Source organism: Leptodactylus fuscus, chromosome 10, assembly GCF_031893055.1.
Source record: "Leptodactylus fuscus isolate aLepFus1 chromosome 10, aLepFus1.hap2, whole genome shotgun sequence".
NCBI lineage: Eukaryota > Metazoa > Chordata > Amphibia > Anura > Leptodactylidae > Leptodactylus > Leptodactylus fuscus.
The window spans coordinates 37,879,921-38,015,944 of record NC_134274.1 but is presented as its reverse complement, the minus strand read 5'-3'; the positions used below and the strand labels follow the sequence as shown (position 1 = coordinate 38,015,944).

The 136,024-nt window shown below is 42.3% G+C and overlaps 4 protein-coding genes across 9 annotated transcripts; 2 read left to right on the top strand and 2 right to left on the bottom strand.

Annotated features, from left to right (window-relative positions):
- Positions 1-15,070: 15,070 nt before the first annotated feature.
- TMEM254 (transmembrane protein 254) lies at positions 15,071-20,244 on the top strand. The gene is made up of 4 exons (XM_075257995.1): positions 15,071-15,218; positions 16,779-16,882; positions 17,677-17,736; positions 19,314-20,244. Exons 1-4 carry the CDS (start codon positions 15,126-15,128, stop codon positions 19,429-19,431), a joined length of 375 nt encoding a protein of 124 aa, XP_075114096.1. The 5' UTR covers positions 15,071-15,125; the 3' UTR covers positions 19,432-20,244.
- Positions 20,245-24,324: 4,080 nt separating this feature from the next.
- On the bottom strand, positions 24,325-62,668 carry LOC142183051 (L-threonine ammonia-lyase-like). Of its 5 annotated transcripts, none has more exons than XM_075257949.1 (12): positions 62,270-62,421; positions 58,114-58,140; positions 50,548-50,896; positions 49,047-49,163; positions 46,838-47,079; positions 44,131-44,296; positions 43,237-43,333; positions 38,604-38,679; positions 37,132-37,257; positions 36,627-36,794; positions 33,820-33,877; positions 24,325-25,074 (listed from the first exon to the last, which is right to left on the bottom strand). In XM_075257949.1, the coding sequence occupies exons 1-12, from the start codon at positions 62,386-62,388 to the stop codon at positions 24,976-24,978; spliced, it is 1,644 nt and encodes a 547-aa protein (XP_075114050.1). In that variant the 5' UTR covers positions 62,389-62,421; the 3' UTR covers positions 24,325-24,975. The 5 variants fall into 5 exon arrangements, 4 of the variants coding, with proteins under 4 accessions (XP_075114050.1, XP_075114051.1, XP_075114052.1 ...); XM_075257950.1 differs by lacking the exon at positions 62,270-62,421 and adding an exon at positions 62,428-62,668 and having other exon boundaries at positions 24,327-25,074; XR_012711765.1 differs by having other exon boundaries at positions 25,052-25,074; positions 36,602-36,794.
- An 8,347-nt stretch (positions 62,669-71,015) lies between these two features.
- On the top strand, positions 71,016-84,188 carry PLAC9 (placenta associated 9). Its single transcript, XM_075287992.1, has 4 exons — positions 71,016-71,247; positions 80,016-80,107; positions 81,411-81,534; positions 83,567-84,188. Exons 1-4 carry the CDS (start codon positions 71,163-71,165, stop codon positions 83,575-83,577), a joined length of 312 nt encoding a protein of 103 aa, XP_075144093.1. The 5' UTR covers positions 71,016-71,162; the 3' UTR covers positions 83,578-84,188.
- Positions 84,189-85,121: 933 nt separating this feature from the next.
- On the bottom strand, positions 85,122-113,683 carry ANXA11 (annexin A11). Of its 2 annotated transcripts, none has more exons than XM_075257959.1 (15): positions 113,575-113,683; positions 99,972-100,045; positions 99,315-99,409; positions 98,677-99,111; positions 97,073-97,160; positions 96,113-96,207; positions 93,959-94,072; positions 93,781-93,871; positions 93,128-93,207; positions 92,250-92,306; positions 91,856-91,949; positions 91,248-91,343; positions 88,633-88,691; positions 87,291-87,413; positions 85,122-86,886 (listed from the first exon to the last, which is right to left on the bottom strand). In XM_075257959.1, the coding sequence occupies exons 2-15, from the start codon at positions 100,021-100,023 to the stop codon at positions 86,827-86,829; spliced, it is 1,539 nt and encodes a 512-aa protein (XP_075114060.1). In that variant the 5' UTR covers positions 100,024-100,045; positions 113,575-113,683; the 3' UTR covers positions 85,122-86,826. The 2 variants fall into 2 exon arrangements, with proteins under 2 accessions (XP_075114060.1, XP_075114061.1); XM_075257960.1 differs by having other exon boundaries at positions 113,579-113,675.
- Between the last annotated feature and the right edge of the window lie 22,341 nt (positions 113,684-136,024).

The window sequence follows — 136,024 nt, the reverse complement described above, 5'->3', positions numbered from 1 at the left end:
CCACTGGCCAGGGGTAAGTGTCACGACCTGAATTCTTCTGATTAAGTTGTGTGTTTTTTCTGGTGGGGATTTGATCCGGTGTTCTGTGGTCTTTTGGTGGTTTCCTTGCCATTGGACTATCTTTTAGTACATTTGGTATCTGCCTTTGGAGTATACCTGAGGTTCTTTAGATTGAGCCTCAGGTGTTGGTCATTACCATTGTCCTACCGGACGCTTCTGGGGCCTGTATAAGGAGGAGGGCTGGCTTCACTTCTTGCTGTTTTTTGTTGTATCCAACATAGAATTTGTGGCTCAGGGAGGAGGATTATTTTTGGAACTATAGCTGACTTGGAAGTGGTGTGAGTGTTGCCGTGTGTGTGTGTGAGTCTGGTTTTCCCCTCCACAATTCCAATCTGCCCTGTCCTTCAGTTCTGGTTGCCTGCCACTGTCTTGGTGTTTGGGTTCCAGTTTGTTTTGCCCCAGTCCTGTGTTAACCCTTTCCTCACCTCTCCACTGTCCCTCTCCTCATTCTCTTGTTGCGTATTGTGTTGTGCTGCGTGTCTGTTGTCCAGCACATCCCATCCTGTTTGTTTTGTCTGCAGCTGCACCTTGGTTTCTGTAGGGGTGACCACCTTAGCATCCCCAGTCCCTAGCTGTCTTTTAGCTCTCCCCCTATCTGTCGGCTAGGCCTTCATGTTAGAGAGCCAGGAGTTGTCGGGGCCAAGGCTAGCTTGGGAACAGCTGACCACCACCCGCAGGCAGGGCCTAGCTAGCCGCCGTAGCGTCAGGGAAAGTTTCCCTCCCCTGTTCCCTTAGCAGTGCAGTCTGCAGTCTGGATTTTGGGTCTGGGCATAGACACGAACGTGACAGTAAGATCCAATACAAGACCCCCTTAATCACCTTGCAAGTGGGTTTTACACATTCGGAGGTCATAAGCCTTTTTGTTATGGAACCTCTGTCTTCTGATGTTGTTCTGGGGCTCCCCTGGTTGAACCTACACAAAGTGAAAAAACTCCAGCTTGCTGATATAAATAAAATATAACTTTTACTAGAAAATGATTAAAATCTTTTACATAAGTATGGTTCCATATATGAAAAGAAGGATCAGCTGATCACGTGTAAAATGTAGTTAGCCATTGAGTTCAATGGCTTTTTCGTATAACGCACGTCTTTTTGCGCATGTGTCTACAATACACGTGTAAAATGAACAAAATGAGTGTAGTGTAGACAGAATACATACACGGAGCGTAAACTCTGTGTGAAGAGGCCCTTATTCTCGGAAGATCCATCAGCATTCTATGCCACATAGGAAGACTCCAGTATTGTAGGTGGTATCCAACAGTTGGGGGCTTTGTTCAATCCTTTGGTGCTGGCAGTATCTAGAATCACATGTTTTCTCTGTGGAAATAGCCTGCTCATTTAGGCAAGCTTATGTTCTGGCATCAGCTCTCTAACATCTATGACCACCTCTAGTCCACGGCGCGAGCTGCAAAATATGGAACAGATCCTATTCCTGTTTGAGGTTGCGGCCCTGCTTTCGCAGCTCCTATTCATTGAATGAATGGGCCCAAAGCACGTAGCTGCCACCTATCAAGACTTCGCTGTAGGGAGGGGGTCAGGAGGCCCCAGGCAAAAGTTTGCATCAGGGCCCACAAAACTTTAGTTACGCCACCAAATAGGACCCAAAGGTTCTTCTGCCACATAAACCACACCACTATTCCAAGTGATGCAACATAGGTAAAGGCCCCATTACATAGCACACAACTTCTGAAGAAGAGAAACAGAGATAAAATGCGCGGCGCGCGCTTTTATCCACCCACTTTTTTGTTGACTCCGCCCATTCTCATTCATTTTTCATGTGCCCCCACACAGTATAATCCTCCTACAGTCACCTGTAAATTATGTTCCCCCTCCATCTCTCCCCCAGTTTCATATACATCCTTCATCTGTCCCCAGATTCATGCCCCCCTCCATCTCTGCTCCCAGTTTCATGGGCCCCCTTCATTATGTTCCCCCCCAAATGTTTAGCACAAAAAAAAACACCTTATACTCTCCTTCCAATGCTCCCCCGCAGCTCTCTCCGCATTCTCACTAACACAGTTGTATGTGTGATGTGATGTCATCACATTGCGCTTACACATCCACTAGCCGGAGCGCCGCAGCAAAGCAAGGCGCTGAGCTGTGACAGCTCCTTGCTTTAGTCGTGTATGTATTCAAGGAACCAGGACATGCTGGACAGGACACTGAAATCATGAATGTCTGGCGGAAATCGGGACGGTTGGGAGGTATGCCATTAGGGCCAGAGAATCAAGTTACAACTCTGGACACAAATGTTCCTCCTTCTAAATCTGCCATAAAGGTTTGTTGTTGGAGGAATAACTGGGAAATGTGTGAAAGACTGAGCCCTTATCCAATGAGCTGGGATGCTAAAAATTGCTTCTCAGCCACATGTTGGGGCCCTGTGCTGCACGAATAACACGTATGTGCATGATCAAATGCACACCATGGGGCAGTCAGTGCAGCCAATACATGGAGTAATAGCGCCACCATGTGGTCACTAAGGAGTATGTCGCACATCTCATCTAGATCCACCCTAAACTGAAATAAACCTTAACAGACAAGAACCGCACCCTGGATCCGACTGCTGAACAAGAGGGCCAAAAGATCTGAGCGATTTCTGGCCTTGAGTTCTAACTGCGATCCATATGCGTATGCGAAGCAACACCACGGACATGGCTAATGCCATAACTATGGTGTAACGGCCTGGTCTTCCTGGGAACTTATCAGTCCAGAGAGCAATAACCTCTGTTGCTTTAAAAGGACAAAGACAGCACATGCTATGAAGGGGGTCCATAGAACGGTACATTTGATGACCAGCACTAACTTGCATATTTTCTATGAATTCATTAGAAAGAAATTCACATTATATTTCTAGCATCACAAAGCAAGGCTTGGAGATGTAACATGGATGCCCTGGGCCCTAAATATATACCATGCCCCCTTAACCCAGTCATATGTCACTTGTCATGTAATAATGTGGAACAAAGACCATTTGACCTCCTCAGATACTAGAGCCTGGGGGCCACTACATCCTCCCCAATGGTTATACATTTACAATAGTAATACATTTACTGTGTGTGCACAGTAGTGATGGCATACAGGAACTTTCTAGTTATTTCACATGTGCATTACTGGAAATGACCTGATATAAGGGGTTTTATACAGCAATTCATGCACTGTATTGCGACCAGCAGTCAACATTGAATACAGCTCACAGGTTGAGGACCAATGCTCTACATCATGTTGCACTTTTTTTGCACTTGGGTTTCCGTTCATAGGGACCCCACAAGCAGAAACCTAATCCGCTTAAAAAAGTGGTTACCCCACTTTACCCCAAACTATAATGGGGTCCACAGAGTTTCTGCCCGAAAAAGGCAGAAAATTATGCTGAGAAGTCTTGTAAGCAGGGGACGGAAACCCCAAATGGAGTTCGGGTGCAAGTGTGAACTTGGCCTAAGCTCTGTACAGTAAAGGAAGCTTGTTGTTGCATTGTCTTTGGCCTCAGACAGGAAATACATAGATCCTCCGCACCATCTTCAGGTGTCAAATGTTTAGAACTTCACACTGTGCTAATCCACATCGCATGATTATTGCCCTGTATAACAATAGAAAGCCTTCTACAGCAGCTGCTGTTTTAGTAAATGAGCAACATTATTCCAGATAATTGTCTTATCTTCTGTAGTTAATTCTCCTTTAGTGCATCATTTAGTAGTCAGTCAAGATTTATTTAAAAAAATATTTATTTAGAAGTTATTGACTTCTGTATATTCAGGCATACATTTCAGGAGATGGTTACTAAGTGTCTTACATGACCTAAATAACCTAAGTGCTTTGTAATGTAATACATGAGTACAGAGGTCCACAAATGTGCGATCACCACGCCATTCACTTTTATGGGACTGGCAAAGATCGCTGTTTCGGAACTCCCATGCAAGGGAATGGAGTAGCAGTCACCCATTAGTGGAATAACCCCCCTTTAAGGCAGCCTCACAGTTGGGGGGTATATTGAGGTATATACAGAATATTAGCAGGCCATCTAAAAGCCAGTTCTCTCCACTGTGGCTGAAATCCTTCAAGAAGGTCCTGCAGTGAAATTGTCTCTACTGTATGGTCCACGGACTGGCGGTATTCAGCAGGATTGCTCATCTGAGACCCATTGCAAGTATGCAGGTTTCTGGAGGCAACGTCCGGCTGGCCTAGCTGCTCCGGGTTTATATCTCCCCGTACAGAGTCTTGAGGAGCCGCTGGATTCAGCTGCAGCGAGGTCTGTTTTTGATGCGGAGCCTCTTCTTTAGCAATCTTTTTCTTCTTCCTGGCCCTATGATTTTGAAACCAGACCTAAAAATATAAAAGAAAATACATTAAATATCTCATAATAAAGTCAGATATCTACGTACATAGAACTTGCAGTATGTGCACATTTATGATCGTTAGATCAACAGACAATAGAGCAAATGTCAGATACATTGTACAAATGATGTGCCAGTCTCTCCCCAGTGCCCTGTTCAGTAACCTACTGTTCATTTATCATGTGGTCTGTTTGCAGCTCAGTCCAATTCAGATGAATGGGACAGCATTGTAATCCCAAACATAGAAACTATAAAAACTAGACTCCTGCTGCTTACCTGAAGTCTAGCTTCATCGATTCCTGTGCTCTGGGACAGACTCTCCCTCACTGAGATGCCGGGATAAGGGTTGGTTTCAAATAGTTTAAGCAATAGAGCCAGATTACTTTTGCTGTATACAGTTCGTCTTCTCCTAGCCCTCTTTTTTATGGGGACTTGCACATTTTGTCCATCTGCAGAAAAGAAAATGATAATAAATGCAATGCAGTGTTGCAAATTAGTGAAAAAATTATGCTCCGGAAATGGACTAAAAACAAGTCTCAAGACAGGTTACGTTGTGGATTTTGGTGCAGATTTAGTTACACATCCCTACATTGCATATTCCTTGCACAGAAATTCAGCAATAAAGTGAAATACGATGTTAATAAATTTGGTTTTTGCAAAAGTGACATCAGGTTCTGAACATCCAGAGCACGCTCTTTATGTGGATTTCATTCAATACAATTCAGGGAGCAACAAAGCCAATCAGGACATTTGCACATCAGAAATGTGGATTTCATGAACCAATTGTGATGCCGATTGTTTTAGTTATGATTCATAGTATAATTTTTATACTTTAGGGTCATTATTTTATGACATGCATATGGGGTTAAACTGTGTTCACATTTGTGTTCGAGGCACTTTGTAATGGTGAAAACTTGGAAGACTGTTACAATCAATGGGGTCTCTAGAGAACCATTGGAGTTCCACATGTAAAAGATCTGGTAGCTTTGCTCTAATAACAAGGCAGGACAATGGACATGAACTACACTGAAGTATATGGAGCGATGGCCAGAAACCTAGAAATACATTCACCCTACAATCAGGAGGAAGGCAATTCTATGTAGTTCTTGATAATGTCTCATCTTAAAAGTCCACCCAACTGTTAGATCTTGGAAAGTCAAGTGACAATTATTATAACCAGAGTTAGTGCTCAGGCAGAGGTCGTCACCCAGATTTATCATTGTCCTGAATGGCAAACTTGCATACTTATCTGCCTACTATTACATTATTATTGCATATTTCTAGGTGATCTCTCTGGTTATTGTGGGGTCCTATTATTAAGTAGCAGTCACATGCTGGGTATAGATAACACAGAAAACACCATTAACAATCAGTTTTCCCCTATACATGAGACAGCTTCTCCTCCAGCGTCACTACTTACCTCTCACATTGCACTCCGCCAGGATCTTCTCTGCCATGATCCTGCTCACCTGAGTGTGTTTGCGTCTTTAGCTGACAAGGTTGGACATTTCAGCTTTTTATACACTACTCCTTCCAATAGACATGCTAATTTGTAGGTGTTTGGAGGGTGGACGGATGTCTGCGGCCCTGCCAGTGTACCTGACACCTCACGCCTTGGTCTATGCTAATATGGCAAATACACACTTTCAGTAAACTTCCCCAAAGACTCTGAACTTGTAATATACATCCCAGTTATCTGTGTTTATATAGGCAGGGAGACATCTCACTTTTATAGTTCTCTGTATCCATCAGACTAACACTATTTGGTCTATATGTATCCATCTTTATGTCCATCTGATACCTATATACAAATCTCACTCGTCTAATATCTATATGCTTATCTGCTGGACACTAGGGTAATATTAGTGTGGGCCTATATGTTGTTCTGGTCCGTTCTCGGGCCTTATTCACACTCCATTGGAAAAAAAAAAAGCCCGTGTGATGGCAGTTTTTCCAATGTAATGAGGGCGTATGAGGCTATTCACATCATATTGAACAGACCATGAAAATAGCTCTGGCTATTTTTATACATCCCTCAGATGCATGCATGGAGGCAAAAAAGCAATAAGAAAAAAATTCATCTGCATGAATTGCAGTTGAGCTCTATTGACATATATGGGGTGAGACTACGGTACAGAGCCATTCACATAAGGCAGAGTCAGTTACTTTCCACTGTGGTGCATATTACATTACCTGCAAAGTGGATGGGATTCTGCCTAAATGCAAAAAAAAAAGCCTGCAATAAACATGCTGCGATTTCCAAAATGTGCACATTTTTGTAAATCACAGCATGTCCATTACACCTACAGTAATGCTGGCATGTTCCATACAGGTATAATGGGGACAAAGACTGCAGAGTAAAACTGTGTATTTTCTGTGAAAAACACTGTGGGGAAAAAAACATGATGTGTTTCCACCGCGGTCTTCTCTGCAGCGTTTTTTTTTTTGCAGTGATTTGCTGCGAGAGGTTTTAGTCTAAGGGCTCATTCACACGGAGTAAACGGCAGCTTATTCTGAACCTAAAACACGTTCAGAATCGGCGGCGTTTAAAGCAGTTCCATTCATTTCTATGGGAGCCGGCATACGAGCGCTCCCCATAGAAATGAATGGGCTGCTTTTTTTCACTACGAGCACTCCCATTGAAGTGAATGGGAAGCACTGCGTGTACGGCTCAGCCCCCATTTCTATGGGCAACGCTCGTATGCAGGCTCCCATAGAAATGAAGGGAACTGCTTTATACGCCGCTGACTCTGACCGTGTTTTACGTTCAGAATAAGCTGGCGTTTACTCCGTGTGAATGAGCCCTTAGGCTGAGACCCCACATTGTGGAAAAGGAGCTTTTTTGTGACTACAAAAGGATTGAGAAATATATAGAAAGTACTTTTACTACTTCGTTCTGTTCAATCCACTTCTTCCTTAGGCTGAAGCCCTATGTTGCAGAAACACAGGGTGTGGCAGACTTTGCTGCGTTTTTGTGAGACAAAAAATTGCTACTAAAGGATTGGGAAATATATAGGAAGCTCTGTCTCCATTTTGCTCAAACCACTCCTGACGTTGGCTTAAAAAAAATTTCAACAAAAAAAGCTGCATTTCTGCAACGTGGGGCCTCAAACTTAGGCTGAGTGCACACAGGGTTTTTTGGTCCGGAAACTGAGGCAAAGGCCGCCTCAGGTTCCGGACCAAAAAATGGGTAACCGTGACAGGATGTTGGTGCAGGCCCAATGAATGGGCCTAGTCGGGAGGAGGGAGTGCCTTCAGGCGGATTCTCGAGGCGAAACTGCCTGAATGAACATCTGTTCTTTTTTCCGGGAGCCAGAACACATGGCTCCTGTAAAAACTACCTGACCGGCTCCCATTGATTTCAATGGGAGCTGTCTTTTTGGTCAGGATTTTGAGGCGAATACGGCCTCAAAATCCTGACCAAAATACCCTGTGTGAACCCTGACTTAGTGTCAAAAAAATGCATTAAATTCTACAAGAAAAAGCTGCTTTTCCACCACATGAAGTTTGTTTATATTTCAATGGAAGATGAAGTCTGAACTTTTTCGTCTTCTCTCTTAAACAATAATAAACAAGAAGGAAGAATGCTTCAATTTTGCTTTTTGCATAAAAGTAAATTGTAATAGATGTAAATGGAAGGTGTTCTGTCTGCATTTTTTATTCTGTTGGCTTTGTAGTCCATTGTTCTGATCCTATGATGGATCAACAGAGTAAAAGAAGCCAGTGTGAAGGTAGCCTTGGGAAAATTCATCTTATTAGGGCCCCTTCACATGGAGTTTACGGTCCATGTATTCTGTCTATGCTCTGCTCATTTTGTTCATTTTACGCATTTAAAAATACACGCGTAAAATTTAGTTAGCCATTGAACTCAATGGGGACGGAAACCCCAAATGGAGATCGGGTGCAAGTGTGAACCTAGCCTAAGCTCTGTACAGTAAAGGAAGCTTGTTGTTGCATTGTCTTTGGCCTCAGACAGGAAATACATAGATCCTCCGCACCATCTTCAGGTGTCAAATGTTTAGAGCTTCACACTGTGCTAATCCACATCGCGTGATTATTGCCCTGTATAACAATAGAAAGCCTTCTACAGCAGCTGCTGTTTTAGTAAATGAGCATCATTATTCCAGATAATTGTCTTATAAATGCATCATTTAGTAGTCACAGTCAAGACATTAGAGAAGATTTATTTAGAAGTTATTGACTTCTGTATATTCAGGCATACATTTCAGGAGATGGTTACTAAGTGTCTTACATGACCTAATAACCTAAGTGCTTTGTAATGTAATACATGAGTACAGAGGTCCACAAATGTGTGACCACCACTCCATTCACTTTTATGGGACTGGCAAAGATCGCTGTTTCAGAACTCCCATGCAAGGGAATGGAGTAGTGGTCACCAATTGGTGGAATAACCCCTTTAAGGCAGCCTCACAGTTGGGGGGGGGGGGGAGGTATATACAGAATATTAGCAGGCCATCTAAAAGCCAGTTCTCTCCACTGTGGCTGAAATCCTTCAAGAAGGTCCTGCAGTGAAACTGTCTCTACTGAATGGTCCAAGGACTGGCGGTATTCTGCAGGATTGCACATCTGAGAGCCATTGCAAGTATGCAGGTTTCTGGAGGCAACGTCCGGCTGGCCTAGCTGCTCCGGGTTTATATCTCCCCGTACAGAGTCTTGAGGAGCCGCTGGATTCAGCTGCAGCGAGGTCTGGTTTTGATACGGAGCCTCTTCTTTAGCAAACTTTTTCTTCTTCCTGGCCCTATGATTTTGAAACCAGACCTAAAAATATAAAAGAAAATGCATTAAATATCTCATAATAAAGTCATATCTACATACATGGAACTTGCTGTATGTGCACATTATTTATGATTGTTAGATCAACAGACAATAGAGCAAATGTCAGATACATTGTACAAATGATGTGCCAGTCTCTCCCCAGTGCCCTGTTCAGTAACCTACTGTTCATTTATCATGTGGTCTGTTTGCAGCTCAGTCCAATTCAGATGAATGGGACAGCGTTGTAATCCCAAACATAGAAACTATAAAACTAGACTCCTGCTGCTTACCTGAAGTCTAGCTTCATCGATTCCTGTGCTCTGGGACAGACTCTCCCTCACTGAGATGCCGGGATAAGGGTTGGTTTCAAATATTTTAAGCAATAGAGCCAGATTACTTTTGCTGTATACAGTTCGTCTTCTCCTAACTCTCTTTTTTATGGGAACTTGCACATTTTGTCCATCTGCAGAAAAGAAAATATGATATTAACAAATGCAATGCAGTGTCGCAAATTAGTGAAAAAACTATGCTTCGGAAATGGACTAAAAACAAGTCTTGAAGACAGGTTACGTTGTGGATTTTGGTGCAGATTTAGTTATCAAATCCCTACATTGCATATTCCTTGCACTGAAATTCAGCAATAAAGTGAAATACGATGTTAATAAATTTGGTTTTTGCAAAAGTGACAACAGGTTCTGAACATCCAGAGCACGCTCTTTATGTGGATTTCATTCAATACAATTCAGGGAGCAACAAAGCCAACCAGGACATTTGCATGTTAGAAATGTGGATTTCATGAACCAATTGTGATGCCGATTGTTTTAGTTATGATTCATAGTATAATTTTTATACTTTAGGGTCATTATTTTATGACATGCATATGGGGTTAAACTGTGTTCACATTTGTGTTCGAGGCACTTTGCAATGGTGAAAACTTGGAAGACTGTTACAATCAATGGGGTCTCTAGAGAACCATTGGAGTTCCACATGTAGAAGATCTGGTAGTTTTGCTCTAATAACAAGGCAGGACAATGGACATGAACTACACTGAAGTATATGGAGCGATGGCCAGAAACCTAGAAATACATTCACCCTACAATCAGGGGGAAGACTATTCTATGTAGTTCTTGATAATGTCTCATCTTAAAAGTCCACCCAACTGTTAGATCTTGGAAAGTCAAGTGACAACTATTATAACCAGAGTTAGTGCTCAGGCAGAGGTCGTCACCCAGATTTATCATTGTCCTGAATGGCAAACTTGCATACTTATCTGCCTACTATTTCATTATTATTGCATATTCCTAGGTGATCTCTATGGTTATTATGGGGTCCTATTAAGTAGCAGCCACATGCTGGATATAGATAACACAGAAAACACCATTAACAATCAGTTTTCCCCTATACATGAGACAGCTTCTCCTCCAGCGTCACTACTTACCTCTCACATTGCACTCCGCCAGGATCTTCTCTGCCATTATCCTGCTCACCTGAGTGTGTTTGTGTCTTTAGCTGACAAGGTTGGACATTTCAGCTTTTTATACACTACTCCTTCCAATAGACATGCTAATTTGTAGGTGTTTGGAGGGTGGACGGATGTCTGCGGCCCTGCCAGTGTTCCTGACACCTCAAGCCTTGGTCTATGCTAATATGGCAAATACACACTTTCAGTAAATTTCCCCAAAGACTCTGAACTTGTAATATACATCCCAGTTATCTGTGTTTATATAGGCTAATACTATTTGGTCTATATGTATCCATCTTTATGTCCATCTGATACCTATATACAAAGCTCACTCATCTAATATCTATATGCTTATCTGCTTGACAATAGGGTAATATTAGTGTGGGCCTATATGCTGTTCTGGTCCGTTCTCGGGCCTTATTCATACTCTATTGAAAAAACGCCCGTGTGATGGCAGTTTTTCCAATGTAATGTGTATAAGGCATCATTTTGAACAGACCATGAAAATAGCTCTGGCTATTTTTATAGATCACTCATTGCTTTTTTGCCTCCATTCATGCATCTAAGAAAAAAATTCATCAGTTTTCTAGGTTCGTTTTTGCTATCAGCCGTGTGAATACAGTCTTATTTATTTAAGTGGATTTTGTATCCTTTAGGAATGTGAACACCTTTGAGAAACCGCTGTGTTTTTGCTCGGTAATGCTGTCATTATGGTTTTTCCTGACAGTAATAATGACATTTAGTCATTCTTAGAGATGCTAATACTGAAAACACTTGCTCACAGACATGCCCCACAAACCGTCTCTTGTCCTTCCTGTGGGTGTGTAACTTGGAAATTGACTTCTGACCACCTGAATCATGCATAGAGAAATGTACTGCAAGCAATACTTCTCTCTACTTGAGAACCGGGTAGCCATTACTGAAAGCCGATGCACTGCACCAGCACCCAGCTGCGCACTCCGCTCCGGATTAGGCCCAATGAATATGGCCTAGTCCGGAGGAGGGAGGGTCTTCAGGCCGAATCGCGAGTGAAACTGCCTGAAGAATGAGAATGAGAATCTCGCTTCTTTTTCCGGCTCCTGAAACAAACTCCTGAGCAGCTCCCGTTGATTTCAATTGGAGCCGTCTTTTTGGTCAGGGTTTTGAGGCGAATACAGCCTCAAAATCCTGCCCAAAATGCTCTGTGAACAAACTGGTTGAAGATACAATGCAATGCATTGTGTGCAAGATCACCAATAAAGCTATTCAAGCTATTGTTGCAAATAATTATAATTATTGTGAACAAAAAAGGGTCATCGACAAATATGTCATTATAGAACTACATACAAATCTAAGGGCTAGTTCACACGTAGGCAAAGGGGTGGATTTTGACAGCGGATTTCGCTTCAAAATCCGCCCCTTTACAATGGTGGTCTATGCAGACCACCGGGCTTTTTTTTTCCACTAGCAGACATGCCCTTTCTTCCGCCCCCGGCAGCTCCCTCCTATGTCGGCTCATTATATAGTGTGTATGAAGGATCAATACAAATCAAGCCTAATATACTATATATATATATATATATATATATATATATATATATATATATATATATATATATATATATATATATTATAAATAAATTAGTGCAAATGTGCCCGAGTGCGCAGTCAGTGGCATAACTACCACTGAGGCAGCTGCCACAGGGCCCGGGAAATTAGGGGGTCTGGTGACAGCCGCTACCGCTGCGTTTTTTTTCTTAATAGGCCGTTACTGACTGGAGTCCAGCCGGTAACAGGCCCTATTTACTTACCGATCCTGGCTGGGCCGGGATCAGTAAGTGACACCGCGGGCCCCACAAAGACTATTATTATACTCGGGGGTCTTTGCAGACCCCCAAGTATAATGATCGGAGGCTCGGTAGAGGTAAGAAACATAAAAAATTGTGTTACTTACCTCTCCAGGCAGGCTTCGGCCTAGTTGTCTGACGTCCCATAACCCCGTGTCTCCAATTATTATACTCTAGGGTCTGAAAAGACCCCAGAGTATAATAATTGTTATGGGTGTCCACAGTGGAGCATAATACTGTGTGCAGGGCCCACTAAGGGACATAATACTGTGTGCAGGGCCCACTAAGGGACATAATACTGTGTGCAGGGCCCACTAAGGGACATAATACTGTGTGCAGGGCCCACTAAGGGACATAATAGTGTGTGCTGGGCCCACTAAGGGACATAATAGTGTGTGCAGGGGCCACTCCTTATTTTCGGCTGTGTTTTAGTGTTCACTGTTTTTAGAATAGTGTAATTTTAATTTTTCTAACAATTTGACTGTAGGCCCCTCTTGATCTTGAGGCCCTAGGCTGAAGCCTAGTTAGCCTAATGGTAAATCCGGCCCTGGCTGCAGGCAGATCGCACATTGTACAATCACAAATTCCCTTTAATGGGTTTATCTGAAAGAAAAACCCAAATAAGAAGCCACAGATCCAGCTTCTTTAGTTTCTCCAGCAGCAGTCACTGAAATGGAAGTGTAGCATGTAGATCCAGCCTCAAAATCCCCCTTCAAAAAAACTCCATATGAACATACCCTTATTGTGACTGGTGGGTTCTAAGTCTTATCTACATTTATATGAGCTGCTCTGAGTGTACAGATAAAGTAGCTGCTGAATAGGAACTCTCCTATAAGAATAAAAGTAGTATCTGCATGTTATTTAGCTTAGTAGCCAGTGTCAAAGTGAAGTGTGTGTTTTTTTTTTTTGTTTTTTTTTTTTTTTTTTTTTTTTAAATACAAGGGGGGGGGGAGATTCACACTACTATTAGTATTTTCTGTTGCTATCTTCAATTATATAATTCTGTTAAAAATCCCATATCTGTTGTCCATCTATATCAAATCCGTTCTTTTTTGTTGCAGTAATACAGGATGCAGGACTTTGTATCATTCAAATAATGGACTGAGGACTAGAGATGAGCGAACATTATTCGAAAAAGCTGTTTCGAATAGCACGGTCCCATAGAAATGAATGGACGTAGCCAACACGCAGGGGGGGTTAAGCGGCCGGTCAAGTCTGCGTGCCGGCCGCTTCCATTCGTTTCTATGGGAGCGTGCTATTTGAAACGGCTGTTTTGAATAGTGTTTGCTCATCTCTACTGAGGACCCATTCACATGGAGGAAAATGGTGAGGAATTTGGTGTGGAATTTCAGCACTGGAAAAAAAAGCCTCCCATTGACTTCAACTGCTTGCAGAAAAAGGAACCCATTGAAGTCAATGGGAGGCTTTTTTTTTTTTTTTCCAGTGCTGAAATTCCACACAATTTCCCTCCGTGTGAATGGACCCTTATGACAGACACCAAGCGTCATTTTTTTTTTTTTAAATTAATGTCTATGGCTAACTGTATAAAAAACAGACGCTAATTCATGATAATGGTTTTTTTTTTGTTTTTTTTTTTATAGACTGTTCTATTAAAGGGGATCTATCAGCAGAATTATGCTGTATGAGCCCCACGTATGCGTGAATAGCCTTTAAAAAGGCTATTCAGGCACCGGTAATCCAATTTTAACCCCCGCCCGTTTTAAAATAACTATAAAAACCTATATGTAAACGATAACTGAACGTGCACGCTGGGCAGTTGTGCACGATCCGACGTTATCTTCGGTCTCTTCTTCCAGCGACATCCTCCTGTCCTGGCTCTTCTCCGCCTTCATCTTCTTTTCTTCCGGATATGAAGACGTTCAAGAGCGTTCTGTGCATGCTCGCATAGTTCTAAGGACACTTAGAACTACAACAAAAATGGTGGCAAAGTGTGCACAGTAGCACTCCGGATGGAGCGTTACTGCGCACGCGCGGGATTTGAACACAACCCGCCGGAAAACAGAAGATGAAGGCGGAGAAGATCCAAACTTTTTTTTTTTTTTCATTCTATTTTTTTTTTTCATTGCAAGCAAATTAAATGAAGATATTTAATACCAAAGAGTTTGTGCTTGCAATCATTTTCTGGAAGAACATGAGTATTATCTGACAGAATTGCAGGGGTGCCAATACTTTTAGCCAACACTGTATGTCAGGGAATCTTCTTCAGAAACTATGGGTTGAGTCCAGTGCTGTATACTGCAGCCCCTTGTGCAGAGAGAATTTCCACTTTCGTAGACACTTTGAAAAAATTGCTGCTGCTTTACTAGCTGAATCGCACCCATGCCCAGCCCTGAGCTCTCCCCCATTGCCTGTTGTGCCCACATCGCACCCATGCCCAGCCCTGAGCGCTCCCACTATACAAGCCGCTACCTGTATGACAGTCATTCCCCGAGCCACCCGCTACACACCCAGTCACTGCGCAGCCGCACTGCGCTCTTACGCCGCTAGGCGAGGTGCTAGAATCTGATTGGATAATTGCTCTTGGCCTTCACTCCTATTGGCTACTGGGATAGACTAAGGAAAAAGGTATCCAATGATTTTCTCCGTGTCACGTGACTTCGGAGTGCTCCAGGTCAGTGTGTAGCAGGTTGTCATTCTGACAGTGGCAGCGCCATGGCGGGAGCAGCAGCGGGCGGCGCCGCTTATTTCCGGAGAGTTGGCATCCTATGGATGACTTTCGTCACCGTGGCCATGAGCTTCTTCACAGTAAGAGGGGAAGGGGTTATGGGAGAGCAGCGTGTGCAGCATTCTCCATCATGGAGGTGTTGTATAGAATTCCCCTGCCTGTACAGTATGCTATCCTATGACTAGTGATTATATAGTTCTGCCTGTGTTCTGTCCTATGACTAGTGATTATATAGTCCTGCCTGTGTTCTGTCCTATGGTGGGCATAGTGATTCTATAGTTCTGCCTGTATACTGTCCTATGGGGGGCATAGTGATTATATAGCCCCTCTTATTACTCCATCCCTGACATTGAGGCGTAACATCACCTTTATTTATTCACACCAGTGAACTGCTTTGCTAACTCCCGAAAACCGCATGTTTGTTTTCTTATGTGATTGTAACCGCACCCAGCAATGTAAATAATCCTTGCCTAGTCCGTATCTATATAGGCTACATTCACACTGGCACCGGGTGTCAATGGTGAGCCTGTTCGCTAAATGAGCGGTTACCCATAGACCATATAATGGGGTCCGCACCTTTTTAATACTCAAACCAGCGGAAAGAAAAGTCGTCAGCGGAAGACTTTTCAAATCTGCGGTGGAATCTCCTGCAGAGACTCCGACACCAATGTGAACCTGGCCTGAAATATTCGCTGAGCAATTCCTGTGCAATTTATTGTCGTGCGGCACATGTCACTGTTTACCATTAGTCCTAATTCTCCTAGAATACCGTAATCTGTCATTGTGACAGTTGCAGAAAATCCAAATCTATTAGATTTTGGTCACAAAGAGCATGCACTTTCTATACCATAGACGATAATAGAAGTTGCATGCGAGTTGCAGTTGCATATGATTTGTCTATGTCTTGACTGTTTGTGTACAACATTATGTTGCAGAGAAGTCGCAACTGTTTGTCAGTTGCATAGCCCTAATGTAAGTTATAAGTCACAGGCTGAGTATATAAGGACTTGTAGAAGTTGTACAGAACAGCAACATCCTCTATATCCACAGATCAAGCATGTAAAATGCAACATCCCGGATGTTTTCCCCAACATCATCTGTCATGGATATTCTTACACACATCGTATGGATACAGTCAGCAGGATTGGCCAATATTAAAGTAACAGAATATACTCTCCTTGCATAACTAGGCATCCCAGGTCCCCTGCTGGATTCTGTATCCTGGCCTTCGGTGATGACATCCTTCCATGGACTTGAGACCACCGCTGCCATTCACTGGCCACAATGGTGATCCGTCAACATCACTTGGGTCACCACCGTAGTCGGCGACTGGCTGCAGATATCTTTACATCCATGTAATAACTGGAAGCAGCATACACAAGAGGGAACTCCGGGGAAACCTCAAGGAGGAGAGCATTACTACTTTACCACGTCTTTAATCCATTGTGTATGGACACCACCTCTCTGTAACTTGCATGTCTCATTGTTACATGTGCTGTGTTGTTTTAGCGGTATTATTGGTTGTATGTCATACAGCTGTAGGCTATTATACTACATGTAATAATATTAATAAATACTACATTTACAGAAATGTAAATATACGTGACTCATGTTTGATACAATGTTGCTTCCTTTTTCAGTGGACAGTTTTCTGGCCTACAACCGTTCCATATGAGCAGCTCGGACCTCTGGGATCATTTACTCAGTACATGGTTAAGAATCACTACAGTGGCTTATATTACGGGTACGTATAGCTGAGAGGTTTCTAACATTAGACTGTAGTTGATTCCAATCTATGACTCTTATCTTGTTCTGACAGGCCATCACTGGCACAGCATAGTGGGAGTTGTATTTTTGGAGCAGCTGGTTGGATACAGTCTCGAGAATTCAGATTTTTAATAAAGGGCTCATAAAAGAAGTGTTAGCTACCGTACCGATTTCATGCTCAGAGAATCACTGGCTGAGGTGGGTCACTGTTGACCTACAGATTTGCGTATGTGGAGCTTGCAGTGAGTCAGTGTGGAAAACACATGGACCCCATTATAAGTCTATGGGGTCCATGTGCTTTCTTTGCTAACCGCTTTTAATGCGTTCGGTATTCTGTTCAGGGACGCCGAACGGAATACGGAACGCAGATGTGAACTGGGCCTCCGCTGTATGCTGGCTGAGCATTTGTAAATAGATTTGCTCTTTGACCTTTAGTAACAAACTGATAGGGACAGAAACCATAGATCGCTGAATGGCAAACCTAAGGTTCACAGTCCACATTCCACTTGGCGTTAACCCTTTCTTACATACAGATGTACCGTTATGTCACCTAACAAAAATAGGACATAACCGTACCTCCCTGTGGTGCTGCTGAGGGGCAGGTTTGACTAACTTCTCCGGTCCCTTTAAAACAGCTGCAACATAATGCATGCATATAGGAGAGCTATGTAATTTCTTACTATAGGCTAGGTAATAGCTGTTTTCTTGTATCTTATGGATATTTGTGCTATGTATTGACTTTCTATCGTACCAACAATCTTATTGTTCCAGGTTTTGGGTAGCATGGACCCTGCACGTTCTTGAGGCTTTGTATGGTGTACGCCTCCTAAGGTGAGTAGATACCCGTATAGATACATGTGTGATCATTACTGTAATGTTAAATGCAACAAATTGAGATCTCCATATACAGTGAGTCCTGACTGAATGAATTGAAGAAAACGCTTATCCTGGCCAATTAACCCCTCAGTTGCTGGAGTTATAAACAGATGTTGCATGTGCGGTGTGACTGTACTCTAAGAAGTTCTGTATTGTAACTTTCCTTAGTTTATTTTACGTAGAAACTATCACTATATTTTCTTAGAAAATACACATAAGACATTCATGTAGTATAGAGTGATGTGATGTACTTAAAATACATTTTGTTTGCATGGTTATATATAGTAAACTGTACTTATATTTAAAGGGATCCCATCATTCAATCACAATTTTTATATTTTTTTTTTCTCTAACATGTCGGAATAGCCTTAAAGACTATTCTTCTCCTACCTTTCGTTGTCTTCTCCGCGTCGCCGTTCACTTGAAAATCAGTTTTTTTGTATGTATGTAAATGAGTTCTCTTGCAGCACTGGGGGCGTCCCCAATGCTGCCAGAGAACTCTCCAGTGCCGCCTCCATCTTCTTCTGGAACGAGGTCTTCACAGCATCTTCTTCCGGCGGTGGCTTCTAACTTCTAGGCCTAGGGCAAAGCCGACTGCGCATACCCGTGACCACAAGCAAAATGGCCGCTTACACAGTATTGTAAGCGGCCATTTTCTCGTGGCTGGCGGGCATGTACAGTCGGCTTGTCCGAGGCCTAGAAGTTACAAGCCGCCGCTGGAAGAAGACGCGGTGAAGACCTCGTTCCAGAAGAAGATGGAGGCGGCACTGGAGAGTTCTCTGGCAGCATTGGGGACGCCCCCAGTGCTGCGAGAGAACTCATTTACATACATACAAAAAACTGATTTTCAAGTGAACGGCGACGCGGAGAAGACAACGAAAGGTAGGAGAAGAATAGCCTTTCTTAAGGCTATTCTGACGTGTTGGAGAAATAAATTGTGATTGAATAATAGGATCCCTTTAAAGGGGTTGTCCAGGAAAAAAAATAAAAAAAATTCTCTGGAGGGTGAGAAAAAACCCCCAACAAACTTACCTGTCCCCTATGCTCTGTTGTCCAGTACTGCACCCCCACTGGGGCTTGTTCCAGAGGAAGTCCCTACCATATGTCACCACTGATTGGCCAATCAGCGGTCACGAGCGGTGGGGACTTTTGCCGGAACAAGCTCTGATGTGCTGTGGAACCAGACAGTGGCCTGAGGCCCTGGGGGAAGGTGAATGTGTTGCTTTTCTTTTTAATAACCTTCCTTGGTTATTTGTAGTTGAGGAATGTTTGTCTACCTTTTGTTATATCATCAATACATTACCATTGTACTCCAACCGGTCCGATTTTATTGGGAGTTCCTTTAACATAGTGCAGTAACACAAAGTGTACACTAGATGACAGTATTTTCCTGTAAGAGATTTCACCCAGTAAAAGAAAAGTGTGTGTGTGTGTGTGTGTGTGTGTGTGACAATCATACATTTTCTTTTATTATTTGGTTAGTATTCGTGTTGGAGCGTCACTTTCAAGTTATTTAATCTTTTTTTTCCCAGAACTAAAGGGATCACCGACCCCGGAATTAAAATGCTGTGGACGATACAAACCTTTCTTTTCGGAATAGGCTCTCTCTCTCTCCTTCTTGCCTACAAACCTGCAAAGAAACGTAGATAATCCAAGAAGAAAGTCTGAACTGTGACCCAAGACCAATGTGCTTCCTGGGTTATTGCCTAGTTAACCCATTATCAGCTCTAGCAACCTTGTGCTCCGTTCCCACGGAGTAACGCGCCACTCATTCTAACACGTGAAATCAATGGGAGGCTTTGTAACCCATTGTTTTCAATGTGTCGCGCGTAAGCTGGCACCCATTGAAGTCAATGAGATCTGTTTTGAAGCGCCTCACTCTGACACGTGTTTACGTGTCAGAATGAGCGGCGCGTTACTCCGTGGGAACGGAGCCTAATATGTAAAATCCTACTAGAGTTTTATTTTTTTATCTCGATTTCCAAGTCCTTCAATTACATAATGCAATGTGAATCCAGATCGCTTCAGGCCAATGCGTCGGCCACATGTACTCTGAGCTTATCGCATTATAGTGATTTATGACGCGACAAGCTTCAGAAATGCCACAGCTCCTCTGTTCCACAAACGTACCATTGTGTATGTTCAGGACTCAGAGCCTTGGTAGTTTGCATTATGATGTTGTAAGTTAAGCTCAGAAGGCCTCGGCTGGGCCAGGATATGCCGCAGACACAGAACGCGTTTCTCAGTGCAAATGGACCAAATGAGTTAAAAGTTAAATAATTGTATGAGAATGCCGAGTCTGTGATATTCCCATGGAAACTTACGCAGTTTACCTTGGTGGAATGAAGTCAGTGGTCACTTTCCTTACAAGAAAAGTGGAGGAAATCAGTTAATAACATGTCATGTGTATAAGCCGATTCTGGAGTCCAGACAATAAACAGAAGAGTTTTGTGGTTTCACAAACGTAAATGTTCTTGTCTGTTTTGTTTTAGTATTGTGGTTAGTGAGAGAAGTAGATGTTCAATCAATGTACATGTTCTTCTGTATCAGCGCAGTGCAATGCAAAGCTTGGGTCACACTTTGCAGGGTTTTGTGTTACATTTTTAACCCATTAGCCATACACTTGGAATTTTGGTGCACAGCTGTATCGCCCTCTACCCGCATGCACATGTGAGCTTGAGCCAGTCCATATGCCCTAACTGGTGGTGGGCGTTGAGGAACTGTCCCCCCATCTTGTGCTGTTTGAGAAGGTGTGAGGGATTCCTACTTGCCTTATAGTTGGCCAGTCCAACCAAAATTGGTGGGTTTAGCTGAACATCTAATCTAGAATACCAGCTTTACAGTCTATTTACTGGCCTCCATTTAATTCCATTGATGCATAGGCCATGCTGCTCATAAAGACAACTGAAGTTAGTCCCTGTTTTATGGACAAGGACTAAGTGGCAACATAAGATATCTGCAAGGTGCTGTGAAGGTAACCTGACAATAGAGTGAAATCCAATCCTGCTGGATTTCGGCTTGACTTCATTCACGATCAGTTTCCACTGGCATTGCACCAACTGCAGACAATGTCGCAAAGCCAAAAGTCACCATATAGCTCCAGCACAGGAGGAGTTTAGCTTCACTCTGCCAACTCAAGGGTGCTATAGATATGAATATATTTAGCTAACTTAAAGATACGCTTTAGCATGGAGTGGAGTCACACACTCACACACATGTACATGTAGTAATAATCTACTTCTGCAACCCAGAGAGATCTGGAGTATCCCACCAGGCTGCAAAAAACTGAATAAATCTCTAGATTGGCTGGGTGTAAATCTATGGGGGTATGGAGGGTTTCTTCTCTGGAGTATCACCTTTAGGCCAAGGTTCCATGTTGCGCAACACCATGCTTTTCATTGCATTTTTTGGGTAAGTTCACATGGGTTTTTTTGGTCCTGAACCTGAGGCAAAAAAAAAACGGGCAGCCACGATTGAATGCCGGTACACTGCATCGGCATCCAGTCGCGCACTCCACGCCAAATTAGGCCCAATGAATGGGCCTAGTTGGGAGGAGGGAGTGTCTTCAGGCTGAATCACGAGGCCACTCAGCCTGAAGAAGGAGCACCTTGGCTCCCGGAAAAAAGACCTGACCGGTTCCCATTGATTTCAATGGGAACAGTCTTTTTGGTCAGGATTTTGAGGCGCATACCCCGTGTGAACTTATCCTTTCTGTGTTTTTCTCAGCGGATTTTCTTCCCTTATTAAATTTAGCCAGATTAATTAAGGGTCTATGATATTTCAATGGCGGGTTCAATTTCCACCAAGCTGGAGATGACATGCTCCATAATTATCAGAACGAAGCAGCCGCACCGCTCTTTGACACCACGCTTGGTTGTGTGTGTGAAACTTGCACAAATAGCAATAGACTGGAACTGTGCGCTTCCTATTGCTACTAAACACAGCTCTACAATATGCTGCTGCAGTTGCTAATCTGATACTTGGAGAATACATAGGTTTATAATCCAGTGTACAGTTAAATAAAGATAATTTCACCAAGTTCTACCATGGAAGTTTATTATGGATTTTCCATACAGGCGAGCAGATATTCAGTACAAAGCTAAACAAACCACAACACTTACTGACAATCTGTCACATGAGTGCTATCAATGGGAGGCGGACACTTCACATCAGCACAAGGGGCTTCATGTAGGATAGCTCAGGCGATACCCATCAGATTCGGATTGCTGGGAGACCATTTTTATATAAAAGCCATTATATTTATCTGGTTTTCATGCTACATGAGAGGTGAGGTGTAAGATATTTTGCATGTATGACTTACAGCAGCCGGATTCCATCTATTATGTCCAGATTGTAGATTGCAAACAAACCTCCATTATAGGAAACTTCACCTTCATTGTTGTAGCTTTTGTACACATTCATCCAGTTTAGATTAAAAAAACATGTCTGCATATATAATATAAAAAATAACAGTGCCACTCCTATCCATAGGTTGTGTTAGTTATTGCAACTTGTTGTCATTCATTTCAGTGGCATTGAGCAGCAATACGAGCTATGGCCTGTAAACAGGTGTGGCGCTGTTTCTCAAAAAAAAAAAAAAAAGAGGAGCCTTGTTTCTCTAATCCTGTACAACCCCTAGACCATAAAACAGGGCACCCACTTCTTCTGACAGTTGATGCACGAACCCTTAGTTATGTATTGCTTATCCCATATGGTAACTATTCTGTTCTTGTTCAGCCCCAGGTGATAAATTAACCCCAATAAAAACCATGAAGTATAGTTCTCTACTCCGACTCACATTTGGCATCATTTAAAATTCTGAAATGTGAAGATCATAATAATATTATTTTATTATGGGTTCGCATACACTCACACTTAAAGGGGGTTTCTGATGTTATGTAAATGATTTCAATTGTATAAATAAAAAGTTCAAGGCAATGCTAAACAGCTCGGAGACAAGACTGATACACTGTAGCAAAGTACTGGAGATATTAACTGATATAACATTTTGCAGCGCTACTGATTGGGGCAGATTTATGAAACCTGTCTAAGGTCAGAGTAAAATAAAATGATTACCTATATCGTATATACATACTAGAGATGAGCGAGTACTGTTCAGATCAGCCGAACAGCAAGCTTGCATAGAAATGAATGGACGTAGCCGGCACGCGGGGGGGCTAAGCGGCCGCCGTCAAAGCGGAAGTACCAGGTGCATCCATTCATTTCTATGGAGCGTGCTGTTCGGATCGGCTGATCCAAACAGTACTCGCTCATCTCTAATACATACAGAATCCAGCTACAGGGGCTGTTATAGTTATTAAATCCAACACGTCCATGGATAAGTAATGCATGCATAGAACTATACACTCACCGGCCACTTTATTAGGTACACCATGCTAGTAACGGGTTGGACCCCCTTTCGCCTTCAGAACTGCCTCAATTCTTCGTGGCATAGATTCAACAAGGTGCTGGAAGCATTCCTCAGAGATTTTGGTCCATATTGACATGATGGCATCACACAGTTGCCGCAGATTTGTCGGCTGCACATCCATGATGCGAATCTCCCGTTCCACCACATCCCAAAGATGCTCTATTGGATTGAGATCTGGTGACTGTGGAGGCCATTGGAGTACAGTGAACTCATTGTCATGTTCAAGAAACCAGTCTGAGATGATTCCAGCTTTATGACATGGTGCATTATCCTGCTGAAAGTAGCCATCAGATGTTGGGTACATTGTGGTCATAAAGGGATGGACATGGTCAGCAACAATACTCAGGTAGGCTTTGGCATTGCAACGATGCTCAATTGGTATCAAGGGGCCCAAAGAGTGCCAAGAAAATATTCCCCACACCATGACACCACCACCACCAGCCTGAACCGTTGATGCAAGGCAGGATGGATCCATGCTTTCATGTTGTTGACGCCAAATTCTGACCCTACCATCCGAATGTCGCAGCAGAAATCGAGACTCATCAGACCAGGCAACGTTTTTCCAATCTTCAATTGTCCAATTTCGATGAGCTTGTGCAAATTGTAGCCTCAGTTTCCTGTTCTTAGCTGAAAGGAGTGGCACCCGGTGTGGTCTTCTGCTGCTGTAGCCCATCTGCCTCAAAGTTGGACGTACTGTGCGTTCAGAGATGCTCTTCTGGCTACCTTGGTTGTAACGGGTGGCTATTTGAGTCACTGTTGCCTTTTTATCAGCTCGAACCAGTCTGGCCATTCTCCTCTGGCATCAACAACGCATTTCCGCCCACAGAACTGCCGCTCACTGGATGTTTTATCTTTTTCGGACTATTCTCTGTAAACCCTAGAGATGGTTGTGCGTGAAAATCCCAGTAGATCAGCAGTTTCTGAAATACTCAGACCAGCCCTTCTGGCATCAACAACCATGCCACGTTCAAAGGCACTCAAATCACCTTTCTTCCCCATACTGATGCTCGGTTTGAACTGCAGGAGATTGTCTTGACCATGTCTACATGCCTAAATGCACTGAGTTGCCGCCATGTGATTGGCTGATTAGAAATTAAGTGTTAACGAGCAGTTGGACAGGTGTACCTAATAAAGTGGCCGGTGAGTGTATATTTGTCCATTTAAACAAACAAAGACGTTCCTGTAGCCATGGCCGTCCGCCAAACATGCACAATAGCCCAAAGAATGTAGCAAAGCATGGGTAGTGCAATGGATTATACTTATGAGCTCAGTGGCCTTAAACAGATAATCCCATCTCAGTTTGCCATGGCTACAATGGAATTATACTGCTGGATATCCCAACCAGTAGGCCAGGAGTTATGGGATGTGCTTTGGTTTTCTGTAACTTCCATAGTGAGGGTGAGCATCATAGCACAGAGAGCCGAGCCTATGGTGAGAAGTCTTACAATACTGGTGGTATCGGCTCAAGACTGAATGATACTTTGTCATATTGCTTCCAAGCTACAGAGAAAATGTCACACTGTTTTAATATATTATCTATATTACTGCTGATCCTATGAAACATTTCCCAAAGCTACCAAAAGGGAACATCACAGAAATGGTTGATGCCCTACTTACATCATCCTTACCAGATAATAAGACGTAGGCTGTGACTGACACAGCATGGCTCACAGTCTAAGTCTTACCACTTGTATCCAGATTTTGACACTTTATACAAAAATGTCTATTTGTCAGAAATGATCATTTTTCGGAGTTGATTTTCCTCATTGCTCTATCCATTTCAAGGTGGAATACCTCTCCGCAAGGGCTGTCCTTAGCTGTAGAGAGTGGGTCTTATCTCTGGTCTCCACCAAACATGTTACCTGGATGAATGAGAAACAAAACAATATCTGGGTTACACAAGCTACATCTTTAAAGGGGGTCTATCATGTCCAAAATTCCTCCCAAACCAATAATAGGGCTATGTAGGGAACGTTAACAGGAGGACCATACCAAATAGTGGCCACAAAGTTCCTTGTCTATTGCCACACTCCTACTTTCTTCTATTTGGCGTGTTTCTTGCTATTACAGCAGTTTTTTCAATATTTGGTCTCAGCAGTGCCACCTTTTCTTTTTTGATGTACCACTAAATATTGTGTTAGCCATAAACCGTCAGTGATACACGTAAAGATGATGATATAAGAGGCCACGTCAATGTACTGCACCCCCATCAGTCAACTTTTTTTCTGCCACCGATAGAACTACACACTGGGTAGAATCAGAAGAAGATAACAGCGTCCACTTGGGTAGTGGCTGTGCTAGGTTATGGCCCTCATTCACAGTATAGTGCTGGCAGTTGCTAAGGACTGTACATCTTTTGCAGCGTTGACACTTGCGCCTTGATCTGTCCGCTGTGATTCCGCCTAAATCTAAAAAAAAAAACTGCTTGGGGACGGCTTGCCGGTGGTCAGTTTCAAAACCTATTCATTTCAATGGGTTTTTAAAGAAACAGTGTGAAACAGCCTCTCCGCTGTGAAACTTTTGTTTTTTTGCATGGACACAAAGTCAGACATGCAGGACTTTGTGTCCGTTCTAAAAAATGGTTTCATTGCGGAGAGGCTGCATACGGACACCGGCGGTTTCTTTAAAAACCCATTGAAATGAATGGGTTTTTAAACTGACCACCGGCAAGCCGTCCCCAAACTGTTTTTCGGGGAATGTAGATGGAATCATGGCGGACAGGTCAAGGTGCAAGTGTGAACGCTGCATTAGAAAGTTCCGGATATTGAACCTCACTGATCTGACAATGAATGCCTATTAGGGGAAACACGGTGGCTCAGTGGTTAGCCTTGCAGCGCTGGAGTCCTGGGTTTGAATCCCACCAGGAACAACATCTGCAAGGAGTTTGTATGTTCTCCCCGTGTTTGCGTGGTTTTCCTCCCATTCTACAAAGACATACTGATAGGACAAATAAATGTATATTGTGATCCCTGCATGGGGCTCACAATCTACATAAAAAAATATAAAAACCTATAAAACCCCTTTACAATACTTCACTCCAGAAACATATTCAGACGGGCGAATCTTATTTATTCAATTTCCTAAAAAAATGCCAAGTGACAGTAATAATGTAAAAGACATCACTTCCATAACACTGTAATATAACGGGTGTATTTTTGCACCCGTTATTTATTGTGTCAATGGTGCTTAAGAAATAGATCAATCACATGGTTAATAACCTTGATAGAAAAATATAAAAAGAAGTTTTGCTAAAGTTTTTTTTGCACACCTGGTCCATACAGACTGCCTTTGTCTCCTCGGTGGCAGACGGCCTATACTACAGCAGTTACCATTGCTAGTCTATACCACTCCCTTTAGGGTACATATTCAATGAAACATAATTATACTTTAATGTTTATGTCCTGTTAGTCGATATGTCACGTCAAATATATTTCTCAGAGCGAAAATATTTCTTCCTTCTATAGATATAAACATAAAAAGCAGATTCCAATAGTATAAAAATCCAGCTCCACCAGGCGACACGATGAAAATTTCTTAAAAAATAACTTTTATTGTAGCATTCCAATAAAAAGTGTTACAAAGTAACATCCAGTGGACGGTCAGAGATATCACATGAAAAAAGGCTACGCGTTTCCGGACATGACGTGTCCCTTCTTCCTGGCCTACTGGTACAACCTAAAACCCACATTTATATAAAAAACACCTGACCCAAACTACTCCACCTATTATCCAAATTAACCCTAAAATAGAAAAAAGTAAATACAATATATACACATAACACTACACATAAATACACATAAGACTGTATATACATACAATAAATAACATAAATACACATAAGACTGTATATACATACAATAAATTATCACTGGTTAAAGTCCTGCCAGTTTCCGAGTCTCCCAGGAGCACATCATCTTTAAAATTTGTTTCACATCTTATGGGTGAGCTGAATCTTTTACGAGTTTTGTGTACATAAAAAGCAGATGTCGCTTCCCATGAGCATGACGAACAAAAATTCCTACTACATTAAATGTAAAAAGTGTAATAATAAAAGTCTGGGCATACACCGGAGCGAGTAAGTGGCAAGAGTATGCTACATGCACATATATCCAAATACATAGTCACATATTGGCCCTATACACATAGGATAAACAGTTGGCCGAACCCTTCTATTTGTGTATGATGGCTTTCTGCCTCGCTCCCAATGGGGCAAAAAAAGGATGTCCTTGCCAGAGGTAGCCTGACTGCCATTATGTACTGAGATGAGATCCTCAGACCCCTTGTGAGACCATATGCTGGTGCGGTTGGCCCTGGGTTCCTCCTAATGCAGGACAATGCCAGACCTCATGTGGCTGGAGTGTCAGCAGTTCCTGCAAGATGAAGGCATTGAAGCTATGGACATGGCCACCCGTTCCCCAGACCTGAATCCGATTGAGCACATCTGGGACATCATGTCTCGCTCCATCTACCAACATCACGTTGCACCACAGACTGTCCAGGAGTTGGCAGATGCTTTAGTCCAGGTCTGGGAGGAGATCCCTCAGGAGACCATCCACAACCTCATCAGGAGCATGACCAGGCGTTGTAGGGAGGTCATACAGGCACGTGGAGGCCACACACACTACTCAGCCTCATTGTGACATGTTTTAAGGACAAAGTTGGAACAGCCTGTGATCTACAAGTTCTACCCCATCTTGTAAATAAGAGTTGACTTGCCCAGACAGCACAACCCCTTTACTATTAGCACCATAGTCAGCAGGGAGCTGGGTTTTACTTCTAAGCAAATATGTTTTATTTTATTTTTCGAGAAATTTATGTTTCCATTAACTTAACATTATATCGGCCTTGTGTAAGGTTATACAGTCCTATGAAAAAGTTTGGGCACCCCTATTGATCTTAATCATTTTTAGTTCTAAATATTTTGGTGTTTGCAGCAGCCATTTCAGTTTGATATATCTAATAACTGATGGACACAGTAATATTTCAGGATTGAAATGAGGTTTATTGTACTAACAGAAAATGTGCAATATGCATTAAACCAAAATTTGACCAGTGCAAAAGTATGGGCACCTCAACAGAAAAGTGACATTAATATTTAGTAGATCCTCCTTTTGCAAAGATAACAGCCTCTAGTCGCTTCCTGTAGCTTTTAATCAGTTCCTGGATCCTGGATGAAGGGATTTTGGACCATTCCTCTTTACAAAACAATTCAAGTTCAGTTAAGTTAGATGGTCGCTGAGCATGGACAGCCCGCTTCAAATCATCCCACAGATGTTCAATGATATTCAGGTCTGGGGACTGGGATGGCCATTCCAGAACATTGTAATTGTTCCTCTGCATGAATGCCTGAGGATTTGGAGCGGTGTTTTGGATCATTGTCTTGCTGAAATATCCATCCCCGGCGTAACTTCAACTTCGTCACTGATTCTTGAACATTATTCTCAAGAATCTGCTGATACTGAGTGGAATCCATGCGACCCTCAACTTTAACAAGATTCCCGATGCCGGCATTGGCCACACAGCCCCAAAGCATGATGGAACCTCCACCAAATTTTACAGTGGGTAGCAAGTGTTTTTCTTGGAATGCTGTTTTTTTTGGACGCCATGCATAATGCCTTTTTGTATGACCAAACAACTCAATCTTTGTTTCATCAGTCCACGGGCTTGTCCAAATGCGCTTTTACATACCTAAGGGGGCTCTGTTTGTGGCGTGGTTGCAGAAACGGCTTCTTTATCATCACTCTCCCATACTGCTTCTCTTTGTGCAAAGTGCGCTGTATAGTTGACCGATGCACAGTGACACCATCTGCAGCAAGATGATGCTGCAGCTCTTTGGAGGTGGTCTGTGGATTGTCCTTGACTGTTCTCACCATTCTTCTTCTCTGCCTTTCTGATATTTTTCTTGGCCTGCCACTTCTGGGCTTAACAAGAACTGTCCCTGTGGTCTTCCATTTCCTTACTATGTTCCTCACAGTGGAAACTGACAGGTTAAATCTCTGAGACAACTTTTTGTATCCTTCCCATGAACAACTATGTTGAACAATCTTTGTTTTCAGATCATTTGAGAGCGGGCTGTCCATGCTCGGCGACCATCAAACTTAACTGAACTTGAATTGTTTTGTAAAGAGGAATGGTCCAAAATCCCTTCATCCAGGATCCAGGAACTGATTAAAAGCTACAGGAAGCGACTAGAGTCTGTTATCTTTGCAAAAGGAGGATCTACTAAATATTAATGCCACTTTTCTGTTGAGGTTCCCATACTTTTGCACCGGTCAAATTTTGGTTTAATGCATATTGCACATTTTCTGTTAGTACAATAAACCTCATTTCAATCCTGAAATATTACTGTGTCCATCAGTTATTAGATATATCAAACTGAAATGGCTGTTGCAAACACCAAAATATTTAGAACTAAAAATGATTAAAATTAATAGGGGTGCCCAAACTTTTTCATAGGACTGTAAATTTTGCATGTTCTACTATATACATCCTATATCTTCCTCTTAGGGACACTTCTACGCTGGTGAATTTTTCTCTGACTTCGCCACAAGGATCATAAACAATGTAAGGGTGAATTCACACTGAGTAAACGCTAGCTTATTCTGAACGTAAAACACGTTCAGAATAAGCGGCGTCTAAAGCAGCTCCATTCATTTCTATGGGAGCGGGGATACGAGCGCTCCCCATAGAAATGAATGGGCTGCTTCTTTCACTCCGTGCAGTCCCATTGAAGTGAATGGGGAGTGCCGGCGTATACGGCAAGCTCTGCTCATGCCGGAGCGTACACGCCGGCACTCCCCATTCACTTCAATGGGACTGCACGGAGTAAAAGAAGCAGCCCATTCATTTCTATGGGGAGCGCTCGTATCCCCGCTCCCATAGAAATGAATGGAGCTGCTTTAGACGCCGCTTATTCTGAACGTGTTTTACTTTCAGAATAAGCTAGCGTTTACTCAGTGTGAATGCACCCTAATATGTCACAAGATGATGATAGGGGAAGAAGGTTGCCGGCATAGTCCGTAACTTTTCATTTATTACGTATCCATCCATCATGTGGTTGCAAATATAGAACATGTTGAATGGCAAATAGTCTCTCTCGAGAGGAGCGTGTCATGTCTTATGCAATAATAGGACTGTAAAATGAGTAAAGAAAGTGGAAGACACGTACAAGAAAATAACCATTGAAATGAATAGTTATTAAGTAAATGATATGATTTGTATTATTATAGCAATAGGACTTTATACTGCTGGTCTCCAATGCAAAATTTGCAAAACCATTGTGTGTTCTTATCAGGCAGGGGGGCCTTTGGGATTGCTTCAGACACCAGGACCCAAGGGTGACTGGTTCAGGCTACTTGGTGATCAGGTACTTATGGAAATGTTAATCTATATGCTGGGAACTTTTCCCGTCATGTACTGTAGGCTTAGAGCACAAACACAGCACGTACTTAGCTTTATGGGGTCAGAACGGAGGGAGTTAAGGTCTTATGTTTATTTTGGTTACATTAATGTGAACCATTTGTGAATTACAACAGTAAATTCCATGTCTGTAGGGAAAACAAGACAGAAAGTATAAGGGCCCGAGGCCAGGAACGTCCAGAGCCTTGTGATTCATTATTTGGCAATGGACGATAATGCGCTAGAAGCACATCTGGCCATTTGCAATGAACACAGGTTTCTCCAATAAACAAAGAGGAACTATTCTCTTATTTGGGACATTTTATCCAAAATCGTGCAAAGCAAAAGTGGAGTAGTTGGGAATGGCAACCGATTATGGAGCTCCTCTGAGAGGGTAAATGGTTGGAGCTAGTTGCTTGTCATGGGCAACAACTCCACTTCCCCTTCCCATCACTCCTAGTACATCTGCCTACACAGTTAGGAGGGCAAAGGAAGAAGGGCACACCTAAAACGTAAACTATGGGACAGATGTACGTTGTCAATGCAAGTCTTCATACCTTCTCCACTGCTGGAGGATGCATCTGGATTTTGACTCTACAAAAATCAGGCACACCCTCCACCGATGCAATGCACCTGCACTGAAATCATCTCCAGCTCATAGATAGTGTAGATTTCAGGTATCATTATCACATAATAATTAGAGATGAGCGAGTACTGTTGGGATCAGTCGATCCGAACAGCACGCTCCATAGAAATGAATGGATGCACCTGGTACTTCCGCTTTGACGGCGGCCGGACGCTTAACCCCCCGCGTGCCGGCTACGTCCATTCATTTCTATGCAAGCTTGCTGTTTGGATCGGCTGATCCGAACAGTACTCGCTCATCTCTAATAATAATAAATCTGATGGGGCCACTGCCCCCAAGCATAACATGCCCCCTTTCAGGAAATTGACAAAGGTGGCATAAAAGAACAAAAAATTGATTTATACACAAAAATTGTGACTTGTTTTCATGACAGCAACACATTTAAGTCCTGCTATTGGGGCTATGGTTAGATGGTAAAGCCCACTTTTGGTTGGGGTTTGTATAAATTTTACCCGTTCGTCGATGACAAACCAAATTTGATACAATTATTTCAGGAAATATGAGATGGTAAGTATACACGTCACAAATTTGCCACAATAACAAGGGTTGAGCGATCGAGATCGGGTAAGGATCAGATCCCGATCGGCGATTGAGCAAATTTTACTATTGGGATCGGCTGGAAATTGATCGGAAATCGGATTTTAAAAACGATCCTGAAATCTCAAGATCTGCTCGACCCTAATTATTATAATTATTATAATATACAGTGGGGCAAAAAAGTATTTAGTCAGTCACCAATAGTGCAAGTTCCACCACTTAAAAAGATGAGAGGCATCTGTAATTTTCATCATAGGTAGACCTCAACTATGAGAGACAAAATGAGAAAACAAATCCAGAAAATCACATTTTCTGATTTTGTAAGAATTTATTTGCAAATTATGGTGGAAAATAAGTATTTGGTCAGTAACAAAATTTCATCTCAATACTTTGTTATATATCCTTTGTTGGCAATGACAGAGGTCAAACGTTTTCTGTAAGTCTTCACAAGGTTGGCACACACTGCTGTTGGTATGTTGGCCCATTCCTCCATGCAGATCTCCTCTAGAGCAGTGATGTTTTGGGGCTGTCGCTTGGCAACACGGACTTTCAACTCCCTCCAAAGGTTTTCTATAGGGTTGAGATCTGGAGACTGCTAGGCCACTCCAGGACCTTGAAATGCTTCTTACAAAGCCACTCCTTTGTTGCCCTGGCGGTGTGCTTTGGATCATTGTCATGTTGAAAGACCCAGCCACGTTTCATCTTCAATGCCCTTGCTGATGGAAGGAGGTTTGCACTCAAAATCTCACGATACATGGCCCCATTCATTCTTTCATGTACCCGGATCAGTCGTCCTGGCCCCTTTGCAGAGAAACAGCCCCAAAGCATGATGTTTCCACCCCCATGCTTTACAGTTGGTATGGTGTTTGATGGATGCAACTCAGTATTCTTTTTCCTCCAAACACGAAAAGTTGTGTTTCTACCAAACAGTTCCAGTTTGGTTTCATCAGACCATAGAACATTCTCCCAATACTCTTCTGGATCATCCAAATGCTCTCTAGCAAACTTCAGACGGGCCGGACATGTACTGGCTTAAGCAGTGGGACACGTCTGGCACTGCAGGATCTGAGTCCCTGGCGGCGTAGTGTGTTACTGATGGTAGGCTTTGTTACATTGGTCCCAGCTCTCTGCAGTTCATTCACTAGGTCCCCCCGCGTGGTTCTGAGATTTTTGCTCACCGTTCTTGTGATCATTTTGACCCCACGGGGTGAGATTTTGCGTGGAGCCCCAGATCGAGGGAGATTATCAGTAGTCTTGTATGTCTTTCATTTTCTAATTATTGCTCCCACAGTTGATTTCTTCAATCCAAGCTGGTTGCCTATTGCAGACTCAGTCTTCCCAGCCTGGTGCAGGGCTATAATTTTGTTTCTGGTGTCCTTTGACAGCTCTTTGGTCTTCACCATAGTGGAGTTTGGAGTCTGACTGTTTGAGGGTGTGCACAGGTGTCTTTTTATACTGATAACAAGTTTAAACAGGTGCTATTACTACAGGTAATGAGTGGAGGAAAGAGGAGACTCTTAAAGAAGAAGTTACATGTCTGTGAGAGCCAGAAATCTTGATTGTTTGTAGGTGACCAAATACTTATTTTCCACCATAATTTGCAAATAAATTCTTACAAAATCAGACAATGTGATTTTCTGGATTTATTTTCTCATTTTGTCTCTCATAGTTGAGGTCTACCTATGATATAAATTACAGGCGCCTCTCATCTTTTTAAGTGGTGGAACTTGCACTATTGGTGACTGACTAAATACTTTTTTGCCCCACTGTAATAATTAAGGTTGAGCAATCAGGATTGGGAATGATCGGATCCCGATCGGTGATTGAGCAAATTTCACGATCGGGATCGGCTGGAAATTGATCAGAAATCGGATTTTAAAAACGATCCTGAAATCTCGAGATTGGCTCAGCCCTAACAATAACTTGATAAGTAGCCATTCTGTTGTACATCTGACCTTCATCACTTTGTCTAAGGCTAACTAAATGTTATTCCCAAAGACTAAAAACACGTTGCAGCAGAGCTTACCTCCAAGGTGAACAGGTCATTGTTCAAGAAGATGCTTTCTTTCTGCATATCTAGAACCCTGAAATCAATAGACCTTATTAATAACAATCTTATTCATTAGAACTTATTACTAACAGTCTTGTCGCAGATTTCACTTGCTTTGGACACACATAAAATAGAGTATTACAGGCGAGGCAATAACACACATTCTATTGAGTCCACGTAATAATTCTTTGGATCTTTTTATAGAAAAACAAGGAAGAAATTTGCCCACAAAACCATTTTATAGAGTCCGCGTGATGAGTCTGGCCATGGTTCAGCGCTGGCAGCCATACCCACCACAAGGCGCACAGCACAGCATGAGCATGGGACAAAGTCTTTTTTGTTACTTAAAGGTAAATTCCTAAAAGATTTTCCAAATTTAACATTTCACTATTTAATATAAAGAAACATTGAATCATCACGTCACCAATAGTGCAAAAATAGCATACAACAAAATTAAAATACAAAAGGGCTACATGTGACATTGACATAACAAAAGGTTTCTCACTTCTCCCTGAACCCCTTCCTGGTGTCTGCTGACATACAGGAAACGTCTGGAGACGTAGACCTTGTGGAAGAATCTCCAAGCATTTCCTGTGTATGGAAAGAAAGCATGGTCTAGAACCCCCCATATTATTTTATTATAATTGGGAGAGGACTGGTCTAGGGCCTTTGCCCTATGCCATACGTTTTCTAACTCCTGTAAGGCCCAAGAAACTAAGGCTCCGTTCCCATGGAGTAACGCGCCGCTCATTCTGACACGTAAACACATGTCAGAGTGCGGCGCTTCAAAACAGATCCCATTGACTTCAATGGGTCCTGGCTTACGTGCGCTACACAATGAAATCAATGGGTTACAAAGCCTCGCATTGATTTCAATGTGTAGCGCGCGTAAGCCGGCACCCATTGAAGTCAATGGGATCTGTTTTGAAGCGCCGCTCTCTGACACGTGTATACGTGTCAGAATGAGCGGCGCGTTACTTCGTGGGAACGGAGCCTAACTTTAAAATCTTATCTAGGTGGTTCAGGGTCCCTGCTGCTCTGTACCTGATACACCATTGGTGTCAGACATCTGCAGAGGCAGAGATCGTGGCAGAATCTGGAAAAAAGAAGAGTCTTGCTCGATCTTGCCACGGATTCCGTGGCTCGAAACTCACTCCTGATTAGGCCCGGATGAGCGGGATATGGCGATGGAATGCTAATGCACTGCACTGACATCCCGTCGCGGCTAGACTGCGACGAAAATGCCGGCGGCGGAAAATAAAGAGAATTCCTCTTCATTTTCCCCCATGTAAACGGACCCTTAGGGCCAGTTCACACGGGCACAGAGGGGCGGATTATGGCGCGTAAGCCACATCATAATCCGCACCCTCACAATGGTGGTCTATAGAGACTGCTGGCATTCTTTTTTCCGCTAGCAGCATGTTGCCGCTAGCAGAAAAAAGAAGCGAGCTGCCCTTTCATCAGGTGGATTCCGCGGCTCGTTTGAGCCACGGTGTCCGCCTGGCAACAGTAACCTCCGAAGTCGGCCCATTCATTTGAGCCGACTCCAGAGGGGGAAGCCACGATCACGACTGTTGTGGCAGGCGGGTTTTGACCTGAGAGTGACACGGCTCCCCGTGCCAAAATCCGCCCCACCGCCCCCCGTGTGAACTAGCCCTTAGTGTTTTGGTCAGTGTTTTGCTAAATTGTAAGCCAAAACCAGGACTGGATATTACATAAAAATAAGACATCATGGAAAGTTGTGTACCTGTTCTGTGTTTTCAACCCGTACCTAGTTGAGTTGAGAGAGACTAGGAGGTCGAGAGACCAACAGCAACCTGGGGATCAGTGAGGTCAGGGGTTTTTTGTTTGTCATTGGCTCTTTTTTTCCATTAAACTGTGTAACAACCACTAGCAATTATTAAATATACACTCAATAGATTCTACCCTATAAAACTCTCACTATTTCATACAGCAACCACAATTGCATTACATCGACAATAAAGCATTGTGCACACAGTACTGTTTTAGTCATTGTTTTGCATCCATATATTTCCGCCAATAACTGTGTGCAATGTGTAGGTCGGTGAAAACAGTTCAGGTGACGCTCATATTGGTATCCATGTGCCGTCCATGGTTTTTACTGACCCATACACTTGAGTGAATGGACAAAAAAATAGTATAGCAGGTAACAGGTATAGCACCTATGGAGTCCAGACACACAAAAACTATGTACATGAGGCTTTAGTGAGCAGAATTACAACTGTACATGCACCATATTAACTCTTGTACTTTGTAAGTCTCTGTAAGAAGATGCTTCCAATGTAATGGACTCTCATCTCTCACTAGTTTTACCCAATAAATAGCTTTGCCTGACTTCCATTATCCCCTTCACCCTTCCAAATAGAGATGAGCGAGTAGTATTCGATCGAATACCTCGCCGCCATAGGAATGCGTGTAAGCGGACGAACACCAAGGGGTTAAGCGCATCGAATATTTGATGTATTTAACTGTTCGGTTTTCGGCCGCTTACACGCATTCCTATGGCGGCGAGGTATACGATCGAATACTACTCACTCATCTCTAGTCCCAAACTTTATGAAAGATTATCGTCAAATTTCTAGACAATCTGTATAATGGGGGACACTTTTCCGTCTCTAATGGGGACATCAGAGCAATTGGAACCCCCAGTGTTTGCCCCGTAATGATCATCCCAGAATGTTCCTGTGTTATCAAAATAGAGTTTTAACCCCACAATGGGGACTAAACTGTTTCTAACCTTATTGGTGAACTTGTATAATCACCTGACTTCTTCTCGACCAATGGCTTCCAAGAGTTTAGTGATCTCCCCAGGAAAGTCTGGCAGCACAACTGTAAATTTGCAGACACGATGATCCAGAACCAGAGCTCTGTCCAGACAGTGGCGAAGTAAAGGCAATGGAAGGTTCCCACTACATACAACCACAGCCACCCTAAGGAACAAAAAGCATCCCTTAGAATATTATGTGAAAGAGATTAAACGCCATGCTTCCATGGACACACAATGATATGGCTGCATTTAAAAACAGTTTATTTCAACGGGGCTATTCACGCAACCATTTTTTTGATAGACCATTTTAAGGGACCTTCAGAAAAGAAAACATGTTATTTTTGCATATTTTCAGGAATCCTCAACAAACTTATTACCTATCCACAGGACAGGGAATTTGTGTCCAAGTCCCCCTAAAGCATACTTGTGAATGGAGCGCATAGTACTGTAAGACATACACATAGTACTGTAAGAACAGTCTAGGTCATACGTTGTATTACCTTTTCCCTCTCAGGTCTGGGAGTGCTCCAGATATTATAGCTGCGAGTCCCATTGCTCCTTCTGCGTCGGCTGTGACCCTCTCATATTCTAGCAGTCTGAGCATTGATAACAAGACGTCTTCCTCCCTGGATGAATATAGAATTACTTAGTAACTATATACCATAACATTCTGGATACAGTGGGTTCACACGGGAGAGAGTGAAGAGAAATTTTAGGCGGATTCAGATTCTGCAGAACTTTCCGGTCCCATGCTTCCTGCGGCGGAAACTTAGACGTCACTTAAACTTTACTCATCACGCAAAACAATGGCGGACCAGTAGCGTCTCCCCCTGTGGATTCTGCGGCTGATCAGTTATTGAGATTGAGCAGGACGCTTATTCTTTTAGCATCTTGCCTCAATCTCTGCCTCCAAATCATGTAATCCACTTCAAATTAGCTCAGTTTTAGGATATTTTTACACGTAGCAAATTTTGTTGCAGAAATTTCCAATGATCTGAATAGGGTGGTTTTAATGACAAAGCCTTATTCGCATGAATAGAAACTGATTTGCAGTCATAGAAACTTCTGCAAAATAATCTGCAACATGTAAAGGCAACCTAATAGAAGGGAGTGCAAGACATCACAGTCAAAACAAATCCTCCTGGCACAATGTTATGGGAAAGAGGAGACTTCAGCAATAAACTGTCTATAGTCACAGTCATCGCTAAAGTTATTCTGGCAAGATTACTAGTAATACATCACCAGGCACTCAAGAAGAGTTGCCTTCCAAGGAGGGTGTCTAGAAATAAATGCAAGGAACATTTATAGGATTCTGTACACAACATTGTGACATAGTAACCTTCATGAGTTTTCTCAAGAACAATGCTTATCCCATCTCCTTAGGACTACACAGAGGAGAAATGGTGGGCTTGGACAATTTTTGCCAGCTTTTGCCATGGAAAAGTTGAAAGCCAGGACAACCATCTGTGAATCATGGCTAAAAGCCACAACGAAGACCAACCCATTTCCTAGAAAACCTGCTGTGGACCCATCCTGTGTGGCCTTAGTCTTAAAGAGGTTTTTGTGATGGTGAATTCATCTTCCTGCCTTGCTGCCGTGAGAGTTATTCTATGGTCCTCTCCTGGTCACTGCTTACTCAAGTGTAGTAATGGTGTTCCATTCTTGATACATGGCCATGGCAACCCATCATTGGCAGCCCATGCTCACCTAACCCCTGGGGTTACTAGTGATTATCTCCCATGATCTCGTATTGAGTTTTACACATCATCTCTGCTACTGAGTAATTTGTCAAGGATCATGTAGTGGTGGTGGTGGATTGGCGAATGTGTCTGCCATGTGTATATAAGAAGGTCAGAATATGAGTGAAGCCCACCAGACCAAGGAACCTATACTGACATAGACTGATGATAAAAATGTCTTTGCATGATAAATTATCAATGTTCTAAGTGCAATAGCATGTAAATGTACTCACCTCACTGATATAACCTGATCTATAAGCTTCTTCGTCAGCTTTAATGTGTTTGTTCCAAATGAAGGTCCCCCCAGTTCTAAAGGGTACAAATGGAAAATTTCAATTTCTATTTTGCATGCAGAAAGATAGCAACACATCTGTACTGACTTTACTTTCATGACTTTGATAGTATCTTTGAAAGGGTAGCGATTGACATTTGGCCCCCAAGTTTTTTGATCATAACATACATATATAGCTAGAAGCCTGGGGAAACTCAGATCCATGTCACCTCTTTGTTTCCTTATTACTTTTAAGACAAGTATGCCATAGCGTGCCAGGCTACTGCTGCATTCTCACTCATTGGAGACATGTATGAAAAAAAAACTAAAAGCAAAGATACATTTACTAATGCATTTAGGATGCGATGGAACTGGATGGGCAGAATGTAATGGAAGAACAGCGTAATTGCTGTGTTTGCTTTTACTTGGCCTGGCTGGAATATTCCAACAAATATTTCTATTTAATAAGAAACAGGAGAGTGTCTTAAAGCAGAGCTTGTTATAGCTGAAACAACTTCATACTTTACATTGTACATTTTATAAACTCAGTATGCTTATATATCTCCTCCATGTCATCTATGAATGTAATGACGCCCACATTTACCTTCTTCGCTTTTTTGGCTCGCTATTTATTTTTAGCATTCTTGAAATTGCTTGAGTACATTACATATGGTTTCCAGACATTAAGTCAAGGATTAAGTCAACACAACTGAGATTAAAGTAAAGTCTTAGTTTTAGGCATTTGTTTAGGGCAGTTCTCTAAGGGTAAGTTCACACGGAGTAACGTGCCGCGTGATGTGGTACGTATACGGCGTGTGAGATTTTGCGGGCCGTATACGCTCCCATTGATTTCAATGGGAGCCTGGATCATATACGCCGCATTATTTTGCGGCCGTGGAAACTCTGGTAGTGGCTTATCTTCCTTGAGAACTAAAGTATCCAACTAATATTACAAATGTGAAAGTTTGTTTGTTTGTTTCTGTGTTTGTTACCCGAACACACAAAAATGGCTGAACGGATTTGGATCTAATTCGGCACATACAGTCCTATGAAAAAGTTTGGGCACCCCTATTAATCTTAATCATTTTTAGTTCTAAATATTTTGGTATTTGCAACAGCCATTTCAGTTTGATATATCTAATAACTGATGGACACAGTAATATTTCAGGATTGAAATGAGGTTTATTGTACTAACAGAAAATGCGCAATATGCATTAAACCAAAATTTGACCGGTGCAAAAGTATGGGCACCTCAACAGAAAAGTGACATTAATATTTAGTACATCCTCCTTTTGCAAAGATAACAGCCTCTAGTCGCTTCCTGTAGCTTTTAATCAGTTCCTGGATCCTGGATAAAGGTATTTTGGACAAACAATTCAAGTTCAGTTAAGTTAGATGGTCGCCGAGCATGGACAGCCCGCTTCAAATCATCCCACAGATGTTCAATGATATTCAGGTCTGGGGACTGGGATGGCCATTCCAGAACATTGTAATTGTTCCTCTGCATGAATGCCTGAGGATTTGGAGCGGTGTTTTGGATCATTGTCTTGCTGAAATATCCATCCCCGGCGTAACTTCAACTTCGTCACTGATTCTTGAACATTATTCTCAAGAATCTGCTGATACTGAGTGGAATCCATGCGACCCTCAACTTTAACAAGATTCCCGATGCCGGCATTGGCCACACAGCCCCAAAGCATGATGGAACCTCCACCAAATTTTACAGTGGGTAGCATGTGTTTTTCTTGGAATGCTGTTTCTTTTTGGACGCCATGCATAACGCCTTTTTTTTATAACCAAACAACTCAATTTTTGTTTCCAAAATGAAGCTGCCTTGTCCAAATGTGCTTTTTCATACCTCAGGCAACTCTATTTGTGGTGTACGTGCAGAAACGGCTTCTTTCTCATCACTCTCCCATACAGCTTCTATTTGTGCAAAGTGCGCTGTATAGTTGACCGATGCACAGTGACACCATCTGCAGCAAGATGATGCTGCAGCTCTTTGGAGGTGGTCTGTGGATTGTCCTTGACTGTTCTCACCATTCTTCTTCTCTGCCTTTCTGATATTTTTCTTGGCCTGCCACTTCTGGGCTTAACAAGAACTGTCCCTGTGGTCTTCCATTTCCTTACTATGTTCCTCACAGTGGAAACTGACAGGTTAAATCTCTGAGACAGCTTTCTGTATCCTTCCGCTGAACAACTATGTTGAACAATCTTTGTTTTCAGATCATTTGAGAGTTGTTTTGAGTAGCCCATGATGCCACTCTTCAGAGGAGATTCAAATAGTAGAACAACTTGCAATTTGCCACCTTAAATACCTTTTCTCATGATTGGATACACCTGGCTATGAAGTTCAAAGCTCACTGAGGTTACAAAACCAATTTTGTGCTTCAGTAAGTCAGTAAAAAGTAGTTAGGAGTATTCAAATCAATAAAATGATAAGGGTGCCCATACTTTTGCACCGGTCAAATTTTGGTTTAATGCATATTGCGCATTTTCTGTTAGTACAATAAACCTCATTTCAATCCTGAAATATTACTGTGTCCATCAGTTATTAGATATATCAAACTGAAATGGCTGTTGCAAACACCAAAATATTTAGAACTAAAAATGATTAAGATTAATAGGGGTGCCCAAACTTTTTCATAGGACTGTAGATAGTTTGTAAACTCGATTAACACATAGGCTACTTTTTATCCCATTAAATGACATGACCTCATGACTGTTATGAATTTATGTTCACATACTTTATTAAACTGCTCTTGCCAAGAGAAGAATCAGCTAATTGGAGTTTGCTGATAAAGCCAGGTCTGTGTAAACACACAGATATAATTGAATCCATTGTGTACAAGTATTTGAATATGATCTGATCTGCTCCAGTGCTGAGACACTGACATGGGAAAACCCATTTAATCCAGTTGGCAGTTTGCCAATTTTAATCATGCTGGGAAAAAGAAAATCTAATTTGTCGCAAAATTCTAAAACAACGACAGCTATGAAGGTAGCCAGAAGTCACAGAGTTCTCCTCAAGCAAAGCAGAGCAGGATTGAGCAAGCTAGGTGTGAAGAGGCTCTTAGAGCAGACGAAACACCGGAGCAGGAGGATTATCGATGGCAACAACACACTCATTATATGGGGTCCCAGTGAGCTGCTGAGATACCAGAACAATTACGGGCATGGCGCAAGGAACAAGTTCAGCGGTAGCCCAGCTTGACAGCTGCCAAAACACCAGAGCAGGCGGATCATCAACACAAATAACTTGGTCATTATATGGGGTCCCAGCCAGCTGCCGAGATGCTGAAACAATCACAGGCAGAGTGCTAGGAGCAAGTTCAGCAGCAGGACAGCTTGAGAGATGCCGAAACGCTGGAGCAGGCAAAGTCATGGGCAGAGGCTAGTCAGGAATATTGAAATCGTACAACCCAATCCTTCTCATGCCACTCCCCTCATCTGTTGTCAAGGGAAAGCCTTTACACATTAGATAGTTGGTCTATAATAATGTAATGTGGGTTACCACACTAAGCTGCTATTAGACACCTCTGACAACAGGATTGGGCAAGTTGAAATTCAGCATGCCCTACCATTTTGGTGCCCCTATGGCAGATACAGCAGACACCCATCTGTAGACAGCTCTGTTTAGGAGTTGTTGCCCCCTGTTAGTACAAAGTCAGGCTTCCATTTGCAGTGAGAGATATTTCTCATAAGGAACAATTACATCTTTTGATTTGCTCATCCAGTTTAGGTCGTCTTAAGGGTGTGATGACATTTTTCACTCTTTTTCTAGAAGTAAATCTTACCCATATATAACATATATACAATGTCAGACGTGTACATTTTAGGCCGCAAAAGTCTTTTGAAGTGCAATGACCATGTTTACATAGTGAAAGAAAAAGCAAAGTAAAGTTACATAGTAATGAAGCGCAATAAGTTATATATACATTGTATACACTGCTCGGGTGTATCAGGCTGAAAGTACAAGCTAAAGGCAAACATATGTAGTAGATATTCTGTTCGACCATACAAGGGTCTCTTCTACATAAACTATAGCTTTTATTCCACTAGGAAAATATCATGTAATCGTGAAAAAATGTTTAACCTTTTGAGATTGTTATACAGGCTTATAAATATGGAAGACGTCAGGAAACCTATAATTTACATGGTTTATCATGTTGGTTTATGGATTATTTTATGTCGAAATTGGGGCCAAAACTTTCTCATACAAAATATTTATTGTGCAAGCAGAGAAATCGTATGAAGAGATAGACCTGAGCCTGGCCCTAAAAAAAAAACTTGTCTATATGCCCTCTAAGGGTCCGTTCACACGGAGGAAAGTGGCGCCGTTTATGGCGCCGAATTTTCCACGTAGAAAAAAAAAGCTAGCGGTACCCATTGAAGTCAATGGGAGGCTTTTTTTATCAGCGCGGAAAATTTGGCGCCATAAACGGCACCACTTCCATCCGTGTGAACGGACCCTAAGACCATAAAAGCATATAAACCTACTTATAAGACATAGCTACATACATGATAACAAGCAAGAATATACATGGGATCAATTAAACCATCATGTATACGTGACAATTAACCCACAACCTTACCTCCATACAAGGGATGGGTGAGATAGTCGTGTTCTGTCAAGCAGTGTCCGGTTTTCAATGCTTGTTGTACAATGGGGAACTTTTCACTCTCCACACCCTAAACAACAAAAGAAACAATAAGAATGAAAGATATCAGAATAGGTTTACAATTTGTAAGATTCACCAATGTTGTGTCCAACCCCCGGTGTCTGAATGATGTTTCTGGAACCCACCAGATAAAATCCAAGACATCAATAGAAAAAGAACCTCAAGTGTATGTCCTTTTGTGTTCCCACTCCCCCCATCTTACGCTTTTTTCGCCGCATTTTTCAAGCGGAAAGGGGAATGGAATAAATCAATGTAATAAATCAATTCACACATGACTGTTTTTAGAGAATGCAGGATCTGCCATGTTTAGACTAACTGAATTGTACAAACAGTTGATATGGGTAAGTGTCCTAGATTTTATTTGTTATGTTAATTATGCTATGTCACCTCATTGAACATGCACATTGTATATTCTGTAATTTTTATCATAGTAAAAAGAACTTGTCCCATTGCATCTGCCGTTTAGTCTGTATGCAGCATGTTATGGTGCAGGAGCAAATTTGGAAAAAAAAAAATCAGTAGAAAATTAATTAGAATTCTGCTTTTATTTATTTTTTATCTCTCATCTCGGCTTAGGGGTCCAGTGGGCGGTCCTACTCAGTGACCGCTATCTCTGAACACACACTCATACAAGGAAAATTGTCAGTCACTGAGTAGGACCACCCACTGGACTCCTAAGCCCAGAATGAGTGGAGATATAAACAAATAAAATGCAAGTTCACCATGACATCATGCTATGTCAGATTCCCTTCACTGACCCTGCCATAGTCTTATCTTTCTATCAGGTTGAACCATGTATATACTTACAATGACTGTGATCTTTGGATTCAGATGTTTTAGGGCAGCTGCTGATCCAGCTAACAAGCCACAATGTCCCCCTGCAGGGAATATTACAATATCTAAATTGGGCACTTGTTCATATATCTCCAGCCCTACTGTCCCCAGTCCAGCAAGATAACCAGCACTGTCTTCCCTGAAAAGAAAATAAAAATCTTAAGTGCATTAAGCTAAAATATTCAGAAAAATCAATAATGGAAAAGAAATTAGAAAACAAAATACCAAAAGCATTTTTTTAAATGTTTTTTCACAACTTTTTTTTTATGTTTTTTTGTAGTTTTGTTACTGCTCACAGTTTTATTGCAATACAGTTGCAGAATTGCACAGTTTTATTGCAATACAGTTGCAAAATTGCACAGTTTTATTGCAATACAGCTGCACAATTGCATACAGTTTTATTGCAATACAGTTGCACAATTGCACACAGTTTTATTGCAATACAGTAGCACAATTGCACAGTTTTATTGCAATACAGTAGCACAATTGCACAGTTTTATTGCAATACAGTTGCACAATTGCATACAGTTTTATTGCAATACAGTTGCACAATTGCACACAGTTTTATTGCAATACAGTTGCACAATTGCACACAGTTTTATTGCAATACAGTTGCACAATTGCACAGTTTTATTGCAATACAGCTGCACAATTGCATACAGTTTTATTGCAATACAGTTGCACAATTGCACACAGTTTTATTGCAATACAGTAGCACAATTGCACAGTTTTATTGCAATACAGTAGCACAATTGCACAGTTTTATTGCAATACAGTTGCACAATTGCATACAGTTTTATTGCAATACAGTTGCACAATTGCACACAGTTTTATTGCAATACAGTTGCACAATTGCACACAGTTTTATTGCAATACAGTTGCACAATTGCACAGTTTTATTGCAATACAGTTGCACAATTACACACAGTTTTATTGCAATACAGTTGCACAATTGCACAGTTTTATTGCAATACAGTTGCACAATTGCATACAGTTTTATTGCAAAACAGTTGCACAATTGCATACAGTTTTATTGCAAAACAGTTGCACAATTGCACACAGTTTTATTGCAATACAGTTGCACAATTGCACACAGTTTTATTGCAATACAGTTGCACAATTGCACACAGTTTTATTGCAATACAGTTGCAAAATTGCACAGTTTTATTGCAATACAGCTGCACAATTACACACAGTTTTATTGCAATACAGTTGCACAATTGCACAGTTTTATTGCAATACAGTTGCACAATTGCATACAGTTTTATTGCAAAACAGTTGCACAATTGCATACAGTTTTATTGCAATACAGTTGCACAATTGCATACAGTTTTATTGCAATACAGTTGCACAATTGCACACAGTTTTATTGCAATACAGTTGCACAATTGCACACAGTTTTATTGTAATACAGTTGCACAATTGCACAGTTTTATTGCAATACAGCTGCACAATTGCATACAGTTTTATTGCAATACAGTTGCACAATTGCACACAGTTTTATTGCAATACAGTAGCACAATTGCACAGTTTTATTGCAATACAGTAGCACAATTGCACAGTTTTATTGCAATACAGTTGCACAATTGCATACAGTTTTATTGCAATACAGTTGCACAATTGCACACAGTTTTATTGCAATACAGTTGCACAATTGCACACAGTTTTATTGCAATACAGTTGCACAATTGCACAGTTTTATTGCAATACAGTTGCACAATTACACACAGTTTTATTGCAATACAGTTGCACAATTGCACAGTTTTATTGCAATACAGTTGCACAATTGCATACAGTTTTATTGCAAAACAGTTGCACAATTGCATACAGTTTTATTGCAAAACAGTTGCACAATTGCACACAGTTTTATTGCAATACAGCTGCACAATTGCACACAGTTTTATTGCCATACAGTTGCACAATTGCACACAGATTTATTGCAATAGGCAATAACCTCTTACATTTGGTACATATTCATATTTCTGTGGTCCATATGCACTTCCATATGCAATTAAATACTGAACTGTGTTCCTTGTCATGGTTTATTAGGTCTCTACTTCTTTAATTTATTTTAGGGCACAATAGGCTCAGGGTCACAAGTGAACGTACATGAATCTGAAGGGACTTGTGTATATAGGGTCCATGAACACAATTCATATGCCACTTCTGGGTCCAAAATGCTTCCCAAAACAATAAATGTGCCATATATAGACCTTCTATAGGAGCAGAAGCATACCTTTGTGGTTGCAAACAATGAAGCAATGCAGAGAGAATCATCTTTTTATGAGTATGCAAATCAGCCTTCAAGTATTTTGGGGGTGGAGCCTGATTTGCTTACAGGCAGTTGCAGGTGCTCAGGATCTCCTCAGGAATTGGTGTCAGACTTGTCCCAATAAACCGTAATTGGCAAATCTGGTAAATCAGACCCGACTCCTGGGTACATTCACATCCAGAGATAGATTTATCTCTGCATTGATTCTTGAGTTTGTGGCCATAAAGGTATGGTATGTTTCTGCTCCCATGGTGATAATATTGGTTTTGGAGGCATTTCGGGTCTGAGATACTCACTTTTGCAATAGTAGTAGCTATATGTTCATTTGGCCTATAATGACTATAAGCACTATAACAGCGGTGGTGTAAGGAGAGTGGTTTGTTTGGATAGGAGGTCAATGATACCTACTCCTCAATATAGAGGTAACCATTTTCTTGAGCCAGTTTGCGGGCATGGCTCTGAGCATCTCTGGCTGTCGGTCCAAATAAAATTACCATAGCCCCATAGTCACGACACATTTTGACCCGGTTTGGTGAGGTTCCAGCTGCCATTATTACAAAGACGGGGATTTGTAACTCTGATGCATGGAATGCTACAGCCATGGCAAAATTACTGTCAGTCGCCACTATCACTCCTTTCCTCTGCTGATCCTGTGGAACACAAAAAAGTTAGAACTTACTTTCTAGAGCCATAACAGGTAAATAAATGGCACACCCTATTTACATATCTTTAAAGGAATATGCACTTTGAGTATACATTTCATGATTCAAAGAAGTTTTATGGGTAAAAATTGATCATATGTGGCGGTATTCTGTATTTCCAAAGATTGTCTTGGGTCAAGGGTATGCATAGAATAAAGGCAGACAATGCAGCTGTTGTGTGACCCCACCGGAGAGCAAAGATCAGATCAGTTTGACCCTATCCCTGGGCTATACAGACAAGCACAGGGCTCCTAATTATAGTTCATATAACCTTTCTGTTTTACAAGGGTTGGGTAAGGGTGAAGGGTTAACAAGCTCTGACCAGGTTGCAAGTTTTAGCTGGACGCACAGTTTTAGCTGGACAACTTTTTCTGTGTACACCATAATTATGATCCCTTATATATCTCAGTTCATGTCTACTGTATTAGCTTGTCTTGACTTGAAGGCTATGTTAAAAAGCAGACAACCCCATTAAAGGATCACATTTTATTTCATTTTTTAACTAGGCCAGAGGAGGTGAAAAAACTTAGAAAAAACATACTCACCTCTCCCTGGAGCTCAGAGGTCTCCCAGTGCAGTCCAGTCCTGTAGCTCCATTGTTTTCTTCCTGCCACACGTGACCACTAAAGCCAATCACCGGCATCAGCAAAGGACATGGGACATCACAGCTGACGAGGACTTCTGCCCACAGAAGACAGCCGAGCAGAAGGACTGGACCACGCTGGGAGGACACCAGGGTACTGATGACAGGTGAGTATGTTTTCTTTCTTTTCTTTTTTTTTTTCTATATTCCCTGGCTTGACAACCTCTCTAAGCCACATATTTTATTCCAAAAGCCTGTCATTACAATAGCCCTGTCTCTTCAAGGGGTTGTCCATTTTATAAAATTAATATCTTTATACCCTACTATGACAATCCTGCTCAGGACCCAATCTTTTGGCCAGAATGAAGAGCGGTTATAAAGATCATTTCTTGCTCTGGAGGACTTGTCATGTCACAGACAACCCATTGATGTGAATGGCCACTGTACAAATACTTCATGTGTCCTGGGGAGGTGCTGCAGCAACATGTAACACTTACTACTAGGTTTCCCCAAAGATTATAGCTGATAGGTTGGAGACTTTGCAGTAAAACCTAGTGGTACCTTTTCTATTAGTGTAATAGTTAGAGATGGAATAAAAGAGAGGACGTGAAATAGAAAGAGTCAGAAGCCATTCATTGTTGTTAAGGATCTAGGCTACCTAGACATGTCTCAGTTTCACGTCATAAGGTGCTATGTAATGGAGAATGATATAACAATAGGAAACACCACACAGACATGGTGCTTAGTTTTAAACCTATATAGTTAAATTATGAACCATTTTTCCATCTCTGTCACCGCCGTAAAGTGGTTGTCCCACTTAGAAAAGTCAGCAAGACCTTTCTCAAACTCCACATTCAACCTGACCACAGCCAGGCTGAAGGTGGTTGGGATTGGAGATGGATGCCACTCCAATTTATTCCAATGAGTGTATCGGATATAGCCAAAATACAGCACACGGTTATTTTCGGCAGTCCCATTGAAGTGAATAGGAGTTGCCACCATCACCAATCCCAAACACATTCAGCCTGGTTGTGCTCAGGTTGAAAGTGGATGGCGAGAAAGTTCCTGCTTTCCCACAAACATAACCGTATTTAAAATTGTAGACAATATTTAAAATTTTTTGCAAATATAAATAATTTGAAAATTTGCAGAGTTTTAAAAGATTTTCTCTAACCCTCATAATGATGACAGTCTGTTGTCTTTATTGATTGCCAGTGGAGACCATATTGGTCCCAGGGACCATTAGTCTCTGCAGCTGCATCACTGGCGTTTCCAAACTTCAACTCCAAAAATAACATTATGCATTAATTCAGACTCAGCAATCAGATTGTACCTCATGTAGGGATGTGAGAAGATACAGAACACCCCTCTCTTTCACAGATCCCGTGTACTGTAGATATTCCTTCTTCAGATAAATGTCTACTCCATATTGCTTTGAAATCCTTGAATACTGAAATCAGAAATTGTAAAAGAAGAAGAAGTGTTGAAAGGTGGCCAGACCCTGTACATAAAGGAAGATTAATACTTATACAATGGATGACTCTTCAATGACACATGTAAAGTCATATGCAAAAAAACAGGACAGGGGAGCTGGTGTCTGAAAAGGCCCCAAAATAGTACACCCGGACCATAAATGAAGTGGAATGGTATTGTGAACTTCAAGTCACCCCCTCGGATGAGGCAGCCAGACACAAATAAGTTTCTAGTCCTAAAGGGATCCTATCATTAAAACTCAATTTTTTTGTCCCTAACACGTAGGAATAGCCTTAAGAAAGGTTATTCTTCTCCTACCTTTAGATGTCTTCTCTGTGCCACCATTCGGTATAAATTGGGGCATCCCCAATGCTGCGAGAGAACTCTCCAGCACCGCCTCCATCTTTTTAAGGAACGAGCTCTCTTCGCGTCTTTTTCCGGCGCTGGCTTCAAACTTCTAGGCCTCGGGCAGATGACTGCGCATGCCTGCCGGCCACAAGAAAATGGCCGCTTACAATATTGTGTGCAGTCGGCTTTGCCCTAGGCCCGAGGCCTAGAAGTTTGAAGCCAGCAGCAGAAGAAGACGTGAAGAGAGGTCATTCCTTAAGAAAATGGAGACGGTGCTGGAGAGTTGTCTCGCAGCATTGGGGCCCGCCCCTAGTGCTGCAAGAGAACTCATTTGCATACCGACGAAAACCAGATTATACACCGAACGGCGACGCAGAGAAGACATCTAAAGGTAGGAGAAGAATAGCCTTTCTTAAGGCTATTCCGATGTGGTAGGGACAAAAAAAATGAGTTTTATTGATAGGATCCCTTTAAAAATTAGTTGAGGACAAGCCTCCTCTTCATCCTCACATTAGGTAGTTCGTTCCTTTATCATTGCTGTACTAGAATCTCAGCAGGGATTAGATATAGTAGGGGAGTTAGTAGCTGCCGTACAGGCACTCATCCCCAACACCAACAGTTGTTTTATGGGAAACCAATTTACCTATCAGAATATTTTTGGCATGTGAGAGTACCTGGAAGAAACCCAGGCAAATACAGGGGAAACATACAAACTTCATGCACATATTGTCCTTGGTCAGATTTGAACCCTGGACCAAAGCGCCGCAAGGAAACAGTGCAAACCACTGAGTCACTGTGCTAGGAAATCTTAGTCATTTGCATCTTAAAAAGCCCTTATAGAGGGAAAAGTCAAATGAACCTGCAGACTTTGTAAGTACTTTGTCTAACTTCAGGGGTAGGGAGGTGTTTGACAATGACTTATTCCCCTTAGTTGTATCTCCTGTCTATAAGCCCCCACATGTAGATGAATTACAGTATACAGACAACAATACTACAAATTATAAGTCTCCTACCATACAGGGCGTCTTCTGAACACCACTTTGAATTTTAAAGGCTGCTGCACTAATATCTTCAAATCTCAGGAACTCGTTCTTTGGTCGTACACTTGGCTTTCTGGCTTTTACGGCAGCAGCAGGTTCCACGGCGTCTTTCAACTGTTGCTCTGGGTTTCCTGAAATCTTCATTTCCCATGTGGTCAAGTTTCCATTCAGGTATTCTTCTTCCACAAAGTCTTTCAGCCTCTCTGGGTGGATTGGAGGAACACACGGACCATTTTGGTCACTTTGCACTGGGCCATTTTCTTGGGACCTTCTCCTGTTTTTCTCTGCAGCACGTTGTCTTTTGTCTGGATTTCCATCATTTCTACAAAGAAGAATACACATAACGCAATGAGATGACAACATTTTTGTAGAATTTTTTAGTAATACATTTCCTTAGTTTACCTAGAATATAAATTTTATGAATAATATAGTAGGAGATGGAGGAAAATAGACATTAAGCCACTCTCTAAAGGTTGTGCAAATCACAATAATTAGAATGTAAAGGAAAAAGAACGCTCTAGTAAATGTAAGCATGCGAATGGATAGAACATATACAATGCCGCATTCAATTAGAAGAAAACAAGATAACTTGTTCCAAATGTCTCAATTCATTTCATAGTTAGTCTTTGTGTCTACATAGCACATCAAAGCTTTGAGGGTTGGGAAACAGCATAATGGTTTAATAAGGAGGCATGCATAAAGGTCTGACAATATGCTGCATATGTACAGATACAGTGAAACTCTGAGAATCGGGCACATTAAAAGGTCACCAGAATTTGCCGTTTTTTTGGGTTTTTTTAACCTACTCTTCTTATCCTAGTTCTGTTCTGTTTTTCCACTGTTGGAATTATATTTAAATAATGGAGTCTATCATTGCTCCAACCCACTTCTCTCCCTCTATCATATAAGGGAGCCTTCACACGGAGTATACGCTCCACTCATTCTGAACGTAAAAGTCGTTCAGAATGAGTGTGTAAAAACCAGATCCCATTGACTTGAATGGGTGCCGGCATACGCACGTATCACATTGAAAGCAATAGGTAAAAAAGCCTCCCATTGATTTCAATGGGGAGCGCTCGTATGCCGGCACCCATTCAAGTCAATGGGATCTGGTTTTTACGTGCTCATTCTGAACAAGTTTTACGTTCAGAATGAGCGGAGCATATACTCCGTATGAAGGCTCCCTAACCCTATATGACACACAGCTCAGCTTCTCACCATCATATAACCCTATATAACACACAGCTCAGCTTCTCTCACTCTATCATATAAACCTCTAATGGCAGGGCTTCCAACTTGCATTTTTCAGTAGGATAATGCTTGCAATGGTTTCTTAGGAATGTCTTCACCCATATTACAACACTGCTTTGGCCGCCTGCCCTAAATCAGTCGAGCATCTATCAGAGAGCTCAGCTTCTCTCATTCTATTATATAAACCTATACATCCATGTTCAGTCCATTCCATTTTTTCACTAACCCATAAATGCACCCATGTAGCCCCTTTGTGATATAAAAGAAACCAGAGATGACCAACTCCTCTCTAGAATATGTGCTTGCAGTTGGAGTAGAGAAAATTCGGTGTTGTCGTATACAGCGATCTTAGAAGCAGGAGAAACAGGGTACACAGATACACTGCCGCAACTGCTAGCATGAAGATATAGGGAACTATCCCATACGACAGTTGGTCACCCCTAGTAGTGATACAAGGGACTCTAACAGCTCATAGATACATGCAGGATATTATGTGCCCAGATGTGTTGCCTCTAATAGCAGGGCTTCCAAACTGAATTTTTCCGTAGGACAATGCTTGCAATGGTTTCTTAGGAATGTCTTCACCCATATTACAACACTTCTTTGGCCGCCTGCCCTAAATAAGTCGAGTATCTATGGGATATTAGCTATGGAAAACCTATTAAGTGTGCAGGATCTACAGGCCCAATTACAAAGTTTGGGGGCAAATGTGCTGCAGCATACCATATGGAAGTTGTATGGCTTCATGCCTTATCACATGTCATCTTGTATCCAGCTCAACATGGTATTGGAGCCACCTTTCAATTGTACAGTTTTTTGCATTAAACTTCTCCTTTCGCTCTATTATTGCAACCACTTACATATATATAAAACACTCACCGGCGCTCACAGCTGGACTCGGCATGACAGGTTTCCGTCTTCTGCAGAAGACGGAAGCCTGAAAACAGAGTTCAGGCGCTGGTGTGAACCCAGCGTAAGATTTTTTTTTTCCTTTTTAGGGTAGACAGTTTATGCACAATCTTCATGTGAATCAATAGGGAGAAATAAATGTTACCATTTTCCTATATCTGAATCCTCTCCAATCCCTTGGTTGAACTTGATGGACATATGTAACTATTCATATGACAGGGGAAAACGTTCAGATCAGTGGGGTTCGACCACTCAGAACAGACCCTAATACTGTTTGATATCAAACAACATAATGTCTGACTTCCGAATTATTGCAATTAAGAACACCACTGCTCCTAATAGAAGAATGACTAGCATCATTACAGAAACAGTGGCTGGGTGCTACACAGTATGGCAACACGGATCACATAGTACGATACAATAATGGATGGCACCATAGAGCAATGAATGCAAAATGTCGAAAAGAAAACACAATCACACTATCCAGCTGTAGACCCGCTGACCAGAACCCCTCACATACCTTGAGGTCTAGTGTAGCCCTGCACAAAGGAACCACTGGACGTTCGCTATATTTTATTATTGACTTGTAGGTCAACAAGTCGAGTGGTCAACACACACAAAATAAAGCACACTTTTGCAAGTAATTTCATTCACTGAAAAATCTTACACACATGAGCCACAGGCATCCCATAGGCAGCACTGGCAATCACACTCACAGACTAGACCCCTGGTTCATCATCATGTAGTAGCAAACCAACCAACTAAATGAACTTGCATGACATCATCCACCCATGGTGACAACTGCTCCCAAAAAGTAAGAAGGGTTCTCTTACACAGCACTTACACACCTTCACATAACCAAATGTTATATTGAAGCTAGTGCAGGGTCTTACTAAGTGTCCACAAACTCCTCCAGTGGTACAACACCAAGGCAAACGCAATATTCTGCTGTATGCTGCTAAAGCCAAGTCTTCTATCTCTTTATGTAAACACACAAATAGCACTGAGTCAATTCTGTACAAGCATCTGCATATTATCTGACCTGTATAAGTTTTGTGAGACTTCTCCAGCCCGTTTAGCAAGAGGGAGGGGAGGGAGGAGAAATACGAGAAGTGAGAAGCAGATACAGCAGCCAGACTTTTGAAACATTGAGATGGGAAAACCCCTTTAAGGTTGCCAAGAAGGTTAACTTTCACTTGTAACCAATAACCGCTCAACAAATGACTCATTACGTGACCTCAACTAGTATTACATCATAGGATATCAGATAAGATCTGAAACGATAAGCTCGCACCAGATTACATTCTAAGGGTGCATGCACACTGCGTAACGCCGGGCGTGTATGAGAGCCGTACACGCCGGCATTACGGCAGACTGCCGAACACTTCCCATTCACTTCAATGGGAGCGCTCGTAACAGCGGCGTTTACGAGCGCTCCCATTGAAGTGAATGGGAAGTGTTCGGCAGCCCTGCTGTAACGCCGGCGTGTACGGCTCTCATACACGCCCGGCGTTCCGTAGTGTGCATGCACCCTAATAGGTACCACCAGATAATATCCAGTGACATCAAAGGTAATAACACAGTATATTACATCAATGCGATGACTGTCTTCAGAGACATTTGATAAGTGACAGATCCTGTTTTGTGGGGACGGCATGCGAGGAGGGTAGGGGGGGGGGGGCCGGGGCACACCTGGGTATACTGCGCATGTACAGAGATGTACCACAGCCGACAGGCGGATCATCGCCAACAACAATTGCATGCATATACGCAGGTCGTTGCCAACAACAACACGCGGGCAAATGCTAGTATATTATAAACACATATATGGATAATACAACAATATATAATGATATAAGTATTACATGTCTTCACAAGTGTGGACATCTCTCTGGTGTTACAAGGCTCTGCACATAGAGACATATTAAAGAGGACCTTTCACCACTTTTGGGCACATGCAGTGTTATATACTGCTGGAAAGCTGACAGTGCGCTGAATTCAGCGCACTGTCGGCTTTCCCGATCTGTGCCCGCTGTAAAGAGCTTACGGTGCCGGTACCGTAGTGCTCTATGGTCAGAAGGGCGTTTCTGACCATTAGCCAGGAACGTCCTTCTGCCTCGCGGCGCCTATCGCACTGTGCTGTGGAGCGGGGAGGAACTCCCCCCTCCCGCTCCTGATAACACTCGTCTATGGACGAGCTGTGTGAGCAGAGGGAGGGGGGCGTTCCTCCCCGCTCCACAGCACAGCGCGATAGGCGCCGTGAGGCAGAAGGACGTTCCTGGCTAATGGTCAGAAACACCCTTCTGACCATAGAGCACTACGGTACCGGCACCGTAAGCTCTTTACACCGGGCACAGATCGGGAAAGCCGACAGTGCGCTGAATTCAGTGCACTGTCAGCTTTCCAGCAGTATATAACACTGCATGTGCCCAAAAGTGGTGAAAGGTCCTCTTTAAGGATGGCAGATCAATGCAGGCTAATTTCATATCATTTTACTTTAGGGTACAAGTGAGACAGCGACAATGTACCATCTGTAGAGTTGTTTCAGCTATAGTGACATTACACATAGTTTTACATTAGTATACATTATTAACCAGATCACGCAAGCTTATTCTTCAGGATCATCCCACATGCAAGTCGTAAGCTTGTTATGTAAGCAGTGATCCTTGGTGGCCTGTACGTCAGCAAGATTTGTGACTGGAGGTGCAAAGTTGTGGAGTTTATTACTTTAGCTTACTCTTCTGGAATTCCATTTTCTCAGGCAACCATTTTAAAACCTGACCGTAAAGTATAGCATTCCTGTCTATAAATAACAGGTATTTGCATCTCTTTCATTATCTTCAAGAAGGGCTGGATTATTATTAGCTGTAAGTGTGTGTAACGTTGTTTCATTCTTGTCCATCCTGATTATTGCAAGACGTGACTGGGCTTGGATAGCAACCAGGCGGGATAACTGAATGGGGGATGGAAAAATCCCAGAGACCCTTAAGCTATACAGTATCCTCTATGCATCAAGAAACTGGTTTGATGGACATGACAATTATTTCTACAAAACCCAACTTGTTACCAAGCATACACACATATACATTAGATGAATGTTGGCCAAATGATCTGATTTCAGTGGGATCAACAAGTAGGTTGCAAGGAGCTTTTTATTCTTAATGGAGATAAACCCGTGCCAGTGGTGTTGGACCACATGCAAGTTGTCGATCTACCAGATTGAACGGGAAGATTCCCCACTAAAGTTTATGTAGAGTTACAGGTAAGGGACATCCTTAATCTGTATTAATCTGATGTGATTCACAGTGACGGCCTTGCTACAAAACTCCAGTTTACTGAGCAATGGATTCATTTTACAGTGTTGGCCAAAAGTATTGGCACCCCTGCAATTCTGTCAGATAATACTCGTTTTCTTCCAGAAAATGATTGCAAGCACAAACTCTTTGGTATTAATATCTTCATTTATTTGGCAATGAAAAAACACAAAAGAGAATGAAAAAAAAAGTCAAATCATTGATCATTTTACACAAAACTCCAAAAATGGGCCAGACAAAAGTATTGGCCCCCTCAGCCTAATACTTGGTAGCACAACCTTTAGACACAATAACTGCGAACAACCGCTTCCGGTAACCATCAATGAGTTTCTTACAAGGCTCTGCTGGAATTTTAGACCATTCTTCTTTGGCAGACTTCTCCAGGTCCCCCCTGAGATGTGAAGGGGGCCTTCTCCAAACTGCCATCAAGAGATCTCTCCACAGGTGTTCTATGGGATTCAGGTCTGGACTCATTGCTGGCCACTTTACAAGTCTCCAGTGCTTTCTCTCAAACCATTTTCTATTCCTTTTTGAAGTGTGTTTTGAGCCATTGTCCTGCTGGAAGACCCATGACCTCTGAGGGAGACCCAGCTTTCTCACACTGGGCCCTACATTATGCTGCACAATGTGTTGGTCGTCTTCAGACTTCATAATGCCATGCACACGGTCAAGCAGTCCAGTGCCAGAGGCAGCAAAGCAGCCCCAAAACATCAGGGAACCTCCGCCATGTTTGACTGTAGGGACCGTGTTCTTTTCTTTGAAGATCTCTTTTTTTTCCTGTAAACTCTATGTTGATGCCTTTTCCCAAAAAGCTCTACTTTTGTCTCATGTGACCAGAGAACATTCTTCCAAAACGTTATTTGGCTTTCTCAGGTAAGTTTTGGCAAACTCCAGCCTGGCTTTTTTATGTCTCTGGGTAAGAAGTGGGGTCTTCCTGGGTCTCCTACCATACAGTCCCTTTTTGTTCAGACGCTGACGGATAGTACAGGGTGACACTGTTGTACCCTCGGACTGCAGGGCAGCTTGAACTTGTTTGGATGTTAGTCGAGGTTCTTTATCCACCATCCACACAATCTTGTGTTAAAATTTCTCCTCAATTGTTCTTTTCCGTCCACATCTAGGGAGGTTAGCCACAGTGCCATGGGCTTTAAACTTCTTGATGACACTGTACACGGTAGACACAGGAACATTCAGGTCTTTGGAGATGGACTTGTAGCCTTGAGATTGCTCATGCTTCCTCACAATTTTGCTTCTCAAGAACTCAGACAGTTCTTTGTTCTTCTTTCTTTTCTCCATGCTCAATGTGGTACACACAAGGACACAGGACAGAGGTTGAGTCAACTTTAATCCATTTCAACTGGCTGCAAGTGTGATTTAGTTATTGCCACCACCTGTTAGGTGCCTCAGGTAAGTAACAGGTGCTGTTATTACACAAATTAGAGAATCATCACATGATTTTTCAAACAGTGCCAATACTTGTGTTCACCCCCTTTTTTATGTTTGGTGTAGAATTATATCCAATTTGGCTTTTTGACAATTCTTTTTGTGGTTTTCCATTGAAGACAAATTAAATGAAGATAATAATACCAAAGAATTTGTGATTGCAATCATTTTCTGGAAGAAAATGAGTATTATCTGACAGAATTGCAGGGGTGCCAATACTTTTGGCCAACACTGTATATGACCACAAGCAATGTTTTGTGTTCTTCTGCTTCTTCCCTACGAATATTCTAGGTTCCTATTATTACATCATCTCCTGTGGCTTTATAGGACAAAAGGGGGGAGCAATGATATAACTAACAAACTATTTTAATGTCTCTGTACATCAGAGTCTATGAGAAATGTCATTTGTCTCAATGATGTAAAGTCGGCTTTCCGGCCTAGCGATCTGTGTATAATGTATGGCTGGCAACCTTCCCACATTAGGAACATACACACAGAGTAAATCAGTTCAGTATGGACATTGTGTTATGGGGCCACCAATGGAGGAACTTGACAGACCCACAGCAAGTGCTCAGAAACACAACAGGCAGGCAGGGGTTAAGTGTCTGTTTCATGGACCTACTTGTTGAGGACGAACCTCTGGACACAGCTGGAATGGGAAGAAAAGAAAAAAGACATTCTAGCATATCACACAAAGAGGCAGAACTGATAATACAGTGACTCAGAGAAGAAGAATGCAGCCCTGAACATACATGCCATAGCCTGCCAAAGGAAACAGTGGCTGGATCAACTTATATGACATGTCAGAGGGACCTTCTCTTCTACCAGTATACACAGCACAGCTTTTGCTTATAAAGCCCAATCCTTATAAAGCCCAATCCAATTTTAGGGAGCATGCACACGATGTAACGCAATGCTGATTCATGCACGATAACTCATATAAGGATCAGCGCTGCAAAACAGAATCTCATTGACTTCAATGGGTTCCGTTTAGCTCGCGTAACACATTGAAATCAATGGGAGGTTTACTAACCTGGGATTCTGTTTTGCAGCGCTGATCCTTACACGAGTTATCGTGCATGAATCAGTGCCACGTTACATCATGTGCATGCCCCCTTACCTGGTGACTTACACTTGCTGTCAGAAACATGCTGTAGTAATTAAAACCCCATACACTACAAGTATTTGGTTTCACTTCAGAAGTCAAAACTGCAAGGTACAGTTGAAACAGCATAAGTAAGGGGTTGTTCACACGTGCGCCCAGTGTCCTCCTTGTGCCACTCTACCAGGTTTGCGTCCTCAGCGCCAGGAAGCCATCCCCTGCCCAGTTTCTCGGGGCTGAGGACGCAAACCCAGCTGAGTGGCACAGGGCGGACATCGGGCGCAAGTGTGAACGCCGGTTAAGAAGAGTCATGGAAGTAACCATGGAAGGAATGGAGAAAAACTCTTTCTATTGTTTTAAGGAAGGCAGTGGCATGTGCTTTTTACAAGTACTTATGTGGGCAGGGGGTGCTTTTAGGGCACTGTCCCTTCACACGGAGTTTCCGCTCCGCTCATTCAGACACGTATACACGAGCGCTTCAAAACACATCCCATTCACTTCAATGGGAGCGCGTGTAAAGCCGGCTTTAGGCGCGCTCCCATTGAAGTGAATGGGATGTGTTTTGAAGCGCTCGTGTATACGTATCTGAATGAGCGGAGGGGAAACTCCGTGTGAAGGGGCCTTTACTGTAATAGTGACCAAACCAAAGGTAGTAGCATTATGCATGTGGGGGTCTATTACACATTGGAGCGGGGCTGTATTACAGTAATAAGGCCTACACCCTGTAGGCTTTAATAGCTACATAGGGAATCTGCCATATTCTGCATAAATTTCATGGTCTGGTGCACGGGCCGACAGTCTGGGCCGCATCAGATAGGACAGGTCCTATTTTGCGGCCCTTGCTCCCATGGCTCCTATTCATTTAATCAATCCCCGTGTCCCCCATGTGTCGGCCATGCTTTTAATTCACGCCCAGATGGTTGCAGCACGGTCGTCTGCAACCTGCCTTCTACAATGGACAACAAAGAAAAATAGCTGAATTGCTGTTTTTTTTCCACTTTGCCTCCCGCATGATGAAAATCTATTGAAAATTTCCTCAACATGTAGATGTGAATTTTATGATCTCATCTACTTTACCGGTAATATATTACATCATGAATATGGATGGCTATGGTTACATACAGTATATATCACATGGCAAAAACAAGGACTCAAGAATGGAAAGCTCCAATAGAAGAAGCTGCAGCCTTGGATCAGTGACATTAATAGAAAGTAATAAGTCAGATGGCATATAGTAACTGGTGACGCTTGCACTCTTTATGATGTTACATGGCGGATGGACAATGTCACTCTTCTTCTCTTCCTGGTTTACTGTAGACTTGTAGAATCTTATTGATAGGAATTTTATCGCCATGCTTATCCAACATGTCCTTTATGAAACGAAGGCAGAGACATATACACAGTGCGAGACCTGCCAGTCCTATCGCCAGCCATTTGGCCAGGGATGACATCTTTTCTGTGATATTGTCTGTCATACGGTTCGCTTTGCTTAACTGGTTTTGGGCAACAATGACGCGCTGTTTCAGCATTGGGTTCGGAGTAGACTTGAGCTGTTCTGACACTAAGATGGGACGGTCTATGTATTCTGCCCTATATCTGTTCTTAAGTAGATATTTTACTACTTTGAATTGCAGCTTAGATACAGGGATTCTGTCCGGTTCGGGGGTGATCCCTTCCATGCTTTTTCTTACAGGTACATCAGGATGATCTATGACGCCATCCATATATCCATTATTTGACTCCTGGTCATCCTGCATCTGCCATCTTGGAAGGGGCTTGGCCTCTAGTGGTCCTCCGAGGAGCAGAAAGAGTAGTAATATATTGCATGCGCTGAACATGGTCAGGAACTAGAAGATATTGGACGTTCCTGTGCTGTCATGGTGACGTACACGTAAAGTACAAGTGAATTTGCAGAATCAGATAGGAGAGCAGGAGACTCTAGAAGACGGAGCGAACAACTGGGGATATTACAGTGTACTCAGAATTATCTGGAGACATCACCACCTTCTACTGCTTACATCACAATGCTCATCTGTATGTATCCTGCAGTATAAAGCACATTGAACCTCATACATGTAGCCCAATACAAACAATGACATAGTAGCCTGACTTTTTTCTGCTCAGCTTTGGCAATGAAAGGGGTATCAGCTAATATATAGTTATATTCATAGGATATGCCATAAATGCCCAATAAATGGAACGCACATCTATCCCGAAAAGAGGTTTTCCTGATTCCTATTTAATTGGTACATTGTTTGTAAGACATATGATCCATAACCACTAACAGACACATGGGTTAAAAAGAGGTTTAAAGATTTTGGGGGGCTTTGATGATAATCACTAATCCTTTGAATAGGTCATCAATATCAGACTATAAATTGACCCTTGCCCCAATGACCTGTTTTAAGGACCCCATGACCTCATAGCCCCAAATGCCAGTCCATGTGATCACCAACAAACTCAATAACTATTCCCTGGGTATCAAATCCTAAATACATGTAAAAGTAACGGGTATGTATGACTAATATATGTTCTATAAAACTCTTCACAGCCAGTAAGAATAACATTATAATATTCTATAATGGAGATTGTCCTGGAAAAAGAAAAATCTTCTTAAATAGTTCAAAATCCTTCCAGACTGAATTACAATGTCAGAGTAAATTGTAGGTTGTGAGAATGGATAAAAGATATTACAAAAATGTATTAAAGCATCAGAACAAGTTCATAACATTGTAAGAAACAAACAGCATAGAAACCAAAGGATTCTCATTACAGGCTGCCCCAGTACACAGTGTGCACAATGCTCTATGCCCTACTACTGTCACCCATGTTTCTAAATATACAACCTGACATAGATAGCAGTGACAAACCGTAACATAAATCCCTGAGCCTACATACGGTTATGTAACATTCTTTACTATGCACAACAATATACGCTGGCCCCATGGCCTCCATTGAAAGCAGTTGCATGCATGGATACTACTACTCCAATATTAGTGTCAATCCCATAGAGACGAAATGTCTATTATGATAGACACCATGATAGTACTTAAGGGTTAAATAGATAAGGCCTCGTAGGGTGCATTCACACGGAGTAAACTGGCGCGCAATCTGGCACGTATATGCGTGTCAGAGTTTGCGCACTCATAAAAGATCCCATTGATTTCAATGGGGGATACGATCGTATAACAATGTAATTTTGCACCGTATACGAACGTAACCCCCTATTGAAATCAATGGGATCTTTTTTGAGCGCGCAAACTCTGACACGCTTATACGTGCCAGATTGCGCGCTAGTTTACTCCGTGTGAACTCAGCCTTACAGCAGAATATATACCAAAGCCATTCTTCCTACGAGTCCCGATTTTGTCAGGACAATCATGAAAACCAGTGAGTAAAGAGGCGGGGTTTATGGAAACCCAGCCGTAAGTGGGCAGCCCGCCATTTTGGGAAGAGCTTAAATGATGTCAATCTAAGTATGTTCCAGGCAAATACTGACTCTACTACTTTACTTTGGAGTAGTTTCATTGTAGGACATTGCAAGAAGTTATCTCATGTTGTCTGTTCCAATCTACAACGTGAAATATAAACCACAATACTCATTACAGAATAACTAAAACAGACAAGAATGGCTATTACCAAGCAAAAGTATTGTTAGCAGCAATGAGGGATTTACCTAAATAGCACAGCTACGACAAATACTGCGATGTGAAGCAAGCACGCCACTACTGCCCCCAAGGGAGGAAGGAGAGGGTCTGGATACAGAGGGGCACCGAGGGCTCGGTCTCTGCCCATGCCTCCTAAGGGTAAACAGCGGACTACAGATTTCCCAACCTGTTCCAGAAGGGATCAGAATCTTCCTCTCGCTCAAGGGCCAAGGCAGGTTCTCTGTTGCGCAAGATCTTGGAGTAAATAAACTGGGCAGCAAAATACATAATTTGCTTTCTTGATTTCCTCTTTCTCCAGGTACTACACCAAGCAGTGGCGTCACCCCACCCTATGCAGGGCTCTCTGCTTGAACCCTCTGTTTTTTCTCTCTTTCAAGTTCGTATCAGAGGACACGGACAAACACAGAGGGTGGCTGAGAGTTGGCTCCTGCTATATATAGTGCTTACGACGCATGCCAACCTGTCCCTGCCAATTTCCCTCACACCTCGGATTATACTGTACTTTGAAGATGGAGAATTGGCTAAATCCCTTAGAGGCTTAAGAACTATCTCTTTGCTACATCACTGCCCCAGTTCATTATATTGTCAGGCTTAATCTCTTTAGTGGAAGGAAAGACAGGCAAAATTTGATATAAACACTGTTATTCCAATGCCTATAAATGCTGCTAGAAGTTATGGGTCAGAAAAATCCTACATGATCTATTTATTAGAAAATTCCATGAAGGTTCAGAATTCTTGTGTTCACCAGAAGTGGAGTGTGTTACCACTGATGCTAGTGCACACCTGCGCTCTGCTTGGGTTCCCCCAAAACGGAAACCTAATCTGCTTAAAAAAGCGGTTACCCTTGGAATCCCACAGACCACTTACACTATAATGGTGTGAACCTAGCCTGAGCAGAGCGGTTGGCTGCAGCGGTCGCGTCATGTATCGGCATTATTATTGCAGCAACATAAAGACTGGTGTGGACCTGCGGAGAATGGAGCAGCAGGAAACTCAAAAGGTAAGTATTTATATTTTAAGAATTCCTGCAGCATGGTGGCTCAGTGGTTAGCACTGCAGCCTTGCAGCGCTGGAGTCCTGGGTTCAAATTCTGCCCAGGACAACATCTGCAAGGCGTTTGTATGTTCTCCCCGTGTTTGTGTGGGTTTCTTCTGGGTACTCCGGTTTCCTCCCACACATCAAAAGACATACTGATAGGGAATTTAGATTGTGAGCCCTATATGGGACAGTGACTGTCAATGTGTGTAAAGCGCTGCGGAATATGATAGCGCTATATAGGTAAGCATAATAAATATTAATTCTGTAAGCTCTTGGGCAGGCCTTTTAAAAAATGACTAACCTTAAACCCAGAAAATTTCTTTAAGAGAGAACTTCCAAAAAGAGACATCCCTCAAAATCTCTGCTGCTAGAAGCATCGCTTTTCTCAGGTCCTGATGATGGACATGCCGCTGAGGCCCAGCATTTGCACAAAGAAGAGATGTACTCCTCTGGCTTCATGGAAGAACTGCGCAGGTGCCAGGAGTACAGCCACTGGGTAAGCATAAAGATTTGTTATTATTAACACAGATCGCGAAATAACAGGGCCATTTGGAACGCTAATACCCTGGTCAATAACAACCTGTGGTTGGTTTTGTTTCACAAATCATCCTGAAGAGTTCCCTTTAAAGAGAAAATATCTTTGTTAGTAAATAAGTGATTAAAGGGGTTGTCTGGGATTTTCCTTAGAATAGGCCACAATTATCTGATTGGTGGGGGGCTGTGAAGGATACCGCCTTACCAAGCTGCTTGGCACACTTGGAGATTAGAGATGAGCGAGTAGTATTCGATTGAATACCTCCCCGCCATAGGTATTCGTGTAAGCAGCCGAACACCAATGGGTTAAGTACATCGAATATTCAATGCGTTTAACCCCTTGGTGTTCGGCCACTTACACGAATACCTATGGCGGGGAGGTATTCGATCGAATACTACTCGCTCATCTCACCCGGTGATCACCCTTCTTTCTTACTTTACTCTCGCACCCTACAAGTGTGCCCGGGTATTATAGGATAATACGAACTGAACTTTATAAATTTTATACATTTATTAGCCCTGAATGGGTCGGTACTAGCCACTTAACATATACAGAAAAAAAAAAATAAATATATATATATATATATCTGTATCTGCTTGTCAACCACAGATATATATATATATATATATATATATATATATATATATATATATATATCTGTGGATGGCAAGCAGATACAGATAAAGTACAATACAATACAGAAAAATAAAATGGGAATAAATGGTAGAAAAGGAACAATACCAAACAGATCTCTGAAGCCTATCCTAGACTTCAGGGAGCATGCTTTAGTCAGTCAAAGATCCTCAGTCTCCTTACATGGCTTCCAGAAGTAGAACTCCCTTGTCTCCTTAGGAGAGACAATATAACTAACCTCAGTCTCCTCCCAGAACGATGTCATTAGGGATAGAAGTCCAGTCCTCCATCCTTGAAACCAAATACCTAAGAACAATCATAATTCTTCACCAGATGATCATAGGGTCAGGCCAGTGGTATGATGGAGTTCTTAGTGAGGTCCCCACTATGTGGACACTAAGGAAGACACCCCAATCCCCTTTGGGTAATGAGTTCAGTGTCTGCACCTTTCCCCTGCTCTCATCACTAGGGAGTTTGGACTTGGCACATTCGAGGAACTGTGGCATGTCCTCCTAGGCAAATATCAGAAAACCATATCTCCTTTGAAGTCTGACCCAGAGACAGCTGGTATTGGTGATGTGTGTTCAGATCTCTTTCAGTATACAACTCCAGGATGACCGGATGCTGGAATAAGCATAAGTATGCTAATAGTGCTGGGCATGACACAACAGAAGGCCGTGATTGCAGAGCAGACAAACCACATACCTGCATTTAAACAGATTTTGTTAACAGGCTCACATAGCATCACGTGAGAAGTCTGCCCAGGTAATAACTTGCCAAGGCCAAATACATAATTGTAAAATACATAGCTGGGAGTCTCTTAACCTCACAGGGGCCAAAAGCTGGCCCCTGACATAAACCAGCTGTTCTGGGATGTGCCCACTTCCTGTACTATAAAATTGTCTTTGTCACCACTTACCAGATACCTCTCTTGGCTCCCCTTGCTTACTCTGAAGGTGGATCTTTAGGTGACTCAAGGATCCTGCTACCATAGAAATATAGATATATGAGGAGAGCAGGGAGCAGCTACAATGAGATGAGAGATGAAGATGCTGTCCAAAGTGATCTATCTCACCCCAGTGCTGGATTTACAGTGACACTGCTCATAACTGTTGTATGATGTACCCCAAGCTGCTGCTATTGAGGGGCGGCTACAGAGATCTCCTTTACTCTGTGTGTATCAGAGACTGGTTAAAAAAACAAAATGCAAGTCCTATAATGGCAAGGAATAATGTTATTCCTTATGTGCACACACAGCACCACATCCTGAAAGTCATTTGAATCACAGTTACACTTTAGACAATGACAACACAATGACTTGAGCTGCTGGACATTGTAGGACTCCATTAATAATAGATAAAAACATAAAATGTGAAAAAATATTCCATACAAATGCATTGAGTGGTCCACCGCTGCCTACACCAATGGAATTTATAATCCAAAATCTCTACAACAATAATACTGTATAATGGCAAGCCCAGACTGTTGTACAGGGTGATTCCCAACAATGCTGGTCAGAGGACTGCAACCGTCGCTGTTTGCTGTGGTGTAGTGAGAGTGCTCACGCGGCTTAGAAATCCCATATTATCTCATCCGCAGACCTCAAATGGCTGCCTAATCTAAGCTTGGAATGAATGCCTAAGGTAAAAGGTCACTGGGATGCCTGATGGAATCTTAGATAGTATGGCAACTTGTCCCTGTACAGAGGTATTTTTAGACAACTTTAGACAAGTACTGGCTGAAAGCTCAAGGACTTTCCATAATCTTATAAACAATGTAAAACATCGCAAGCAGAAGCTAGTCATAGACACAATTCACATCCGCATTCGAATTTCCTTTCGGGGAGTTCATATGGGAACCTCCCCGAACGGAAACCCATACGCATAAAAAAGTGGTCACCTAAGGAAACCCGCGGACCCCATAGACTATAATGGGGTTCGTGTGGTTTCTGCACGAAACATGCGGAGAGAAAAGTGCTGCTTGCAGGACTTTTGTCTCTGCATGTTTTGTGTGAAAACCGAACGGGGTCCCCAAATGGATTCCCCAACGGAAACCCGAATGCAGATGTGAATAGAGCCATAGATGTACAGATAACAGATTGCAAGTCTTGTTAGTGAACATCTGCAGGTAGTAAACATGGTCCCCATGCTATCGGAAGTTTCTAGATATACCAATTATGCCTAAAACACCCATACATGTTACAGAAAAGGTGACCAAATCTGAAATTATATTAATTTGGTTTATTTCTTTTTCCCCATTGGGAACACTTACATACCAAGTATGGCTGTACACCTTCTATACCTGTCAGCTGAACACTTTGGTTGACCACTATTCTTCGTCCCCTGTGCACATGCACACTCGGTGTGGTTGACAGCTATTCTTCATCCCTGTCATACTCGGTGTGGCCCCCCTGACACAAACCAAATCAACAATTTACCAGGTTGTGCCTGTTGCACTGTAGTTCATCCCTGCTTTCCCCAGCAGAATACAACTTGTAACCACACCCCAGACGAAAATGTTGTAGACTTCAGTGGCTTCTATTCTTCTATTTAGATTTTCTCCAGCCATGAATCTCCTTTATAGTTGATGTCTGCAGAGCACATGTGCAACAGAACATTGAGGTGCACTCCTAACTTCTAGACGAGGACAGAATCTAGCCCCGAATACAAAATAGCTCTCGAATGCTCCGATTGGTCAAATCCCTTTAGTCTTGAGGTTGTGAGGACAAGTGTAGGATTCCCATCTCCAGAGAATTTGCATCGATATGCTCTTCTGTCTGTGTAGGTAACCCTTCCACCCCTTGGAGACCCACTTTGCTATTGTCCGACGCCCTAATCTTTCATGCAAACTTTTTCTAGATTATCAAGTTCTACCAAGGGGCCACAAAGTCCACTCTACAGCATAGCACCAGTATTGTAGATGGCACATGATAAGTGGGGATCCCATTACATATTTTGTATTAGGGTCCGTTAGCTTCAAGTTACACCTCTGTTTGTGATGCACCGAACTGAACATAAAGGGGCACTATGGAAAATATTACTTTCACTAGGTTGACCAATTTTCCAATACCATGCACCAATAGATAAATGCTTATCTGTACACATGACGTTATCCAAAAAGTAATGAACATTTTTATCTACGTTTCCCTGTAGTCTGGCTATTGTTACCATGGCTAGTTATATGGTGCATTAGACTAAATTGATCTATGTCACAGGGCCTTAACATGACTCCTTTTCTGGTAATTTGCACGGTCATAAAATTTACAGCTCCTTATTATAGTATTACACTGTGTTTAAATGGGGTTTCCACAGCAGCGCAGAGGAATTCACGATTAAGAAATGCACAGGGACATTCCTTTTATCTCGGAACACCAAACACAAGTCTGTGAATGAATATATGAAGGCTACCAAAGCTTCAGAGCTATGTGAGAAACGCAAATGTGAAATAATGAAGGATCTACGAAGGGAATCGGCAGCACCACTGCCAAAGATTGCTTTGTATAATAGAGTAGCAACCTAGATTTTGAAAGTTTCTGCTGCAAAAGTATTATAACACTAATTTGGTATTATCATAAATTGATCCATAGAAAAGAGAGAATACATTGTTTATGCTGCATGGCAAATTGTGTAAATTTAAAATGAAATGGCAAATTTGCTGGGTATTTTTTTTAGATTCTTCTCCAAAAGGGGATAAAATGGGTTTCCCTTTGCTTTCAAACACTATGTAAAAAGTAAGAGCTATAAAAACATTGGCCCAATTCACATCTGTGTTTGGTATTCTGTTCTGGGACCCGCCAAATGGAAACCTATTAAAAAGCAATTAGCTAAGAAAGCACACGGACCCCATAGAATGTAAAGGGGTCCGTGTGGTTTCCACCTTTATCCAGTATCCTGTGGATACACCATGAATATACGAGATGTGAAAACCCATTTACAGCACAATGCAAGACTGATGGTCAATATTTTCTTATCTTAGTTATAAGCTTGGATTTTTTTTATTGAATCATTACAATACATCATACATGACAATTTCAAGATGTAGATGCCAAAGTTAGTTTGTGGACTGTTGGACGTAACATCCAAGATTCTCCTCACTAGTAAAGATTCAATCTTTAGAGACGACACATCGTATTTATATCACTTCTTAATATCACATTAATTTTCCATAATCTTAGGGGTGTAAACTATAGGGGAGCGGTAGTAGTTGCTACTGGGCCCTGGATCCCAAGGTGCCTATAGGCCTCTTTACAATATAAGACGACACCGATATTATAGATAGTACAAGGTAAACACTATCAAATTTTGCATTGGGGCCCAGGCATTTCAAATTACGCCTCTGATTCATCCTGATGTTGTTCTGTACAATAATCCCTATATAGCACTTGACATATAGAAAGAAACAATTCTAGGATCCCACATAGGGTCAATGTGAATAAAACGCTGCACAAAATGCTTGTAAAAGTTTTAAAGCCCCAAACAAGTGAGATCTTCATCCTCTTGCCAGCTTGCGTGTAGGCCCATAATTCCCGCTGTGTTTTCTCAGGCACCTTTCTTGAGGTTCTCCATATCTGACCTCTGCCTTTCCTTATACATCATGCGGCTGTTATGTGGGAATAAATGAAGTAATTATACAGCGCTGCCGAGAGTGGGAGGAAATCCGAGCTTTATCTTCTAGTTCAGACTAACAAGAACCAGTCCTTATGGGCACAGACAGTCTTCTCGTATCATAACACCACGGCCAGGGCTACATTCACAGGGCTGGGGGGATTCCAGGATCCCAATGAAGGCATGGAACACCGCCAGCTGTCTGCTATGGGAAAAGGGGGACCCGTGTATTGGAAGGGGGTAGAGAGACCCTATTGTATGTAGATGTTATAGGAAAGGATTAGAGTCATGTTAGTTTATCTTATATTGACCATTTAACACTTCTCTCACCAGAGATTCCTGAATACTACATTGCTATGATGGATTCTTTGAAGCTACATGTGAGAATATTAGGAGAGATTTCCTTTAGTTAATACAGATGATATAAATGGAACCAATTGTATGATCTGTAGGCAACATGGAATAGAGCAGACTGATGTATGGTTATGTGGAGAAGATTGAGCAGAACTTGTAGGATATTGATTGAAAACCTGCTCTGTGTATAGGAGTCCAGGGGGCGGTCCTAATCAAATACAAGGAAGGCTATTAAATATTCGTTAGGACCACCCACTGGACTCCTAAGCAAGCATGCAAATGTCCAGAGGATTATTCATATTCATTTATTCTACATTGTTTCACTCCAGAGCTGCTTCTCCAATAGTAAAGCATTGCAACAATATTATTGGAGACAACGGTCTTTTATGGTCATAAATACTTTTCTATTCTCTTTTTCCCGCTCCACCCTATCCTAGACTGTTATTTACAGTCACATCCTTATGTCATTACTAAGTGTTCAATTTGTGCAAAGATGTAATTTAGGATAGCAAAGTCCACATGACAGACCTAGTGCTAGGAGCGAGCTATACAGATTCCCCCCCATAGACTTACATTAGAGGGTTTGAGGGTTAGGGCTGCAATAGTCATAGAGCAAACGAAGCACGTGCACTGGGTCCTATGGTAATGGCGCCCCCTAAAGCCATCCCAGTGGAGCAAGACAGTCCCACATTTCAGGTGCTCCCTGAATATCCAATGGCTAAGAACAAGTCTTTAGATTCTTGTCAGCTTTTTCATTTCCCTTTCCATTTCTATCCTTCCTGTTGCAGGAAACCATTATATGAAATGATGCAGTATATTATCTAGCTCAACATTTACAGATGTGCGAGCCAATGAGCAGATACAGCTATCGCTATAATAATAGACATGTACTGTAAGATATATGATACAATACACATCCCACACATGTCTTCTCACAATAAGACAATCCTAAGCGATGGTCATAAATCATTAGAGACCCCATGTCCTAAAGGCAATCTACTATTTTATGAATTTTTTTTTCAATCAGTATCAGTGCCCATAACTGAACTGTATTTTGAAATATGAAGATTTTCTCCAGCTTTCTTTCCATTTTTCATACTCTCACACACCTATGTCCCCTAATACCCTCACACAGCTTTTTGTCTGTTTTGTCTATAGATTTCCTAGCACATGGTGTATCTATAACCTCCACTGCTATATGGATTCTTTGGGCTCTAGTCTTTTGAATGTGAATGTTCAGAGGTGTGCTATTCTACCCATTGTCTACCTCTTGTCATGTTTAGTCGTTCCAGTAAAGAAATTCAATGTATCATCTCCAAATCTGTGAACATGTTGCTTTAGTTAAAGCAGAACACATGTTGCTTGCTGGCAGTGACATCATTAAGAGCTTTGTCGAAAATCTACAATGTGTTTGCTGTAATACCTGAGGCACAGAGGGGGTTAAAGTGAAGGATCCTTTTTTTTACCCACTTTTCCTGTAAGGTTAAATGCTGGCCTTTGGATTCCATGCACGCCCTGTGTGTATAAATACAGAATGGGGAGGGGGGGAGACTTGGGAGTCTCTCTGGAGCTCGGCCAGATTGTTGGATAACTGGGTCTGCTGTTAGGCAGTGTAAAAAATATCCTGGCCAGCTTTCTGCTAATATCCTACATTCAGAGCTCTCGCGCAGTCTACAGAGTGACACAGGACATCTTAAGCACCCTGGAGAGGAAACACTTGTGTCTTATTTGAGCTGGATGAAGTTGGATCATAATATCAACATGGGCACCATTGTTCCTATAGCATTCTTGTTGCTAGTTGTGCTGGATGGGAGCTTGTCAGGTAGTGTTACACATGCATGTTTTTTTGGAAACTATGTATAGTTAGCCACACTTAGCATATATATATATATATATATATATATATATATATATATATATATATATATATATATATGGTGTGTGTGTTTCTACTTCTACAGACAACTTACAAGCAGCTTGTTTGGAGATGAAAGAGTTACATGTATACATAGATAAAACTTTAGTATTTATATATAGAGAGATATTCATTCCAGGATACTATACATATGAAAAAAGTTCAAGTTCATACCATAAGGCAAAAAATAAGCACAATATACAGAAAGCAAATTAATTGAAGTATTTGTTAATTTGAGCGAAGAAATCTAATTTGCAGTGCTGACATAGTCCACAGCTTTGCAAACAGGATATATTTGTAACATATTTGTGCATGCTAAAGCCATTTGTACAGGACGTCGCTCAGCCTATGAATATACATATATACTTATTCTGTAATCTAAACAATAATGTAATTTCAATAGGGCTGATCCGTGGGTTTCTGGGTGCTGTTCCCCTTCAGCTGTTATCGACTACCTGAGGATGGCATCATATACTTCTATGTGCTTCTGCCCCTTCGTTTCAGCAGACGGTGGGGTCTTAGCACCTGCACCCCCAGAGAGCATAATAACTTCTCACATGTCTGTATCTGAAATGACAGTTACTGAATAATATTACTCCACCATACTACAAAATGTAAGCGCAGAACTATTGCACCCCATTGCAAAATTTCAAAAATGATCCCCACCCCCAATTATGACATGTCCTCATGTGGAACAGAAGGACACTTTGCCCCCCCCATGGCGTCAGGGCCCAGGTGCCCCAATTAGATTTAGTGCAAAGAGGTTTTCTGGGCAAAATTTTATTTTTTTCTTTTAAAGTCTGTTAGTGCAGTTAATCGGTTAATAAATGCACCCAAATACCTTTTGCAGTGTTTTGAGTGATTTATGGATGTCTATAGGAGCTCCTGGCATCTTCTGCATTTGTTTACTTGGTGCAGCTTCCTGCTCTGTAGCTTCCACACTAGCTCCCTCTTACCTGACTCCCCCCTTCCTCTCTCCCTCCCTCCCATACATCCCCTCCCTGTCTCTCTAACTAGCCCACCCACTATTAGCCCTTCTCAACTAATTCAGACCACCCCCCTGACCGCATTATACTTACTTCTCTTCCTTCCAGGCTTCCTCCTGTGGACCGCCCCTCCCTCTTTCCTGACTGCTGGCGCACGCTACTCTGTGCTCTGCAACCAGAGGGAGGAGTGGTCCACAGGAGGAAGCCTGGAAGGAAGAGAGGTAAATCTAGTTGAGTGGATAGGGGCATAGGAGGAGTAGTAGTGAGGTTTCATTTCTGGAAATGGATCACCACCGGATAACCAGAAAATGTCCCTTGGGCTTTAGGGGCATTGCTTTCCATCAATTGACTTTAGGGGCATTGCTTTCCATCAATGGGCTTTACTATTTGCTGCTGCTAACTGTTGCTCAGATCCACCTTGTGTATGTCTGATGATGACACACTGCCCCGTCTGAAGCCAGCTTCCTTCCTTTCCCCATGCAGTGCGTTATCATCAGACATGCACAGTACAGTTAGTGGATGGATCTAAGTAGCAGTTAGCAGCAGCAGATAATGAAGTCCATTGATGGAAAACAATGCCCCTAAAACCCCTTTCTGCACTTACATAGGGAAAAAAGGATGATTCTTACAAGAATGGATCAGCGGTTCTGAATGAGAAATGGATCACGGTAAACTCTGCTCACAGCCCAACAATGTACTGTGATTAGTTTATATCTCAATGTGCTGACAGACTCCCTTTAATGTCCTGGAAATGTCCTTTAATAATATTTCACTCTGATAAGATATTCTGAGTGACATTGTATTTAATGAAGTTCACGATTCTTCTCACTTCTCACTACGATATTTTACATCTAGTTTCGATGCAGCTTTTGGTTTAGGTCTACACAAGTTTTTACTGTCCGCAGAAGCTGATCTGTATACTACATATGTTCACATTGCAAGTCAGTATGTCATGCACAGTCACAGATTCCCAATAACGCTTGTATGATCCCATGTTCTTGAATATACAAGCCTGTGCTACAAATACTGTCAGGAATAGGACTTGCTACATATTTTGCGGATTGTTTCTATAGCTGTAAAAACGCTGGACATGTGTATAGAGCCATAGAAATAAAAGGTTTGATACATTGTCTCAATGACAGATCTATATCTGCGGACAATATACTGTAAACAGCTACAATGGTGTGCATGGGGAACAGTTTTCGTTAACATAGACCCATGTATGATAGTTGAGGGCTGGGGCAGAGCTGGTTCTGGTGTTGGAGCAGTTTGTCACATTGAAGATGTATCTTGAGACAGAAGACGGAATAAATATGTCATAAACATCAGTAAAGACAATGGCAGAAACAATGATTAATGTGTAAGGAATATGAGAGTGAAAACATCTGCTGTTCTGTGTGCGTGTAACACTCCATGATTCAGTTCGCAGTCAGCGGCCAAGTCATCCCATACTACGAGGTCCTCATAATATGTTTATGTAAGACGGTAATAGTTTAGCACTTAATGTAGTTTTGGGAACTTAGATCCCACACTTGGTGACCGTGTCAGGAATCCTGCCTCAAATCCAGCTGTATGTCAGCATGTAGTTTAATAAGAGTTCATCTACAACCTAGTGAAAGAATTAAAGTGATTTCATGATCCCCTAACCCTACGGCACGATGTGCTAAGTCACAAACCCAAAGGTTTCTTTTCTGATTGACCTTTAATGGGGTAATACAATTTATATTCCAAAAAAATAACAGAAGCAAATTGTATCAAATAAAAAAAAAAATCTCAGTTCTTACAAATCCCCAAAGGAGAAGGGGCAACACAGTGGCCTTGCAGCGCTGGAGTCCAGGGTTCAAATCCTGCCATAAACAACATCTGCAAGGAGTTTGTATGTTCTCCCTGTGTTTGCGTGGATTTCCTCCCATTCTACAAAGACATACTGATAGGAAAAAGAAAATCCCCAAAGAAGATGTTTTGACGTCCTCCTCCAGTCTTTGTTTACATGTAAACAGCATGTGAATAGAAGGAGTTAATATGTTTGCACACCTCATTGCTATTAATGTTATATAATATTCTGTGTTATCCTGGAGTCACCCCCAAAGGTGGAGTTTAGCTTCTTGCATTTGTTTGAGGAAGATGGGCATAGGTGCTTGTCACCCACAGACGGGTTATTAGGGTTGGTTTACTGCCAATTGGGTTTCCTTTGATGGAATGGGGAAATAACAGTAGTCAGGCACAAAGGGTTAAGTCTTGGGAGTGACTAAGCATCTGATATGGCCAAGTGGAGACTGCGGAAAATTAGGAGAAGGCTAGAATGCTTTCCCTAGAGGGCAGCAAACAGAGGCAGTGTTTCCCTATTTACATCTTGGGAAACAGATTTGCATATTCTTCCCATAATCCCCCACAGTGGAGCTAAAATGGTTTTTGTAAGACTCCACACACCTGACAAGGTGGTCTCTCCTCAAGGAGTGACATTATCCGCATAACCTGGTCTAGAAGTCCAATCATAGATCCAATCAGATCAAAACAGCACTGTCCACTCACTTGGCAAAATCCCACATCATTGCAGCAAAGGCTTGTGGGAAAGTCGGGCATGATGTTCAAGGGAGATTCCCCTAGAGGGCAGCATACAGAGGCACTGTTTCCCTATTTACATCTTGGGAAACAGATTTGCATATTCTTCCTAAGACAGAGGTTAAGCTTGGGAGGAGTCACAGGGGTATAGCTATAAGGCTCCAGATGTAGTAACCTCACATGGACCCTGGTGCCTGAATACTCCCAAAGGCCTTTCTGCCACATAAGGGGACATCTAAATGGCATCTACTAGAAGGGGTCAGTCTAATTTTGGCATTAGACCCAGGTGCTAAACATCTACGGGCAGAGGCACTTGGTTCCCTTTTGGTTGTTAAAGAAAGACTTATGTAATCCAGAAAATATGTATGCTTAAGTCATTACTCTATATGAGTTGGTGAAATGTTATTTCCTTCAGCCATTATAAGTTTCGGCCACCTATAATACTCCAGCTGTTCTGTACTAGTTGGGGAGTATGGGAATAATAACAGCTGTAACACTGACAGAAGACTTACGTGCCGACCATTAATAATGCCATTATGGAAGTGCTTTACATATAACTGCAAGGAGATCTTTTACATTCAGTGAAGTCACACAACGGCCACAGATTGTTACTAAATGATGGATTGCCAATATCTTGAAAATTAATTTGTAAAACCTAATTTGCTAAGTATACAATGAGTAGTTTAGGGAGCCGGAGCCCAGGGTCCACTCAGACTATGTCACACAGTTATCACTCTGGGTTTGGACCATTTCCTCTACCCCAAACCAGCCAAGGCCAGGGCAGCCTCCTCGTAGGATGTAGTAATGTCACAGCCAAGAAATACACTGCTCACATGGGCAAGTTGTCACCAGCGTTAATGAAGTAGATGTTTGGCATTACATGGGTTAACTAGAATTGCTCAGCAGTAGGAAACAGCAGTAAGCGGAACAGAGCACTTCTTGTAACACAAGACCAATGATCTTATGGCACACACAGTGTTTGCCTAATTCTCTGGACTTTGCACCTGGCACTCACAATGACTGGTTTTCAGATTTCCAGGGGATGCTGCGATGCCAGCCTTGGGAACATGTTCAGCTATGGAATTGCACCATATAGACAGAAAGTAGCACCAGTAGCAATGGTGGTCCCAAATAACCAAAAGTGTGGGAAAACCTCCCTTTTTTCTTGGTCCTACCCAACATGACTACAAGGTATCAGCATGCAAAGACTAAACATAGAGTGGTGGCAAAGAGACACTGTCTGCTGCACAGCCATGGGCACAACCAGATTTTGCCCACTTGTAAACACATTGCGCCACTCTCTTTCCTGAAAATAGTGATATTGCAATATATATACATAATGCATAATATACACACAATGCATATATGCAGAACATGTTACACAAAGCACAAGCAAATTTCACAACTCAAATGCACAGGCTAACCTTGGTCAAGGACCTCAAGTAGTCTCCCACCTAAGGTCACTCTCTGGGAGGCAGTGGCTCCGAATACCATACTGCCCAACCGTCCCGATTTCCGAGGGACACTCACGCTTTCCTACCCCTGTCCCACCGTCCCGCGCAGCTCACTACATGTCCCACTATGTCCCTTTAATGATTTACTGATCAATCATTCGTCCGATCACCGCCTGCTCTTATAACAGATAAGTGGCTGCGGTGATCAGAGGAATGCTTTACTATGGTTCAAGGACCTTGTGTGACATCACACGGTCACGTGACTAGGTGGGCGTGTCAGTGTCCCGTGCAGTGAAGAGAGAAGAGATCGTGTAAGGTACTGAGAAGGGAGGGGGAAGGGGAATGTGAGATGCAGGATGGAGAGAGAGAGAATGTGTGTGTGTGTGTGTGTTTGTCATTATACTGGGGGCAGAGATGGAGGAGGGGACATGAAATGGAGCAGAAAATGGGGGCACTTAAACTGGGGGACAATTGGAGAGGGCATTAAACCGTAGGAGGAGCTGGAGGGGACCTGTCTGCCTCTAGTTGCCCCCAGTTTAATGTCACCCTCCAGCTACCCCTACAGTTTAATGTCTGCTTCTATTTGCCCACCGTTTAATGTCCCACTTCATCTGCCATTTATTTATTGCCCCCTCCAACTACCCCCATCGCTAATGTCCCCCTCCAGCTGATCCAGTTTCATGTTTAAACTGGGGCACCAGAAGAGGGACTTAATACTGTGGGGCAGTTGGAAGGGAGACATTACAATGTGGAGACATATAATGTGCGGGTGACTGTAGGAGGATTATACTGTGTTGGGGGACATGAAAAATGAAAGAGAATGGGCGGAGTCAACATAAAAGTGGGCAGGGCTAAATTTGCTACATTTTGTCCCTCTTTCTGTTGTTCAAAAGTTGGGAGGTATGTAATATATTTAGGATTTTTGCCAACACCACAGTCTAAACCTGCCCCTTAATTGAAATACATATTTCAGGGAGTAAAGGACTACATACTTTTGGACTGGGAGAGCACTGACCCCTATTCCCTGACCCTAAACAGCAATAATATCGGTCAAGAAAATCCAACATCTATGACCTTATTTACCACGAGGGCAAACGTCTAGTGTGTTTGGTAGCCCTCTGTACACACTACATTTTGCAGCAGGTATTTGGCAGTGGTCTTTAATAAATTCATTGTGTGAGTATAAGGAGGAAAGCGCCGGAGCAGCCTACGTGAAAAACATTCCTTCTAATATTGCTACCAGTTAGTAGAGATATTATGCTGGTTATTTGGGTTGCCACCTAGTTCTTCCAGAAACATCTATGTATATATAAGAAACAACATAAATCAGCATTCTTTATTGGAGTGCGCTTTGATCTCTGTATGTGGTGGACAACCATGACATCCAAGCGTGAGATAGTTCGTGTGAGCTTCTTTAAAGTTTAGAGTAAGTAAGGTGTATTCATCCACATCTGGTCTACATATGGGACTGTTCAAGTACACCTGCTATACGTTGCAAAGAAGAGCTATGATCTTACTCTTTCTATTTTGTCTATGTCTCATTGAATCTATATTTTTGGTTATATACATGCCGTACTACAGTATTTATCCGGCCGATGGGTCAATGTGTCCTAAATATTACAGCAAAAGCAGCCAGAAGCTGGTAATGACTGCCGAGAGTCCATATACAGTACAGCAGGGAACGCTGCATCCTTTGTATCCAGGAACACATCCCACTTGGGTAAATAATCATGTTATAAGACGTTTATAGGAAAAAATGAAGCTATTGCATCCTGGCACATCTCATCTAAGATGTCTGCAAAAGCGATTAGCGTGTTATAATCCCCGGTGAAGCTACAGTAGAGAAGGTCCATAATAACAAGTATGAACAAGCTTTTCAAAGTGATAAGCCTATAACATAAAACCCCATTTTTTTCATGCTACCACATCCAAATCTCTTTCCTTGGAATAGAACAGACTGGGGCATTAGCTACATTATGTAACGGATCAAACCACAGATCCATCTCTGCTCAGTGCAAACCTCAATATTGCAGCCTCTGCCAAGGCTAAAATGGAACAGGCAAGACTAAGGCACAAGGAATTTCCTTCTTCAGGCACGTGTCTCTGGTTGGAAGAAAGCGTCTGATTTTTGTCCAGAAAGGTCTAAGAATGGCAATGCAAGTGATCCTACTTAATACCGTACCGTGATACCAAAAATTGCAAATAACCACATTTTTTTTCCACAGGTGAAAATCAGTCGTGTGAATCCAGCCTTAGACAAGTTTTATGATTTTATATATTATTATTATTATTATTATTATTATTAACCCCTTCCCGCCGATGGCATTTTTTGATTTTCGTTTTTTGTTTTTGACTCCCCTCCTTCTAAACCCCATAACTTTTTTATTTCTCCGCTCCCAGAGCCATATGAGGTCTTAATTTTTGCGGGACAAATTTTTCTTCATGATGCTGCCATTAATTATTCTATATAATGTACTGGGAAGCAGGAAAAAAATTCAGAATGGGGTGGATTTGAAGAAAAAATGCATTTCTGCGACTTTCTTACGGGCTTTGGTTTTACGGCGTTCACTGTGCAGCCAAAATGACATGTCCCCTATATTCTGTGTTTCGGTACGGTTCCAGGGATACCAAATTTATATGGTTTTATTTACATTTTGACCCCTAAAAAAAATTCCAAAACTGTGTTAAAAAATTTTTTTTTCTAAAAGTCGCCATATTCCGACGGCCGTAACTTTTTTATACATAAGTGTACGGGGATGCATAGGGCGTCTTTTTTTGCGGGGCCGGGTGTACTTTTTAGTTCTACCATTTTCGGGAAATGTTATTGCTTTGATCACTTTTTATTCAAATTTTTATCAGAATCAATACAGTGAAAAAACGGTGGTTTGGCACTTTCGACTATTTTTCGACTAGCCTCTCTGTTGCCTCAGGCCAACTATAGAAAGGTGCTCCTAGGTGCCTACCCAGCTATCTTTGGTTGAGTGATCGGGCCCCTCTAATTAGGAAATGTCCCCCCCTCCATTAGCAGATCAAAAAATCCCTTTATTTAGCCCTCACATAGTATATCACACCCTTTTTTTGTCCCCTTTTTTTTGGGCCCATCACACAATACATGACCCCCATTTTGTGGCTCCCCACACAGTATATGAGCCGCTTTTGGATCCGCTTTTTATGCCCCCTCTATATGACCCATTTTTTGCTCTACACACAGTATCTGACTCCTTTTATGCCCCCCCTACAGTATATGACCCCTTTTTTGCCCCCCATACAGAGCATCATGACATAACTGTAGCGTCGCCTAGTGGAGGCAGCAAGGGGAGCCAGGACAGGAGCATTGACAGGTGAGTAAATTAACATAATAAGTAGAGGCCGATTTAAAAAAAAAATGATGCCGCCACAGTTTGCTCCATGAGGCACCGCCGGAGGCCATCGCCTCAGGTTGCCTCATGGAAGATGCACCCCTGGTTTGTAGCCAATAAACTTCTTTTGCTGTAATATTGTAACCACTTACATATAACTTCATTACATTTACACACATAAGGTATAATTCAATTCCATCAGCTCCTTCTTATCGCATTATATGTTTGGAGTGTATTATGGATGGAGATGGGTATGACATTATACATATCTGGATTGAACTCTTTATCCTAATGTTTTGTCTTTTAACCCTTAGCTGCTGACCCTGTGATTACCTTACAACGAGAGAGAGGAGAGTGGTGTAATGAACACCAGAAGGTTCACAAACGTTTGGATGCGATAGAGGAGGTAATTGAAAATTCCAACTTTTTGGTGGGATGGAGGAGGAAGCATTGGTACGGTCTCTCATTAAGAAAACCCAGATTATATGGAGTCTTATTGGCAATACTAGAAGAATTTAAGATACACTGGCTTGGCTACAACCCTTAGTCATGTTGCAAGGCTTGCTAAAGGTTGAACGTTAAAGGGGTTGTCTCATCACAAGGATCCTATCTATACTGCTAGTTTATGTGGATTTAAGACTTTTCCTAAATGCCTTGCTTTATCAAAACTGCTTTGTTTGGCCGCTATCTTAATTTATTCACTTCATTGTTTACACTCTGTTTCTGTGGCCCTTGGGATTATCTGCTCATTTGTCAATTTCAAAAAATTTTTTAGTCCTAGATTATAAACATTTGTGGAAATTCTCACTATTCATCCTAGGATACTGGCATATAAATGGTAATTAGAATGGAAATTATTATTGCACAGTCCCATAGCACCCCCTTGTGTATGAGTCCATTACCTCTCTGATACAGATACTAGGCTGTAAATACAGAACATAAACTGAGATATCAATAAACTTTTGGAATAGTGCACAAATAGACTGTATCACCCTGTATCTACTGTATCAATCTGTATCACGTTGTATCTACTTTATTACGTCACCATTCTTAGGATCCCACTGAACTGCCCGGATGCTATCCACAATAGATATAACAATGCTGGAAATATTTCTAATAGTGCCCTACAGGAAAAAGGAGTTCTGTATATTATCTTGGAAATCCATCACTAAGCTGCTCCAACCAAACAATCCCGGCAGCAAAACATGGGCGTTTAAAGGCATTCCTGGGATCTCAGTATATATGAGGCTACCCTTAGGATATCAATATCAGGTCAGAAGTGTCGGAATCTCAGCCCACTCCTTGAAGTGGATGTTGTGCTTCGGCCTCTTCATTGTTTATATCAGTCCATATACTAGAACAACCTGGGCTGATCTGGGTAATGCAGTGCTGTCCTCGTCCCGTGAGTGCTAGAGCCCTGATATATGTGCTATATGGTGCATTACATGGTGGTTAGTACTGGTTTCCTTGCAGTATCGGGGCACTGGGTTGGAATCTGTCCAAGGACAACATCTCCATAGAGTTTGTATGTTCTCCCGGTGTTTGAGCGGGTTTCTTCCCAAGCTCCAACGACATAATGATAAGGAATTTAGATTGTATGTCATAATGGGGACAGAGGAAAGGTCTGTAAAGCATTGCGGCAGCATATAAACAAGAGAAGTAAGGATCATGTATGAACCAATGCCTACTTACCATTGTATCTTTTTCAGAGAGTGACAAAAACTGTGGAGCACCTGTATTCTGAAGTCAACTCTTTGCTCAACACCATTTCTGGCTCTTCTTGGGCCCTATCGGTAGCACCCAGTGGCCCTCTCTTGGATATATTTGAGGAAGGTGAGTAAAGATCTTGAAAATATTCACATGACATCCTAACATTCTTAAAAATAATCAAAATGGGAAGGGAAGACTTTGAAGACTGGATACAATGTATTTGTTATATATGCAGGACCTGAGAAGTACATATTGTCGAGAGATCTGTTATCAGGCCATGTACACTTGAGGAAACGCCAATAGTTTAGAATAATTTATTTAAGAAGACAATAAAGTTTTTATTTTTGACACCCCATATTAAAAGAAATCTGTCACGCTGAGCATGGAGGAGCCAGACAGATTCATATACAATTCTATGGGAAAAGATTCAGTGTAACTTGTATTTTATGGAAATCCTATGCTTAAAAGTGTATGGGTTGTCCTACTCAGTTATTGGCAGTCTTCATACCTGTATGAGCATGCATACATAGATAGTTGTCAGTCACCGGTAGGACCGCCCACTGGACTCCTAAGCCCAGAATGAGAAGTTTAAATAAATTACAAAAAGTTAGCTTATGTTCACATTTGCATCAGAGTTTGGAGCCTTCGGTACAGAGTCAATCTAAAGTCATAGGCGAATAAGTCCTGTGATTTCATTTGTCAAGAAAAAAACTGTGGATACCTGGCGGCTCCCAATATAGTTAATGGCGTCCTGGATCAGTTGCTGTCTATCATTAGACAGACCAAATGAACCAGGAGACAACACTAATGTGAACATGAACATGAAGCTCCATAAACAACTCCAAGTGTGCCATTCCAGGGGACATCCATGATCCATTCCAGGTCATATTCTGCTCTATGTCATTGGAACAGACTGGACCAGATGCCCCTATAGAAAGAACTGCATCACTGAATGCACTTGGATGTCAGTCACCCCATTGGTTTCCTCTGCTGAAATGGTGCACACTAGGTCATGTGAATGGAGTCTTTTGCTGAATCTTTTCCTGCAAAAATATATCTGAATTTGTCATCCGATTCTTCATTCACTTTTCTTAAATGTAGAAGCACTGTGTCCATGGGAGGTTGACAAACCGAATCCTGGCTGTTGGAAGTAGCCAGCAGTGGAGCAGTGAAGAGCATGCACATGGTCATCGCTCTCTTCATTTCAGAGCTGAGAAAGCTGTGCAGGGAAAATGCTAACACCAAGGCTGCTTTGTTTAAGGAACAGTGGGGGGGCTGCCAACATCAACCAATAAGTTGTGCTCAGTGCTAACCGTTATAGTTACTCCATACGTTAACCTGAATGTCGCTGAGTGTTCCATATTAGTGAACTGCATAACCTCAGCCATTCCAGAAGTTGATCAGACAAGACGACCTTTGTATTCTAAGTCTCTCCCTGGAATGATTCATTTCTGTATGGAACAACACACTAGCTCAACATTTTATTTAGTCCAAGGCTGTGAGCGCTCCCTTATGGAAATAGTGTGAAATAAAATGTACGCCCCTTGATTTTTATCCAGTTTCTAATATTGATGGTCTATCTTTATGCCCTGTTCACATGTGCGTTTGGATTCCGTCCGGGGGAGTCTGCATGGGGACCACCCAAACGGAAAACCAAATTGCAATTGTAAGCGCTGTGCAGTAAAAGCACACGGACCCATAGACTATAATGGTGTCCGTGTGCTTGCTGCCCGCACAAATCATGTGGACAGGAAAGTAGATTAGGAACTACTTTCCGGTCCACAAGATCCCTGCGGAGATCTGGTGGCAAGCACACGGACCCCATTATAATCTATGGGGTCTGTGTGCTTTTAATGCACCAGAGATTTCAATTGCATTTGGTGTTCCGCTCGGGGGGTCCTCATGCAGACTCCCCTGGATGGAATCCAAACGCAGATGTGAATGAGGGCTTAGGATAGGCCATCAGCTTTAGATCTGTAAGGGTCCAACATGCGGGACCCCTGTAGATCAGCTGTTTGGAAACTCATGGTAATGTTTGTAGCTCCAACCTGAGAATGCATTGCTCAATCCCTGTCTATCTCTAGTATGGTTACATCTTAAAGCATTACTTTTCTCACGTGAAGACTTATTTCTTTTATTTTTGTATTTCTTACAGATTCGAGCTGAAGATTTCCCTTTCTCCTGTGCAGGACAATATCTACGTTCTCAACACACTTTATATAGTTTTCCGTTGTGCATTTTGTGACATATAAAGGTTTATTTTACTACACCAGAAGCTTGAGACCTATTGCTTTAAAAGAACTGCAATGTAACATGTATTGGACATAAAACATATTCAGCATGAAAATTGTTTCATTCTTTGAAATGAAACCTGGGCATTACCAATATGTGACTCTCTGGTTGCCAAATTTCATGCAACTTTCCAAGTGAGGCATAGTTGGTGAACTGCTCATTGTGGAGATAGTACCTCAGGGATCCCCAAACATCATGAGAAGGAACAGGTCCAGGCCCATTTGGGTTTCATCTGCACAATGCTTAAATGAACTAAATCTGCACCCAGTTCAATGCCTTTATATACCCCATTTATTGAGTCACCAAATTTGTAGCTAAAAATACACAAATAATAAGAACTGTAGCTTGGAAGTTTATCCAAATAATACAATGATCACAGGGAATCCCAATGCTTGGAACCCATGCAACTAACTAAAATCGATGTGGTAATCTAGCAGTGTAGGATGCCATACACCCGAGGGCGATGTTGGACGCTGATTTGGCCTTCCACCTTCCCCACTACATGCATATGCACACCTGCCCCAGTGCAACATGGAGTAGTGAATAAGTAGAGACTTATCTCCCTAGAGAACATAAGGATTTGGATTTGCATTTGCTAGTGTCACATGATAGAGGAGATTCTTATCCTTCATATGACACAAAGGTTGTAGTGCTATCTATATTATTTCCAGAGATATACCTGGCCGAAAACACACGTCAAGGTTGAGAGCGGCTGTCGCTACATATACAGTACAGACCAAAAGTTTGGACACACCTTCTCATTCAAAGAGTTTTCTGTATTTTCATGACTATGACAATTGTATATTCACACTGAAGGCATCAAAACTATGAAGTAACACATGTGGAATTATAGACTTAACAAAAAAGTGTGAAACAGCTGAATATATGTCTTATATTCTCGGTTCTTCAAAGTAGCCACCTTTTGCTTTGATTCCTGCTTTGCACACTCTTGGCATTCTCTTGATGAGCTTCAAGCTTATAGGGATCACAATGTACATTTATTTTCCTATCCATATGTATTAGTAGAATGGGAGGAAATGCATGCAAACACGGGGAGAACATACAAACTCCTTGCAGATGTTGTTCCTGGCAGGATTCGAACCTAGGACTCCAGTGCTGCAAGGCTAACCACTGAGCCACCGTGTTGCCCCTAGGATAGGATGCTGATTTTAGCCATGGTTGTCTGCAATAGGCCTAAGGGGTTGGGCTCCACACCATAATTTATCTGATAAAAATCACACAGAAGAAAGCGCACTCCATTGGATGAATACATTTAAACGTTCCTACTTCAAGAGTTTGGCTTTTTCTGTATGAAGATTCAGAAGACTCTGTAGAAGACTATCTAGATGGAGAATCGTCAGGACAGGTCTATATACCATGCTGAAATACATATAAAGTAAACAGAAAGTCCAACAATATGGAGAATACAAACTGATTTAATCACACATAACATCTGTAGATGTAATATATACTTTAAGCAAACAGACACAATTTGGCATCTTTACAAAACATGTTTCGCCTCTATATGAATTTTATTTCTTCTCATAAATTCTAAAATATGAAGTCTAGGTGTTTCTGCTCAGTCTATCAGCAAAACCTGCAATTATTTATTGTGTACAGATAGGATAAAGATGTCATACAAACTGTATAAATGTCACGGGATCTTAAGAGGAAAGCAGGACTGAATTCACACTGCACACATCACATGACGGGCTGTATTTATTGTAACAACTCTTCGATAGATTATTTCTTGTGCACTTTATTGAGTTGCTCTCATGATCAGCCCGGCACAAATTCATTTACATGCACATCAATGAATGATACAAGAAGAGGCCTATGGAGGTTTTGTCTGGGATATCTAGCCTTCAGTATAAGAAATAGAACAGATTTCTGATTGGTAGCTATTAGAGATGAGCGAGTAGTATTTGATCGAATACCTTGCTCCCATAAGAATGCGTATAAGCGGCCGAACACCAAGGGGTTAAGCGCATCAGATATTCACTGCGTTTAACCCCTTGGTGTTTGGCCGCTTACACGCATTCCTATGGGAGCCAGGTATTGAATTGAATACTACTCGCTCATCTCTAGTAGCTATAGGTAACACAGACAGTCTTACAAGGCCAGAAATAAAACAGATGACCCTTTAAGAATAGTCGATGGTGGGAATTTATCAATACTTGTGTTTCCTATGCCAGTTTTTATTAAGTTCCTCCGATGGTGTGACAAGCTCCCGAATTACTAAGACGCTCCAGTATCTTAATAATTCTGCTGTATCTCAGGAGGTCGTAAAATGTACCGGGCAGGTTGTTATAGATTTCAGAGATGGATCATACAAGTCATTGCCTCTTTTTTTTCATTCTATAAAAAAGCAGCAATTCTGGTGGAAAAAGGAGAAAGTGGTGCAAAAAACAGGCATTTGTCTCTCTGTTATAGGGTGCATGCACACAATGTAACGCGGCACTGATTCTTGCACGATAACTCGTGTAAGGATCAGCGCTGCAAAACAGAACGCGGCACTGATTCTTGCAAGATAACTCATGTAAGGATCAACGCTGCAAAACAGAATCCCATTGACTTCCATTGAAGTCAATGGGATTCTGTTTTGCAGCGCTGATCCTTACATGAGTTATCGTGCAAGAATCAGTGCCGCGTTACATTGTGTGCATACACCCTTATAAGTATACCTGGCACTATCGAGTATTCACATTAGGGTCTATGTTTTAGCCACCTGGAATGATCTACAAACACACATATAGTAGGAAATATTTAATAAAGAACCAACTTTTTTGGAGAAAAAAAAAAAAAGTCTTGCGATAGTAAAATCAAAATACACCAAGAGATAGCACTGGCCAGTGACTTCCACTTACAATATATCATGTATAGTATCAATGGAATAATGCAAAAAAACAAGAAGTGAACAGAAATGTGGCTTGTGCTTCTTCACAATAGCACTATATATTGGTGCCCTTTCATCGTAGAGGTGCAGTCTACCATGGAGGAGATGAATGCCCAGTGGTTTATATGACAACACTGGGCAGTCAGCTCATGATGTGTCCAAGCATAGAAAATGAGAGGCAAAAACACAGACAAAAAGTCTTTGAGTTAGAAGGTGTGAACGCGATCTTAGTCATTTCCACCGCAAAGTTTCAGCAGGGTCTTCCTGTAGTCTCCAGACGTGTCACCCTATGAAAGTGCAGCAAAAGGGTTTAACACTCAGCACAACATATACTATAGCTGGACATGCATATTACAGTAAAGGGGTCTTATGGGACATTTAGAACTGGAATCGGTGGAGGTGGTGATAGGTTAAGTTTAGGACCTATTCTTAGAACCCCTAAGGATAAGCTGGATGAAGTGGCAGCGTCAGATTTCTGTAACATGATCCAGTATCACTGAGAATTGCTCTGTTACTAGTATTACTAAAGTGAAATCCACCAAATTTCTGCTGCAATTTTAAAATCCATGCAATGTGCAAATGAGATACCAAGGGATGGAGATGAAGCTGCTTGGCATCAGATCCCACCACCCTATAACCCCCATAGCAGATGCGTAGTCTACATATTCTGTGTATAGATGCCATTTCTTACCGTGATATCTGTGTACAGAGATTTTCCGTACATTCTTTTGTATTCCTGACGAATATCTAGCAGATCCACTTCGCTTCGAGACACCATGATACGTATCAGAGTCTTGTCTTTAGTTCCAGCACCCTATAGGCAAGAAAAAATACAAAACTGACACAATGTCTAGATATCGAGAACCCTAATCATAAAAATGTCAGTTGTATATGAATAAGATCCTGTTCTCGATTCATATTAAATTTACTATTTTATGAATGACAAGAATTTTTGTTTTAACTCCATTCCCCACAGCTCATTTCCAGTGCTGGAAAAATGTACTTGCTCTACAGCACTATAAAGTCATGTGAATGGATGCCCATGGAAAAATAAAAAAGCTGCACAAAAATATATGTTTTTTGAAGGTTTAGTGTTGCTCCAAACTGTAAGAAAACACAACGAAGAAGGTAGGTTTTACAATCATCATAATAGCCTTCAGAATAGTTAAAGGGGTTCTCTGGCTTTATCATCTTATGACCTTAGGAGAGGTTGCAACAGCTGAGGCCGACACTGGTCAGGCTTCTGGAAGAGTAGCAGCGCTTCCTGAGCATCACAGGTCATGTGACGTCACATTAATCATCATGGTCATGTCCTATTTGCAGCTCAATGCCATTCACGTGAATGTGGCATGGCTGCTATACCAAGTTCAGTCGCTGTACTTAGTCCGGCGCTGGACGGTGTTTTTCGGCACTTGGCTGATCACTGCAGTCTCTTCAACAGGTGATAGATGGTGGTCACAGATGTTGGACCCCTGCTTAGGGATAGGTCATCAACTGATAAGCTAGGAAAACCTTTAACTTGTCCCTATGTCTGTGATAGCTTTCATTAATTTGCTGGGGGTTTTTTTATACTGCTTCCCCCAGAAGTATTAATGACTTTGTACCAGTTTTCTGATGTTAAATAGTTGCAAAGTTTCTACAATAATTGCACAAAAATTTGTGACTTTTTGGAATCATCTACTGCCAGCTGACAGACTGCCGAATTTATTAAGAAGTGTGAGCCTCTTCATAAGTACGAAGCGTCTATACTGCACCTTAGATTAGCGCTGCCATATAAAGTGCTAGTCTTAGTTCATTATGCCCTTATGTGCCCCAAAATGGTGCTATTAAAAATGCAGCTCATCCAAAAACAAGGAAAAAAAAACAAGCCTAGATACAAGAATGAAAGAGTTAACCGTCTCAAATCCTGCAAAGAAAATAAATTGCTGCATCCTCGAAGACCAAATAATTCCGTTCACTTGGATGCTGTTTGTCAGGAGAGTCTTCGCCTGACCTATACTGGTTCATGGTTGCAGGATACCTCATACACTTACCTTCATTGCTTTATAGAGACGTTCCGCAAAGAAAGCCGGAGTGTTTTTAAGGCATTTTACTGAAAGACACATAAAGCGGTAAAAATAAATGTTAGCAGCGCTCTACCATAGAAACTATGAGACCCTCGTCAAACTGTAATGAAGATTACAAAGCCAACAGCTCTTAGTACTAAGCTCATGGAAGTCAGGAACAGAAGAATATATCAAATTCAGAAATAGAGAAATCTGTCTGTATTCGATATTCACAATTTTCAGTGCGATAACACATAGCGCTATGTTATCAAATACATAAAGTAATGGTGTTCACATTTAGTGAGATGGTTGGGGGGGCACAGTATTTGTTTAATGACTTTATTAATTTATAAATAAATGACTTGGAAGAAACGGAGATATTCCCCACAATGCCCCAAGTGTAACCTGTCACCTCTCCTGAGATGTTTCAGCAAATCATTGTATCACTTTTAATGTAACAATCTAGGAGCGAGAATTCTACATTGTGCTTCCCTCTGTTATTCCTCCTGGCTGGGTGTTACCAGTGGGGGTGGGGGGTGTCCACTCAGGGTTAGTTCACATCTGCGTTGGTATTTCGTTCGGGGGAGTCCGTATGGGGATCCCCCCTGAACGGAATATCAAACGCATTTGCAAGCGAGGTGTGCTGTAAAAGCACACGGACCCCACGGACTGTAATGTGCTTGCCGTGAGATCTCCACAGTGAACATGTGGACAGGAAAGTAGTTCACAATCTACTTTCCTCTCCGAATGACTCGTGTAGAGATCTCACGGCAAGCACAAGGACCCCATTATAGTCTATGGGGTCTGTGTGCTTTTACGGCACACCACTTGCAAATGCATTCGGTAGTCTGTTCAGGGGGATCTTCATGCGGACTCCCAAAACGGATTGCCAAACGCAGATGTGAACGAGGGGTCACACCCTGAGTCACCCCATTCACAAAGAGAATGGTAATACCAAGGCAACCTTCATAAATTTTAGGAAGAATAACAGAGGAACAGCACAGCAAAGAGGAAAAACTCTCCAAAATGTCTATATAATAGGAAATGCAAGTATTTACTGAAATATACCTGCCAGAAGAGCTGAAATATTGTCTATAACTGCAGCCATTACAAGTTGGATCAATATGGGTGTATTAAAGGGGTTGTCCAGTTTCAGTAAATACTGTAAATTTGATTCTTTGTATATTGAAAAGTTATATCATTTTCCGTAGCTTTTCATTACACAAACAATGAGATTTACTTGCTAAAACTGGATGACGCCTTTAAGCAATGCAAGGATTGTCTGATTGCTGAAGGTTCAACCATTGGAGCCCCCCAATGATCAGAACAACCAGGGTCCCCAGATCTTCTTTGTGAATGAAGAGGTTGTGGCGTACTCACAATACCACTCCATCTACACAAGGACTTGGGGACCTTCGTTCTCATAATCACCAGAAGACACAATAGTCCGTTCCCCAGCGAAACGTAAATGAACTACAGTTCGTGACACATATCATTTTAGGTCATTGTTTCCCTCATCATTGCCCTTACAGAAATAAGAAGCGGAGATGTGGATATCTAGAATATGAGCATGTAAAGGACACAGCACAGCAACCACACATGCAGAGAGATGGACACTGTCACAGAACACAATGGATCTGGGCAAGATTGTCAATGACACCTGAATGCTAGAGGCGATCTAAGAATTACCAGACATCATCTGGAAGCTAATATGTGATCAAAGCAAGAGAGAGATAACCAGCGTTAGCATTGACAAACAAGGTATACACTGCAACCATACATATACACAGAATATCCTAACAGTCTATGGAGAGAACCTGGAAATGTTAACACTAGCCTGAAGGATGTGAAACTCTTGTCTTACCGCCAGCTACTGATACCTCTATATATTTTGTCTGCAGGGTATGTTCACATGTACTACAAAGATCTGGAGGACGCCACAGAAGAACCCACTGTTGCAAATCGGCACAAATGGTGCAGCTTTTGACACAGATTTGCTTGCGGATCTAGCCCCACAGATTGGTTACAATGAATAAAAATCTCTCCCCTTCTGAATCTATTCCTACTCCCTTGGCAATACTAGCCTGGCTCCCCATCAGTGTCTGTGTCCTGGTCTTTGCAATATAGAGACTTGCAGGGAACCAAGTTAGTATTGCCAGGGAAGAGGAAGAAGACTGGGAAGGTAAAGATATTTATTTTTATTATCTTATAGATTTTGCAACATTGGGCTTTGTTACAGATTTGACTTCCCTATTTAAGTCAATGGGGAAAAACCAAGAAATTCCGATATTTGTGAATATACCCTGCCAAGATCCAAGTAAACATTAACAGAGATATCCACAAATCGGTTATATAGCATGTTATCTGGGTGGTAACGCCTTAAGGGAGCAGTGTCAGACGGTTACCTTACGTAAAGAGCCACTGACACTATACTGCCCAATTTGTCCATTCAGCTTGATGGCAGAAGTCGTGTACAGTACCCTGCAATCTGCATCAGAGACATACAGTCTACCCACAAGTACTCCGATAGCTGTACATCACCAGCAGAGGATTTATCACAGATCTCCAGATACTCTAGCAATCTTCCTTAACAAGCCACTCACCGACTGCGATCATTCCTCTCTCCAGATCCCCGGACATTTCCCGACATATGCTCTTCTCCAAGTCCCGGTTGCACATTCTCTGGTACTCATGGAAAACTGAGACAAGAATATATACATTATGTTTTATTACTATTATTCTTTATTACTACATGCATAAATGTATATTACATTGCTGCTCCCAAAAATAGTGCACACTGACTAAGTCTCTCGCACAGATGTGACCATAGTGGTATTTGTTTCAACAACCACAGCCGTTTCGAATAGCACGCTCTCATAGGAATGAATGGACGCAGCTGGCACGCAGCCGGCCGCTTAACCCCCTGCTCGCCAGCTGCGTCCATTCATTCCTATGGGAGCGTGCTATTCGAAACGGCCGTTTTGAATAGTATTCGCTCATCTCTAGTAGCAATCCCTAATGTGTCTATTTTATTTTTATTACAATAGGTCAATTGGGATCATTATCTTGTTGCCAAGATCCTAATAATAATCTTGCCTGAGGGCCATTCAGTAGCAGAAATTGGCCCCTAAACCAAATCAAGGGAAGAATTGTTGGGGTTGTTTTATTTTCTGTGTATTTTCTAGATTCTTACATTATAACAAGCCATTACCTGCATTAAGGTGTGCCCTACTGCGTGAGCACAGGATAGCATTAAACTTGGACTCATCCGTTCCCAGACGATTTTCTCCAGCTGCATACAACTCCTAGAAACAAATTATTATTGATTCAAGTGTACAAACATATATACTGTACTATATATTCCTCTATCTGCATACATACATACAGATGGACGGGGAGCAAGTGCAGGCTGCTCCTATTCAAGTAATAGTAGCAGACCTCCAATTCCCCAGAATCATCGCTATACAGCACCTCTCCTATTGCTTAAATAGGAACAGCCTGCATGCTATCCCATCACCACTGCTATACCTTCCACTGCTATAATAAACTTATATTGCTTATCCTGCCTACTCCACTACACAATAGTAACTCATCCTGGTGCTTACCTGTACATCACGCTGGACCAGTGACATATCCACATGGGTGCTTTCATCTCTGTTCCCCTGTAAAATAGATATAAACTCGATGAACTCAAAACTTAATGTCTCATGTTAGATGGTGCCCTGTGCAGTACTATGGGCTGACATTCTGCCACACAGTGAATGAATACACAAATAAATGTATCATATATTATATGATGGTGTCTAGGTAACACTTCCACAAAGTGCTCAATGACAATGTAATCTAAATATATACTACACAGTGTAACAGTATATATGATATACAATAAAGTGGTGAAGTAACAACAGCATACAGTGAACAAATAAAAGCTCCGTACCTTAAAAGGGTTTTTACAGGCTGAAATATAGCCTATAAGGATAGGTGATTGATATTAGAGCAGTCAGGGTCCGATACGTGGCATCCCTACCAATACGCAGCTCTCGGCAGCAGAGAATGGAGCAGGAAGTAAATAGCGCCGTTCTCTTTGTAGTGGCTGAGCTGAGTCACTGCAGCTTAGCTACAATTTAAATGAATGGGATCTGATCTGGCGTAACCTGATGTGATCACCTAGAACAGAGCTATCTTGCGCCATTCTCAGTATCAGCTGAACGATGGGGGTGCTGGCTGTTAGACCTCCACAATCGGATATCCTTAGGATAGTTCATGAATATTTTTAACCAAGAAAAATCCTGAAATTTCTCAATCTAATAACAGTGCTATAGAATTAATATGAAGGTTTTCCATATACGTAAGATGTCAAGTGAGCGCCCATTTGGCCAGCGATTCCATACACATCCTTATACATATCTGTTTTCAGTGGATTACTGCTCTCACTCATCTCATCATGACGGCGACATAAAACCATATGTACAGATGAAATTACCTGACTAAGAGATATGAGCAGCCTCTGAAAGTGTCCGGATGTGTCGCTCTTTATCGCTTGCTCTAGGGTCTTCTTAAACTCTGCAGAAGAAACACAATGTTTCACTTTCCTTTCTAAGGGTGCATTCACACTGAGTAAACGCTAGCTTATTCTGAACGTAAAACACGTTCAGAATAAGCGGCGTCTAAAGCAGCTCCATTCATTTCTATGGGAGCGGGGATACGAGCGCTCCCCATAGAAATGAATGGGCTGCTTCTTTCACTCCGTGCAGTCCCATTGAAGTGAATGGGGAGTGCCGGCGTGTACGCTCCGGCATGAGCAGAGCTTGCCGTATATGCCAGCACTCCCCATTCACTTCAATGGGACTGCACGGAGTGAAAGAAGCAGCCCATTCATTTCTATGGGAAGCGCTCGTATCCCCGCTCCCATAGAAATGAATGGAGCTGCTTTAGACGCCGCTTATTCTGAACGTGTTTTACGTTCAGAATAAGCTAGCGTTTACTCAGTGTGAATGCACCCTAAACTTGGAAAGAAGGCCAGTGAAATAAACAATTGTATTCAGATTTAGATTGTAGTGAATTGTACCAACACAACATGACAGTATTACACAGCAATGTATTATGGTCTGTTCTTATGTCTTTTGGTTCATTTACCTGTTTTATACAGTCTGTTGATTTCCATTATTTCTGCATTGCTCCTAGATGCTAGGATCTCAATGAGACATTCTTCATCTGTCCCGGCACCCTGGGCAAATAGAAATAGTTAGTTATGGTTCTTCTCTGATAATACACAGTTTATTACGGCGTCTACACAACTTTGCATTGAACTTACTTTAATGGCATCATGGATTTCTTGGACATCGTACAAGGTTGGCGCTTTCATCATTGCTAAAATTGTTTTCTCAAAGTTTCCAGACAGTTCAGACTTCAGGTCCTTTATCAAATCCTATTAAAAGATGAAGGAACAATTAGTTTTGAGCACTCACACCAGCGAATAAATACTTCTGTCATTGAGTTCCCAAGATATCAGCAGCCTTTGATTTATATATTATACATACATCATATGCATATATAGTATAGTCCTCTATCTGATGAGGCAGAGGAGTCTGAATGTACGGAGGCACAAATGTGGTTGGTCATTGTAACAAATATTCACACAAGAACGTAGAAAGCAGGGTTGAATGATCAGGATCGGAAAAGATCGGATTCCGATCGGCGATTGAGTAAATTTCACGATCACGATCAGAATTCTGATCCCGATCTTTTCCAGCGGGATCGAGGTCGGAGGTTATCTCAAGATTGGCTCAACCCCAAAAGTGACTTTTCCCATAGATAAGCAATGACTAGGGTTGAGCGATCGGGATTCGAAAAGATCGGATTCCGATCGGTGATCGAGCAAATTTCACGATCGTGATCGGCTGTAAAATGATCGGAAGTCGGGTTTTAAAATCGATCCTGAAATCTCAAGATCAGCTCAAACCTAGTAGAAAGACAAAATGAAGAAAGTTCCATGTGAGCAACAGCTGATCGTGAGTCAGTCACTTCTAAGAGATAAGCAAATAAGTTCCCCAAACTACACAAAGAACACAGCCTCACTGATATTGGTTATAGGAAGTCCATTTCCGTCACTACGTTTGGGAAAATTACTTTACTTCCTGCATGGTGTAAATAGGAGTGCAGGTAATCGTTTTACAAGCACCTGTATTTGTGAGTTATCTGCTCTTTTCTGGTCCTCCACTGCATCAAGTGATCAGCAACTAGACTGTCCGGCTTTCTCTTATGTGGACAGGAAGTGTGGTCCTCCATCCATTCACATGAGACCAAGTCTGGTCCTCCATCCACTCACATGAGACCAAGTCTGGTCCTCCATCCATTCAAATGAGACCAAGTCTGGTCCTCCATCCACTCATATGAGACCAAGTCTGGTCCTCCTTCCACTCACATGAGACCAAGTCTGGTTCTCCATCCATTCAAATGAGACCAAGTCTGGTCCTCCATCCACTCATATGAGACCAAGTCTGGTCCTCCATCCACTCACATGAGACCAAGTCTGGTCCTCCATCCACTCACATGAGACAAGTCTGGTCCTCCATCCATTCATATGAGACAAGTCTGGTCCTCCATCCACTCACATGAGACAAGTCTGGTCCTCCATCCACTCACATGAGACCAAGTCTGGTCCTCCATCCATTCATATGAGACCAAGTCTGGTCCTCCATCCACTCACATGAGACCAAATCTGGCCCTCCATCCATGAGAGTCACATCAAGGCTCTCATAAACATAAATGGAGAAACTGAATAAATTAATGCAGAAACTCTGCAGAGAAAATCTCATAAATATAATAGTCCTCCCTGCCTGACTACTAAATTCATGAACATCCATGAAGCTGTTTCAGGTGTCTATAAAGTCTATAAACTACAGAATAAGCCAATAAAACTTATGATAAACATCAACTAAAAACCGCAATGTCATTAGTGAGAAAAACAAGAATTTTCCCAGTCCATTAAGGTTCAGTACTTGAACCAAGCAGTATCAGGGTATAATTGCTAACCACAAAGCTTACACCATCATGGAGCATCAATGTGCTATGCCGTGACATCGTCATAATGGAGTTGGTTTATACTAATGTTACTGGGAACCTATTTAGAGAGGTCATATACAGAGCCTGAAAACATCAACCTCATCAACCTCCAGTGTTCCTCTTCACTCACTAGGTATAAAATAATGCTTGCAACAAGACTACACCGAGTTCATGTGATGATTTCACACAGCATTGTGGAATATGTTCGTGGTTCCTGCATGCATTTGTAATTGATAATATCTCCCTCTCCCTCTATATATATATATATATATATATATACACACACACATACATGTGCACACACACAGTGTACACATGGCTGACTGCATTCAGAGCTCTGGAAAATGATGTGCAATGGAAAAATAAATGAAGGATACATGTTGTACGTGGACTGAACGCCTACCTTTCCATAAGCAGTTTTGAAGGATAAACTAATCTGCTGCCTCTGCTTGCTAGACCGGCTTCCTAGGCATTCAATAATGGCCTGTTCATCGGTTCCTGTCAGCAGAACAAACACGTTTTTATTTTACTGAACAAATATCTGCAATTTTACCTGTATTATACAGTGAAACAAATTAACAATAACAGATTAAAGAAAACAATCAACTGAGAAATAAATACATTTCTATACAGATTACTGCGACTAGTCATCATTTATCTCTATTGATTGATATGTATGCTCTGTGTGACTGAGAATGCAAGTGTCTTAATACAGTGAGGGGAGTAAGCTGCTGCCAGATATTTGGCTGCAGATTTTTCTATGGGAACGACGGACTGGGGGTGTTAAAATCCAAATGTCCGTCCCTTCTTTCACCTTGACACCTGCTGTCAGGGAAAATGAGTGAAAAACTAATACACAAGATAGTCACCATCTGATATAGAACCATAACATGCCCCATACATGACGACTGATTTGTCATTACGCGATTTCCACGTAACGTAAACCCTGCAAAGTGGATTGGATCCTGGCTAATCCCATCTATGCATTGCAAAAGAATATCCGCAGCAGAAATGCTGTGATTTCCAAAACCATCTTGCAGGCATGTCAATTATACCTACAGAAACACTGGGGTTTTCCATACAGTTATAATAGAAGCAGAAAGTCTGCGGGACCCCATGTGATCATGAAAAGGGGATTCTCCTTGAATGAAGCAATGGTTCTACCTATGTACTGCTGCTCCAATCCCTCTATGGGACTGAACATTGTGGGGTTCCTAGCAGTCAGACTCCCAACAATTAGAGACATGTCTCTTTTCCTAAGGATATGGCATTACTTTAATTTCTGATATAACTCCTTTACAGACAATGGATAATATCCTCAGAAAATGTCTGTACATGCTTCTTTTCCCCCACAATTACTTACCAAATCCTTTCATGGCCTTTCGTAAGACTTCGGCATCTCTGAGTGGGTCAAAATTTGGTGCATCTGTAATAGTGGGGCGTCTCACGGTCTGCACGGAAGAGAAGGAATTGCTTAACCAAACAGTATTGTTATACGATATCATTATTATCTGGGGTCAGCCACTTTCTATTAAAATGTGTTAAAGGGATCCTATCATTAAAACTCAATTTTTTCTGCCTACCACGTAGGAATAGCCTTAAGAAAGGCTATTCTTCTCTTACCTTTAGATGTCTTCTCCGCGCCACTGTTTGGTATATAATCTGGTTTTCGTTGGTATGCAAATGAGTTCTCTCGCAGCACTGGGGGCGGGCCCCAGCGCTCAAATAGCACTGGGGGTGTCCCCAATGGTGCGATAGAACTCGCCACCTCCATCTACTTCAGAAATGGATCTTCATTGCGTCTTCTTCCGGTGGTGGCTTCAAACTTCGAGGCCTCGGGCAGCCGAATGCGCATGCCTGCCGGCCACAAGAAAATGGTCGCTTACACAGTATTGTAAGCGCCCATTTTCTTGTGGCCGGCGGGCATGCACAGTCGGCTTTGCCCTAGGCCCGAGACCTAGAAGTTTGAAGCCACCACCAGAAGAAGAAGCAAAGAAAATCCATTCCTGAAGAAGATGAAGGTGGCCCTGGAGAGTTCTCTCGCAGCATTGGGGACACCCCCAGTGCTGTTTGAGCGCTGGGGCCCGCCCCCAGTGCTGCGAGAGAACTCATTTGCATACCGACAAAAACCAGATTATATATCAAACAGCGGCGTGGAGAAGACATCTAAAAGGTAGGAGAAGAATAGCCTTTCTTAAGGCTATTCCTACGTGGTAGGCAGAAAAAATTGAGTTTTAATGATAGGATCCCTTTAACTGAAATAAGCAATGGTGTGTATAGATTGATGGCAGTGGTCATAACACTCATAGGACTTAAGAGGGACACGTTTTTGGAATTTAACCATATCACCACTTTTCCTGCTGTGCCCACTTCTGTGTAGGCACATTCACAGATAAAGCTCAGTACAGTAGTGATCCGGACATTCGGGAGTTCCATTTCATATGGTTGTGGTCAGTCTGAGAAATAAAGTCGGACTCTCTACAGTAACATTGTTTCCGAGACAGAACAGGAGTGTGAACATGCTTTGAATGCAATAAATGGGCTCAACTGGGGAGTGGTCACATGGCATATTGGCATCTTGGGTCCTATGAACACAAGAACTTCTCTCCATTAGTTACATATTTAAGGGGATTTAGTGTTTCCTGTTTTTTGGGGGGGTTTTATTTGTAGATTGTGTGAGCCCCGCACACAGCTCACAATGTACATTTTTCCCTATCAGTAAGTCTTTGGAATATGGGATGGAAATCCATGCAAACACAGGGAGAACATACAAACTCCTTGCAGATGGTTTTTTGCCCTTGGCGGGATTTGAACACCAGGACTCCAGCGCTGCAAGGCTGCAGTGCTAACCACTGACCCACTGTGTGGCCCCAGGGGATTTAGTGTTTCCTTTGTCAAAGCACAACCACCTATAAGGGTAAGTTCAGACAGAGTATTTTGGACTGCAGGTCAGCATGTAAACATTACCTTTGCAGGAGGGATATTGGGTGTTCCCGATGATTGTGATGGATACTGTGGCATGGACGGATTTACTGCTGGAGCCTGAGGATAGCCTGGCATTGGTTGCTGGCCAGGAAATGTCATTGGAGGCTGTCCTGGTGCTGGCATGGGCGGCTGTCCTGGCATTGGTTGGTGCCCTGGCATTGGTTGCTGCCCTGGTAATGGCATTGGTGGCTGTCCTGGTGTTGGAAGGGGTTGTCCTGGAAGCTGTCCTGGGTATCCTGCATTAAATCCAGGCAATCCTGGTTGTGGTGCACCGCCAGGAGCAGGGTACATTCCATAACCAGGCATTTGATGTTGTTGCGGTGCCCCATATCCAGGTGCTTGTTGAGGTGGGTATGGGCCACTTGCTTGTGGATACATTCCTTGGGGAGGTCCTCCAAATGGGAAGCCTGATCCTGCCTGTGACAAATAGACAACATTCAATCAATACAGTGCATAATGCATGTCAACGACAAGTTCTGGCATCAAAGATGTGCCTATTTTAATAGGAATTAAGTCTGTTGATGTTTTTCCTATTTCAATAGGACACCTATGCAAGAGGTTTATGCAATTCCAGTCCTGATTAATTTCCCTTAATATTTTTAATTGGCTTCAGCACTCACCATATATTGCTGTGGATTGTACTCTTGAGAGAAGCCTGATTGCATATCCAGTCCAATGGGAGGTGGGTTGCTGGGGGCACCCCATGGGTTACCACCTGTACGGAAAAAAAAACAAAACTATAGTTTACAGATGCAAATATAACCTAGTTAGGCTCAGTTCAGACCTGCGCCCTTTCTCCGCTCAGGGATTTCTTTCCTCATTCCACTTTAAAAATGCGGAAATGAAATTTTCCACCCTTTTTGGGCAGAAACACGTCATACCCTATTATAGTCTAAGGGGTCTGTAGGTTTCCCTGGGTGACCTCTTTTTTAAGCAGATTGGTTTGCGTTTGTGGGGTCCCCAACGGAAACCGGAACGCAGGTGTGAACTAACCGTCAGTCTGCACGAAAATCAAACTTCAATTTTTATCAAAATGAAATATTGTATAAACGTCATGAGAAATAACACTTTTTCTGGCCATTGTATTCTGCATGTTTATCCCATTTATCACCTACATGTCCCATCTCTCATTTTCAGTGGTCTTAGAGATGGTGAGTGTAAACTGGCTGCTATGATGAAAACAAACACATTCCTTCCGCAGGCTACAAAAAGCTTGCTTTGTTTCTGATCTACCCCACAGTAGACATTATGTATACAAAAGGAAAGGTAATTCTTACCTGTAGGGACAGGAGGAAACCCACCCATTGGAGGATAACCGGGATAGCTCATCGTTCACACTGATTTTTTGCACCTGAAATAAAAGACTATATGTTAAAAATCAGTTTCACATTTTCATCTTAGTACAGCACATTGACTCTATGCCATATTATCTGCAATCCAATCCAAAGCTACAGGGTACAATTGGCAATAAATGCTTTCACTAGTCGTAGTGCCAACCAAATAGTGACCTGGTTCACACCAACGGATACCCGCCAGTTCAGACGTGGCGGACGTAGGACTTTCTCATTTATGCCTAGATAGTGTACATACTTAATGTAGATATTTCTTAAGAACAGGAACTGGTTACAGCAAAACACAGAATGATTATATGTGAAGAAGGCCAGGACCGCGCATGTTAGATAATCCATATGTCACAGTCTGACCTCATTCACCACACTGTCTACTGAGTAAGCTGTACATGAATATTATATATTATACTTTGGTGCCTCCAGGCAATGTGTACAGAGCAATAAAAGAAATTACAGAGTCCCTTTAATCAACCCTGTGAAGTGCCGCCTGGTAAATACCGCCAGGTGTTCTGGCTGGGCACAGGGAATTACTGGGCATCACATATTAAAACCATCCTGGTGAAACTCAAATACAGGCACCTTCTCAAGAGAGCACAGTATAATACCCATACTAATAGTACACAAAGGCATAGTATAATACCCATACTAATAGTACACAAGGGCACAGTATAATACCCATACTAATAATACACAAGGGCACAGTATAATACCCATACTAATAGTACACAAAGGCACAGTATAATACCCATAGTAATAGTACACAAGGGCACAGTATAATACCCATACTAATAGTACACAAGGGCATGGTATAATACCCATACTAATAGTACACAAGGGCACAGTATAATACCCATACTAATAGTACACAAGGGCACAGTATAATGTCCGTACTGATATACACGAGGGCACAATATAATGTCTGTACTGATATACATGAGGGCACAGTATAATGTCTGTACTGATATACATGAGGGCACAATATAATGTCTGTACTGATATACACGAGGGCACAATATAATGTCTGTACTGATATACATGAGGGCACAGTATAATGTCTGTACTGATATACACGAGGGCACAATATAATGTCTGTACTGATATACATGAGGGCACAGTATAATGTCTGTACTGATATACACGAGGGCACAGTATAATGTCCGTACTGATATACACGAGGGCAAAGTATAATGTCTGTACTGATATACACGAGGGCACAATATAATGTCTGTACTGATATACACGAGGGCACAGTATAATGTCCGTACTGATATACACGAGGGCACAGTATAATGTCTGTACTGATATACACGAGGGCACAATATAATGTCTGTACTGATATACATGAGGGCACAATATAATGTCTGTACTGATATACATGAGGGCACAGTATAATGTCTGTACTGATATACACGAGGGCACAGTATAATGTCCGTACTGATATACACGAGGGCAAAGTATAATGTCTGTACTGATATACACGAGGGCACAATATAATGTCTGTACTGATATACACGAGGGCACAGTATAATGTCCGTACTGATATACACGAGGGCACAGTATAATGTCCGTACTGATATACACGAGGGCACAGTATAATGTCTGTACTGATATACACGAGGGCACAATATAATGTCTGTACTGATATACACGAGGGCACAATATAATGTCTGTACTGATATACACGAGGGCACAGTATAATGTCTGTACTGATATACACGAGGGCACAATATAATGTCTGTACTTATATACACGAGGGCACAGTATAATGTCTGTACTGATATACACGAGGGCACAGTATAATGTCTGTACTGATATACACGAGGGCACAGTATAATGTCTGTACTGATATACACGAGGGCACAATATAATGTCTGTACTGATATACACGAGGGCAAAGTAAAATGTCCGTACTGATATACATGATGGCACAGTATAATGTCCGTACTAATATACACGAGGGCACAGTATAATGTCCGTACGGATATACACGAGAGCACAGTATAATTTCTGCACTGATATACATGAGCGCACAGTATAATGTCCTTACTAATAGTACACAAGGGCACAGTATAATGTCCATACTGATATACATGAGGGCACAGTATAATGTCCCTACTGATATACGTGAGGGTACAGTATGTCTATACTAATAGTACACAAGGGCACAGTATAATGTCTGTACTAATATACACGAGGGCACAGTATAATGTCTATACTGATATACATGAGCGCACAGTATATAGGAAGCAGATTATGAAAGTTACATATCTGTTTCCTCCCTTTTACCATCACCTAATGTGCACACACTTACAAGCTATGAGGTGGCATAAAGCCTGCTATGTACCTGCTACACAGTGAACAGTTATGTATCTACCAAGGGAACCCTGTGAAGTAGCATTTACCTAGTCCAGTGCTGCCCGGGCTCAGCTGTAACTACATTGCAGCTTCCTGGATTTGTTTTTAACAACGCACATGACACATAGAGAAGGGCGTTCTCCGCACACAGCTCAGCTCTCAGCTAGGCCTGAAGCCTGGAGCCTAATTCACTCAGGGAGTGTTTGCTATGAAAATAGCTGCAGCAGCTGCCAGACAGCGTATGCTACACCCACACAAACCCTTCAGGACAGCCGGCCTAGTAACTAGCACTCAGCTTCATGCCATGCTTCAGGCCACAAGTTGTAGTTTATTACACTAGAACTAGCACTAAGGTATTCCCAAATAGCCATGCTACCTGTGTAAAGTGAAATATTGAGTAGTACCATGTTAGCCAGGAAAAAAAACACACACACACAAACAATTTTTGTGTCAAAAAAGCAAAAAGTAACCAAATAAAATAACTTGGTTTGCAAAAAAAGGTATCCTAAGTACAATAATGTTGCCTTTATTTGATACAAAAGTATTATATATTGCATAAAGGTGGCCATGAATGGTCGGGTCCTTATATAGAGGAGGAGGAAGGGTCAATTGCTTGTATAATACCTTAGAATTTATTAACACAGGTCACCAACATTTCCTGTATCTGAAATGTAATGAGTCAACCTAGCAAAAGAGGATATTGCAGAATATAGAGTGTCCATGTCCATTGTCTTTAAGACAATATTCACAAATATGTAACATGTGTGAGAAAGTGAAAGGTGTGGTCTGGGAGAACAGGTATGTTCCAGCCAGGCAGCTAAAGGGTGTTTGGTAAAGACGCACACCAGGGGGGTCAGCTGTGTAATTATGGCTTGATATAGTCTGTGTGTCAGGATTAGGAGAGTGGCACCATACTGACAGAGCTGAGAGGGCCTGTGTGAACTGAACCTACAAACCAGGTACTGTGCCACTGTTTGATGTTACCATAATGAGAGTCTGGAAGCCAGGCTCCTGTATAGTCAAGGAACAGTTTCTGTTATAGTTAGTTCTCAGCCTAGAAGGCTTTTGTTTTGTTTGCTTATGCTGTTGCAAAGGCAGTTCATGCACCTCAAGTGAAATAAACGCTGAACTTGTGTGCAACCCAGTCTGTGACCCTGTTTCCTGCACTGCTACCAAGCATCTACCTCAGCGGTTCCCCACACATGCTAAAGCACCACATTGTGGATTTCAAGGCTACTTAGTTGCATTGATTTTTCCATTCATTAACAATCTAACCCTTCAATTTCTAAGACCTGCCTTGCATACAAGCTAAGGAGTGAATTGAAATTGAAGGGCGAGTATCTGAACAGTTTTGACACACAATTTATCTACACCAGGTTTTTGCCGTTGTGTTCTTTTAACTGTTATGCAGCATATGGACACCAGCGGTTTGCTTTAAAAACCCATTCAAATGAACAGGTTTTAAAACTGACCGTCGGCAAGCCAAGCATTAGTTTCTCTGGGGATTTGGATGGAAACCCCTGGGTGGACAGCAGACACTAGAATGAGCGTCGCATCACAAAGTATGAGGTCATCTAAATCCTCCAACAATGGTATCTATGTGAAATGCTACTACAACTATAAGGCCCACCTGATGGACTAGAAAAACAAGAAACTGACGATGACCTCAGAAGCTTCACAAATACGTCTTAGGACAGGTTCGCCTGCTCTCTGCTTTGTGGGTTTCCATCTTCTGCTGACAGGAGATGGAAACCCAGCAGTCAGTGTCCGCCCGTGAGCGTCTTCTGGTCTCTGCGGCGAAAGGGTTTTTTTTTTTTTTACCGTGCATGTCCGACTTTGTGTCCAGTTAAAAAAAACCGGTGCGCAGCGGAGGGCAGAAGATGCTCACGGGCGGACGCTTTGCAAACTCATGCAAATGAACGGGTTTGTAAACTGACTGCCGGTTACGTCTCCTGTCCAGTTTCTCGGGCAGAAGACAGAAACCTGAAAGTGGATATCAGGCGCAGGTGTGAATCCGCCCTTAACTGATTCGACAACTGCAGTATTTATGTTGACTTCTAAATATAAAGTTTTATTTCACTTTTGTATCTATCGGTACCTGAGTAACATGGAGATTGGGAACGTCCTTAACATATAACGTTTCCGTCGTGGTTCTGTTCTATTCTCTGTTTCAGTAGTAAGAATAGCGTGGCATGTTGTATTTTTTCCTGGCCAATATGATGGAACTTCCAAGAAGAGCTCCGATCAAAGCTTTATACCTCTGCCTGCCTAGGTTATATAATATTATATAAAATATATGTTCAATCTATGTTAAATACAGATGGCACATTTCATATATCTTGTTTGGTTATTTAGGTGTCGCTGTTTGACAATATACTATTGCAATGTTGTTGGTTCCCTCGAATAAACGTCATGGAATCAGGTATAAATATTATGGATAATGAAATAAACCACAGCTACATACAATATACTACAAGCAGCTGCTATGACACTTCTCTCCGTTTGTAGAAAGGAAATCTTTCTTAACACAAAGTGACTTCAGCAAGACTATCACAGCCTCAGCAGGGACACAGCGGCAATCCAATAAGTTGTAACCCAAAGCTGTGAATATCTTATGTCTGTCATTTTTTTCTTGACTTAATTCATTCCTACACATGATATATACTTGTTTAACATATAGCTATATGTACAATTGAATGTTTTTTAGAATTATCGGAGGTTCTCCAAAATTATTCTCCTCAGTGAAATTCAAGGTAGAGGGCAGAGAAATTTCTGTCCAATTTGATTGAGTCGGCATCTGATTTATTCAGTCTGAATGAATTTGGCCAAATCCAAAATACCTTGAAGTGTTTTGTATGACACTCTGAGGTCTCCTGCGACCATATCCAACTTCTTTTAAGCTCTTTAGCATGAAGACAGAACTAAGATTCCATTGAGTCATCAGTGACTCACACCTATAGTCTTAGATCAATGGGAATGCATTATGGGGAAGCCGGCCAGGGCACCACCTGAAGTCATGTGATCCTTCTTCTCTGTCTTATTCTGATCAGTAAAATGAGTGCCATTTTGAGTGATTCATGTAGGGAAATCCCAAATTTTTTCACATTTGCCAAACCTTGAAACTTTAGCCAAATTTGTAAAGAATTCAGTTCCTTCAGAATCTAATGCTAGGACACTGTAGGTAACGCAGTTCCTTAAAAATATTTGTTTGTGTATCCTTCATATCCTATTGACTACCCGATGGTACATAACATAGGACCCGACGAGCAACACCACATTACATAATGTATACTTTCCTAATATACAGCATTTTACACCTTCACCTAACCACTACAGCACCTTCTACATTAACTACATAGGCGCTGCCTATATTAACATTATGTCATAGGTGCAATATAAATAAAGTTTACAGACACTCACCTTTAATGATTCCAATGGGTACTGGTGGTTCCCATTTATGTAATATTTCCTATTACAGTATATACATTGTTTTAATAATAAATATTAATCCTAAGGAGCTCGTGGTGGGCTCACCCATAAGATGTCTGCCTTCATTCACAGACATGTATGCCTGGACAGGAAAAGCTGGAATTACTGGTATTTCCCTGAACGTGGCTGGAAGCCAAACACATTTTATGTTCAGGACTTATTGAATAGAATCTGTCAGACCAGAATATCCACATAATGTATGTAGACAAAGGTTATCTCATATAGACTAGTAGAATACCTGCGCTTCACTCGCGGAAAATATGTTAAACTATTGGTTATGCTGAAGTTAAATTTTCAGTATCACACTAAAATTGACATTTTGAGAGCACTACAGTAAATCTTTTTCCACTTTAAATTTTTATTTTGACATTTTACTAATTTGTCGTAACATTGATGTGAACAACTTTTTTTTTTTTTCATTTCAACATTTTTATTGATTTTATATATATTCAATACATATTATGTAGTATAAACTATTACAACTATTATTAAAATTTATGCACCTTAGGGCTCGTTCACATCTGCACCCGTACTCCGTTCTGCAGGTTTCCGTTTCGTGTACAAAACAAGGGCAGGAGACGGAAATCTGCTGGCATGTTTCAAGCCCATTCATCTGAATGTAGCGGCAGTAGCGGCTGCCACAGGGCTCGGGACATTCGGGGGCCCGGCGACAGCTTCTACCACTTTTTTTTTTTTTTTTTTTTTTTTTTTTTTTCTTTGATAGGCCGTTACTGGCTGGAGTTACTCCAGATGGTAACAGGCCCTATTTACATACCGATCCTGGCAGCAGCCACTATGAGGTATAATAATATGTGCAGGGGCCACTATGGGGTATAATACTGTGTATAGGGGCCACTATGGGGTATAATAGTATGCGCAGGAATGCTGACGGGTCGTCAGGGTCTTTAGAGTCGCGGGGGGGGGGGAGGGGGGGCATGTCATAAGTTCGCCACGGAGCCCTGCCATTCCTGGTTATGCCACTGATTTACACCCAATTAACAACATAGTGCAAGCCCCCCCCCCCCCCGTGTAATTTATAAGTAGTTCATTGACAAAAGAGTAAAATTGGTTTCCAGTTACATAACTAGCTATTGTAGGGCTTCAGTGATGAAAGCTCCCTGTATAGTAAGCAATAATGACAATCTTACTATGAAGTAGTTTTCGCCTGACCAATATTGCTGCTCAGTAAGGCTGCTTGCACACTACAGTAACATTACAGTCTACAGGCCGTGGATTCTACATCTCCATAGACTTCTATAGAGCCTGCAAAATTCACAGCTTTGTGCCCATAGAAGTCTATGGAACTGCCAAATCCATGGCCCGGAGGCCTGTGAAAAATACTGCAGTGTGCACGGAAACGCCGGTGGCTTTACCGTAGATATAATTGTAAACAGTTTTCCTCCGCGGACTTTCTTCATGAACTTTCTGTTCAAAGCTCTGCAGGAAGAACCGTGATGCGTTCACTCCCGTTGGATCTTAGCCTAAGGGTACATTCACATGGAGAAAAATAGAACCCATTGAAGTAAATGGGAGGCTTTTTTTTCAGTGCTGAATCTGACGCGGATTCCACACCCAATTCAGCGCCATTTTCCTCTGTGTAAATGTACCCTTAGAGTTTCCCATAGGAATAGTGGCATCAATAACATTGGGCATGAAGATTCTTAATGCACAATTTTGTGCTGTTACACTTTTTTTTTTTTTTTTATGCAGACTGTGAGCCCCATATAGGGAATCACAATGTACCTTTTTTTTTTTTTTTTTTTTTTTTTCCCCCTATCAGTATGTTTTTGTACAATTGAAGGAAATACACACAAACACGAGGAGAACATACAAACTCCTTGCAGATGTTGTTCCTGGTGGGATTTGAACCCAGGACTCCAGCGCTGCAAGGCTAACCACTGAGCCACCGTGTTGCCCCTTCTGTTACATATTTTTGGTTGGTCAAGGTTCCGAAGCAAAATTATTGTGGCTCCTATTTATAAAGTGAGTGTATGCGGTGGCATTCTAGGAAGCTCCAAAGAATTCAGGAACTCCAATGGATACATTATGGCTTGTTCACTCTCCATGAGTGAATTGATGGACATGTATGTGGTTGCTGACCAGGCAGCCCCATTGTATATGTCATATACGGCCATTTTCAGACTGTTCATCCTTTTGTTCAGATGTTTCCATATTCCTTTGCTTCAGCCTGCCGCATCCAGTTCTTCTGAAGACAACATTCCCATTGCTCTGATGTCTCAGCTGCCTTAGGGCCTGTTCACACGGCTTAAACGCGCGTTTCTTTTGGCAAAATACACGTGTAAAAATAAGACTCCCATTGACTTCAATGACCTTTTTTTACACGCGTAAAAAAAAAAGTCAAAATACACGTGTAAAATGTAATTAAAGTCAATGGGAGTCTTATTTTTACATGTGTATTTTTTACACGTGTATTTTGCCAAAATACACGCGCGTTTACTCCGTGTGAACGGGCCTGACACTGATAATAGATGAATAAGATGAAGAGTAAGTACAGAGCGGCCATCACACAGTATTACTATGTCCTGAAAGAGCCGCCTCACAGGCAGACTTGTGGAGTTGCCCATAGCAACCAATAAGAGCTCAGCTTTCACTTTACCTCAGCAGCTTCAGTGATGAAACCTCCCTGTATAGTACAGGTTTCACATTTCCCCATTATATAGGGCCTAACTTCGGGGGCCCAAATTTCATGATTGGGGGGGGGAACGCTAGAAAGATGTAATGTGTGCAGTATTCTGCTCCTGTGCGTGGAGAGGGGGCGTGCCAAATTTCACCCAAATCGGGCGAGAACTGTGGATTTGTATAAAGCAGACTACTACAGGGTTTGAGTTTCATATACATTTAACTCTTTACGCTAGGCGGATTTATCCAAATTCTACTACATTTTCAAACTAATCTGAACCCACTTCACAGCTTTGAGTCAGTCATAATGGGTAATATGAAGATAAGCCTTGTACTTCTCCTTCCCGATGGATCCACAACTAAAAAGCAGCATCAAAAATGCAAAGGCATTTTTCAAAAAATTGCTGTGTGTGAACTCGCCCATAAGAGCAGCGCCGCACCTCCCATGAGGCGACCTGAAGCGAGTGCTTCAGGCGGCGCTATGCCAGGGCCTCAGGGAGGGCGGTATTTTTTCTTACCTAAGCCAGTCCAGGACAAGCTGTCCTGGACTGGCTTAGCACGGAGCGGTGGTTTGGGGAGGCCACTGGAGCAGCGCTGCTCCGGCAGCCTCCCCTCACGCTCAGGCAGAGAGCAGGTCTTCTCCGTGCCTGCTCTCTGCCTGCGAACGGTGCTAAGACAAGCCCCCTTTGCTAAGCCCCGTCCCCTTCGCTAAGCCCCGCCTCATCCGCTCCACCACAGGGGGGGGGGGCGGCTTTCTGTCGTTCGCTTCGGGCGGCGAAAGGGGCAGGTTCACCCCTGCATAAGAGTGCATATAAATTATATACAAGTTTTCAGGTATCCATTGAAAGCTGCAGAATCTCCAATGAAGAAATACATGGGCATGTTACCTTGCTGCTTCGTATGGCACTAAGGCTCCATTCACACTGGCAGAAATAGGAAGTCTAATGGCTCTTGGTTACTTACATGTGTTGAAAATTGTAATGGAGTTCTGGTGAACACTATTGGACAACAATGCTTAGCTGTCATACAATAATTGTTGCCTCATTAATGCAACAAAAGAAACAAGTGTCTTATTATTACAGGGGGCTATGAATGGGAAAGAATTATAAACCCATGTCAATGGCAGGCCGGACCACATTTGTCACTATGTCACCAGGACACTATATACTAATTTCCTCTGGATGGGAACAAGACACTCACTTCTCTATGTGGCTAGAAGACCCAATCTCTGAAAATATCTATATTCTTTCGGATACTTCCTGCTACTTCATTCTCCTTGTCACAACACGCAACTGTCAGCTACGTCCTACCCGCAACCATACATGACAAGGAAACCACAGATAAGACCGTCAGTGCAGAACTCACAGGCCTGATCATATACTCTAACCTTCTTCCTCCAATCTATTAGCATACAGTACAACCTTTGTTCCAATTCCATGTTTAATCCACTTGTAAAGCCTGGCTTAGTTACTTTTAGTCTTACAGTAGAGGGATCAAACATTATAAGCCATTTCCTTATGATCTACAGAGGTTCTACAATGTCCATATAGACAGTGAGCCCCTTTATGGACAGGGGCTGTGAGTAATGACAATCTGTGTACAATGCTACGGAATATGTTGGTGTTAAATGAACAGATTGAAAATTGCCATAAGGGCCCCTTCACACGGAGTAAACGCGCGTGTATTTTGGCAAAATACACGTGTAAAAATCAGACTCCCATTGACTTCAATGGCCTTTTTTTTTTTTTTTTTTTTTTACATGTGTAAAAAATACACGTGTAAAATGTCATTGAAGTCAATGTGAGTCTTATTTTTACATGTGTATTTTGCCAAAATACACACACGTTTACTCCGTGTGAAGGGGCCCTAAGACAATGACATTTTGCCCTCGTTATTCCAATCAAGATCACAACTAGGAACATATATGACATGCCTAAAGTTAGCCATACATATGAAATACCAATTATTGCAAAAAAACCTCTGGCAGCAGCTTATCTCCTGGAGAATAAAAGCATCCGTAATGTTAAAATCTAAACCTTTTACACCTGCCATTGTGGGAGTACAGGTAGGCCAGCTACACATTAGATGCTGATTCAGCAGGTTTCGCTGACATGCATTTAATACGTATGGAAACCATTGGTTGTACCTCTCCATGTATGTGCCAGAAGCTATGTGGCCTTTGTGGTCACCTGTTCAGCAACTGTGAGTGACTACGGCTGGCCAAATTCAAAGACTAAGTGCTAGCAATGAAGGTTCCACAGCACACAAGAAGAGTTGGTATCAGAGCTGGCCATGGTCCGTGTACTATCCGTGTATTTCAGGGATAGCACACTGACCCATTCTTTTCTATGGGCCCGTACGAATGGCCGTGAATTACACGGTCCACGGCGCAGACTGAAAGTCCGGGCAGCAAAATATAGAACAGGACCTATTCCTATTTTGCAGCCCTATTTATTTAATGAAAGGAGCCACGGAAGCACAGCCTGTACATAGGCAGCATACAGGTAACATCCCCATATCCTCCATGTGCCGCGCGTGCTTTTAACTCACAACAGGCCGGTTGCAGCACAGTTGCCTGCAATCGGCCTTAAGCAAGGTAAGTGGAATTCTTTTCCTGTAGTCATCGCCTGTGATGTCATCTCTCAGGCAGGACTCCACTGTGGCCACCTCTAACTAGCTAAAATGTTGCATAAAACTATTCTAAGCCATTTCCAGCATTATCTTGTATAATCTGAAGTGGCAGTGATAGTGTTAACAGTTGCGTCTTGTACCGTCAATACACTCTGCAGTATGCAACTCCATACCTGCCATAACTGGAACCCACCAACTCATTCAGCTACATTCAGTGACCTGGCCAGACAGCCGCAGGAAAATAGCCGTCACCAGCTAGAATAATGCTTACTCTGTCAGGCCCCGGCCGCACGACTATATTTAAAAGATTGCAGGGGAAAAAAGTAACATCAAAAACATTAACATTTGGCTCAAATAGGAATTTCCTCCCGCTCAGGAAAAGCCTCCTCTGATGTCACAATGCCACCATTTTATGCTCCTAGCCCTGGAAACACACTATTTGCATTAGGAGCAATAAACAGAGCTGTAAAGAAAGCCGCCCGCATGTTTAACCTATGCACCGCCAGCTATTATTGCGTTATGATGGTAGGAAAACTCTGTACAAGGTTTTTCTTCAGATTATACATGGGCAGTTCCTGTTGTAATTTCAACCGACCAGGTAACATAAAGGTGGTGGAAGGATTCTATTCTATCTACAGTGCTTGATCATGTCATCAATGTTCCAGAATGCAAGCATGATCGCCAGTGCATATACACACGCCAGTTATATATCTGCTCCCAATATTGGTCCAATGTAATAGGGGCTTATGTCTCTTATGGGAAATGCTGTTATGGGAACAGAACTAATCGATAATAGAGGATCAGTGTCTCCACTATGGTCCTGCAAAATCACCAGCAGAATACTGAATTGCAAAAAGAAGTTGAGACGTTGCGTACGGACTCTTGGACCGACAGTCCATTACAGTTGTCACACGCCCATTATTCATGTTTCTGTGAATATAGCCTTAGAGTAATAATCACCTTACCGCCCCCCCCCCCCCCCAGCTCCCAATATGATGCTTTCCAGTTCCCACACACAGGCCTCTGCTCTTTTGGCCCTAGAGGTGTCATACTAACCTGTGACCCCTGTTACCAGTCAATGACTGCAGTGGTGATCTCGGTGGGTTTGACACATCATCTGTGAACATGACCATGTCAACAGGTCATTGCTGAATAGAGATGAGCGAGTAGTATTTGATCGAATACCTCCCCTGCATAGTTATTGGTGTAAGCGGTCGAATACCACATGGTACACGCAGTAACAATTCGATTCCCCTCCCACCTTCCCTGGCGCTTTTTTACACCAATAACTGTGCAGGGGAGGTATTCGATCGCATACTACTCGCTCAGCTCTATTGCTGAACCAAGAAGAGCTCAAACCCAGAGAGTCCAGGAAATGTTGAAACAGGAACAGTGGATTATTATAATTTTTTTTAACTCTGTTTTGCTTTGTTTTTTTTGGATACAACCTAATGAACTAGCCTTGCCTAAATTCCAGTAATACTTCTATTACTGGAATCAATCCATTTAGGAGCAAGAGTGTGCCAGTAGTAGAGCAAGATAGTAGCAAAGACACGCCTGCACCGCCGTCCTGCAACTTTATCAGTAGAACACAGAACACTATCCCAGCATAGATGATATAAGTCATGTATAGGAAATGTTTACCCAATATGTAGACTTGCGCTTGAAGAGGTATAGATACGGGGTATACAACTTATACAGCATGTTCTTCACTTAACACATTTTGACATGTTACAAACACAAGTGCCAACAATTACAGTTTGTACAGCCTATAGCCTTAAGGATACTACGCCTAACACTCTCACATTATGTCCCTAATCCTAAATGTATAGGGGTGTGTGCAAAGTAAAAGAGCAGATGTATCTATTTGCTGATACGATGTGACAACCAGATGCCTTGGGGAGTGGGTGAGTGAAAGTGTCACAGAGGGAGATTGAGAGTGTCACCTGCTAAAGTCTGGGTGTGAGTACAGATATAGCGGGGGGAGATGGCCTATCTCTGGAGCCGGGACACTTTGCTTTCTATATCTCAGCTCTAAAGAGTTCTGGGGGCAATTTTGAAGGGTTATATTTATATATGGACAATAATCTCCCTTTATTTGTGCCTGTTACCCACAACCTAATGCCCACAACAGTCCCCCGAGGTTACAATTGTGTTTGGATTCCTCATTTAGAGGTAATGCAAGTGTTACAATAGAATACTCTAACAATTTCGGACCGGTTCATGGCATGGTGGCTGTTCACCGCCTATGGCCTGAGCATAGAGAGCTGCTGGGTTTCTACAAGAGTCGCCCTGATGGGCATGGACAACATGACGTCCAGGGCAAGTAGTGATAAGGATATTAGTGGCCAATGTTTGTGAGCCAAGATAGAGTACACATACCTGCAAATAATAACAGGTTAACAAATAGACCTACCTACAGATAATCGGTGCAGGCAGCAGGGCTGTGTTTCTTCTGAGCAGCTTCTCCGACAGTCTCCAACAAGCTCTCTGCAGTAGGAAGTCTGTCAGAGGAGGAGGCAGGATCCCGCCCAAGAGAGCAAACACTGAGGCATGTACAACATGACACACACTCATGTGAGGACAGATCCCACCACCCATGGAAACACTGAGGAAGGTGGAGTTACACCTTAACTACAGGCAGCAGACACAGGAAGGAGTACAGTACATTACTTATTATCAAGGAGCAAGAGCTAGAGCTGGCAGGCGGCCACCTTATACTGATTTATATAAGTAACTAGGCTTTCCTAAGGGTTAATAGACTCGGAGTCTCTGATCTTAGTCACAGATGGGGACAGGGCATATGCCAATGCCACCATATGCAGCAAATTCAGACCTTGGAAAATGTACAATTATTTTGGCTTCTTTTATACACAAGAATGCAATGAATTTACGTATGCAATGAATTTTTATGTTGACGGAAGTCTCACCGTGATGGTGCATCACAAAAGGGAGAACAAAGGTTCCTATATTTACGCTTCAACTGTCCCTGAAACCCCAGAATAATTCCCACCCTAGGATCGTGTGGCATCTGTAGAGCCAGCGCTGCATTAGTGCTACCTTTGTCACTACAGGGAAGTCATGTCGTTTTTTTTTTTTTTTTTTTTTTTAACCTGTTCTGCCACTGCGGACAGTTATTTGTTGATATAGCGAGTGAACATTTATGTAACTATAGATGTCAGGAAGTCCTGTGATGAGTGGTGCGTTACTGTACCAGGAAACTCGTAGGGACATATAGGGTCATACTAGGTTTAGTTTGATACTTCCCTTGTAAGGGTGCATTCACACGGAGTAACGTGCCATGTGAACTGCGGACACCGTGGCTGAGTCTGTCGTGGAATCCACGGCAGGATAGGTCATCTTGCTGCTTTTTTCCGCTACTAGCTATCAGAAAAAAGAAGCGAGCGGCTCCCATTGAAGTCAATGGGAGCCGTTTTGGCAGGCGGATTTTGAGGTGTAGTCCGCGTCAAAATCCACTGCCAAAAAACTCTTTTGTAGATCCCTAAGGGTATGCTCACACAATGTACAAAATCTACAAAACTTTAACAAGACCACATCCTTACTGTTAGTGTTTAGCTAGAACATCATGTGACCGCAGAGCCAGGAATAACCCTGACGTATAATAGAATTTTATACAGAAAATATGTGACAAGTTTGGTTTCATTAACCCTGTCTCACATCTGCGCCAGAGTCTCCGTTGGAGACTTCACTTCAGAAACTGGGAAAATCTTTGGAAAGAAAAGTCCTGCACGAAGGACTTTTCTCACCGCCAGTTTCCGTTTTCAACAGCGGTCCATCTCTCCATCATTCAGGTCTCCTGTCAGACCCGAACAACGGAGAGACTGGCGCAGATGTGAACCTAGCCTTAGCCACATTGTAAAAGTATGGCGCTTCACTGTATTAACTGTGCCTTGTAAGTCGCTGCTGGGTTCCAGCTTTTGCTGCCAAAAGCAGAGATTCCAGAATTATAACCCCTTAGATGCTGTGATCACTATTGGTCATGAAAACTAAGTAGCAAGAGGAGTGGGAGCCTTTTCTCTCACTGCCTCAGTCCCCAAGGAACAAGACTGCAGGGTTCAGATTGCCATTGGTGGTTAGGAGGGCTAACAAAATACAAATTTGTATCTTTCAGATATAGGACATAATAGACATCTAGTTGCACATTTTACATGGCAGTACAGTGATACAGTATAGGTAAATGAAGTGAGCACACATTCAAGTTCACTTGAGTCTGATTTTTATTTTATTTTTTTTGTGTTGTTCCTATACACACAATAAATAAACACGTTTATAACAAAACATATAATTGCGATAAATTTCTGGAAGAAATATTGCATTTTCTGAAAAATTTTAGGGGTGCCAACATGACTCTATAACAAAGGGAAGTGCTTTATCCATTTGTGACAGAGCACCAGTAGCGTGTATCACCAGTCGGTCATATAAGCCACTAGGCAGAGTAATGGTCGTTGAGAGAGAACCAAACTATTTTGATGTAATATTTAAGTATGTGTGCCTCTCTATGGAGCAGAGCTCATTCAATACAACTGATGTTCAGCAGATCATTGAGTCAGTGTCTTTGTGCACCTGTCACATTTATATTAATGTACCGTTACCTAGCTAAATTCCAAATTTGCCTATGATAAAGTTTGTTCTGTAACTTTACAATTAGGGTTGAGGGATCGGAAAAGATCAGATTCCAATCGGCGATCGAGTAAATTTCATGATCGTGATCGGAATTCCGATCCCGATCTTTTCCGGCGGGATCGAGGCTGGAGGTTATCTCAAGATCGGCTCAACCCTATTCATGTATATATCATTAATAGGGTTGAGCGATCGGGAAAGATCGGATCCTGATCGGCGATCAAGCAAATTTCACGGTCGGGTTCAGCTGGAAAATGATCGGAAATCGGATTTTAAAATCGATCCTTTGATATCTCAAGATCCAACAGCCACCCTCAACTCCTCCTCCCCACCCTTCCCAAACCCGGATCCCTAACCCCTCTCCCCCCACAAACTCCCCTGGTGTGACAACTCCTCTCCCACAGATGATTGACGCGCCATACTTACCCAAGCTTGGACATGCTGCCATTGCTAGTCAGATTTGCCTTTTGGGATGCCTGGTGCAACAAACAAAAATGTCAGGAAATTTTTTTTCTTCAAGAAGAAGGTTTGATTAAAAATAGAGTAGACCAAACGAAGATTGGGGACCTCGGGATCCTACGTAACTGCCTTCATAGATGCTAAATGCATTAATGACAACGGCTCTGCCATTAAGAACTACCATCGGACCTTGTAGTGGTGGACAATAACAAGACCTTTTGTATAGTAGGGTCAGTATTTTTCCTTTCATCTGGTCTAGGTTATGAATTTATTTTAGGATGTTCCACTCAAATATATGATTGAGCTGTTGACTATCACATTATTTATTTACACCACCCTTGGTGACTCTAAGTCCCTTTAATTGGACGACTTTGATCTGGGGTCTGAACGCGCTTGAGGGTCTGATATGGGGTTTGTGTGTGTTTAGGGGTCTGGTCTGGTTTTTCCCACAAACAAATAACAATAAATCAGACAGTCTGTAAAATGTTAACAAGAGAACACACTTTACTGTTATTATTGAGCTTGGAGCGTCACATGACTGCAGACCCCAGTAAGTGGAGGTGAATATTTATTTTTGGATTTGATCACAATGTACTTCTTTTTTTTTTTTTTTTTTTTTTCTCTTATCAGTATGTCTTTGTAGAATGGGAGGAAATCCGCACAAACATGAGGAGAACATACAAAGTCCTTGCAGATGTTGTTCCTGGCGGGATTCAAACCCAGGACTCCAGCATTGCAAGGCTGCAGTGCTAACCACTGAGCCACCATGTTGCCCCCTGAATTAATGTTTTTGACATAGTTTTTATGGGTAAAACACATATATATTAGGGCTGCATGGTGGCTTTAGCTGTAACTCTTGTCATTTGACCAAAGATCACTAGGTCGCTTTGCATCTTCTTCACTAATGTTAATGTTTGTTTTTGTTTTTTTTTTATGCAGTTTTTACTGCACCATGTGAATACATGAAACAGATTTTTCCAGTTCAAAACTCACAGATCTATTCTGTTGAAGCCGTTGATTGGCCTCAGGAAGAGACCTATGATGTCACAGAAAGTGACTTCTCAAGCCCTTCGCTGAGGCCACCGATTGGTCTTCGCGGTCACGTGTGGCTGGGACTTACACCTATGTCAACACTAACCTGAGAAGACCGGACCGCGCTGGGAGGCATTGGACATCAGGGAAATGTGAGTGAGGTTTTTTTTTTTTGTTTTGTTGTTTTTTTTTCCACTGTCCCTGGTCTATTTAAATAAAAAAAAAAAAATGTAATGTCCAGTTTTGTGAGGACACATCAGGCTGCTCGCCTTCCCCTGCGGCCTGCCCACAGACTGCAGCCAAGCAATCGGAGCCCAGCTAAAAGACCTGTGATGATGTCCTCTCAGGTCCTGCAGCGGAGGCAGAGAGAACGTTCTCCGGTCGCGGGATTCTGGGTGAGTGTGGGACCTAAGAAGTAGCCTACCTTTCCTTAATAGTGAATATCTAGGTATGTGTGAAATTTCGCCTAAATCCGTTCAGCCGTTTGGCTGTGATTGAGGAACAAACATCCAAACACACAAACTTTCACATTGTAGGATAGGATTAGTAAATAGCACAATAGCGCTTCTCAGTGGTCAATACAGGTACTGCAGATATTTTCATATATGTATTTAAAAAGTTAAGCTCTTCAGCCAATTTTCCAGATCAAACCATACATCACATTGCTTTCACTTGACATGGAGTTGGCTTTGTGTACAGGAGAGAATGACACCACTCCCTTGGAACATCAAAGCAGCATTATTCTGTCCACACGTCACTTATGTAATACAGAAGCGAATACATGGACCTGTTATCTTTCGGGAGATTTGGTAAGTAACACGTTCCAGAATTCAGAAATATATTTACAAATAAAACAAAACAAAACAAAAAAAACAAGAAACAAAAAACACTTAAGACCTTCTGTTTTAGAAGCATAAGCCCTAACACACACCAAATTCCAAAATCTCTCTCAGCAATAATGCCACTGGCATGGTATTGTCCAAAATAAGTGTCATGTTTCATGGGTTTTGCTTCTTATAGAGGACATTATATTGTGTGTGTGTGGCTGGAGTATTAGTAGTGCAGACTGTTTCCTATGGTATATATTATAATGCAATATCTAGTGGTCCCTCAAGTGATACCAGACGTGTTTTGTCAGTGCGTTCGTGTATGTGTGTGCACGCGTGTGATCCATGTGTATGCATGCATGCACGTGTGTAGTCCGTGAATATGTATGTACGCAAGTGATCCAAGTGTTTGTGCATGCGCAGTGCATGTGTCCATGCGTACGGTAATTGTGTGTGAGTACGCATGTGCTCTGTTCGTCAGGTGCAGGACTGCCAGCAAGGAGGCGCCAGCATGAGGCCGAATGGACACTGGCGGCGGACAACGGAGCACTGGGCACAGATGAGTATTCTTTTTTTTTTTTTTTATTATTTATTTGTTTTTTTTATCTTACACCTCCCGCCCGGCACATGAGTTACTCCAAATCCTAGACAACCACTTTAAAGGATCTATCCATGTTTCTAATATTGATGGCCTGTCCTTAGAATAGGCTTTCAATACTCCATCTGCGGTGATACAACAGCCAGAACCTCTGCAGATCAGCTTTTCCAGGACAGAGCAGCTACAGGTAATGACATTTCTAGGAGCCGCGCTGTTCACTTGCCATACAAGGTGTAGCAGTAGGTTTAGGTAGTGCACATGGTATAGTGGGTGAGTAGCAGGGTCGGACTGGCCCGCCGGAGCACCGGGGAATCCCCCGGTGGGCCCCAGGCCCCGACTATATATTGCTGCACGTTTTATTTAACAAAAAGCATAGGCAGGAGAAGCACTGGTCAGGGGCCCGATCGGGATGTCAGGGGCTGGTTCGGGCCCCTGTCCAGTGCATTTGCAAACTGAGCGCTGCTAGTGGCAGGGGCTGGATCAGTAAGCTCGGGGCCCCAGGCTGCTGGCAGCGCTGTCATGAATAAAGAAGCACGGCTGCTGCAGTTTCCCAGGGCCCCGACACTTACACAGAGGGGCCTCCTGCCAGTGCAATCCTAGGAAGCGCTCTCTCTGCAAGCCGGGACTTTCCCCCCTCCCCCTCCTCTTCAGAGTGAGTCATCGTTTACATCGGCTGGTGTGGGGACAGAGGAGTCGGCTGCTGCTTCACAAATGTGAGTGTATTTTTTTTTTTTTTGGTAAAATGTAATGTTTAATATGTATGTGTGTACATTTGTTTAACCCTTAAGTCCTATCATGGTGTCTATCATACACCATTATCATACACATATCATTATGATAGACACCATGATAGTACTTAAGGGTTAAAGCATGTGTCTTGTATACTGTGTGAGGACTGTATGTTTGTATACAGGTATGTGTGTGTGTATATACAGTATGCTATAATAATGTGTGAGTGTATGTATATATGTTAGTATATATGGTATATAAATGTGTATATGAGATATATATAATGTGTGAGTATATATGAATGTATATGTATGAGTGTGTAGGTAACTGTTGCAGTTTTTGGAAATTGCAGCACTTATACCTACGGAAACACCTACAGTGTCCTTATAGGTATAATGGAAGCAGAAAGTCCTCAGAGCAAACCTCTGTGGAGTTTCTGCAAAAAGCGCTGCAGGAAAACTGACATGTTGCTGCCAGGGTTTTTCCTGCAGCGCTTTTTGGCTGTGGGATGCTGTGCTAGGTCTTATCCTTATAGTGTGATGTACAGTATATTGAGATGTTAAGGAGGAGCTCTTACCACCTGGGGCACATGCGGTTTTATATACCGCTAGAAAGCTGACAGTGCGCTGAATTCAGCATACTATCGGCTTTCCCATTCTGTGCCCCCGGTGAAGAGCTATCGGTCCCGGTACCGTAACGCTTCGCTGTCAGAAGGGTGTGTCTTACAGTCAGTCAGGAACGTCCTTCTTCCTAGCAGCGCCTATTGTGCTGTACTATGAGATCGGGGAGGAATGCCCCCTCCTCTCCTGATAATGCTCGTCCATAGACGTGTACTGGGGAGAGGTAGCGTTCCTCACCGCTCAGCGTCATCACTAGGCGGTAAGCAACGCCCCCTCACACAGTACAGCGCAATAAACACTACTGCGAGGAAGGGCGTAACTGATTGACATAAACGCCCTTCTGACAGTGAAGAGCTACGGTACCGGCACTGATAGCTCTTCACCCGGGGCACAGATCAGGAAAGCTGCACTGAATTCAGCGCACTGTCGGCTTTCTAGCGGTGTATTAAACCGCATGTGCCCCAAATGGTGAAAGGTCCTCTTTATGGATTAGGCACAACAGTGAGACGCAGTGTTTATCATTGAGCTTTTGTCCCCAGCGCCCCGTTATCCTCCTGCCTGTGTCTGTTCAGTCTCATGGCCTTATTTCTGGAAATCCTGTATCTAATTGCTCTCAGCGGTCCCATGAGGTGCAGGACTCCCAGCATGGAGGCGCCAGCACAAGACTAAATGGACACTGGCGGCGGACAATGGAGCAATGGGGACAGGTGAAGGCACTTTTTATTTTTTTATTTTACACCTCCTGCCAGGCAAATGGGTTGATCCAATTCCTGGACAAATCTTTAAAGGATTTATCCAACTTTATAATATTGATGGTCTGTCCTTAGGATAGGCCGTCAATATTACATCTGTGATGATACAACAGCCAGGACCTCTGCAGATCAGCTATTCCAGGACAGCGCGGCTATAGGTAATGGTAACATTTCTAGGAGCAGCGCTGTTCACTTTCCATACAGAGTGTAGCAGTAGGTTTAGGTAGTGTGTTGTTGCACATTGTATGGCAGATGAGCAGCATGGCTCCCGAGATGGTATTACCTTTAGCTGCCCTGTCTCGGCATCGCTGGTCTGCAGGGTCCTGGTGGTGGGCCCCTAGAAACAATTCCACTGGTGGGCCCTAGACACCCTAGTCCAGCCATGTATGAAGGTATGATTGAGCAAGCTAGGCGTCAAGCGGCTCCTAGAGCAGTTGAAACGCTATAGCAGGCAGATCATAAATGCCAACAACACACACATTATATGGCATCCCAGCGAGCTGCTGAGATGCTAGAACAATTACAGGCACAGTGCGAGGAACAAGTTCAGCGGCAGGCCAGCTTGAGAGCTGCTGAAACGCTGGAACAGGCGGATCATCAAAGGCAACAATACCCTCATTATATGGTGTCCCAGTGAGCTGCTTGTAGGTCCTGGACTGGAGTAAAGTTCAGGCCAGTCCTGCAGGGCAATCCATTCCAGGCTTGGAAACAGACCAGCAGGGCTTTGTAAGTAGCACAGGTGTGCTGGTTAGTAAGAGAGAGGAGAGAGACTGAAACACACACTCAACCAGTCTGGGAAAGCTCTGCCAAAAAGGACGCTGTTAAATGGCCGGGTAGGTGTACCCCTTGTTTACTTGTGAACCCTGTTTGTTAGGAGGTCAGCAGTAGGCTGACCACCTGGTTAGTGAGGGAATAACTCGTTTAGTAAGCTGCCGGAGAGGCGTAGGACTTTATTTTCATTTGTTTGTTTTGACATGCTGAGCTGCTGATCAGCACTACCTGTACCTTTTAAGCTTGTCTGCTGCAATAAAGACTGCTTTTGGGAACGAAACCAGAGTTTCTGAATCCCCCATACATCACAGTATCTTATGTGTTCATCGAAGTTACAATCTATTTGTGCCAAATTTCACCTAGATTTCCTCTATGTATAACCTTATATGTTCTTATCTGGATGTCCTTTATTGGTACATAATTGTGATGCTAACCAAAGTTAGTGTGAACATTGCCTTAATGACTGTAATAAGTGAGAACTGACACATGAGGGAGACAAATAACAAATTATCCTGCTAACATACACTGTAGCTGGTGCAATATTCTTAAGTTACATCCACTCACTGTAATTATTAACTATACACGGTCTCTTATATTGTAGGAAAATAGTAGAAAATATTCTTTAACTTTTTTTCATCATTTGCAAAAAATACCATTAATATTAAGAGTTCTTATAGTCTTTTTAGAGGTGTTGCATGTGCCAATTTTTATTCACAAAAAAGTACGGTATGTTAAACATAAGCCCATAGAGATCTGTGTATCTGCATTTTTCCAATTTTTTGCTATTATGGTTTTTCCCGCAGCACTTTTTTTGCATCAGGATGCTATATGGGGCCTTAGCCTTATATTGTGGCCAGGGAGATGTAAAATAATAAAAAAAATAAAAAAATTCAACATTCTCTGATGCTCTGTTGTCCCAGTGTCCGTTCAGTTTTATGCCGGCATCTTAATGCTGGAAATCCTGCGCACTGTGACAGGTGACATCACTTACATACGTCACAAGTCACTCAACAGTGGCTGCTACGGCCACTAATTGTTCTCAGCAATCACAAGACGTGCAGGACTCCTGGCAAGCAGTGGCTGGCACGAGACTGAATGGACACTGGCGGACCTTGCAGCTTGGGGGACATGCACGTTTTTTTAAATTTAAACTTAAATCTCCTTGCACACCACATGGGTTACTCCAGTTCAAGGACAAACCCTTTAAGGGGTTTATCCATCTATCCTTTGAACAGGCCACCAATACTACATCTGTATGGGTTTGACAACTAAGACCCCTGCAGATCAGTTTTCCCAGGACAGTGTGGCTACAGGTAATGATAGCAAGGCCACACGTCGCACTACTCGCTTGCCATACAGCGTGTAGTAGTGGGTTTAGGTACTGCAATGGTGCACATTATATGGCGGGCGAGTTACCTGACTCCTGATCTGTTATTACTTGCAGCTGCTCTTGTCTTGGTACAGCTGATCTGCAGTGGCAGATGTAATATTGATGGTCTTTTCTAAGAATAAACCCTTTAAGATAATGGGGGTATAATTTAGATTATGGGGACAGAGCTATGCTAGAAGTAGGGTGGGCCCCTAGAATCAATCCCATTGGCCAGACATCTACAGTACATCTCAGTCCGACACGGATAGGACGGTCTACAAGGTCAGAATATACAGGACCTAATGGATTTAAAATGCAGAAACACAAACCTACACAAATATTTGGGTGAAGCTGGACAAGTATACTGAAATAATTCATCAGTGTTCCCAAGGGTTTCTTCTCCATTCACACAGGCTAACGCAAAGTACTGGAAGCAAGCTTTCCTATGAAAGCTATAACTAGCCAATAACAAATTCTGATCCGAGCAAGGCCACGTTGCAGATGTGAACTGTGTTTAGTGTTGCAGATTTTGCTGCATTTTTTGCGCCATAGACAAAAACGGCTTCAACTGGCATGTGACATATAAAAGAAGCACTTACAGTCCTATGAAAAAGTTTGGGCACCCCTATTAATCTTAATCATTTTTAGTTCTAAATATTTTGGTATTTGCAACAGCCATTTCAGTTTGATATATCTAATAACTGATGGACACAGTAATATTTCAGGATTGAAATGAGGTTTATTGTACTAACAGAAAATGTGCAATATGCATTAAACCAAAATTTGACCGGTGCAAAAGTATGGGCACCTCAACAGAAAAGTGACATTAATATTTAGTAGATCCTCCTTTTGCAAAGATAACAGCCTCTAGTCGCTTCCTGTAGCTTTTAATCAGATCCTGGATAAAGGTATTTTGGACAAACAATTCAAGTTCAGTTAAGTTAGATGGTCGCCGAGCATGGACAGCCCGCTTCAAATCATCCCACAGATGTTCAATGATATTCAGGTCTGGGGACTGGGATGGCCATTCCAGAACATTGTAATTGTTCCTCTGCATGAATGCCTGAGGATTTGGAGCGGTGTTTTGGATCATTGTCTTGCTGAAATATCCATCCCCGGTGTAACTTCAACTTCGTCACTGATTCTTGAACATTATTCTCAAGAATCTGCTGATACTGAGTGGAATCCATGCGACTCTCAACTTTAACAAGATTCCCGATGCCGGCATTGGCCACACAGCCCCAAAGCATGATGGAACCTCCACCAAATTTTACAGTGGGTAGCATGTGTTTTTCTTGGAATGCTGTTTCTTTTTGGACGCCATGCATAACGCCTTTTTTTTTTTATAACCAAACAACTCAATTTTTGTTTCCAAAATGAAGCTGTCTTGTCCAAATGTGCTTTTTCATACCTCAGGCAGCTCTATTTGTGGCGTACGTGCAGAAACGGCTTCTTTCTCATCACTCTCCCATACAGCTTCTATTTGTGCAAAGTGCGCTGTATAGTTGACTGATGCACAGTGACACCACCTGCAGCAAGATGATGCTGCAGCTCTTTGGAGGTGGTCTGTGGATTGTCCTTGACTGTTCTCACCATTCTTCTTCTCTGCCTTTCTGATATTTTTCTTGGTCTGCCACTTCTGGGCTTAACAAGAACTGTCCCTGTGGTCTTCCATTTCCTTACTATGTTCCTCACAGTGGAAACTGACAGGTTAAATCTCTGAGACAACGTTTTGTATCCTTCCCCTGAACAACTATGTTGAACAATCTTTGTTTTCAGATCATTTGAGAGCGGGCTGTCCATGTTCGGCGACCATCAAACTTAACTGAACTTGAATTGTTTTGTAGAAAGAAATGGTCCAAAATCCCTTCATCCAGGATCCAGGAACTGATTAAAAGCTACAGGAAGCGACTAGAGGCTGTTATCTTTGCAAAAGGAGAATGTACTAAATATTAATGTCACTTTTCTGTTGAGGTGCCCATATTTTTGCACCGGTCAAATTTTGGTTTAATGCATATTGCGCATTTTCTGTTAGTACAATAAACCTCATTTCAATCCTGAAATATTACTGTGTCCATCAGTTATTAGATATATCAAACTGAAATGGCTGTTGCAAACACCAAAATATTTAGAACTAAAAATGATTAAGATTAATAGGGGTGCCCAAACTTTTTCATAGGACTGTATACTACTCCTTGCATTTGCTAAACCCATGTCTGGTTTTTGCTAACAAAAAAATCTGCAACAAAGGACGCAGCTTTTCCACAATGTGGGGTCATAAAAAATTGGAAAGGCTGGCATTGGTACACTGCTGTTGCCAATATGACATCATTGCTGCAGTCCAGTAAAATAAAGACTAACCGGGCAGCAGATCAGCTCTAGGTCCCCTAGTCTCAAGTACCCCCTGCCTCCATCTCTAAATCATTGAAATAGGGGTCTGGCTTACCCTTGGTTCACATCTGTGTTTGGTAATACGTTCAGGGAGTCCACATGGGAACCCTCTTAACGGACTACTGAACGCAGTGTGCAGTGAAAGCACACAGACCCCATAGACTATAATGGGGTCCGTGTGCTGTCCGCACGAATCATGAAAGTAGATCACAAAGTACTTTCATGTCTGCATGTTGCGTGCGGGCAAAGCGCGGGGAGCACACACACCCCATTATAGTCTATGGGGTCAGTGTGCTTTCACTGCACACCGCTTGCCAATGCGTTTGGTATTGCGTTCGGGGAAGTCCATATGGGGACCCCCTGAACGGATTTCCAATGCAGATGTGAACGAGGCCTAAGGCTGGGTTCACACGATGTCTTTTGGCACGTAATGTGGCACGTAGACGCTGCAGGAGCTTTTGCGGCCCGTATACACTCCTATTGATTTCAATGGGAGCCGGGACCATATACGCGGCGCTAGTTTGCGCCATATATATATATATTTATATGATAGTAAATGGGCTTTACACACGCCAACATAGAGTGCAGTATTTTATAGCCTCTCATCTTAGTCTAGGAAAGAGTTCAAGAGCCGAGTGACAGTCTAAATTACTTTGGTCCGAAACCCAGATGAGGGATATACAACCATATATAAGGAAAAATATAGATTCTGGAGCCTAAAGAGTTACTTTTCATAACGGAATAATATTCCATCTGCCAACAGCAACATTGTGTTGGACATGAGATCTGCGGCACTAAGTATCCATCTCTCTATGAATTCTGATTCACTCGCTCAGTTATGAATGGCTGTTACATTCAGCAGGTTAAATATTGGTCTCTGTGTCCAGGGGCAGCTTGATGTCCAGTTGTGGATGTTTACCCCATCCCCAAAGGGACTACAGTAGTCCCTGGATCACAAACCATCTATACATAAGCAGGTACAATGCTAGGTCTGTAGTCTCCAGGAGAGTCCTAGTAAGTAGGTATCCCTCTCTCGATTCTTTTTCCACACATGCAGATCACTTATATGTAACATTTTGGTAAGCTGAGACATTTTATAGAAGATTTCAGGCCAAGCCTATAATAACAGTATTAGTTCAGTGTTATTTAATGTACTGGAAAAGCTACTACTTTGGTTTTTATTATTCTAATAGGACATGTTCACATGGTGGAAGTTTCATGGACGTTCTGGGCCAAAATCCACAGAAATTTCATATTGGTTTTAATGGGATTCTGAAAACCTGTTCATGCAACCAGAGATTTATTTTTTTGCTGGAAACCCACTGACCCCATAGAGTAACGTGGAGTCCTCCAGTCTTATACTGAAAAGTCCTGCAAGGAGGACTTTTCTCTGCGCCAATTTTAGGTAGAATCTTCAGCGGAGACTCCAACGCAGATGGGAATCCTGAACAAACTAAAAATGAACGTACAATGTAAAATGTCTAAGTCTCTGGCACTATTGATCGGATGTGGAGAAGGATGGGAAAGTTACACATGGCTGAGATGTTTGTGTGTACGTAGTCAGCCCGCCTTTCTCATTTGTACTCATCAGGGATTTGCCTAGGTGTGAAATAGGACCGTGTGTTTCCCATGGAGAGCAGATGAGTGAATTCCAGTCCCAGCATTTCTTCTTCACTGAGACGACACATGGCTTTTACCTTTAGTCCTCTTTTTCACACAACCGTACGTTTAATCCACAATTACAGAACAAAGAACAGTCATGTTAATTTTTATGGGCCCATACACACAGTCCTACGACTGCGGCTTTGTGTCCGGGCCATAGGGCCACAAAATATGGACCAGATCCATACTAATCGGTGTGTCATCCATGCCATTTTTTCTGACCAATACAATGTGCACTGTTATGTTGCAGGAGGCCTCAGGCTACATTCAGACAACTGAGGTGCAAAACGGCTGTGAAAATGTCCATTTTTCATGGCCATCTTGCACCTGTGGGGCATCCATTTTCAGCGATCCCCCATACATAGGTCACATACAGCAATTTGGGCTGGTTCTTGCCAAAGACGGGCCTTTTGCTCGATGTCTACGCCAAACATCTTGCTTCAAACTCTAAGCATGTGGTTGTGTGCTACATCCACACGACCATAGTGGTTTTTACTGTCCATAAATGCAAAAAACATTTCAGCATGTCATCCGCAAAAAGATATACAGTATATGGTCCCCTACACTTGTCTGCGCCGCAAACGCGGACAAGAATAGGACATGATTTATAATCTTTGGACATAATGAAAAGTGTTGTGGGTAAAAAATTTAACACGTTTTCGCTTTTTTTCCCACAGTAATTTTTAACTGTGCTTTGCCATATGGGCCCTAGTATTAAAGAAATGTATAAAACTTTAAGTATTGAGCAGAGTCACTCTTGTAGTTGCAGAACTTATATTTGCTATTAGAGATGAGCGAACAGTGTTCTATCGAACACATGTTCGATCGGATATCAGGGTGTTCGCCATAATCGAATCGAACACCGCGTGGTAAAGTGCGCCAAAATTCGATTCCCCTCCCACCTTCCCTGGCGCCTTTTTTGCACCAATAACAGCGCAGGGGAGGTGGGACAGGAACTACGACAACGGGGGGAATTAAAAAAAAAAAAATTGGAAAAAGTCAAGGGTTCAAGCGCACCATCAACTCTGATGTAGCAGAGCCAAGTGTGCACAAGGGTTCAAGTGCACCCTCGGCTCTGCTACATCAGAGCCGAGGGTGCGCTTGAACCCTTGTGCGCACACTGCTTCATCAAGCTAATAGAATGCATTGGCCAGCGCTGATTGAAGCAGAGCTGAATCTGTGTGCTTGGCTCAACTACTCCACCGGTGTAGTTGAGCTAAACACACACATTCAGCACTGCTTCATCACGCCAATAGAATGCATTGGCCAGCACTGATTGGCCAGAGTACGGAATTCGGCCAATCAGCGCTGGCTCTGCTGGAGGAGGCGGAGTCTAAGGTCGGACCAGAATGGAGACTGGTGTGGAGCGATCTTAGACTCTGCCTCCTCCAGCAGAGCCAGCGCTAATTGGCCAAAGTACGGAATTCGGCCAATCAGCGCTGTCCAATGCATTCCTATGGGAAAAAGTTAGCTTGCGACAATCGCAAGCTGACAGGGATTTCCATGTAATAAAGTGATTTATATGCCCCCAGACATGCTTCCCCTGCTGTCCCAATGTCATTCCAGGGTGTTGGCATCATTTCCTGGGGTATCATAGTGGACTTGGTGACCCTCCAGAGACGGATTTGGGATTCCCCCTTAACGAGTATATGTTCCCCATAGACTATAATGGGGTTCGAAACCCGTTCGAACAGTAAGCGACTGTTCGAATCGAATTTCGAACCTCGAACATTTTGGTGTTCGCTCATCTCTATTTGCTATCCATCTGCTAAATATTCAGTAAGGGGAATTAACGCGTTTCTGCCAGAAAAGGTGCAGGGTCAAACTTTTGACTTATTGCAGGTTGGTTGCAAATAGCTGTGTTGGAGTAGGGCTTGTCAGAGTGGGCAGGACCCCCAGAGCCCACCAGATTTACTCTACTTAATGCTAGAAACTACCATAAACTCAGATATAAGACCCCGTGCCCGATGCAGCAAAGCAGCCACACGCCATACCTGAGCCTCTTCTAGGTTTCTCAGTAGGTACAATGTTCTTTTCTTTATATGGTTCATTTTTTTGTCTGCAAACATAGAGCTGATGTGATTTGCCAAAAATCTCCAGTTTTGTCTGTCCAACAGACATTCTATCAGAAGCTTTGTGGCTTGTCAATATTCATTTTGGCAAATTCCAACCTTGCTGTTTTATGATTTGCTTTCACCAGTAGTTTCCTACTCGGTTGTTTTCCATGAAGTCCACTTTGGCAAAGTCAGTGATGGATAATGCAATGTGACACTGATGTACCTTGACCTTGGAGTTCACCTCTAATCTCTTTGGTTACCATTCATATTACAGTATCTGTCTCTGCAATTTGTCATCAATTTTCCTCTTGCGGCCACGTCCAGGGAAGGTTGGCTACAATCCCGTAGACCTTCAAATTCTGAATAATATGTGCAATTGTAGAATAGGAACATTAAGCTGTTTGGAGACGGTCTTACTGCTTTTGCTTTGTCATCTCCTGAGACATCTCTCTCCTTAGTGTTCTGTGGTCTATGTGCAGTATGGCACACATCAGGATACCGGACAGCACGGCGGCTACTCTTCACCCTATACATATAGACTCATTACAAGTGTGAAGACGCCTGTGATGCTACTTACATGAAACACTTCATTATAACCTGTCCCAATGGTCAAATAATTTTCAATCATTTCATCATTTTTGTCCAGCCCAATTCCATGACTTTTTTTTTTCCAATTTTTCTATTAAACCACAATTCATAACCAATGTCTGATTTTCATTAGTTGCATTTTGAGTAAATTTTCATTTAATAATGCTTTTGTCAGTTTCAATTTATTTCAGTGACCCTTGTGGTCTTTCCTTTCCTTAACCCATTAACTGCCATTTTTTTTTCCAATAATATGGGAACTGCACTCCATGTGCGCAAGGCAATGCATGCACGTGATCAGTTTAGGTTTCCTATCACTGGCGACATCCTGCTGGAGCACGTGAATGTCCCGCTTCTATTCCTCAATGACAAATGGTGTTCATAGGCGGGTTAAAGTACCCGATCCCAAATTGGATGTAGATCCCCAAATGTAGCTAAAGGAGGTTTCTTCCAGTTTACTAACACTCTAGCACCTATTAGTGACCCCTGGCTACTACTGCTAACGTCGTGCAGCTAACCATTGGTTTCAGTGGCGATGCCCAGCTAACTACAATATATGACCCCTACCATAAATGTAACATGTAAAGGTATGGCACCTCAACGCAGTAAGGGCTTGTTCCCATGATGTAACGAGGCACTCATTCTGACTTGTAAACACGTGTCAGAGTCAACGCTTCAAAACAAAATCCCATTGACTTCAATGGGTTCCGGCTTTTTAACCCATTGATTTCAACGTGTTATGCACGTTAAACGGAAACCATTGAAGTCAATGGGCTTCTGTTTTAAAGCGCTGACTTTGACACGTGTATATGTGTCAGAATGAGCGCCGCATTACATCATGGGAACAAGCCCTAAGACGTAAGCAGAGATTGTTTGGCATCACCATTGGGAAATGTGATCAGTTTAAATTAAAGAAATTAGCATTTTTGAACTTAAAGGGATCCTATCACTCAGACATGATTTTTTTTCTAAGTACCACATCGGAATAGCCTTAAGAAAGGCTATTCATCTCCTACCTTTCATCGTCTTCTCTGCGCCTCCGCTCGCCTACAATCCCGGTTCTTGTCGGTATGCTAATGAGCTCTCGAGAAAATGGCCGCTTGCACAGTATTGGAAGCGGCCATTTCCTTGTGGCCTGTGAGCATGCGCAGTCTGCTCTGCCCGAGGCCTTAGAAGTAACAAGCCACCACTGGAAGAAGAGGCTGAAGATGATGCTGCTGAAGAAGAGGAGGTGGTGCTGGAGAGAGTTCTCTTGCAGCATTGGGGACGCCCCCAGTGCTATCTGAGTGCTGAGGCCCGCCCCTAGTGCTGCGAGAGAGCTCATTAGCATACTGACAAAAAACGCAATTGTAGGCGAACGGCGGCACGGAGAAGACGACGAAAGGTAGAAGATGAATAGCCTTTCTTAAGGCTATTCCCACATGGTAGTTAGAAAAAAATCATGTCTGCATGATAGGATCCCTTTAAAGCGACTGGGCAATGGCAGGTTAAATCTGAACTCCATAGCTAAGACTAGAGCAGATAAGAGAAAACAGCAGATTTGGTTCTGCCTTGGAATTTGAGAACCGGCACCATGAAAATAATAGTTTTTCAATATGATGTAATCAGATTATTCTTATACGCTTTGATTTAGAAAACTAATATGATGTCAATGCACTTAGTTTCCTTGTGTTTTTAGGCTAGGTTCACATGGCCCTTGTTCAGGCCATGAAACACAGTCCATGTGTCGACCTCATTTCCTGGCCTGACCACATCTCATCTGCACAGAACTCTGCATGTCTGTTCAATTATGAGATGATCAGGCTGGTAAATGTGGCCAATACATGGACTGGTTTTCCTTGTCCAGACATGGCCATGTCAATCTAGCCTTACTTTTCAGTGACCAGGTGACACTCAAAGGGAATGGCGCAACGCGTTTTGGACCCATCGGTCCTTTATAAAGTGCATCCCAGGCCAGTACACTTGCACTTGATAAAGGACCTATGGGTCTGAAACGTGTTGTGCCAGTCCCTTTGAGTGTTGTTCAATAAAGAAAGTTTCTTACAATTGGGTGAGCGCTGTCCCTGACCTGTCCGGTCAGTTGGTCTTTTTCCTGTTGCTACATGATACGTCCCTGTGACGTTCATCAGCTGCTGCCCTCCATCTGGTTTACCTTCTCAGAATCAGATATTGATTGTGATTTGGGTTGTTGTGATGCTCTCGGGTGAGCAGACAATTGTCTGTCTATAATATTTTACTACACGAGGCTCGGCTTTGTCTTTGTCTTTCCACTTCTTCAGGTGGTCTCACAAATTAGAAGTTGCTGGTTGAACAACCATTGATCGAACTATTGTCTGATGACCGCTTGGTACAGATACAGTCATACACATTGTAGGCCATACTCGCTGCTACATTTATTCAAACTGGCCATATGACCACACGTGAAGGATTAATAATGATCTTTCTGGGAACATTTTCTCGAAAAATGTGCTTCATGGATTGAAAATTTACAAAAATGACTGACATCTATCCAGATGCTAACAGTATGTCAATGGCTGGCTTAAAAAGGTCCCGTAACCATAATCTATCTATCTGTGGGGCTGGGAGGAACAAGTGAAAGTTGATATATTTAGTCAAGTGATGTAACAGGAACCTTAACTGATAGAGGTCCGTCCTGGTCAAGCGATGAACACCCAGGTGAACGGTTTGTTACATTAGTTAGCTTTGATGGTTGTAACAGAACTGTAACAAGCCGTGCACCTGCGTGTCCATCGATTGACAGGACAGAGTTGTATTCATTAGAAGTAAGTGATGAATGCTTCCATTGAATGATAGCAAGCAGATATCGTAAAACTATACAGAACCGATACAGAAACTATGTTGCAAAAATGCATAGGTTTACATCGTACAATGAGAAAGCTTTATGTGCTGAAACCATGATACCCCTTTAAAGTAAGTTCTTATCATTATATATACAAAACATCTGCACATCTGCTAGGTTCGGCACAGCAGCAGACCGCTCACCCCTAAAAGTGCAGAAACATTAATCCATAGTTCCAAGAATGGTGAGCTGACCTCATCAGCAGCCCCTGGGATCCATTATCCTGGAATTCTTTACTGTCTTAGCAACAGTAAAATAATACACGGTACTGCCGCATGGGGAAATTGGCAAGAGCGCAATAAAAACAAAAATTTTACAGTGGGGAGGATTCAAAAAGTAGAAATTTCAACAGCTTTTAGCAGTAACCCTTTCTCCACAGTAGACTGGAAAGTCGTAGAAAAGGGAAAAAAACTAACTTAGGTCCAATGATAAGCAAGGAATGTTTTAGCCATGTCTGCTGAAGCATGTTTTTTTATCGTGATGTCCAAATTGGTTGTCCAAGTCGCCGTGTAAGTTAAGGTCAAGGGTGTGTTCACAAGAAGTTATTTGAAGCTGATTTTGAGGTGGATTCGACTTCATAATCAGCACCAAATTCTGCCTGCAATCAGCCTCCATTCATTTCAATGGGACCAGATTCTGCCTAAGGGTAAGTTCACATGGGGTTTTTTGGTCCGGAACCTGAGGCAGAGGCCGCCTCAGGTTCCGGACCAAAAGCCAGGTAGCCGCGACTGAAAGTCGGTGCACTGCACCAGAATCCAGCCGTGCACTCAGCTCCAGATTAGGCCCAATGAATGAGCCTAGTCCGGAGAAGGGAGTGTCTTCAGGCCAAGTCGCCTCACGGGCACCTCGCTTCTTTTTTTTCGGGAGCCGGAAGAAACGGCTCCGGGAAAAAACTCCTGAGCAGCTCCCATTGATTTCAATGGGAGCCGTCTTTTTGGTCAAAAAACTCTGTGTGAACTTACCCTAAAGTCGGGTTCACATGCGAGTTTTTGGGACCGGAGTGTCACGAGGCGGACATCCGCAGCTGATTCAGCCATGGAATCCGCCTGAAGAAAGGGCATGTCGCTTCTTTTTTCCACGAACGGGAACAAATCACTCACCAAAAAAGGAAATGACCTGCTCCCATTGATTCCGCGTGATTGGCTCCCATTGATTGGGCAGCTTCCGCGTCAAAATCTGGCCCAAAAATTCCCATCTGAACCCGGCCTAAGAATTCCCATTGAAATGAATTAGAAGGTGGAAAAAAAAAACACCTAGTTGACACTGAATTTGAAAATTCAGTAGCGGATTCTGCAACAGATTCCATGGCGGTTTTGTTAAAGCAAAAAATTCTGCTTCTGAATCACTGAGGCAAATTTTTTTACTTTTTACAAACACAGTCATGTGAACTTATCCTAAATCAACCAACTTTCTGACTGTGTGTCAGCATACAATGGTACGTTTAAAGTATTTAGATACATGTATGACCACTGAAAATGTAATACGATGATAAAAAACAAATTAATATTAATTCTACATAAAGTAATACAATAAACACACATTATGCTACAACATCCATAGGTCCATAGATTTCATGTGCCAAAACCAGTCAGGAGACTTGGACATTATAATAATCGGTGATGTTGGGAGTCTCGGCTTCATCACAGCTTCATTGTCCGACACTGTACATAGGTGACAAAGTGCAAGATGTCTCTCATATAAAAAATACTGACAAAACACTGAGTTTTGTTTTTTTTATTATAATGGAGCTGTAATTCAGAAAAAGAAAGACATCTCTAGAAAGTGTAGTCAGTCTGATTTTTTTTCCTGCTGACAGACTCCATTTCATATGTATAATAATGTTAATGTGCGGCAACACGGTGGCTCAGTGGTTAGCCAGGAACAACATCTGCAAGGAGTTTGTATGTTCTCCCGTGTTTGCGTGGATTTCCTCCCATTCTACAAAGACATACTGATAGGAAAAAATGTAAATTGTGATCCCTGTATGGGGCTAACAAAAAAATGATGTTAATGTGATATCTTGCAGCTAAAAGATACACTTCATACTTTCCTAACCCTATATCGCCCTTCAATACCCCCTTTAATAAGTGACTTTCTGCTGTTTAGTGCCCCCAGATACTGTACTGCACTATAATATGGTGGTTCACAGTAATGGGGGCCACACGGTGGCTCAGTGGTTAGCACTGCAGCCTTGCAGCGCTGGAGTCCTTGGTTCAAATCCTGCTAAAGGCAAAAAACCATCTGCAAGGAGTTTGTATGTTCTCCCCGTGTTTGCGTGGATTTCCATCCCATACTCCAAAAAGACATACTGACGGGAAAAAATGTACATTGTGAGCTCTATATGGGACTCACAATCTACATTTAAAAAAAATAAAAAATAAAAATATGGTGGCTCACAGTAAATAGTACATTACAAATAGAGGCCAATAATTAATAGTGACCATGTAATCTCACCATACAGATAGCGCCCCCTAGCAAATCTAGCCATAATATGAATAGTAACCCATAGTCAACTGCATCATCTAGTGCCCCCACACAGAGAATAGTGCCATGAATAAAGCACTACAGTATATGAAGATGTGCAATGAAATAGTGTATCATATTTATGTAGCTCTATGTAAATTGTGCCATGTATAGTGTCCCCAATGTAAATTTGGGCTATAAAGTGAGTGCACAAAAATTGCAACTAATTTACAATAACTAACTATGGTTACATGGAGGATAAAAACTTACCAATGCATTCCATGCACCTGATAGGCTTACTAACTTATATTGTAAGCCGATGGCGGGTCAGATAATGGAGGGGGTGTACATCTCGTTCAGACTACTCAGGTGGGCGAGATGAGAGAAAGTCCAGGAATGACTTGTTCTCATGAGACCTCTTTTGTCTGCTGAGCATTTTGTGAAATGCTCAGTATTGGGCTGGATTTTTAGGAATGGCAGGTAGTTTAGCAGTGGGACCTGTCATTCCACACACCCATCCCCTCCAGTCCACACATTGTGGCAGTTTCTGCAGTGTGTCAGCTGATGTGAGTCCTCATCAATGAGGCTTAAGTGGCAGCAGAGCTTGGCTGGAGAGCCAGCAGTAAGGTTGCACTATTGGAGCTGGCCTGCATGATTCAACTTGCTATTGAATCTGCTATTCTAGGTGAGATAATCTATTCTATGTTCAGTTAGAGCCTAGCTGGGCAGGGATTTATTTTTTGCATTGTTTTCTTTTTTTGTTGCTGCACGCACACACACACACACACACGTTCTCCATTGCCCCTATTTTTAGTTTTGCAGTGCATAGTAAGGGGACAGAAGTCCTGCACCGTGCGTCCCCCTACTCACATTCCTATAACCCTGCTCTACTTTATGTAAAAGCAGTAGGAGTAGTTCATATAGAGAGTGCCAGCACAAGGGGCTGACCATAGAGACTTCTGGCCCCCGCTGCTCTCCGCAAACTAACAATGGGGACCTGCTTATAAATTAGCAAGTAAGTTTATTCAGTGCAAGGAATATGCTGGCAAG

Coding starts and splice junctions, on each gene's coding strand:
- ANXA11 (XM_075257959.1), bottom strand. CDS start 100,023: ATGAGCTATCCCGGTTATCCTCCAATGGGTGGGTTTCCTCCTGTCCCT. Junction 91,344..91,855: donor TAGGGCACACCTTAATGCAG/GTAATGGCTTGT, acceptor TTCTTGTCTCAG/TTTTCCATGAGTACCAGAGA. Junction 86,887..87,290: donor CTCTGTACACAGATATCACG/GTAAGAAATGGC, acceptor GCACTTTCATAG/GGTGACACGTCTGGAGACTA.
- PLAC9 (XM_075287992.1), top strand. CDS start 71,163: ATGAAGTTGGATCATAATATCAACATGGGCACCATTGTTCCTATAGCA. Junction 71,248..80,015: donor GCTGGATGGGAGCTTGTCAG/GTAGTGTTACAC, acceptor TTTAACCCTTAG/CTGCTGACCCTGTGATTACC. Junction 80,108..81,410: donor GTTTGGATGCGATAGAGGAG/GTAATTGAAAAT, acceptor TATCTTTTTCAG/AGAGTGACAAAAACTGTGGA.
- LOC142183051 (XM_075257949.1), bottom strand. CDS start 62,388: ATGGGCAGAGACCGAGCCCTCGGTGCCCCTCTGTATCCAGACCCTCTC. Junction 37,258..38,603: donor GATCAGGTTATATCAGTGAG/GTGAGTACATTT, acceptor ATATTCATCCAG/GGAGGAAGACGTCTTGTTAT. Junction 25,075..33,819: donor ATGACCTGTTCACCTTGGAG/GTAAGCTCTGCT, acceptor TCATTCATCCAG/GTAACATGTTTGGTGGAGAC.
- TMEM254 (XM_075257995.1), top strand. CDS start 15,126: ATGGCGGGAGCAGCAGCGGGCGGCGCCGCTTATTTCCGGAGAGTTGGC. Junction 15,219..16,778: donor TGGCCATGAGCTTCTTCACA/GTAAGAGGGGAA, acceptor TTCCTTTTTCAG/TGGACAGTTTTCTGGCCTAC. Junction 17,737..19,313: donor TATGGTGTACGCCTCCTAAG/GTGAGTAGATAC, acceptor TTTTTTTCCCAG/AACTAAAGGGATCACCGACC.